At 45.7% G+C, this 143,026-nt stretch overlaps 5 protein-coding genes across 5 annotated transcripts in view; all 5 read right to left on the reverse strand.

Moving 5' to 3' along the window:
* Window positions 1-482: 482 nt before the first annotated feature.
* On the reverse strand, window positions 483-19,274 carry LOC134513824 (protein ELYS-like; the record flags this gene model as incomplete). The annotated part of the gene is made up of 24 exons (XM_063330997.1): window positions 19,154-19,274; window positions 18,181-18,434; window positions 16,305-16,485; window positions 15,291-15,498; window positions 14,457-14,573; window positions 14,283-14,367; window positions 12,508-12,655; window positions 11,725-11,857; window positions 11,456-11,637; window positions 11,008-11,069; window positions 10,047-10,175; window positions 6,672-6,762; window positions 6,494-6,583; window positions 6,191-6,331; window positions 5,311-5,415; window positions 4,442-4,535; window positions 3,370-3,493; window positions 3,192-3,248; window positions 2,264-2,410; window positions 1,985-2,172; window positions 1,671-1,815; window positions 1,444-1,575; window positions 707-854; window positions 483-619 (listed from the first exon to the last, which is right to left on the reverse strand). Coding segments are annotated over exons 1-24 (3,219 nt in total), but the record flags the coding sequence as incomplete, so codon positions are not given.
* Window positions 19,275-30,643: 11,369 nt separating this feature from the next.
* LOC134513825 (protein ELYS-like) lies at window positions 30,644-49,032 on the reverse strand (the record flags this gene model as incomplete). Its single annotated transcript, XM_063330998.1, has 24 exons — window positions 48,912-49,032; window positions 47,939-48,192; window positions 46,061-46,241; window positions 45,066-45,273; window positions 44,233-44,349; window positions 43,182-43,266; window positions 41,242-41,389; window positions 40,459-40,591; window positions 40,190-40,371; window positions 39,747-39,808; window positions 38,786-38,914; window positions 36,951-37,041; window positions 36,773-36,862; window positions 36,470-36,610; window positions 35,584-35,688; window positions 34,719-34,812; window positions 33,706-33,829; window positions 33,528-33,584; window positions 32,413-32,559; window positions 32,134-32,321; window positions 31,820-31,964; window positions 31,593-31,724; window positions 30,856-31,003; window positions 30,644-30,768 (listed from the first exon to the last, which is right to left on the reverse strand). Coding segments are annotated over exons 1-24 (3,207 nt in total), but the record flags the coding sequence as incomplete, so codon positions are not given.
* An 11,827-nt stretch (window positions 49,033-60,859) lies between these two features.
* Window positions 60,860-82,098, reverse strand: LOC134513844 (protein ELYS-like; the record flags this gene model as incomplete). Its single annotated transcript, XM_063331029.1, has 23 exons — window positions 81,978-82,098; window positions 81,005-81,258; window positions 79,195-79,375; window positions 78,179-78,386; window positions 77,346-77,462; window positions 76,296-76,380; window positions 73,143-73,290; window positions 72,360-72,492; window positions 72,091-72,272; window positions 71,648-71,709; window positions 68,628-68,756; window positions 66,793-66,883; window positions 66,615-66,704; window positions 66,312-66,452; window positions 65,435-65,539; window positions 64,566-64,659; window positions 63,494-63,617; window positions 63,317-63,373; window positions 62,389-62,535; window positions 62,110-62,297; window positions 61,796-61,940; window positions 61,569-61,700; window positions 60,860-60,979 (listed from the first exon to the last, which is right to left on the reverse strand). Coding segments are annotated over exons 1-23 (3,054 nt in total), but the record flags the coding sequence as incomplete, so codon positions are not given.
* Window positions 82,099-93,736: 11,638 nt separating this feature from the next.
* Window positions 93,737-112,526, reverse strand: LOC134513826 (protein ELYS-like; the record flags this gene model as incomplete). Its single annotated transcript, XM_063330999.1, has 24 exons — window positions 112,406-112,526; window positions 111,433-111,686; window positions 109,556-109,736; window positions 108,542-108,749; window positions 107,710-107,826; window positions 107,536-107,620; window positions 105,761-105,908; window positions 104,978-105,110; window positions 104,709-104,890; window positions 104,261-104,322; window positions 103,301-103,429; window positions 99,923-100,013; window positions 99,745-99,834; window positions 99,442-99,582; window positions 98,565-98,669; window positions 97,696-97,789; window positions 96,624-96,747; window positions 96,446-96,502; window positions 95,518-95,664; window positions 95,239-95,426; window positions 94,925-95,069; window positions 94,698-94,829; window positions 93,961-94,108; window positions 93,737-93,873 (listed from the first exon to the last, which is right to left on the reverse strand). Coding segments are annotated over exons 1-24 (3,219 nt in total), but the record flags the coding sequence as incomplete, so codon positions are not given.
* A 10,905-nt stretch (window positions 112,527-123,431) lies between these two features.
* Window positions 123,432-143,026, reverse strand: part of LOC134513827 (protein ELYS-like) — a gene marked incomplete at its 3' end in the record, with an annotated part of 21,430 nt that continues 1,835 nt past the window's right edge. Inside the window, exons 3-24 of the mRNA XM_063331000.1 lie at window positions 141,890-142,070; window positions 140,874-141,081; window positions 140,041-140,157; window positions 139,305-139,389; window positions 136,152-136,299; window positions 135,369-135,501; window positions 135,100-135,281; window positions 134,657-134,718; window positions 131,637-131,765; window positions 129,802-129,892; window positions 129,624-129,713; window positions 129,321-129,461; window positions 128,443-128,547; window positions 127,574-127,667; window positions 126,502-126,625; window positions 126,324-126,380; window positions 125,183-125,329; window positions 124,904-125,091; window positions 124,590-124,734; window positions 124,363-124,494; window positions 123,626-123,773; window positions 123,432-123,538 (exon numbers count right to left, since the gene is read on the reverse strand). Coding sequence (XP_063187070.1) covers window positions 123,432-123,538; window positions 123,626-123,773; window positions 124,363-124,494; window positions 124,590-124,734; window positions 124,904-125,091; window positions 125,183-125,329; window positions 126,324-126,380; window positions 126,502-126,625; window positions 127,574-127,667; window positions 128,443-128,547; window positions 129,321-129,461; window positions 129,624-129,713; window positions 129,802-129,892; window positions 131,637-131,765; window positions 134,657-134,718; window positions 135,100-135,281; window positions 135,369-135,501; window positions 136,152-136,299; window positions 139,305-139,389; window positions 140,041-140,157; window positions 140,874-141,081; window positions 141,890-142,070 — 2,814 coding nt within the window. The remainder of the gene's footprint in view (window positions 123,539-123,625; window positions 123,774-124,362; window positions 124,495-124,589; window positions 124,735-124,903; window positions 125,092-125,182; window positions 125,330-126,323; window positions 126,381-126,501; window positions 126,626-127,573; window positions 127,668-128,442; window positions 128,548-129,320; window positions 129,462-129,623; window positions 129,714-129,801; window positions 129,893-131,636; window positions 131,766-134,656; window positions 134,719-135,099; window positions 135,282-135,368; window positions 135,502-136,151; window positions 136,300-139,304; window positions 139,390-140,040; window positions 140,158-140,873; window positions 141,082-141,889; window positions 142,071-143,026) is intronic.

The raw sequence follows: 143,026 nt of genomic DNA on the forward strand, positions 1-143,026 counted from the left end.
ACGAACAAGAAAGCAGTAAGCAGTTTGTCCTAAATTCAGTGAGGGCCCACAAGCCAAAACCAGGCGCTTACATCTACATCAGTACCCACCAGTTATAACGAAAGCAGAAACACCTTCACTGCACTGCTACGGGAATGACTGCGGAAGCTTTGTGACCTGCTGCCTTCTTCCCAACCCAAATTTTCCATTGACTCCCAGGAGGGATTTGCGTATTCCCAAGTCCAGCCCCGTCTTCTCTACAGTGTTGTCCTAAATCCCAAAGCCGAGACGAGCTGAATAAGTGAATGCATCTAAGGTCTCTTCTTGTTCCTGTCTCTAGTGAGGGACTGGCGGGTGCTGTTGAAACCCAACTGCTTGCTCTCCTGTTTGGATCTCAACAGGTCCCATTTTAGAAACATCCTCAATTTTAGAAACATCCTGCTGAAGAAACAGCACGTTTAGCAGCTATAAAAACGACAGCATCTTTAAAATCCACCTTGTGAGAAACCGGTTTTCTCCTTCATTCCTGCCCAGGATTCTTTAATTCTGGACAATATTTTCGCCAGAAAATTTGGTCTTCGACGCACATTTCCTGCTTTAGCTTGTTTTCTTACTGGAGTTAATGGCTTTGGTCTTGAGACTGGAAAGCAAGAGGGGGAAAATTTCAGCCTGGTGTCATCCAAGTGACAGGGAATTCTCCCCTCTATTTCCCCCCGCTACAAGTTACCTTCTCTTGAGGCCAGTGCAGGCAAATGGTAAAGCTTGGCTCTCTCTACGGCCAGCTGCGTTTCAATTCGTGGAAGGATCTTGCCATATTGGGCTAATAGAGAATTTCTGGCAACTGCTCTGTCGGTCAAGCGATGATCGCCGTCGTTCTGATGAAGGAAAAGCGGAAAGCAAAAGCTTAACTCATTACAAGAAGTTCATTGCACAGACCTCTCCGTGCTATTTCGCATTAGTGAGCAGATTTCCTCTACGGGTGTGGGAAAACACCTCCACTGCACAGAACAGCGGCAAGTTCTACCCATCCGCACACACCGATTTCACCTGGTACTTTTAGCAAAGTGGAAGGAAGACTGGAATAGCAACAGAGCCTACAACTTGAAGTTAAAACAATGCTGGCACTCTGCAGAACCTTCTTCTGATACGCATGTTATCACCTGCAATTTTCTGATATCACCTGCAATTTGCTAACGACTTACTACATAGCAGGCTTTCCCTTGTTCTTCCTGAAACGCCAGTGCCCTGAATATACGGGACAACTGGAAATTACCCTGGACAACATGATGTGAAGATTAAAACAAGCAAGAAAAAGCGACCTACGCACACCACCTGGCCGCATGACAGTTTTCAAATGCAGGACCTACGACTTCCAAACCACCTTAGAAGTTTGAGTCACTGGAAAACTATGATTCCAGAAAACAGCAAACGCGTCACAAATCCAGAACACAAGTTCACGCTTACCATAAGATTGACATTCATGGATTGATTCAGCTCTAGTGCTGCAATGTAGTTGGCACGCTGCAGATGGTAGACTAAAAGGAATTCTTGATTCTGAACACCAGCACTGGTCCTTAAAAACTTCTCCAAACACTCCTATGAGAAAAAAAAAATCATTCCAAAAATCTGTTATGGCTCTGCCTTTTCTCTTTTCAAAGAGACGATGAACATTTTTCCTTGCTCCCACTTACTTGTTCGGTGTCTGTGAAAGGCAGCTTCAGCAAGTCTTCCATCAGGCCCATCTCCCGGCACATTTCGTACATGTGTTTTAAGAGGTCTTCTAAGTTTGCCTGAGCGGCATGTTGGTGCAACAGACCCCAAGCCTCCACCATGCACCTGTAATTAATGTTTCAGACGTAAAGGCATGTTAATAGCATAACCAAAGAGATGCCCCAAGAGTCTTGTACTCAAAGTTTAAAGGAAACTTAGGGGATGATGATTTCTATTCTTTGTTCTCCATTTTCACAAGATTTGCGTGACAAAATGGTGGGGTGTATTTCTTTACCTATTGGAGAGCAACACAGTGAGGAGAAGCTGCACTTCCCCGCTGCTTGCCGTGGGTGGCCTCATCAGCTGGATGTATCTGAGGGCTTGCCCATGCTCCCCTTGGCACAGGAGGGACTGAATAATTCTCTTGTGCTGCCATGACGCCGTTTTGATTGTAGCGGGATGAAAGAGCAGGGCCAGTGAATTCTGTACAAGTTAGAGATCGGGTTTTAAAATCATTTTCTAGATTATAGCTTTGTACTGCCATGTATCTCTAACTCAACTCTACCAGACTTACTTCGTAATCATTGTGATCTAGAAGCCAAAAACCTTCAACAAGCTTAACAAGTCCCCAAGGCATGCCAAAGGCAGTTGCAAAGGAGTCGACTGAAGTTTCTGTCTCACTCGGAAAGGAACGCTTGATATCCAGCAGCAAGTAAATTGTCTGACATCAGGTATCTCATTAAGGCTAATCAGTTTGTAAGACCAAAACTTTATCACATTACCTTTAGAAAAACATAATGAAGTAAGAATATAAAAGTGGTAGGAAGCAGAAAATACATTCAAAACATTGGAGCATCCAACGCTCAATTATTACAGCAAATAAATTCCACAGTTGGGTTTTTCCCTCATGTCCAGCGTCTATAAAACAGTGTAAATTGTGGCATCCTTACAGTACAGCTCAGCTCCGAATGATTAAAACTGGATTTAAACCAGTATGCGGGTCACTCATTGGTAGCGTCATTTTCTCTTTCTGACGTCCGTTTTTAGGGACATCATCTAACGAGACAGCTCTGGGCTATAAGCGTTTCTAAGCCCCTTGCTCTCTAGGCTCCCCTCGCGGGTTAGGCAACAAACAGCAAAAGCAAGGCTGTGTATTTCAGCAGCTTAAAAATTAAGTTTCTGCCCCATGACTTTTCTCTTCTCCCTGTTGCTTATTCCGTGTGCCTGCACTTTCAACGGAACCAAAGCAAGCACCGTGAGCTGCGCTGCAAAACCCGTGATTTCAGCAAAAATCCGGTACTGGTAAACCACTCTTAGAAATCCTTTTGCTCTGAAACAGAAATTGTTTTATAACCCATCATGGGTGTTTTAGAAAATTTTAAACGGTGTTTAAATTTGGAGAAAAACTAAGGACAAATGTTACGAAACAGGTCGGCGACCAACACTGAAGAACATTTATGTGCATCCCCTGGAGGTGTAATAAAAATAACTAGAAAGGATACAATTGCGTGTTTGCAGTTTTCTTCAATGTTTTCTAGCAAATAGAGATCCAGCAGTGCCTGAAATGAAAAATTAAAAGTTCTGAAAAAACGCCTGTCTTCCCTAAATCATTGGCTTTTGGGTGGGGTTTGGCGGGGAGGGCGGCCGTTTGTTGTTGTTCTCAGTGAACAGGACACTCACATGCAAACTGGCAGGCGGGTATTTCCCAGTTCCTCCTGCATCTCTCCGCCACAGCTTCTCCACTTGGTCTCCTAACTGGGAAACCATTCCATCAACCATCAAGCAGTCCGAGTCCCATTTTCCTCTGGAACAAAAGGTAGCAAGGATTTGGACAGAGTTAAACACTAATTCCAGCCTCCCGGTGTAACAGCTTTCCTCCAGTCTTCTGCTGACTGCAGCCCTGCCCTTTCATCTCCCGATGGCACAAAGCAGAAAAAGGACACTAGAGGCTCTGTGCTTCGAAGGAACACACGAGCCTGTATGTAAGTTACTTGAGAAGTAAGCCAAGGAAGATGAACTTTGAAGTCAATACCTCCTACCCTGCAGCTTCCACCTTAACTCACCTTGCAGCCTCTTGGTCACAGTGCCATCGCCGAAGCTTGGTCAGCTCTTTATTCAGTTTTCAGTACAATTTCCAAAGAAAAACCTATTATCGGCTAATCCAAGGCATGCCGCCTATGTGCTAGGCAGCTAGTCCAGGAAAGAGAGCTGACGTTAGCAAGTGACTTCTATCCGACAGCCAGCAGAGTGCGAGGCGTGCCAACTCCATGTAACTCCAACCATCTTACGAAATCACACCACGTACTTGGGAGAAGGGGACTTAGGCCAATACAGTTATGACCCTCTATTACCAGTCAAGGACGGAGATGATTGTTTGTTAAAAAACACGCTTTCTTCTGCTTCCAAAACAATTGTTCTGTGAACACCCTGCTTTGCTGAACTGGAGGTGACTGATCCTGTCCTAATCACATGGCCTTTTTCAGTAGTCAGAAATTATACACATTAGCCAATGAATAAAGTAGACTCCCGAAAAATGATGATACCAACCAGTGGTACTAAGCAGAGGTAGATAGCAACGTTTTAACACAGGAAAGTAACCTCTCTGTTCAACAGAACACACGTGTCACTGAAGTCAAGAGTATTGCTGGCAGCGGCATTACGCATAGCCCATGCAACTGTTGAGATAAAAGCCATTCCCTTCCACTTCTGAATTTGCCGTGGAAGTGTTCTAGAGTCTTCCTCTAGCTCTTACCTTGATAAACGCTCAAGTTTCTGTCGCTGACCAGTATAGTAGCTCTCAATCAGAGGATAATTGTAGAAAGGTCTTGACAAACGCGTATCGTCATCTACAGGCAACAAAGTAGAAGCAAGTTAAAGCAGTCATATCACACTTGTAAACGAAATTTTTTGCCTAAAGAGACAGAAGATCGTACAAGCTAAGCATCAAGAAGCCTCCAACTCTGAAAGAAGCCAATCCTCTTTCTGCCTTTGCTAAAAGAACTCTAAGAGACAAGACTCAATTCCTTCTTGCCCCAAGTGCCGTTTCAAGGTTACAGTTCACGCAGCATTCACAACATGTAGGGTAAGCTGAAGTTCACTATAAAAAAAACCACCCAGTTCTCAAAGGGAATGGTTTTAAAACCATTGTTTAAAACAATTGTTTGTGAGACAATTAAGGCTGGCAATGGAATTTCTAATCCATCCAACTAAAGAAGGATTTCCAAGGTGTACTTTCTCCTCAAGCAACTGATAGAAAGTTCAAAACATGCAGGTAATGCTCTCACTGTAAAAACAAGCATTCCGGTACTTGTTGTTTAATAGTACTTTGTTTAAAATCTCAAGTAGTTCAAGCTGTGGACACAAGCAGCGCCGTGACGTCAGGGGTCCATTGCTATTCCTAAAATCCACCCAGGAAAGAAACTGCCTGCCTCATTCTACGCCGTGTACTTGACAACCAGGCAAAATCTCAACTTCACCCACAGAACTTCAGCACACCCTGCCACTGAACCAGCACGACTTCTTCCTGACGAAACCGTTACAAAAACATGGCTAAGCATGCGTTCGTGGGAGTCACTCACTGGATGGTCGCCTTCCTACAAACGTATGACAGGTCACGCTTACCTAAACCCTCTGGAAGGAGACCGGATCGACAGAACCAGATGACCACTTGTGCATACAAAGAAATGAGGCCGGTTACCGCTTGCTTATTTGTCACGTCTGCAAAACCTGAAAAAAGGCAGGAGATGATTAGCGTTATGCAATTCTGTTCATTTTCACAAAACTCCCTTCATCCTACTAAACCAAAAGTATAAAAATAGCACATTAGAAATCTTTCTCTTTGCGTTTTTCATGCTGTATCGCTTTCTTATTTGAAGAAAAAAACCACTATCACCACCAAGACAAAAAGCAACCCCTATAAAGAACTAAACTCACTAAAGGCTAAAATAAAAAAAAAAAAACAAAACCCCAAAGCCTGAACTACTAAATGCACGCAGGAATAAGACATCTGTTTCTCACGTAGCAGAGATTCTTCTGATAGCAAAGGGATAGTCTTTTCTTTTCTCAATAGGCCAAGAACCATTTCTAAGAGAAAAAGCTGTAGAAACTCAAGTAACTTACTTTGCATGTTACTCGTTTACGCTTCCTTCGTATTGTTTAGCAATTTGCAACACGGTGTCTGCATGCAACTAGAACTTGCTAGCTAAGAACTCAAAGGAATAATTTTCAGCAATACCACATTCGGTTGCTGTAATTTCAGCCCAGTTGCCTACAAAGCTTCTCTCTGAATGTAGCCTCCCCCACCCCCTTGCATGAGCTCCACCATAAACTGTTGCCCTGAACTCCATGCGTGTTTTGTGGTGGTCCCAAGCGCTCAGCTTTAAGCCCCTTCTCCCAGCTAAATGTGACTGTCTTCCAATCCTCAGAAACAACAAAAGCCCATGTTGCCACAATTCCAAATCTTAATAAAACATACCAAAGATTTTGTAGCACTACTACAAACCTTTTTCAGTAAGCTCTTGTGCTTCTGTGAGAAAACAGTTTAAGACCGTGCTAAGGTTGCTCAAAAGCAACTGGCAGCGCTGGAGAGACCGTAATGTCTGGGGGTCAATGAAGTTGCAAGAGCCATCAAACAGCGGAACACCTTTTCAAGAATAAATATTAAATCGTTAGCCGACAGAGCAATTCCAGAGTTTCAAGGCGCACTTCAAGGACCGCGTGCAATATCCTATAGCGGCGTATTACTGAGGAAGCTCAATCAGAAAGAACGACTTTAGGTTTGCGGAATGACTACACTAGTACTCACAGATTTGGTCAAATTCTTCCTTTGTAGAGATCACTTGGTTCCATGTCCACTCAAGAACAAACCGTAAATTACCAGCAGACCTTGGCTGCTCTTTAAACAAAGAGAACAAAAAAGAAATGAATCAACAGGCTCCAACTCAAAGAGGTACCACGTAAAAAACCAACGTTCCAAGTATTACCTTCAGATATCCAATGTTTAATGCATCCAGTCAGAAGTCCCACAGAACCTGTCTGGACAGCAGCTGACAATACTGCTTCCAGCTGCTCCTCCTAAACGTAACAGACAAACTCAAATGAGAATCTTACCTACTTGCACCATGTGAACCATCAACAGTAAATGTTTCTTTCTAACTGTATACTCATTCAGACATCACAAAGTCAATCAGGACACAGGCCAGGAATGCCACGTCCTTTCTCTTAATTCCAGCCACAGGCTGGACTGCTCACTGCTCTGAGGAACACATTAACACACTTCTCTGACATTTCAACTTACTGCAGCCTAATTCTAATCTTTCTTCGCATGCCTCTGCATTACAGTCTTCACGTACTGAGTTCCAACTATTTTCAGAAACATCCTCTGCTATCACCTGTTACGCATTCTGTGCATGTAGGTTTGCCATTGGAGTGCACGAAGGGGGCAGAACAAATACACTGTTTGCTTGGAAACTCTTGCAACTACAGCCAAGCAGTTTTCTAGACTGTGAAGACATGAAGCAGGTCTCATACCCAAAAACACTGTTAGAATTTTCAGTCAGCCAGAAAATTAAGTTATAAGTCAGCCAGAAAAGGAAGGTCAAAAAAAGCGTACCCCCTCCACGAGCAGCGCTGGCAAATTGGTAACAATGCCCAGTGACTGGAAAAAGGGAAACACTGCACCCGTTTTTAAAAATGGTAGAAAGGAGGACCCTGGGAACTACCGACCTGTCAGCCTCACTTCTGTGCCTTGGAAGATCGTGGAACAGATCTTCCTAGAAGCTATGCCAAGGCACACGGAGGACAGGGATGTGATTTGAGGCAGCCAGCACGGCTTCACCAGGGGCAAGTCCTGCCTGACCACCCTACTGGCCTTCTATGATGGAGTGACTACACCAGTGGACAAGGGAAGAGCTACGGGTTCGTTTACCTGGACTTCTGTAAGGCCTTTGACATGGTCCCCCACAACATCCTTCCCTCTAAATTGGAGAGACAGGGATCTAATGGGTGGACTGTTTGGTGGCTGAGGAATTGGTTGGATGGTGGCATCCAGAGGGTAGTGGTCAATGGCTGCATGTCCAGATGGAGATCAGTAACAAGTGGTGTCCCTCAAGGATCCAGATTGGAACCAGTACTGTTTAGGATCTCCATCGGTGACATGGACAGTGGGATCAAGTGCACCCTCAACAAGTTTGCAGATGACAGCAAGCTCAGTGGTGCGGCTGATATGCCTGGAGGATGGGATGCCATCCAGAGGGACCTGGACAAGCTCGAGAAGTAGGCCTGTGTGAAGCTCATGAGGTTCAACAATGCCAAGTGCACCTTGGGCAACCCCCAGTATCAATACAGGCTGGGGGATGAAGGGATTGAGAGCAGCCTCGAGGAGAAGGACTTGGGGGTACCAGTGGATGAAAAGCTGGACGTGTCTCAACTGTGCACGTGCAGCACAGAAGGCCCACCATATCCTGGGCTGCATCCAAAGAAGTGCAGCCAGCAGGTCGAGGCAGGTGACTGTGCCCCTCGGAGGGCTGGAGCACCTCTCCTAGGAGGACAGGCTGAGAGAATTGGGGTTGTTCAACCTGGAGAAGAAAAAGCTCCGAGAAGACTTTATTAGGGGTTTCAGTAGTTAGAAGGCGGTTATGAGAAAGATGGGGACAAACTTTTTTGCAGGGCCTGTTGCGATAGGACACAGGGGTAACGGCTTTAAACTAAAAGAGGATAGATTCAGTCTAGATATACAGAAGACATTTTTTACAATGAGGGTGGTGAAACACTGGAAGAGGTTGCCAGGAGAGGTGGTAGATGTGCCATCCCTGGAAACATTCAAGGTCAGGCTGGATGGGGCACTGAGCAACCTGATCTAGGTGAAGACGTCCCTGCTCACCGCAGGAGAGGTTGACTACATGATCTTTTAAGGTCCCTTCCAACCCAAACGATTCTATGAATTTTCTGAAATAACAGAAAAGAAGTGAAACATTTCCATTCTAATAGGTTTAAATTTTAGGCTCTTCAAATACTGGATTATAATGTGGTGCTAATCCTTTAGAAGAATAATCCACAGGTATGCACAGACGCGCGATATTAAGTAGTAGCTTGTCTCAGCTGGAGTTCTCATACTTCTTTCAGATGAAAGGATCCCTCAGAAAACTTTATTTTGTTGTGGGGGGTGATGAGGGGAGGGGAGATTTGTTTGGTTTTTTAAACACACTGAAAAGTATCTTTCCCTTCCAGGCAAAATCATGACATTCAAAGCGATTTCTACACATTAGAAGACACATGAGATGTTTCCACCTTTTCTGAATACTGGTTTCAGGCAAGGAAACACACCAAATACTGCTCACAGTGGCAAACAAAACTGCAAAGCAAGCTTCTTGACCCTACTTCTGAAATTTGTCTTCCTAACACTCACAGGAAATCCCTGCTCAAACGCATAACAAGCCTGATGTAGAATCCAGGAGGCAGGAAGATGAGGGCAGCGGGAAGGCTGCTCTCCCCTTCCTGCTGATGGCTCCACTGCATGATGACCAGCTGGCTGATCCTTTCGCTTAGACCCTGCCGGGGGGAAGAAGATGGGCTGCTCATCACAAAGGCTCCATCTCTCACGGAACTCTTCAAATGACAGAGAAAGGTTGATGCAAATGGAAAACCTATGGCAGGGGGAGTGAAGTCACTGTGGTGGCATAAAGCACAGAGAAGGTAGCGAGTGTCATGAGATAAAGGTGATTAAGGTGTTGCAGCTGCAAGAGGGCAGTCTCAGAGCAGCAAATTGGGCTACTGCAGCACAAGGCAGAGGCTACAGAGGTGGAGATCCGCCCGGAGAGGATGCAGAAAAGCCTACCGATGAAGGGAAAACGAGGGCAAGCCGTGAAGAAATTGCCAGGGAGAGCTGACAGCAGTAATCCTTTACCACAGCCCACTTCCTTGGAAGCAAATGATCACGTACAGTGACAGTGCAGCAAGCCGACGTCTGCAAGAGCTCGCATCCCAGTGAGACGCCCCCATCGTCGGCTACTGCACTGAACCACTGCTTTGAGAAACTGACAGGGATGGGGGTTACTCTGGGGGACACATGCATTATGTTGGGCATGACCAGCACTGACTGCACGCTTCCTTGTGTGCATCTGTGTGTGGCACCGAATTAAGAGAGGGGTCTCTAAAGACAGATCTCTTAGGGCTGTTCCCAGTCAAAGTCACTACTTTGGATCTAAGGATACGGTTACTTCTGCTAGCTCAGGTCATGCCTGTATTTCAATGCAACTTTGCAAAGAATCCAAAAATTGGATTATCGTGTCTTGTAGCCCCTCCAGCCCTGTCAGACCAGATGGATGTATTTCCCCCTTGATTCCCTCATAGGCACTCACCTGACTCAAACTGGATGGCTGGACATCAACTGGTCTTGGAGACAGCAAGCCAGCTACAAGACACCTATTGTAGCTATCCTGAATGGCTTCCCATATTGAAGGACCAGATTTCTTCAAAAAATTCAAGGTCTGAAACATCGATCGAAAACCACAGATTAAGACAGCATTGTTATTCCGTCACTACGCTTCTGGATAACCTCTAAAAGGAAGAATCTAAATGTTCACTGACACCGTCAGACAGCCTGAACCACTAAGATGCTTTAGGTTAGCAATCTGCGTAATTAAGTCTTTTCTACCTTCTCTGTCTATACACAGGCCTTGCTCTTTCCCTCAACACTGACACAAAATACATTCTGTATAAGCTAAGCTAACATGCAACTTCACGCTTTGGAAGATCCTTTCTATGCCTGTTCGTATGGAAGCCGATTCATGTTGGAAACATTTAGTGAGCTGAAACTTCACTCAAAATTATCTGTCACAATCTGTGCCGTGGCTCAGAAGTTATAATTTGGCCGAGTTTGGGAGAAAACAAAATTTTCACTCCTCAAACAGTTATGTGATTTTTCATTTTCTCCATTCCCTCCTTTTTCAAGAGAATTGGGGATCAAAACTCTAACTCAAGACTATGCAGGCAGTTCGACTGAGGGGCAATAAAGAAGTAACACCTTTCCCCGCCTTCTACAGTGGTTTTGTTCTTGCTCCTGGAGCAACGTCGCATTCCTTTCTAGACGTTCAATCCCCGATCGTGCTTCAAGAGGAGACAACGGCAGTTGTACAGTCCCAAGAGGGGACCTAAAACATTACCATTTGCATACAACTGGCGACAGGATACAATTGCAACTATGCGTGTGGACGGGCAGGATGAGCATGAAACGGTCCCTAACACGGAAAGCAGTGCAAGAGAAAACTTAGAAAAGCTACATCTCCTGCCACTCGCAATAAAGATACAGTAAAAGATCACCTCCTTCTGGAAGCCGGTGCAAGTCATGTGAACGACTCCGGAGGTCAGCAAGCACGTACCATCTGCAGAAACAGGGAACGTTTGACAACCTTCCGTACTCTCACAGTTATGGCATGACCACTTTACATTTTTTACACACCGGTATCTAGAAACATATAACTGAGTGCTTTGAGCTTCAGTTCACAGTCATTTCAGGCTATAACCAGCACCACTTCACCGGCTACATTACAAAAGCACCAAAACTCAGCCGGCTGTCAGATATGTTCCACAATAGTAAATACCTTGTCAGTACAACGTGATCAGAGTTGGGTTTGGGGGGGACTGGGTGGTTTTTTGGTTTGGTTTGGTTTGGGTTTTGAATGACAAACAATGACTGAACAAGAGAACCAATGAATGGCATTTGACCTCATTTTAAGCTTATCACTCTCAAAAGCAGTGAAATACCTACCAAAGTTATAGGTGCTTGGATTAAAAAACTGCTCAGGTGGTGGATAAGAAGGAGGAACTCCCCGACTTAGACTCCGCTCATGGACCAGAATATCCAAAAGGAGCTTCGGAGAAGTCACGCTCACTACGGTATCCAGCGACCACAGTGCAAAATAGGGGCACTCATGAGGGAATTCTTCCGGCCTTAAAGAAAACAAGCGCGTAAGCTAAATGCCGACATTCAAATGAATTATTGGCAGGCATATGGAAAACTACTGAAGAAAAATCTACCTTAGCGAATCTGGCATTTGAGCAGAATACCAGCGATTAATGTCAAATACACCCAGGTAAGTAGATGGTTTTCCCTGACCGTACGTATTCACTTGCCAACTGAAGACTGAGACACTGGTGTCAGGAGACGTGACTGTAAAAGACAAGACGTTGTTTCTGACTTGTAGAAAATACGATAGATCCGATAGTTTTAAAACACCACTTTCTATTTTGGCTTCATTCTCTTCTGTCACTCGTGAAACACAACACTTACTAAGAGTGATTACAGTACTTACGGAATAGCAAACATCTCTGTAACAGGTTTCAGTCACACTGCCCCTTTTTCTTGTCCCCTCGTCCAGATCACTGGTCAAGATACTAAAGAGAAGTGGCCCCAGTGCAGTGCCCTGGGGAACAGCACTTGTGACGGGCTACCATCTGGATGCAGATGCGGACATCGGTTTGAAGAAGGGAAAAAATTCTGGTAACATTCCTAAGCAATGGAGAGTTTGAACTTCTTGTTCAAAGATGGCAGCTGGAGGAGTAAAACGACTGACCATCATCATACAAACGGCCCCACCATACATCGCGATAGCATGTCAGCAAGCATAAAATAAAACCCACTTTTTCCCTTAAAGAAGTCCCACATAACTTAAGCATCCATTTTTTCTTCGTAAATAATCCCAACAATCTAGTCTATGCAGATAGGCAAGACTTTCAGACTGTGGGGACAGAACAGCATTCGTTGCTTAGGTTCCAAAAGCACTTCTTTTAAAATCACCAAACACGGACATCAGAACAAACCTTCATTTACGCTATCCTCTCCGTCAACGTCGCTGCGGAATTTTTCGACAGTCTGGCAGCTGATTAATTTAGTACTCATCTGGCCTCTCAAGGGAAAGACTCCACCCGTGAGATCTAAACTGAACTTTTCGCCACGGTATTGCAAACCCTGGGGGAAAAATCAGAGAAGAGAGCAAAGGTCATTCTAAGATAAAAACATACATTATGGCTAAATATGAAAGACAGTCTAACAGAATAGGCTTATTATACTGTGTATTTCACATGAGCCTATTTCTGATGGTAAATAGAAACTACGCCTGACATGCAAGAGAATGCAGTGTCAAATCGTAATGGGTAAGTTTGGCTGTAAAGGCTTTGCAGATCTAAACATGCTTTGCAGAATTCCTTGCAACATCAAGGTTTCTTTATAAAACCTAAATATATCTCTACAAAGGGATATCTGAAATAGTGCAACACACACGCATGCAAAGCTCTTGGCTCTGCATCTTGACTACAGAACTCATGATGTTAGAGAAGTCCCAGCAAAAGAGCAGTAAGCCTTAACTGAAATACCGGCAAGGTAATACTGAACAGCAAGCAAAGCCCTTCTAAAACTAAAACACCCAATCCGGGTGCGCTGCTCCTCTAGAGCAACGTATGTTTCTGTCATAAAACCCCTGCACATCAACAAAGATAAGGAGATGGCATCCAGCACGCCATGAATCCCTGGAAGATCCTTCTACTTGGTCACCGTGATAGATAATGCATTTTAAAGAAATTTTTTCCAAACACCTAACCTCTATCTATGCAAAAGCAACAGTGGCAAATGAGGAAGCACCTTTCCTACACATAAGCAAAACACTCAAAATCTAAATTAATCCAAAAAAATCAAAAGGCACAGTCCCTACAAAAACCAGAGTACCACGATACAAGAGTCACCCCTGTTTCGTTCCATAGCTATTGAGAATATGCAAGAGAAAGTACCAAATCAGGAGGAAAGACTTGCTCTGAACTAAGATTACTGTCCCCTCAAAAAGATTTTGGAAGACTTCCAGGCGTACAACTGAATGGAATTACACATCTAACAGATGCGCCTTGTCTCTGTTAGCTATCTGAGATGCAATGATACCTCACATCTGTATTTTAAACGCATCCTCCTTGGAGCCAGATCTAACATTTAGGTACACTCTTCTGACCAAATTACATATTTTCCTGGCTTTAAGAGTAGATTGAATAGGTCACCCAGCCAAAAAGAAGAACGAGTTATCTTTACAGCTACTAAGTGTCAGGATCAACACTGAAGAGACACTGTAGGTGCATTTCATGTGAAAAGTCCGGCTGACAAAGCTCTAAGGGAAACCAAGAATATAAAACTGAAGATCAGCAAAGACTAGAGTATGACTGTATTTTAAGAAAGGGAGAGAGACAGAAGCTTCTTCAAGTCCGAAGCTTGGTTAAACCAAGCGATTCAAGGCCCAATCTTCTCTTCCTACATGCCATTCGTTTGGTATTTCAGAATAATTTTATTTGCAAAAGCCGCGTCCTCTTCAGGAATTTCATTTATACGGGCTCTTTGCAGATGAATCTAGCTGGGACACACGACACTGCAGTATAAAATGCTACGCCTTCTTTCCAAAAGGTATGGACAAAGGCCGTGCCCAAGAAGACTCAGCAAAACATGATTATTTTTTCAGCCAGCTCTGAAGTTTGATGGTAAATCTCACCCCTGTAACTCAACTGATACTCCCTTAGAGAAAATTACTATTGTCTGCTTTTCCCACGCATGCACCTCTTACCTCATACATGACTTGTCCTGAGGCCACGCGTTTTCTGTCACCAAACGCTAACTGCAGCAGGTGTAAACTCAACACATCACCTTCACTGAAAAAGGGATAAATTATGAAATTTGGTTACAAAGCTGCTTTATAGTCCTCATCGTCGTGTTAGTAGACCTAGACGTTTCTATTCACCTTTCCTGCGTAGACTGAACAGCCCACAAGTAGCAACAATTGCGAGGATCATTCTCAGGCTCTTGAAAAGTGACAGCATAGACAGGAATCCTCCCTCCTTCAAGCTGAGAGTGGTGCCTACAGGTTTAGGGGGAAAAAAAAGCAAAACGAAAAAGAAAAAAAAAAGGTGAGCCTAGTGGCCCAAACACAGGTAGTTTCTCGTTTCGTGGACTACGTCAAGCATTGTTCTTCCTGACTTCTGAACCTTATTTGTACCTCCACACTCTACTCTTGCCACCTAATTATTCCTCCACTGTCTATTTATGCATCCAACAGCTTCTGGGGAGTCAGTGCAGATCTGCTGAAGGGAATCCCGACCAGAAGTTAGCCAAATATCTCAGGTGAGATTGCTCTTTCGGCCAAAGCTGACGTGCAGGAAAGAATACATTTTTCAGGCACAGGTCAGCAATTGAGTTTTCATGTCTCACTAGTTTCACCCTGGACACTTTAGAGAATATCGGCACCAAAATCACATCACTGACATACTTCAGCCTTTCAATGGATGCCCCAGTTGCAGTAACCGGTTCTGAAAACCCCAGGAAGCATGCTTCCCACAATTCCTCAATCCACAGGCACAATAAGGAAAACAATCCTAGTCCACTGGGGAGAAGGCGGACCACTTGATCCAGGTATGACTGAAAAGTTACGTCAGAAGAGGATTTCTGAACGTGCCAAGATTATACTCATACTCATGTCAGTCCCTGAAAAAGTTCTCTTTACATCCACATACTTCCTTAAGCAACAAATCGAGAGCCCCACACCTCCAGGCATGGCCAAGTGTAAAGGCCTACTTACTCTCTCTTCAAAGTTTTCATATTCCAGAGCGACAGGTAGCCATCCGAGAAACCCACAACGAGCTGGTTGCTTCTGCTTACGTAGCACAGGGCTGATACTGCTGTTCCGGAAGCATTTTGTAGTTGAAAACAGAGATGTCTCCCTTCGCTGGTCACAGTTTCTCTTCTTTGTGCAACTTCAGCAGGATTTTTAGTGACAACTTCTAGATCTACACACACAAAACCAAGCAATAAATGAATACGTTATGCCATTTAGGCTGCATTTTAGGCACTGACGTGACAACCCCTATCATCTAATGCTACCGTGCCAGGCAAAATAGCCATTTATGCAACACTTTTTTTTGCCATTTCCATTACTTATGTCTTCAAAGAACATAAGAACTCTCGGATCAGACAAGTATTCTCACTCACGTTTGAAAGCTAGGTAAAAGCGTAACTTTCATAGACAAATTCTTCCTGGACTCTGAAAAGCAGGAGTTTGGGCCTCGTGATGAAACTGTTTGAAGTGGCACCTCGTGTTTGAAGTGGCACCAATTTCTGAAGCTGCTGTTGTAATAGCCAAAACGGTGTATGCAATCTGAGTACACCTATTCGAGATTTCATTCATCCAAATGCATGGGTGTTGGTAAGTGGGGTTTATTTTAAAAAACAAGCCCAAAATTTGCCCCAAGTCAATTAACACAAGCAGAAGAGCATTCCCGGGAAACAGGGCTCCTCCAACACAACTTCCTACCAGGCGGCCGCACCGGCTCACGTGGCAAAATTCCTACACCTCTCTGGCAAGAATCATAGTGGCACAGGGATCTTGGCGGGAGGGGGCATTTACAACACTGCGAGGAGCAGTCAGACGCTCCCAGGTTTAATCAGGTCGGGACTATACGATGTCAAACTGCCACCTGTAACCAGTCGTCAGAAATGTCTGACACAAGGGTCTTCAAAGTGGGATGCATACTGTTTCGTTAGAAGACAGAAGTTTTCTTGCGTTTAAATTCATGTGGAAAAACTGCAGGCTTACCCAATGCTTCGATATCATTCTGAGTGCAGGAGCAATCATCCAAACTAAGGTCAACCAGAAGTAGATGGCCAGCATCTGTAGCCACTGCTGCCACCCCAAAGAGCCATCGCAGACTCTGATGGAGGTGCTGAGTGCTCACGCTGGGTCCTCCGTGATTCGCTATGGGTTCTATAGCGGTTACCTACAGGAAAACTACAAGTTACTATTTGAGCTCTTTGACAAGCTCAATAGAGAAAGTAAATACAGGAGCATCAAAGCATTGTTTGCCATTAGATCAAGAAAAGAGACAGACAAAAAAGCCCCGTACAAAAACCTGTTACTGCCTTCCATTTACTAGATTTCCTGCGGGTAAGTGACTTAACTTCAACTTACATGGGGCATTCTATTAGTACAGCTTAGCAATTTCCATTTCCTACTTCGCAGTAATTAACTGGAGGAAAACACAGAAAATCAGTTATACGCAAGAAACTTTATCGTATTCAAGGGGCTTAAGACAGACAAACACAACTACATCGAGGTCTCCCACTGCTCACAGCCCACCAGCACCGCGATACAGTCTATGCCTTCTTTGACAAACGGGCGTTAGGATAAATCAGGGCTCGAGAGTCAGACGAGGCAGCGGCCAAGTTGCATGGGAGACACACCATTTCCATGGGAGCGAAACGTATTTAGAAAGCGTTGAAGGGAGAGACCAGCTTAGTAAAATTCACACTAGTCCGCATTTAGAAGAAAAGTAACAACCACATAAAGGAAAAGAAGCTTTAAATGCACACCAGCGCTTTCACGAATGTTGAGAAAAATGTTAAAAGCCAGCCTAAAGCAGCAGCTTCTCAGATAAAAAGGTGACTCCATCTGAAGGAGGAAGCGCACACTGCTCTTTCACGTGCCCAGCAGTCTGCACGCAACTGTCTCACAAGGCGAAGACAGACCTTTCAGCACACGTTGCAGCACATCCCAGGACAACACTGACTGCTAGAGCAGAGACACGAGCACACAAAGACTCCTGCGCTAAAGCTGCACGTATTTCTCTCTCTCAGTCACCCCAATACGAATGCTTACTACTAGTCATCACACTGTAGCATTACAAACAAACAAAACTCCACCTGTATTCTAGCAAGTCAAACCAAAGCAGCTGATGGAAAGCTGGCTAAGAAGTTAGTTAGTTAGTTGTTGCAGATTCTAAGATGATAAAAATGAATCTTGATGTTCTATTGACTGCCACCGATTCTTGTTTACATTAAGATAATGAGGCTAGGGGACACACATCATTTGAGTTTCTGGGTTACAGAAGACAGAAAACATCAGCAACATTACACCAGTGTGTCCCATCTACACAAACACACTAGTCAGAGAGCAGAGATTCAAGGACTGCAGGCTGAAAGGTGACCTCCCAACAATCTGTCAGATAACTCACTAGAGGCTCTTTTTTCCTCTCCTAAGTCAACAGAAAAATGTGTTCTCCTCAGCCTGCTTGCTAGGCTGAGATTCAAGGCAATGTGTCGAAGTCATTTACAGCACAACTATGGAATTCTGAGCCATTTTAAAGACGGTATTTCTGATGGAAATCAAGCAATTAGGGCCAAACAAAGGTGCTTTTCAATGCCTTTTTGCGGAAGGAGAGAATCAGGTAACTCTGTGCTCTACAATAAAACCAGAAAACTTGTTTTACTCTCAGTAAACTCCAACAATAATGGCACATTAAGCCCAAGATTTTACAGCAACACCGTCTTGACTGGATACTCTCAAGTGACAGGATGTTAACGCACGATAGAAAAAATACCTCCTACAAAGAGACGCTCCAAAGCTTGTCCTAAAACAGGCCTACGCAGCACCTAACAACATCAAAGCTTCGTTTCTCCAATTAAAAAGTACCTACCCTCCCGGGAAGAACAACTGCTTTAACCACTCTTGAGAGTCCAAGGTCGTACAGACAGAGAACGCTTCCCTCTGCGTCTTCCAACCCAACCAGCAGTCCAGTTCTCTTCTCCCAGGAAAACTCCTTCACCACACGAACAGTGGGAGGCTGTTCATTGACTCCACTGAAACGGTACGCAGAGAGCCGCTCTCCTGTCACACAGTTCACCACCTCAAGGTGAGGACCACGTGCCAACCACGCCAGGCCGTTTCTCCCTGTGAGAGAAAAGAAAGAGGACTGAAGCAAATGTCCAACGGAAGACTGAAAACAGCTGAAAAAAAATCACAGTGCCTGCCCCTTTCCTTCAATAAACGTACCTAGCAGAGGAAGACCGACCTACCTCATTCTAGTCAATGATTCAAAATCACCCGTTGAAATCCCCAAGCAATCCCTCCTAAAATTAACCACCTTGTTATTTTGCATTTGTACTTGTCATTCCCGCACCGAAGAATCTGGGTTGTTTGCGATAAAGATGACAAGGTCCTGATCGACAGCCTTTATACCATATTCGCCTTGGTTTTGCTAGAAATGATCTAAACGCATATGGGAATACAAGTCTTAGAGCGTAGAGGAAGAATCGAAGGCATTTTGTTTCACTGAACTACTGCCAGCCCAAAGGAAGTATGAGCTCAATTCCTGCATTTACACTCAGGTAGATAGATTCCACCTGGTCTTAACAGAAGCCTAGACCTCCAGATAGGCACCCAGCTCTACTGTCACATCACCTGGAAAGTCCACTTCAAAGTTTAACTATACTCACGTTTTAATATTAGCATTTGTCATCGCTGAAGCACCCTTTTTGTTCTCTCTCTCTAAACAGGATGCCTCTTAACAGCACCAACCTGACACAGCTGATACGATGACCTGAGGCTTCAGGTAGCCTCCAGGCAAGAACAGCTTTGTACCGAGACCAAATTTAAAGGAAAATGCTCACCTCCAGAAAACCTCCCGCACAGCACAGAGCCGAGGGTTCCCTCATCTTCCCCAAGTGCCTGAAGAGTCACCTCTGGAAACTGCAGCAGACTGCTCGTTACCTCAGCTGTTAGGTCTCGCATTCTTCGCTGTAAATACAGGAAAAAATTGCACAACTAGACTCACGTCAGCCAGAACTATTCTTGAGAGTGACAGAAGTTTCATCAGTATGCAGTGAAAAATCCCCTAGACATCACTTCTAGCTCTTTTCCTTGCAAATAATGGCACTCGGGAGACTTTTTGCTCTCCCGGCAGAGCAGAAGGAGAATCCTTTGCTTTTCTGATGCCTGTGAGATCACCAACAAAAAGTGACCCAGACGTATCCACAGAGAAATAACAGGAAAAAGCCCAATACACTGAGTTCAAGTCTACTCACACAGGTTAGGAAGATGGGAGCTGAGAAAAATCAGATTTTAAAAAGCTTCTCAGTAACAGGTACAACTTTCCATTTGTCCTTTCCCTTGATTTCTTACTTTACCCTTTGTTACTTATTGTCAGTTGTCTTCTAGCAGCCAAAATTACCATTGGTCTTCACCTTAGGTACTTACGACTTCCAAACTATTTCCAAAGAAAGGAGCGTACCACGAGTCACAGGCTGAGGATAGATTTTTGCATTAAAAAGCTCCAAGAAGAATAAACATGGAGAAATTACATGTTCAAGCAGAATCACATTCAGCCAAGTCAGGGTTCAGGGACGTCAGTTTTGACTGACGGTAGTACCTGAAAATCCGTTTCAAGGGCCAACAATGCAATGGGCTTACTGACGAAAAAGCTAAAAATATGGCCAGCCGCAGCTGAAGAGATGGTTTCACAAAACATGCTGACTTCCCTGCCACCAAAAGAGAGGACTTGCCGCCGCCTCCCATCTCTCCATCTGCTCCTTTGTTCTACTACCGTACTCCTGTGGCTCACCTCGCACTGCCTTAACAGTGCCTTAGAGCACTTTAGGAGCCAAGTTCACTCCCTGAGCAGGCAGGAAACTCACCCAGAAAAGCAGGTGGTGTTCCACCAGCTTCGAGAGCTCAACTGCCTTGCAGAGACAACCAGCAAGCATAAGAGGTGGCACAAGGAAGGAGGCAGGACCACGCATCGGGAAGAAGGAGAGGGAATTTGTCCATCTCCTTTTTGTGGCAGTCAGCCCGGGCTGCTAGCTCATACCCGGGTGAAACGGCACACTCAGTTTGCAGGGAGGGCTAAAAACCCCTTCACTTTTAGAAAGGACACCACCCAGGACACAGTCAGGCATCTTTTAAGGCAACTTTTAACTCCCTCTTGCACGGAGAGACTCCCTAGCTCTCTGGGAAAGGCTGCAGCTGACAGGCGTCGTTCTTTCATTCCGCCAGAGGTGGAAGCTAAAGTGATTTCAGGGAAGGGTTATAAAAGGGTTTATAAAAGTTATACCAATTTTTGAATTGTTGTTCATGACTGGTTCCATGACATTTTCCCCAGAGAAACAGGAAGCAACTCACAAGCACTGGAGGAGCAGCAGATGGAAAAGTCACTTTCTGCACTCTCGTAGTCGTCAGGTTCAGTGAATTTGCACTTTGCCGGATTTTACTCCTGCAGAAAGAGGATTTAGCGAGTGAGTGAGCAGGTGATTTAGGGAGTACCACCGGGTCAGGTCTTTCCCGCTTAGGCAGAAAGCCTCCCCGCTCCCGGCGGTTTAGGCAAAAACCCTACATTTCATCCAAGCCCTAAGCTGTAGTCTAAAAAGCCACCAGCGTGACAGAGACGGTCTGTACCAGAATCCTACAATCGGCCTTTTTTCACTCAAGTGCAGCCTACAGATTGTCTTGCCGAGTTTGTGCAGATGCTCCACAAGCACAAAGCTACAGCAGAAGGTGAGACGAGGAAAGCATTTCAGCTCTCTACCCCAACAGCCCCCAACAGCGAAGACCCTGTGTCTGATGCAGACCATAGATTTGACATCCCTCTCCATGAAAAAACAAACAAAACCAACACAGATCAGAACTTGACGCTGGAGCCACTTTACCCAGCTACCTCCTGCGGTTATTCCCCAACACGACTACACTTCCCTTCAAGAGTTGCAGTCCCCGTCTACCGTGGCGAAGCTCGCAGCAGTTCCCAAAGGCACTTCTGACCTTACGCTCTTTTTTACCTTGCTCGGTGCACCTGGACAGACAGACGTAGGCGCTGAGTGTCTCAGGACAGAACATACACGCAGCCTTCCCAGCACAGGGAGACAGTGGTGAGCAAGGCACTCCCAGCACACCACACCGCTCGCCTCTCCCAGCACGAATTCCAGAATCCCAGCACGAATTCCACACAATGAAGAGAAAGGCCTTCCAGAATCACTGGAGGTCCTCTGGTCCAGCCCCCCTGCTCAGGCAGGGTCACCTACAGCAGGCTGCCCACGACCGTGTCCAGGCGGCTTTTGCGTATCTCATTCTGAAACATACTTTGACAAAGAGCAACCTGACAAGCCCAACTGCAAATGCATTTGCAACACGTGCAACAGGCCCGGCTTGTTGGTGACTCTCTCCTGCCAATTTAAGGCTTCTCTCCACCACACAAGTCAAGCAATACCACACCAGCAAAGCCTTGTCACCATTAGTTCTCTAAAACTGTATCCGACAGCTTCCTAGGTAGAAGGCACAAAATTAACAGAAGCCTGATTATGTTCGTTTCACTGTCTTAACAAAGCAAACCCCAGGCAGATCAATGCAGGAAAACCAGTTGATGCAGCAGGTGAACAAGAAGCTGTCCTCAGCAGAACAGGGTACGGTACTGTGTGCCCAAACGCCTGTGCCAGCTGCCAGCCAAGACCGATACAACCATCCAGAGGGAGCACCTGAACGACCCCGGTTAGCCATACACCCCACACAGGGCTCAGCATTCCCGACAGAATTAAGTCCCTAATTTTTATCAAACCCCCATCATTTTATCAAACATGATCAGGAAGCAATTATTAGATCTGAAAGACTGACGCCACGCTTCCTTTCTATTGGCAGAAGTTCCAGACCTGGAGTCACGGTTTATTAAGGAAGGGCAGAGAGGGGCGTGAGTAACAAATCTTAAAGATGACAAAAAGGGGAAAACATCAGACTCAGAAGACCAGAGGTTCATGGATCTGGCCGCAATGCCCGTTACTGGGAAACTCGCCTGGGCCACAGCAATGTGCTGGTGCTCCCACTCCTTCCAGGCTTCCTCCGGACGGGACTCCCACGTGGCCTGTGTGCTCCGGATCCGCCACTCATTCCCAGCCAGCAGAAACTCTTCTCCCTCCTGCCTGCAATAGCCTTACTTACACTGGGTTTGGGCTTTTGTCTTGATCAGCACTTGATAAGGGAACTGACTCTGAGCAACTGGATGTGCCCACGCCAGTGCTGCACATGAGGACAGGGACCATTTCTCAAAGGCAGAGCTGTCTTCTTTTCTTCTCAAGTTTTTAAAAGCAATGTGTCTGTGGAGAAAAAAACCAAACAGAACACCTTTGAAAAAAAATCCCAAGTCACAGATATTAAGTACTACTCCTGTATCGCCAGGCAGAAATGCAGCGGTGCTGCTAAGATGCCTTAATAGAGCAGAGCACCAGCTGGCCAGCAGGCAGTAAGGGGAGAGCAGCCGCTGTCAGGGAGCGCCCACCCCAGACAAGGCTTCTGGGGGTCTTGGTTCACATGGGCCTCATCTCCGGGTCAGATGGAGTCCTAATTCAGACACAACAAGGGGGCTGCGTTCATCGGCACGTGAAAGCAATTCAGCTCTTTGCAGGACTGAACTGGTGCGGGAAACGTTCAATCTTCTGCTCCTGGTATCTCCTCGTAGCCAGGCAGCTGCAGCCACGCGGTCACTGAGCCATGAACCGCGTTGGGACAGCAGACATCTAAGTGCCTGAGCTCTTTTCAGGGGAGCTGGAATAAGAAGGAATAATTAGTGCTGGAGTCCCAGCGAAAGCCTGTCTGGAAGGACTGCAAAGAGGGCCGTTTTCAGTTCTGAGCCCCAGAAAGGCCAGGAGGAGAGAGGGAACCTCCTCTTGCAGAAGGAGACGAGGGACTGGGGAAGTGGCCGGGAAGCAAACTGCTCCTGGGCAGGAAGGAATAGCTCTGTGTGGCACTGTCGCTGGGATCCGGCATCGGGAAGCAGAGACAACCAACGCCTGGCAGCAGGGGTCATCTGTACGCTCTACGTTTCAACTCTGTGCTGCATTGCCGGGAGAGAAAGGGAAGGAAAGAAGCTGAATTAAGTCACGCACACGAGAGAGACCCAGAATTCTCAGGAAAAAGAGCTACCTCCGTCACATAACTTAGCTGTCAAAATATACGCCGTGCGTTAATAAGAATACAGAATAAGCTCTTAATATGCTGCCCTCCCTTATTGGCACATTCACCCTTTCCTTCCTCCTCAGCTGTCAGTCACTTTGAGCTGGTATCTCTTCTCATTTAACTCATTGAACTTCTTCATAAACTAACTCTTTTTAGCAGGTTAGCAATTTAGGAGAAAGAGAGACAGACAGATGAGAAGACAGAGGTGGGTTTTGTCAAAGTGAATACCGAAGGTGCTCAAATCCTGGTAACTCTGCCTTACGCTAGCACCAACGTAAAAAAAACCCTCAAAACCATGTCGATGGTATTGGTACAAGTAACAGTTGAAGAATCTGTCCTTAAATTTGTTCAAAACAGTAAGAAAGTTAGCATTTGAAGAAACTCAGGTAAGCTGTTTGAAGACTGTCAGCATTTACAGTCAACATTTTCACACGTGCACGTTTTCTATTTGTATTCTTCCATCTTTCATTTGATAGTACTTGCTTTAAGAAAAAATACCTCTTCAAAGGTGCTGGAGTATACAGTTAATTCACCCGAGACAAAGAGGACCCTGTGGGGGTTTCATCTTATTTAGGAATGCAACATCTGGTGCACAGGACCAACAGTAATCGCGGATTACAGGAAACAAAACTACTTGTTTTATAATACTGCCTCGCTTTATGTAAACAACACGGCGTTTATATAAAACAGGTGCTTATAGTTTTATAGCTGCATTTATCTCTATTTAGTTAAATTTTTCCAAATATGCAGAGAACTCTTGCAAAAGAAGTGGGGTTTCAATCTCTAACGTAGAAAGCGAGAGATCGATTTTGTGTCAGCCACGTTTCTGTTCTGAAAACAGAAATGGTCTCCATTTGAGTGATGCATTAATAGTGCTACGAATCTTTTAGAATCATAGAATGGTTTGGGTTGGAAGGGACCTTAAAGATCATGTAGTTCCAACCCCCCTGCCCTGGGCAGGGACACCTCCCACTAGGCCAGGCCGCTCAAAGCCCCATCCAGCCTGGCCTTGAACACTTCCAGGGAAGGGGCATCCACAGCTTCCCTGGGCAACCTGTTCCAGTGCCTCACCACCCTGACAGTAAAGAATTTCTGCCTGATATCTCATCTAAATCTACCCTCCTTCAGCTGTAAACCGTTACCCCTCATCCTATCGCTACACTCCCTGATAAAGAGTCCCTCCCCATCCTTCCTGTAGGCCCCCTTTAGGTACTGGAAGGCTGCTATAAGATCTCCCCAGAGCCTTCTCTTCTGCAGGCTGAAGAACCCCAACTCTCTCAGCCTGTCTTCATAGGAGAGGTGCTCCAGCCCTCGGATCTTCCTTCTTAACCCCCTTTTTTCTTCAAAAAAAGGAGGACAACCCAGAAAAGAGAAAGAAGGAATGTACTACAAGAGATGAAACAGCTTGGCCAGTGTTACGGCAGAGCAGCCGGGTGGCTCAAGCAGCAACACGATGCTCTTAGGTCCAGGCAGCACCCACACACTTCAGCCAACATGCCCAGAAGGGTCACGTTAAGAGAGCATAAAGGATGATTTTCAAATTACAATGAGCAAAAAAGAAATCAGTGTACACAGAAAACTAAGATTTGTTAATACGGAAGCAAAGCGACCTCATTACCTGGTCATTATAGATTTCCAGCACGTTGAAAGTGTTCTGTAAAGACAAGAAGTAATTAGAAGGTAAAACAGACAGGCAACAAACAGCAAAAGCTAGGCTCTGTATTTCAGCAGCTTAAACATTAAGTTTCTGCCCCATGACTTTTCTCTTCTCCCTGTTGCTTATTCCGTGTGCCTGCACTTTCAACAGAACCAAAGCAAGCACCATGAGCTGCGCTGGAAAACCCGTGATTTCAGCAAAAATCCGGTACTGGTAAACCACTCTTAGAAATCCTTTTGCTCTGAAACAGGATATTTCACCACATCATTCTAGTAAGAAGCCATTTGCTACAGATAGGAGGGTTTTAAAAAATTTAAAACGGTGTTTAAATTTTAAGAGAAACTAAGGGATTTTATATCTTCAACATTTCCTACTAAAACTGTTTTCTCTTATCAGAGAAGACTTTCTAAACTCCATCCTAACATACGTTTCAATACACCATTTTATTGTATTTTTGTTGTATTTTCCCCTAGCCAAATGTGCACGAGGAAACCGCTAGCAGACCTCAGGGTGGGCTAGCCAGTGAGCAGGAGGAAAAGCCATCTCTGGAAAGATGCGGTGTCTCAGCCAGAGGTCAGAGACGGAGCCCAGAATTGGGGCACAGACGACAGCTGGGCTCAAGGCTCTGCTGATCCTCTGGGGCTCTGCAAATGTGGCTGCGTGGGGGAACCTGCAGAGTGACAGCATGCCTCTGGTGTCACTCGTGAGCTTCAACTGCAACAAGCCAGAGAGGCGGCTTTCTGTGAGCTGCCCCAGTGCAAGATGGCAGGTGGTAAAGGCACGGCCCCGTCTCTGGCAGCCTGCGTAGCCAGCCGCGTTGCTGTCGTGCATGTGTGTGGTGCACCCTCAGCCTTGCTACTGGCCTGACCTGCAAACGGGAAAGCAGCAGCCGCATCCAAGGGTCTGGGACAGAGACACCCCCAGGTCTCGGGTGCACCAGGCCGGGCTCCTGCCGCCAGGAAGGACGAAGCCCTGGCTCAGCAGATTTGTAACAACCCTTCGCTACTTGGCAGACACCGGCATCAAGCTTTAAGCTTCGCAGTATTAAGTTCACCAATGCCAAAAAGAAACCTGTTCTGTACCAGGAAGACTACGGAGAAGAAGTAAACGACTCGTGAGACCCTATGGATTGGTTTCTGCCCGTAGCTTGTTTTCCCCACCAGAAATCAACAACAAAGCTATTTACGAGTGGTTACATGGGAACTGATGAAATTGCAGCAAACAATTTTATTGAAATAACAAGCCTGAGAGTAGTGTTCCACGAGGGGAAGTTCTGATGGGGGATTAAACTGCTCGGTTATCCTCAGACATATTTGCACACTGGGCATAGTCTTGCAATACGATGCATGGCTTTATCCAGTGCACTTCCAAAAGGAGAGACGAATTTTATTTCCACCGGTGGAGGTGACCAAGAGCCTCCTTTTCTTGTGGTCCTGAAAAGAAAGAGAAGTATCAAATTGATTTTTTGATTACCAACAGTATTCAGTAGAGGAAAACGTTTTGCAATGTTGGAATTACAAAATCGATGCCAAAGAATTATTTATGGGCTTCTTTGAAGATAGGGTCAAGGCAGAAAACATAGAGAAACAAGCTTCCTTTTGCTTTCGTTCCTTACCAGACTGTCCCAAGCATTCTCACTCAGTATTCGCGTGAGCTTTTTGAGCGCCCCCACGCCCTGATTTTAAGAGGCAACTCTCCCCAGACGGTTTTCCAGAAGGAACCGGAAAACACGGCCAGAAACAAGACGTTCTCTTTACTCGTCGTCTGACCCACTCCTGCCTTCTATGGGGAACTAAAGACCGTAAGAGCGTGGTTTCGTAAGGTGGAATGACAGGAGAGCACGCCATCATTGCAAAGAGTAGCACCCACTTGGCCTTTCCTAGCCCCTCCCTCTTCTGGTTCCAATAGAAAACTGAACCGTGAAGTGGGGAAAACGGTGCCCAGGAGACCAGCAAGCTGGACAGGCTCGCAAAGTCAGAGCAGAACTGTACCGCCAAGGGAGGAAGAGCAAGTGAGGTGGCCAAAAGCTGAATCGCTACCGTTGTTTCTTAATGACTGCAAGCTGGCTCTGTTCAGGGGAAGAGTGGGATTCTTTCCCCTTCTCAGACACTTTTTCAAGCATTTCATGAAGAAGTTTCGCACTTTTCTCATTTTGCTCAGCTATTGTCTTAGTCATTTTCTCCACCGCCTCCGGGCCGGAGCCGTGGCGTTTGCCGGGGCCCGTGTGGGGGCAGCCCATGCCGCTGGCGGCGGTGTCCCTACGGCCGGGCCGTGGCTTTGGCCTGTATGGGCGGAGGCGTGGCTTTCGCCGGGGCCTCTGGGCGGCGCAGCCGCCGTGGGCCTGGCCGATGCCGGGGCCGGTGGGGGGCAGCCGATGCCGCTCGGGCTGGTGTCGGGGCCGGTGGCGTTGTTTGTGCCTGTGTTGCGGCTTGGGCAGTCACCTGAGTTGTTTGAGTTTCTGCTGTAGCTTTCCGTGGGGGGGTTGTCTGAATTCCTACTGCAGCTTTCGGTGGCAGGGCTGCCCGAGTTTCTGCTGTCTTCGGCTTTGGCCCCGGGGTCTGAGTAGCAACATCACATGTCACATCATACTCACTCCTGCACCGATATTTAACAATAAACCAGCCCTGCAACACACTCGGGAAAACCGACAACAGGATCACGTACGAATGAAAGTAACCTTCACTCTCGAAACGGCCCGAAGGTTTCTCATCCCGATTCTGTTACTGTCGCTTTGGCATCATCACCGAAGGGCAAAGTCAACTTTCCCCAGGTACGACCAAGAGCGTAATGAGGAAAAGAATCCATCCCGAAAGTGTAATTAGGAAAAGCCTCCATCACGACATGCCCAAGATAGGCAGGCAGAACCGTTATCCAAGCAATTATTTTATACCTCTGAAGGCAAACCCACGCCAACGTGGCACGCTTAGACCACCGCGTCCAAACACAAACGAGAAACAGGCCATGCAATATATTTGACCGCTTAAACCCCACTGCATCCATTAACTTCATACAAAGCTCTCTAAAGGCACGATACCAGATTTCACGTAAGACCGACATGCTGTGAACTCTCTGTTCTCCCTGAACAAGCTGGAATTCAAACTATTCAGGCAATCTATCAGAGCTGCGTTCGTGCCCCACGTCGGGCGCCAATAAATCTGTCGTGGTTTTGGCCAAATTGGCCAATGGCCGGCGACAGATGCTCCCCCCCAACCTCTCGTACACGGAGAGGAGGAGGAGAGGTAGAGAGAGATTTACGAGCTTAGGAGAAACTAAACTGCTTTCATGAAATCCTAATAATAAAATAAAAAGGGAAAGAATGAAATAGATACAGTCCCTACAAAACTGGACGAAGCTCCCAGGATGACGTCACCGCACAAACCTCAAATCTCAAATTCTCCTAATTCCGAGTGTTCCTGCAGGCAGGCAGGTGACGTTACAGAAGGCCTAACATAGCTGTTTAAGACCAAATGCAAGTCTGCCATTCTGATTTGCAGTTCCAGTTCTCAACGTAAGCAGTTTGAGCAAACTCTATAAAACTGCAAGTGTAATCACGGTCTGTAAAGCCTTTAACTGGAAAAATCACTAACTACAGCCCACCTTACTCCATCAGTCCATGTGGGGTTCGAGTTCTCCTTCCTGGAAGATATTCTGGGTTCCTTTGCTCGTAGAGGAGGGCGAACTGATCATCCCGGAGATGCAGAGGCGAGCTGCTAGGGGTGCGGTGCGAAGGCTGGGTCTGAGAAAGGACTCAGGAGGAAAAAAGACAAGATCCTGGGAGGGCACGTAGCCAGGACAGCTGACCCAAACTGACCAAAGGGATGTTCCATACCCTCTGCCGTCTGCTCAGCTACAAAAGCTAAGCGAGAGGAGGAGGGCTGGGGAGCATTCCTTATTACAACGCTTGTCTCTGAAAATTACTCTGAGGTGTAAAAAGCTCTCCGTCTCCTTCAGCTGCATCACATTCAACAATGTTTATTGACAGTCAAACAACATGCTGACTATGACTCTGGAGAATCCTAGCTGTATGGACGATCGCCCGACGGATGTCCTTCACTTTATCCTGGCGTTGCCGGTGCTGCTTCTGAGGTTGGTGACTTAAGCGCACTATCTTCCACCACCTACAGTTAAAAAAAAGCCTGTTAATGCAATAGTCATTACCAAACAGACTGACTTCACACTCACACAGATGAAACTGAGGACAGTGAAATGCCGCTTTTCCTTTCAGATCACTGCTGGGTGTAAAGTCAGAAACATACAGTGTACTCTCTGCTACCGATGACAGCCTCTGTGTTTAAGGGACGGAGAAGAGAGTGTTCAGTGTACGCCATCGCGTGCCCCGTTTCTGGTATTTCTGTTCCTGACTACGATTTGCCACCACTCCTGGACAAAGTGAGCAGTTTTACAATGCGAGCTGTAGCCACAACTGGCAGAAATCATCCCATTGCAGTACTTCCTGCACTGACGACAAATGCCCACACGGCGACCCACTCTGCATCTAACAGGGTAAAAGGCAGCGATGAGAGAAAAGCTGAAAGTTCCAGTCGGCAACACTTTGTCAAACTGGCCAGCCCTCACATCCGACAGCTCAACCCTGCACTTCAAGGAACCGCTTGGACTGCCTGAGACAACACAGTATATTCTAAATAGCTCCACCTCGTCTTTTCCCGTTCCCTGTGCTGAGCAAGTATTCGTTCCTTCTAGATCCACGTGAAGATACTCGGGGTTTTACGGTGAGAACAAAAGCAGTAACCGTTACTTATTTCCAGGGACTCGGATGGTCGGGATAATTGAATCCACGTGTAAAGACCTTTGCCCAGCCCTCTAAGTTGCAGTGCTAGCCAACAACGGCAGAAGGAAGCAGCCCCTCAACAGCAGTCTCCATAGAATCAGCTTATTTTCTTGCCTCCCACCTCGTCAAAACTTGCTAAAGCGATGTATTATTAGCAACACGCCATGCTTCAAAACTAAAGTCAAGAAATACTAGTCTGCGTAAACTTTCCTTTTATGCTTACAAATCTACGAACAAGAAAGCAGTAAGCAGTTTGTCCTAAATTCAGTGAGGGCCCACAAGCCAAAACCAGGCGCTTACATCTACATCAGTACCCACCAGTTATAACGAAAGCAGAAACACCTTCACTGCACTGCTACGGGAATGACTGCGGAAGCTTTGTGACCTGCTGCCTTCTTCCCAACCCAAATTTTCCATTGACTCCCAGGAGGGATTTGCGTATTCCCAAGTCCAGCCCCGTCTTCTCTACAGTGTTGTCCTAAATCCCAAAGCCGAGACGAGCTGAATAAGTGAATGCATCTAAGGTCTCTTCTTGTTCCTGTCTCTAGTGAGGGACTGGCGGGTGCTGTTGAAACCCAACTGCTTGCTCTCCTGTTTGGATCTCAACAGGTCCCATTTTAGAAACATCCTCAATTTTAGAAACATCCTGCTGAAGAAACAGCACGTTTAGCAGCTATAAAAACGACAGCATCTTTAAAATCCACCTTGTGAGAAACCGGTTTTCTCCTTCATTCCTGCCCAGGATTCTTTAATTCTGGACAATATTTTCGCCAGAAAATTTGGTCTTCGACGCACATTTCCTGCTTTAGCTTGTTTTCTTACTGGAGTTAATGGCTTTGGTCTTGAGACTGGAAAGCAAGAGGGGGAAAATTTCAGCCTGGTGTCATCCAAGTGACAGGGAATTCTCCCCTCTATTTCCCCCCGCTACAAGTTACCTTCTCTTGAGGCCAGTGCAGGCAAATGGTAAAGCTTGGCTCTCTCTACGGCCAGCTGCCTTTCAATTCGTGGAAGGATCTTGCCATATTGGGCTAATAGAGAATTTCTGGCAACTGCTCTGTCGGTCAAGCGATGATCGCCGTCGTTCTGATGAAGGAAAAGCGGAAAGCAAAAGCTTAACTAATTACAAGAAGTTCCTTGCACAGACCTCTCCGTGCTATTTCGCATTAGTGAGCAGATTTCCTCTACGGGTGTGGGAAAACACCTCCACTGCACAGAACAGCGGCAAGTTCTACCCATCCGCACACACCGATTTCACCTGGTACTTTTAGCAAAGTGGAAGGAAGACTGGAATAGCAACAGAGCCTACAACTTGAAGTTAAAACAATGCTGGCACTCTGCAGAACCTTCTTCTGATACGCCTGTTATCACCTGCAATTTTCTGATATCACCTGCAATTTGCAAACGACTTACTACATAGCAGGCTTTCCCTTGTTCTTCCTGAAACGCCAGTGCCCTGAATATACGGGACAACTGGAAATTACCCTGGACAACATGATGTGAAGATTAAAACAAGCAAGAAAAAGCGACCTACGCACACCACCTGGCCGCATGACAGTTTTCAAATGCAGGACCTACGACTTCCAAACCACCTTAGAAGTTTGAGTCACTGGAAAACTATGATTCCAGAAAACAGCAAACGCGTCACAAATCCAGAACACAAGTTCACGCTTACCATAAGATTGACATTCATGGATTGATTCAGCTCCAGTGCTGCAATGTAGTTGGCACGCTGCAGATGGTAGACTAAAAGGAATTCTTGATTCTGAACACCAGCACTGGTCCTTAAAAACTTCTCCAAACACTCCTATGAGAAAAAAAAAATCATTCCAAAAATCTGTTATGGCTCTGCCTTTTCTCTTTTCAAAGAGACGATGAACATTTTTCCTTGCTCCCACTTACTTGTTCGGTGTCTGTGAAAGGCAGCTTCAGCAAGTCTTCCATCAGGCCCATCTCCCGGCACATTTCGTACATGTGTTTTAAGAGGTCTTCTAAGTTTGCCTGAGCGGCATGTTGGTGCAACAGACCCCAAGCCTCCACCATGCACCTGTAATTAATGTTTCAGACGTAAAGGCATGTTAATAGCATAACCAAAGAGATGCCCCAAGAGTCTTGTACTCAAAGTTTAAAGGAAACTTAGGGGATGATGATTTCTATTCTTTGTTCTCCATTTTCACAAGATTTGCGTGACAAAATGGTGGGGTGTATTTCTTTACCTATTGGAGAGCAACACAGTGAGGAGAAGCTGCACTTCCCCGCTGCTTGCCGTGGGTGGCCTCATCAGCTGGATGTATCTGAGGGCTTGCCCATGCTCCCCTTGGCACAGGAGGGACTGAATAATTCTCTTGTGCTGCCATGACGCGGTTTTGATTGTAGCGGGATGAAAGAGCAGGGCCAGTGAATTCTGTACAAGTTAGAGATCGGGTTTTAAAATCATTTTCTAGATTATAGCTTTGTACTGCCATGTATGTCTAACTCAACTCTACCATACTTACTTCGTAATCATTGTGATCTAGAAGCCAAAAACCTTCAACAAGCTTAACAAGTCCCCAAGGCATGCCAAAGGCAGTTGCAAAGGAGTCGACTGAAGTCTCTGTCTCACTCGGAAAGGAACGCTTGATATCCAGCAGCAAGTAAATTGTCTGACATCAGGTATCTCATTAAGGCTAATCAGTTTGTAAGACCAAAACTTTATCACATTACCTTTAGAAAAACATAATGAAGTAAGAATATAAAAGTGGTAGGAAGCAGAAAATACATTCAAAACATTGGAGCATCCAACGCTCAATTATTACAGCAAATAAATTCCACAGTTGGGTTTTTCCCTCATGTCCAGCGTCTATAAAACAGTGTAAATTGTGGCATCCTTACAGTACAGCTCAGCTCCGAATGATTAAAACTGGATTTAAACCAGTATGCGGGTCACTCATTGGTAGCGTCATTTTCTCTTTCTGACGTCCGTTTTTAGGGACATCATCTAACGAGACAGCTCTGGGCTATAAGCGTTTCTAAGCCCCTTGCTCTCTAGGCTCCCCTCGCGGGTTAGGCAACAAACAGCAAAAGCAAGGCTGTGTATTTCAGCAGCTTAAAAATTAAGTTTCTGCCCCATGACTTTTCTCTTCTCCCTGTTGCTTATTCCGTGTGCCTGCACTTTCAACGGAACCAAAGCAAGCACCGTGAGCTGCGCTGGAAAACCCGTGATTTCAGCAAAAATCCGGTACTGGGAAACCACTCTTAGAAATCCTTTGGCTCTGAAACAGAAATTGTTTTATAACCCATCATGGGTGTTTTAGAAAATTTTAAAAGGTGTTTAAATTTGGAGAAAAACTAAGGACATTTTATATCTTCAACCCTTATTACTAAAACTGTTTTCTCCCTATCGGAGAAGTCTTTTGCAACAAAACGTTTAAGAAAAAAGTCATCAAAAATCCACAGTACAAAGAAATACAACAGCGCTTCTGTCTACAACTTAACGCTAAACTAAATGTTTTCACTTGCATCGTCTTTGAAGCATAAATGAAAAAATGTCATGAAACAGGTCGGCGACCAACACTGAAGAACATTTATGTGCATCCCCTGGAGGTGTAATAAAAATAACTAGAAAGGATACAATTGCGTGTTTGCAGTTTTCTTCAATGTTTTCTAGCAAATAGAGATCCAGCAGTGCCTGAAATGAAAAATTAAAAGTTCTGAAAAAACGCCTGTCTTCCCTAAATCATTGGCTTTTGGGTGGGGTTTGGCGGGGAGGGCGGCCGTTTGTTGTTGTTCTCAGTGAACAGGACACTCACATGCAAACTGGCAGGCGGGTATTTCCCAGTTCCTCCTGCATCTCTCCGCCACAGCTTCTCCACTTGGTCTCCTAACTGGGAAACCATTCCATCAACCATCAAGCAGTCCGAGTCCCATTTTCCTCTGGAACAAAAGGTAGCAAGGATTTGGACAGAGTTAAACACTAATTCCAGCCTCCCGGTGTAACGGCTTTCCTCCAGTCTTCTGCTGACTGCAGCCCTGCCCTTTCATCTCCCGATGGCACAAAGCAGAAAAAGGACACTAGAGGCTCTGCGCTTCGAAGGAACACACGAGCCTGTATGTAAGTTACTTGAGAAGTAAGCCAAGGAAGATGAACTTTGAAGTCAATACCTCCTACCCTGCAGCTTCCACCTTAACTCACCTTGCAGCCTCTTGGTCACAGTGCCATCGCCGAAGCTTGGTCAGCTCTTTATTCAGTTTTCAGTACAATTTCCAAAGAAAAACCTATTATCGGCTAATCCAAGGCATGCCGCCTATGTGCTAGGCAGCTAGTCCAGGAAAGAGAGCTGACGTTAGCAAGTGACTTCTATCCGACAGCCAGCAGAGTGCGAGGCGTGCCAACTCCATGTAACTCCAACCATCTTACGAAATCACACCACGTACTTGTGAGAAGGGGACTTAGGCCAACAAAGTTATGACCCTCTATTGGTCATGTGGTCATAATCGGTCATATGGTCATATGGAGGTGACTGATCCTGCCCTAATCACATGGCCTTTTTCAGTAGTCAGAAATTATACACATTAGCCAATTAATAAAATAGACTCCCGGAAAATGATGATACCAACCAGTGGTACTAAGCAGAGGTAGATAGCAACGTTTTAACACAGGAAAGTAACCTCTCTGTTCAACAGAACACACGTGTCACTGAAGTCAAGAGTATTGCTGGCAGCGGCATTACGCATAGCCCATGCAACTGTTGAGATAAAAGCCATTCCCTTCCACTTCTGAATTTGCCGTGGAAGTGTTCCAGAGTCTTCCTCTAGCTCTTACCTTGATAAACGCTCAAGTTTCTGTCGCTGACCAGTATAGCAGCTCTCAATCAGAGGATAATTGTAGAAAGGTCTCGACAAACGCGTATCGTCATCTACAGGCAACAAAGTAGAAGCAAGTTAAAGCAGTCATATCACACTTGTAAACGAAAATTTTTGCCTAAAGAGACAGAAGATCGTACAAGCTAAGCATCAAGAAGCCTCCAACTCTGAAAGAAGCCAATCCTCTTTCTGCCTTTGCTAAAAGAACTCTAAGAGACAAGACTCAATTCCTTCTTGCCCCAAGTGCCGTTTCAAGGTTACAGTTCACGCAGCATTCACAACATGTAGGGTAAGCTGAAGTTCACTATAAAAAAACCCACCCAGTTCTCAAAGGGAATGGTTTCTAAACGTGCCGCGTGAGCATCTGTGAGACAATTAATGCTGACAATGGAATTTCTAATCCATCCAACTAAAGAAGGATTTCCAAGGTGTACTTTCTCCTCAAGCAACTGATAGAAAGTTCAAAACATGCAGGTAATGCTCTCACTGTAAAAACAAGCATTCCGGTACTTGTTGTTTAATAGTACTTTGTTTAAAATCTCAAGTAGTTCAAGCTGTGGACACAAGCAGCGCCTTGACGTCAGGGGTCCATTGCTATTCTTAAAATCCACCCAGGAAAGAAACTGCCTGCCTCATTCTACGCCGTGTACTTGACAACCCAGCAAAATCTCAACTTCACCCACAGAACTTCAGCACACCCTGCCACTGAACCAGCACGACTTCTTCCTGACGAAACCGTTACAAAAACACGGCTAAGCATGCGTTCGTGGGAGTCACTCACTGGATGGTCGCCTTGCTACAAACGTATGACAGGTCACGCTTACCTAAACCCTCTGGAAGGAGACCGGATCGACAGAACCAGATGACCACTCGTGCATACAAAGAAATGAGGCCGGTTACCGCTTGCTTATTTGTCACGTCTGCAAAACCTGAACAAAGGCAGGAGATGATTAGCGTTATGCAATTCTGTTCATTTTCACAAAACTCCCTTCATCCTACTAAACCAAAAGTATAAAAATAGCACATTAGAAATCTTTCTCTTTGCGTTTTTCATGCTGTATCGCTTTCTTATTTGAAGAAAAAAACCACTATCACCACCAAGACAAAAAGCAACCCCTATAAAGAACTAAACTCACTAAAGGCTAAAATAAAAAAAAAAAAAAAAAACAAAAACCCCAAAGCCTGAACTACTAAATGCACGCAGGAATAAGACATCTGTTTCTCACGTAGCAGAGATTCTTCTGATAGCAAAGGGATATTCTTTTCTTTTCTCAATAGGCCAAGAACCATTTCTAAGAGAAAAAGCTGTAGAAACTCAAGTAACTTACTTTGCATGTTACTCGTTTACGCTTCCTTCGTATTGTTTAGCAATTTGCAACACGGTGTCTGCATGCAACTAGAACTTGCTAGCTAAGAACTCAAAGGAATAATTTTCAGCAATACCACATTCGGTTGCTGTAATTTCAGCCCAGTTGCCTACTAAGCTTCTCTCTGGATGTAGCCTCCCCCACCCCCTTGCATGAGCTCCACCATAAACTGTTGCCCTGAACTCCATGCGTGTTTTGTGGTGGTCCCAAGCGCTCAGCTTTAAGCCCCTTCTCCCAGCTAAATGTGACTGTCTTCCAATCCTCAAAAACAACAAAAGCCCATGTTGCCACAATTCCAAATCTTAATAAAACATACCAAAGATTTTGTAGCACTACTACAAACCTTTTTCAGTAAGCTCTTGTGCTTCTGTGAGAAAACAGTTTAAGACCGTGCTAAGGTTGCTCAAAAGCAACTGGCAGCGCTGGAGAGACCGTAATGTCTGGGGGTCAATGAAGTTGCAAGAGCCATCAAACAGCGGAACACCTTTTCAAGAATAAATATTAAATCGTTAGCCGACAGAGCAATTCCAGAGTTTCAAGGCGCACTTCAAGGACCGCGTGCAATATCCTATAGCGGCGTATTACTGAGGAAGCTCAATCAGAAAGAACGACTTTAGGTTTGCGGAATGACTACACTAGTACTCACAGATTTGGTCAAATTCTTCCTTTGTAGAGATCACTTGGTTCCATGTCCACTCAAGAACAAACCGTAAATTACCAGCAGACCTTGGCTGCTCTTTAAACAAAGAGAACAAAAAAGAAATGAATCAACAGGCTCCAACTCAAAGAGGTACCACGTAAAAAAACAACGTTCCAAGTATTACCTTCAGATATCCAATGTTTAATGCATCCAGTCAGAAGTCCCACAGAACCTGTCTGGACAGCAGCTGACAATACTGCTTCCAGCTGCTCCTCCTAAACGTAACAGACAAACTCAAATGAGAATCTTACCTACTTGCACCATGTGAACCATCAACAGTAAATGTTTCTTTCTAACTGTATACTCATTCAGACATCACAAAGTCAATCAGGACACAGGCCAGGAATGCCACGTCCTTTCTCTTAATTCCAGCCACAGGCTGGACTGCTCACTGCTCTGAGGAACACATTAACACACTTCTCCTCTGACATTTCAACTTACTGCAGCCTAATTCTAATCTTTCTTCGCGTGCCTCTGCATTACAGTCTTCACGTACTGAGTTCCAGCTTACTACGTCCAGAAACATCCTCTGCTAATACGCGTTACACATCTGTGCAGATAAGTTTGCCATCAGGAACGCAGGAAGGGGACAGGACAAACACAACTGTGCAACGTTTGCATGGAAACAGTGAAGCTACGGCCAAGCAGCTTTCTAGACCATGAAGACATGAAGCAGTTCTGACACCCAAAACAGTACGTTGGAATTTTGTAACGTGACAGAAAAGAAGCAAAACATTTACATCCTAATGGTTTAAATGTTAGGCTCTTCAAATACTGTATTATAGTGTAGTGGTAATCCTTACAAGGATAAATCACAGGTATGCACAGACGCGCGATATTAAGTAGTAGCTTATCTCAGCTGGTGTTCTCGTACTTCTCTCAGGTGAGAGGACCCTTCATAAGTTTTTACTTTGGTTTTTGGGATGGGATTTGGTTGGTTGGGTGGGTTTTTTTAAACACATTCAAAAGTATCTTTCCCCTCTAGGCAAAATCATGACATTCAAAGCGACTTCTACACATGTAGAACACACATGTGATATTGCCATCTTTTTCTGAAAACTGGTTTCAGACAAGGAAACACACCATTGGCCAGCTTGCCAAGAAATGTCTTTGAGCTACCACACTGTGCAGAAGCATTCATGTCCTAACACACGTCCACAAATGTGGTGACGAATGCAGGAGACAGGAAGAGGAGGGCAGCGGGAAGGCTGCTCTCCCCTTCCTGCTGATCGCTCCAGGGAAAGGTTGGTGCATTGCAAATGGAAAACCTATGGCAGGGGGAGTGAAGTCACTGTGGTGGCATAAAGCACATAGAAGGTAGCGAGTGTCATGAGATAAAGGTGATTAAGGTGTTGCAGCTGCAAGAGGGCAGTCTCAGAGCAGCAAATTGGGCTACTGCAGCACAAGGCAGAGGCTACAGAGGTGAAGATCCGCCCGGAGAGGATGCAGAAAAGCCTACCGATGAAGGGAAAACGAGGGCAAGCCGTGAAGAAATTGCCAGGGAGAGCTGACAGCAGTAATCCTTTACCACAGCCCACTTCCTTGGAAGCAAATGATCACGTACAGTGACAGTGCAGCAAGCCGACGTCTGCAAGAGCTCGCATCCCAGGGAGACGCCCCCATCGTCGGCTACTGCACTGAACCACTGCTTTGAGAAACTGACAGGGATGGGGGTTACTCTGGGGGACACATGCGTTATGTTGGGCATGACCAGCACTGACTGCACGCTTCCTTGTGCGCATCTGTGTGTGGCACCGAATTAAGAGAGGGGTCTCTAAAGACAGATCTCTTAGGGCTGTTCCCAGTCAAAGTCACTACTTTGGATCTAAGGATACGGTTACTTCTGCTAGCTCAGGTCAACACCTGTATTTCAAATTGGAGTATCGTGTCTTGTAGCCCCTCCAGCCCTGTCAGACCAGATGGATGTATTTCCCCCTTGATTCCCTCATAGGCACTCACCTGACTCAAACTGGATGGCTGGACGTCAACTGGTCTTGGAGACAGCAAGCCAGCTACAAGACACCTATTGTAGCTCTCCTGAATGGCTTCCCATATTGAAGGGCCAGATTTCTTCAAAAAATTCAAGGTCTGAAACATCGATCGAAAACGACAGATTAAGACAGCATTGTTATTCCGTCACTACGCTTCTGGATAACCTCTAAAAGGAAGAATCTAAATGTTCACTGACACCGTCAGACAGCCTGAACCACTAAGATGCTTTAGGTTAGCAATCTGCGTAATTAAGTCTTTTCTACCTTCTCTGTCTATACACAGGCCTTGCTCTTTCCCTCAACACTGACACAAAATACATTCTATATAAGCTCAGCTAACATGCAACTTCACGCTTTGGAAGATCCTTTCTATGCCTATTCGTATGGAAGCCGATTCATGTTGGAAACATTTAGTGAGCTGAAACTTCACTCAAAATTATCTGTCACAATCTGTGCCGTGGCTCAGAAGTTATAATTTGGCCGAGTTTGGGAGAAAACAAAATTTTCACTCCTCAAACAGTTATGTCATTTTTCATTTTCTCCATTCCCTCCTTTTTCAAGAGAATTGGGGATCAAAACTCTAACTCAAGACTATGCAGGCAGTTCGACTGAGGGGCAATAAAGAAGTAACACCTTTCCCCGCCTTCTACAGTGGTTTTGTTCTTGCTCCTGGAGCAACGTTGCATTCCTTTCTAGACATTCAATCCCCGATCGTGCCTCAAGAGGAGACAACGGCAGTTGTACAGTCCCAAGAGGGGACCTAAAACATTACCATTTGCATACAACTGGCGACAGGATACAATTGCAACTATGCGTGTGGACGGGCAGGATGAGCATGAAACGGTCCCTAACACGGAAAGCAGTGCAACAGAAAACTTAGAAAAGCTACATCTCCTGCCACTCGCAATAAAGATACAGTAAAAGATCACCTCCTTCTGGAAGCCGGTGCAAGTCATGTGAACGACTCCGGAGGTCAGCAAGCACGTACCATCTGCAGAAACAGGCAACGTTTGACAACCTTCCGTACTCTCACAGTTATGGCATGACCAGTTTACATTTTTTACACACCGGTATCTAGAAACATATAACTGAGTGCTTTGAGCTTCAGTTCACAGTCATTTCAGGCTATAACCAGCACCACTTCACCAGCTACATTACAAAAGCACCAAAACTCAGCCGGCTGTCAGATATGTTCCACAATAGTAAATACCTTGTCAGTACAACGTGATCAGAGTTGGGTTTGGGGGGGACTGGGTGTTTTTTTGGTTTGGGTTGGGTTTTGAATGACAAACAATGACTGAACAAGAGAACCAATGAATGGCATTTGACCTCATTTTAAGCTTATCACTCTCAAAAGCAGTGAAATACCTACCAAAGTTATAGTTGCCTGGATGAAAAAACCGCTCAGGTGGTGGATAAGAAGGAGGAACTCCCCGACTTAGACTCCGCTCATGGACCAGAATATCCAAAAGGAGCTTCGGAGAAGTCACGCTCACTACAGTATCCAGCGACCACAGTGCAAAATAGGGGCACTCATGAGGGAATTCTTCCGGCCTTAAAGAAAACAAGCGCGTAAGCTAAATGCCGACATTCAAATGAATTATTGGCAGGCATATGGAAAACTACTGAAGAAAAATCTACCTTAGCGAATCTGGCATTTGAGCAGAATACCAGCGATTAATGTCAAATACACCCAGGTAAGTAGATGGTTTTCCCTGACCGTACGTATTCACTTGCCAACTGAAGACTGAGACACTGGTGTCAGGAGACGTGACTGTAAAAGACAAGACGTTGTTTCTGACTTGTAGAAAATACGATAGATCCGATAGTTTTAAAACACCACTTTCTATTTTGGCTTCATTCTCTTCTGTCACTCGTGAAACACAACCCTTCCTAAGAGTGATTACAGTAATTACGGAATAGCAAACATCTCTGTGATAGGTTTCAGTCACACTGCCCCTTTTTCTTGTCCCCTCGTCCAGATCACTGGTCAAGATACTAAAGAGAAGTGGCCCCAGTGCAGTGCCCTGGGGAACAGCACTTGTGACGGGCTACCATCTGGATGCAGAGGCGGACATCGGTTTGAAGAAGGGAAAAAATTCTGGTAACATTCCTAAGCAATGGAGAGTTTGAACTTCTTGTTCAAAGATGGCAGCTGGAGGAGTAAAACGACTGACCATCATCATACAAACGGCCCCACCATACATCGCGATAGCATGTCAGCAAGCATAAAATAAAACCCACTTTTTCCCTTAAAGAAGTCCCACATAACTTAAGCATCCATTTTTTCTTCGTAAATAATCCCAACAATCTAGTCTATGCAGCTAGGCAAGACTTTCAGACTGTGGGGACAGAACAGCATTCATTGCTTAGGTTCCAAAAGCACTTCTTTTAAAATCACCAAACACGGACATCAGAACAAACCTTCATTTACGCTATCCTTTCCGTCAACGTCGCTGCGGAATTTTTCGACAGTCTGGCAGCTGATTAATTTAGTACTCAACTGGCCTCTCAAGGGAAAGACTCCACCCGTGAGATCTAAACTGAACTTTTCGCCACGGTATTCCAAACCCTGGGGAAAAAATCAGAGAAGAGAGCAAAGGTCATTCTAAGATAAAAACATACATTACATACATACACTGGTCAAACTCTGATATCAAAGTAGAGAGTGTATACTCTGCCCATCCGCAAGCATTGTGCAGAACGAGGGTAAAGATGCGCTCTACGATCGTGATTTGATGCACCAGATTTAGCAACTGCTGCGACAGTACAAAAAAGGTCTTTGGAAGCATTACTTAAACATACCTTTCTGTTTAATTACTTAAGCAGACTTAAACCAGCCTTGAAGGCAATGGAGACGAGAGTTTGACACGCATATAGAAAAACACAGTACCACATGTTCCATAAGTCCTATTTGTGACTCTTACCATGACACACAGTCAAAGAGGCACTGCTTCATAGCCTCAAACCTAATTCCTGGAACAAAAAGCACTGCTGTATTGAAAAAGTCTTTTGAGCTCCTATGAACTCTATCCAGTGAACAAGGATCAACAGTAGATTCCTCCTTCTTTACTCAAACTTGGCCTAGCAAAGGGGAGACACTTAAATTTTCTACCCCTGAAGATGGACAAGAAACTTGACTCAGACAGCCATGCAGGCAGACAGTCATGTAGTACTAACCAATCTGTGACTACAAGGAAGTGTTCTGAGACTAAAAGTATCCGCTGTGGAGCACAGGTCCCGCACATCAACAAAGATAAAGAGATAGCATCCAGCACGCGATGAATCCCTGGAAGATCCTTCTACTTGGTCACCGTGACAGATAATGCATTTTAAAGAAACACCACCTTTTCCAAACACCTAACCTCTATCTATGCAAAAGCAACAGTGGCAAATGAGGAAGAACCTTTCCTACACATAAGCAAAACACTCAAAATCTAAATTAATCCAAAAAAATCAAAAGGCACAGTCCCTACAAAAACCAGAGTACCACGATACAAGAGTCACCCCTGTTTCGTTCCATAGCTATTGAGAATATGCAAGAGAAAGTACCAAATCAGGAGGAAAGACTTGCTCTGAACTAAGATTACTGTCCCCTCAAAAAGATTTTGGAAGACTTCCAGGCGTACAACTGAATGGAATTACACATCTAACAGATGCGCCTTGTCTCTGTTAGCTATCTGAGATACAAGGATACCTCACATCTGTATTTTAAACGCATCCTCCTTGGAGCCAGATCTAACATTTAGGTACACTCTTCTGACCAAATTACATATTTTCCTGGCTTTAAGAGTAGATTGAATAGGTCACCCAGCCAAAAAGAAGAACGAGTTATCTTTACAGCTACTAAGTGTCAGGATCAACACTGAAGAGACACTGTAGGTGCATTTCATGTGAGAAGTCCGGCTGACAAAGCTCTAAGGGAAACCAAGAATATAAAACTGAAGATCAGCAAAGACTAGAGTATGACTGTATTTTAAGAAAGGGAGAGAGACAGAAGCTTATTCAAGTCCGAAGCTTGGTTAAACCAAGCGATTCAAGGCCCAATCTTCTCTTCCTACATGCCATTCGTTTGGTATTTCAGAATAATTTTATTTGCAAAAGCCGCGTCCTCTTCAGGAATTTCATTTATACGGGCTCTTTGCAGATGGATCTAGCTGGAACACACGACACTGCAGTATAAAATGGTACGCCTTCTTTCCAAAAGGTATGGACAAAGGCCGTGCCCAAGAAGACTCAGCAAAACATGATTATTTTTTCAGCCAGCTCTGAAGTTTGATGGTAAATCTCACCCCTGTAACTCAACTGATACTCCCTTAGAGAAAATTACTATTGTCTGCTTTTCCCACGCATGCACCTCTTACCTCATACATGACTTGTCCTGAGGCCACGCGTTTTCTGTCACCAAACGCTAACTGCTGCAGGTGTAAACTCACCACATCACCTTCACTGAAAAAGGGATAAATTATGAGATTTGGTTACAAAGCTGCTTTATAGTCCTCACTGTCGTGTTAGTAGACCTAAATGTTTTCTTAATAGCATGCTCCTGCTGAAAAGAACACCACCTCTTCCCAAAACATGATCATCGGCCACATTTAGGCACTGAAACATGAAGGAGGGCGTTTTGACACTAACAGCTTCAGGGGCAAAAGCCAACCGTACAATTGGAAAGCTGTAATATGTTGTATGGACTAAGAATTGTTGGAAATAGTTCTTCACAATGAAGAGTTCTCCATCAAAACTGCTTTGAAGTCAAATTTTAAAAGACTGCCACTCTACCAACAGCTGAGCTGATGGAATCGCTTGCTGATGCAGAGAGAGAGATCTCTCTGCCCTTCCCTTACCACCAAAGTTCCCCTCCCCCTCTTGCACACTCTGCACCCTTCCAAGTCCGATTTGATTCAGCAGAACAGCAGGAAGCCATTGGCTTTTCTGCTGAATCGTTTTCTGCCCGGGGAGCTGCACTGCCTCACCAAGGCTCCACAGACTGCTGACGCTGGCACAAGGCCATCGGCAATACTGTCACCGCCGCCTTTAGGGGCGGCAGGCTGTTGTGTGGGCACGTCTGGTGTTCTAGATCTGCAGCCTCAACTGCTCCTAGTGGTATTTTAATACCACGGTGTGACTATCAAACAAATGATGAAGCGGTCATCGAGGAACAAAAGCAAACCATTTGAGAATGCGAGCAGAAGAATATGGCCACTGTTGCTGTGCCTTCTGACAGAAGGCAGGAACTAGTAGGTCCCTCTTCACGTCTGGTAAATCCTGTAAAAATTGCATTCTAAGTTTAACACCTTCCGTACCGGAAAGAATCGCAGACACACAACAAATACACATGTTCAACTGTATGGGAACAAATATCCTTAAAAAAAAAAAGAATTAATTCAGTGGCTGATAGTCAAAGTTTTTATTCACCTTTCCTGCGTAGACTGAACAGCCCACAAGTAGCAACAATTGCGAGGATCATTCTCAGGCTCTTGAAAAGTGACAGCATAGACAGGAATCCTCCCTCCTTCAAGCTGAGAGTGGTGCCTACAGGTTTAGGGGAAAAAAAAAGCAAAACGAAAAAGAAAAAAAAAGGTGAGCCTAGTGGCCCAAACACAGGTAGTTTCTCGTTTCTTGGACTACGTCAAGCATTGTTCTTCCTGACTTCTGAACCTTACTTGTACCTCCACACTCTACTCTTGCCACCTAATTATTCCTCCACTGTCTATTTATGCATCCAACAGCTTCTGGGGAGTCAGTGCAGATCTGCTGAAGGGAATCCCAACCAGAAGTTAGCCAAATATTTCAGGTGAGATTGCTCTTTCGGCCAAAGCTGACATGCAGGAAAGAATACATTTTTCAGGCACAGGTCAGCTATTGAGTTTTCATGTCTCACTAGTTTCACCCTGGACACTTTAGAGAATATCGGCACCAAAATCACATCACTGACATACTTCAGCCTTTCAATGGATGCCCCAGTTGCAGTAACCGGTTCTGAAAACCCCAGGAAGCATGCTTCCCACAATTCCTCAATCCACAGGCACAATAAGGAAAACAATCCTAGTCCACTGGGGAGAAGGCGGACCACTTCATCCAGGTATGACTGAAAAGTTATGTCAGAAGAGGATTTCTGAACGTGCCAAGATTATACTCATACTCATGTCAGTCCCTGAAAAAGTTCTCTTTACATCCACATACTTCCTTAAGCAACAAATCGAGAGCCCCGCACCTCCAGGCATGGCCAAGTGTAAAGGCCTACTTACTCTCTCTTCAAAGTTTTCATATTCCAGAGCGACAGGTAGCCATCCGAGAAACCCACAACGAGCTGGTTGCTTCTGCTTATGTAGCACAGGGCTGATACTGCTGTTCCGGAAGCATTTTGTAGTTGAAAACAGAGATGTCTCCCTTCGCTGGTCACAGTTTCTCTTCTTTGTGCAACTTCAGCAGGATTTTTAGTGACAACTTCTAGATCTACACACACAAAACCAAGCAATAAATGAATACGTTATGCCATTTAGGCTGCATTTTAGGCACTGACGTGACAACCCCTATCATCTAATGCTACCGTGCCAGGCAAAATAGCCATTTACGCAACACTTTTTTTTGCCATTTCCATTATGTATGTCTTCAAAGAACATAAGAACTCTCGGATCAGACAAGTATTCTCACTCACGTTTGAAAGCTAGGTAAAAGCGTAACCTTCATAGACAAATTCTTCCTGGACTCTGAAAATCAGGAGTTTGTGCCTCGTGATGAAACTGTTTGAAGTGGCACCAATTGCTGAAGCTGCTGTTGTAATAGCCAAAACGGTGTATGCAATCTGAGTACACCTATTCGAGATTTCATTCATCCAAATGCATGGGTGTTGGTAAGTGGGGTTTATTTTAAAAAACAAGCCCAAAATTTGCCCCAAGTCAATTAACACAAGCAGAAGAGCATTCCCGGGAAACAGGGCTCCTCCAACACAACTTCCTACCAGGCGGCCGCACCGGCTCACGTGGCAAAATTCCTACACCTCTCTGGCAAGAATCATAGTGGCACAGGGATCTTGGTGGGAGGGGGCATTTACAACACTGCGAGGAGCAGTCAGACGCTCCCAGGTTTAATCAGGTCAGGACTATACGATGTCAAACTGCCACCTGTAACCAGTCGTCAGAAATGTCTGACACAAGGGTCTTCAAAGTGGGATGCATACTGTTTCGTTAGAAGACAGAAGTTTTCTTGCGTTTAAATTCATGTGGAAAAACTGCAGGCTTACCCAATGCTTCGATATCGTTCTGAGTGCAGGAGCAATCATCCAAACTAAGGTCAACCAGAAGCAGATGGCCAGCATCTGTAGCCACTGCTGCCACCCCAAAGAGCCATCGCAGACTCTGATGGAGGTGCTGAGTGCTCACGCTGGGTCCTCCGTGATTCGCTATGGGTTCTATAGCGGTTACCTACAGGAAAACTACAAGTTACTATTTGAGCTCTTTGACAAGCTCAATAGAAAAAGTAAATACAGGAGCATCAAAGCATTGTTTGCAATTAGATCAAGAAAAGAGACAAAGACAAAAAAGCCCCGTACAAAAACCTGTTACTGCCTTCCATTTACTAGATTTCCTGCGGGTAAGTGACTTAACTTCAACTTACATGGAGCATTCTATTAGTACAGCTTAGCAATTTCCATTTCCTACTTCGCAGTAATTAACTGGAGGAAAACACAGAAAATCAGTTATACGCAAGAAACTTTATCGTATTCAAGGGGCTTAAGACAGACAAACACAACTACATCGAGGTCTCCCACCGCTCACAGCCCACCAGCACCGCGGTACAGTCTATGCCTTCTTTGACAAACGGGCGTTAGGATAAATCAGGGCTCGAGAGTCAGACGAGGCAGCGGCCAAGTTGCATGGGAGACACACCATTTCCATGGGAGCGAAACGTATTTAGAAAGCGTTGAAGGGAGAGACCAGCTTAGTAAAATTCACACTAGTCCGCATTTAGAAGAAAAGTAACAACCACATAAAGGAAAAGAAGCTTTAAATGCACACCAGCGCTTTCACGAATGTTGAGAAAAATGTTAAAAGCCAGCCTAAAGCAGCAGCTTCTCAGATAAAAAGGTGACTCCACCTAAAGGAGGAAGCGCACACTGCTCTCTCACGTGCCCAGCAGTCTGCACGCAACTGTCTCACAAGGCGAAGACAGACCTTTCAGCACACGTTGCAGCACATCCCAGGACAACACTGACTGCTAGAGCAGAGACACGAGCACACAAAGACTCCTGCGCTAAAGCTGCACGTATTTCTCTCTCTCAGTCACCCCAATACGAATGCTTACTACTAGTCATCACACTGTAGCATTACAAACAAACAAAACTCCACCTGTATTCTAGCAAGTCAAACCAAAGCAGCTGATGGAAAGCTGGCTAAGAAGTTAGTTAGTTAGTTGTTGCAGATTCTAAGATGATAAAAATGAATCTTGATCTTCTATTGACTGCCACCGATTCTTGTTTACATTAAGATAATGAGGCTAGGGGACACACATCATTTGAGTTTCTGGGTTACAGAAGACAGAAAACATCAGCAACATTACACCAGTGTGTCCCATCTACACAAACACACTAGTCAGAGAGCAGAGATTCAAGGACTGCAGGCTGAAAGGTGACCTCCCAACAATCTGTCAGATAACTCACTAGAGGCTCTTTTTTCCTCTCCTAAGTCAACAGAAAAATGTGTTCTCCTCAGCCTGCTTGCTAGGCTGAGATTCAAGGCAATGTGTCGAAGCCACTTACAGCACAACTATGGAATTCTGAGCCATTTTAAAGACGGTATTTCTGATGGAAATCAAGCAATTAGGGCCAAAAAAAGGTGCTTTTCAAGGCCTTTTTGTGGAAGGAGAGAATCGGGTAACTCTGTGCTCTACAATAAAACCAGAAAACTTGTTTTACTCTCAGTAAACTCCAACAATAATGGCACATTAAGCCCAAGATTTTACAGCAACACCGTCTTGACTGGATACTCTCAAGTGACAGGATGTTAACGCACGATAGAAAAAATACCTCCTACAAAGAGACGCTCCAAAGCTTGTCCTAAAACAGGCCTACGCAGCACCTAACAACATCAAAGCTTCGTTTCTCCAATTAAAAGGTACCTACCCTCCCGGGAAGAACAACTGCTTTAACCACTCTTGAGAGTCCAAGGTCGTACAGACAGAGAACACTTCCCTCTGCGTCTTCCAACCCAACCAGCAGTCCAGTTCTCTTCTCCCAGGAAAACTCCTTCACCACACGAACAGTGGGAGGCTGTTCATTGACTCCACTGAAACGGTACGCAGAGAGCCGCTCTCCTGTCACACAGTTCACCACCTCAAGGTGAGGACCACGTGCCAACCACGCCAGGCCGTTTCTCCCTGTGAGAGAAAAGAAAGAGGACTGAAGCAAATGTCCAACGGAAGACTGAAAACAGCTGAAAAAAAATCACAGTGCCTGCCCCTTTCCTTCAATAAACGTACCTAGCAGAGGAAGACCGACCTACCTCATTCTAGTCAATGATTCAAAATCACCCGTTGAAATCCCCAAGCAATCCCTCCTAAAATTAACCACCTTGTTATTTTGCATTTGTACTTGTCATTCCCGCACCGAAGAATCTGGGTTGTTTGCGATAAAGATGACAAGGTCCTGATCGACAGCCTTTATACCATATTCGCCTTGGTTTTGCTAGAAATGATCTAAACGCATATGGGAATACAAGTCTTGGAGCGTAGAGGAAGAATCGAAGGCATTTTGTTTCACTGAACTACTGCCAGCCCAAAGGAAGTATGAGCTCAATTCCTGCATTTACACTCAGGTAGATAGATTCCACCTGGTCTTAACAGAAGCCTAGACCTCCAGATAGGCACCCAGCTCTACTGTCACATCACCTGGAAAGTCCACTTCAAAGTTTAACTATACTCACGTTTTAATATTAGCATTTGTCATCGCTGAAGCACCCTTTTTGTTCTCTCTCTCTAAACAGGATGCCTCTTAACAGCACCAACCTGACACAGCTGATACGATGACCTGAGGCTTCAGGTAGCCTCCAGGCAAGAACAGCTTTGTACCGAGACCAAATTTAAAGGAAAATGCTCACCTCCAGAAAACCTCCCGCACAGCACAGAGCCGAGGGTTCCCTCATCTTCCCCAAGTGCCTGAAGAGTCACCTCTGGAAACTGCAGCAGACTGCTCGTTACCTCAGCTGTTAGGTCTCGCATTCTTCGCTGTAAATACAGGAAAAAATTGCACAACTAGACTCACGTCAGCCAGAACTATTCTTGAGAGTGACAGAAGTTTCATCAGTATGCAGTGAAAAATCCCCTAGACATCACCTCTAGCTCTTTTCCTTGCAAATAATGGCACTCGGGAGACTTTTTGCTCTCCCGGCAGAGCAAAAGGAGAATCCTTTGCTTTTCTGATGCCTGTGAGATCACCAACAAAAAGTGACCCAGACGTATCCACAGAGAAATAACAGGAAAAAGCCCAATACACTGAGTTCAAGTCTACTCACACAGGTTAGGAAGATGGGAGCTGTGAAAAATCAGATTTTAAAAAGCTTCTCAGTAACAGGTACAACTTTCCATTTGTCCTTTCCCTTGATTTCGTACTTTACCCTTTGTTACTTATTGTCAGTTGTCTTCTAGCAGCCAAAATTACCATTGGCCTTCACCTTAGGTACTTATGACTTCCAAACTATTTCCAAAGAAAGGAGCGTACCACGAGTCACAGGCTGAGGATAGATTTTTGCATTAAAAAGCTCCAAGAAGAATAAACATGGAGAAATTACATGTTCAAGCAGAATCACATTCAGCCAAGTCAGGGTTCAGGGACGTCAGTTTTGACTGACGGTAGTACCTGAAAATCCGTTTCAAGGGCCAACAATGCAATGGGCTTACTGACGAAAAAGCTAAAAATATGGCCAGCCGCAGCTGAAGAGATGGTTTCACAAAACATGCTGACTTCCCTGCCACCAAAAGAGAGGACTTGCCGCCGCCTCCCATCTCTCCATCTGCTCCTTTGTTCTACTACCGTACTCCTGTGGCTCACCTCGCACTGCCTTAACAGTGCCTTAGAGCACTTTAGGAGCCAAGTTCACTCCCTGAGCAGGCAGGAAACTCACCCAGAAAAGCAGGTGGTGTTCCACCAGCTTCGAGAGCTCAACTGCCTTGCAGAGACAACCAGCAAGCATAAGAGGTGGCACAAGGAAGGAGGCAGGACCACGCATCGGGAAGAAGGAGAGGGAATTTGTCCATCTCCTTTTTGTGGCAGTCAGCCCGGGCTGCTAGCTCATACCCGGGTGAAACGGCACACTCAGTTTGCAGGGAGGGCTAAAAACCCCTTCACTTTTAGAAAGGACACCACCCAGGACACAGTCAGGCATCTTTTAAGGCAACTTTTAACTCCCTCTTGCACGGAGAGACTCCCTAGCTCTCTGGGAAAGGCTGCAGCTGACAGGCGTCGTTCTTTCATTCCGCCAGAGGTGGAAGCTAAAGTGATTTCAGGGAAGGGTTATAAAAGGGTTTATAAAAGTTATACCAATTTTTGAATTGTTGTTCATGACTGGTTCCATGACATTTTCCCCAGAGAAACAGGAAGCAACTCACAAGCACTGGAGGAGCAGCAGATGGAAAAGTCACTTTCTGCACTCTCGTAGTCGTCAGGTTCAGTGAATTTGCACTTTGCCGGATTTTACTCCTGCAGAAAGAGGATTTAGCGAGTGAGTGAGCAGGTGATTTAGGGAGTACCACCGGGTCAGGTCTTTCCCGCTTAGGCAGAAAGCCTCCCCGCTCCCGGCGGTTTAGGCAAAAACCCTACATTTCATCCAAGCCCTAAGCTGTAGTCTAAAAAGCCACCAGCGTGACAGAGACGGTCTGTACCAGAATCCTACAATCGGCCTTTTTTCACTCAAGTGCAGCCTACAGATTGTCTTGCCGAGTTTGTGCAGATGCTCCACAAGCACAAAGCTACAGCAGAAGGTGAGACGAGGAAAGCATTTCAGCTCTCTACCCCAACAGCCCCCAACAGCGAAGACCCTGTGTCTGATGCAGACCACAGATGTGACATCCCTCTCCATGAAAAAACAAACAAAACCAACACAGATCAGAACTTGACGCTGGAGCCACTTTACCCAGCTACCTCCTGCGGTTATTCCCCAACACGACTATACTTCCCTTCAAGAGTTGCAGTCCCCGTCTACCGTGGCGAAGCTCGCAGCAGTTCCCAAAGGCACTTCTGACCTTACGCTCTTTTTTACCTTGCTCGGTGCACCTGGACAGACAGACGTAGGCGCTGAGTGTCTCAGGACAGAACATACACGCAGCCTTCCCAGCACAGGGAGACAGTGGTGAGCAAGGCACTCCCAGCACACCACACCGCTCGCCTCTCCCAGCACGAATTCCAGAATCCCAGCACGAATTCCAGAATCCCAGCATCACAATGAAGAGAAAGGCCTTCCAGAATCACTGGAGGTCCTCTGGTCCAGCCCCCCTGCTCAGGCAGGGTCACCTACAGCAGGCTGCCCACGACCGTGTCCAGGCGGCTTTTGCGTATCTCATTCTGAAACATACTTTGACAAAGAGCAACCTGACAAGCCCAACTGCAAATGCATTTGCAACACGTGCAACAGGCCCGGCTTGTTGGTGACTCTCTCCTGCCAATTTAAGGCTTCTCTCCACCACACAAGTCAAGCAATACCACACCAGCAAAGCCTTGTCACCATTAGTTCTCTAAAACTGTATCCGACAGCTTCCTAGGTAGAAGGCACAAAATTAACAGAAGCCTGATTATGTTCGTTTCACTGTCTTAACAAAGCAAACCCCAGGCAGATCAATGCAGGAAAACCAGTTGATGCAGCAGGTGAACAAGAAGCTGTCCTCAGCAGAACAGGGTACGGTACTGTGTGCCCAAACGCCTGTGCCAGCTGCCAGCCAAGACCGATACAACCATCCAGAGGGAGCACCTGAACGACCCCGGTTAGCCATACACCCCACACAGGGCTCAGCATTCCCGACAGAATTAAGTCCCTAATTTTTATCAAACCCCCATCATTTTATCAAACATGATCAGGAAGCAATTATTAGATCTGAAAGACTGACGCCACGCTTCCTTTCTATTGGCAGAAGTTCCAGACCTGGAGTCACGGTTTATTAAGGAAGGGCAGAGAGGGGCGTGAGTAACAAATCTTAAAGATGACAAAAAGGGGAAAACATCAGACTCAGAAGACCAGAGGTTCATGGATCTGGCCGCAATGCCCGTTACTGGGAAACTCGCCTGAGCCACAGCAATGTGCTGGTGCTCCCACTCCTTCCAGGCTTCCTCCGGACGGGACTCCCACGTGGCCTGTGTGCTCCGGATCCGCCACTCATTCCCAGCCAGCAGAAACTCTTCTCCCTCCTGCCTGCAATAGCCTTACTTACACTGGGTTTGGGCTTTTGTCTTGATCAGCACTTGATAAGGGAACTGACTCTGAGCAACTGGATGTGCCCACGCCAGTGCTGCAGATGAGGACAGGGACCATTTCTCAAAGGCAGAGCTGTCTTCTTTTCTTCTCAAGTTTTTAAAAGCAATGTGTCTGTGGAGAAAAAAAACAAACAGAACACCTTTGAAAAAAAATCCCAAGTCACAGATATTAAGTACTACTCCTGTATCGCCAGGCAGAAATGCAGCGGTGCTGCTAAGATGCCTTAATAGAGCAGAGCACCAGCTGGCCAGCAGGCAGTAAGGGGAGAGCAGCCGCTGTCAGGGAGCGCCCACCCCAGACAAGGCTTCTGGGGGTCTTGGTTCACATGGGCCTCATCTCCGGGTCAGATGGAGTCCTAATTCAGACACAACAAGGGGGCTGCGTTCATCGGCACGTGAAAGCAATTCAGCTCTTTGCAGGACTGAACTGGTGCGGGAAACGTTCAATCTTCTGCTCCTGATATCTCCTCGTAGCCAGGCAGCTGCAGCCACGCGGTCACGGAGCCATGAACCGCGTTGGGACAGCAGACATCTAAGTGCCTGAGCTCTTTTCAGGGGAGCTGGAATAAGAAGGAATAATTAGTGCTGGAGTCCCAGCGAAAGCCTGTCTGGAAGGACTGCAAAGAGGGCCGTTTTCAGTTCTGAGCCCCAGAAAGGCCAGGAGGAGAGAGGGAACCTCCTCTTGCAGAAGGAGACGAGGGACTGGGGAAGTGGCCGGGAAGCAAACTGCTCCTGGGCAGGAAGGAATAGCTCTGTGTGGCACTGTCGCTGGGATCCGGCATCGGGAAGCAGAGACAACCAACGCCTGGCAGCAGGGGTCATCTGTACGCTCTACGTTTCAACTCTGTGCTGCATTGCCGGGAGAGAAAGGGAAGGAAAGAAGCTGAATTAAGTCACGCACACGAGAGAGACCCAGAATTCTCAGGAAAAAGAGCTACCTCCGTCACATAACTTAGCTGTCAAAATATACGCCGTGCGTTAATAAGAATACAGAATAAGCTCTTAATATGCTGCCCTCCCTTATTGGCACATTCACCCTTTCCTTCCTCCTCAGCTGTCAGTCACTTTGAGCTGGTATCTCTTCTCATTTTGCCCAGCACCTGACCGCAATTGGCACCGAGACCAGAGCGGGAAAAACTATGAAAGTGTGCCTTTCAGCGTATCGTCAGGTTGACAGAGTTCCTTCGTAACAGAGGTCTGCTGGAGTCTCGGCTGCAGTCTGTGAGCGTATCAAACGTATTACCTGCCATTGGATTTTGAAGGAGGTTTTTAAAATTAGTTTTAAACCCTACCAAAAATGAGATAGGGATTAACATGGAAAAGATGACCATAAAGTCCTTAAACGTAAAAGAAGAATCCTAGTGTCTTAGCAATCTGGCTATAAACTAACTCTTTTTAGCAGGTTAGCAATTTAGGAGAAAGAGAGACAGACAGATGAGAAGACAGAGGTGGGTTTTGTCAAAGTGAATACTGAAGGTGCTCAAATCCTGGTAACTCTGCCTTACGCTAGCACCAATGTAAAAAAAACCCTCAAAACCACGTCGATGGTATTGGTACAAGTAACAGTTGAAGAATCTGTCCTTAAATTTGTTCAAAACAGTAAGAAAGTTAGCATTTGAAGAAACTCAGGTAAGCTGTTTGAAGACTGTCAGCATTTACAGTCAACATTTTCACACGTGCACGTTTTCTATTTGTATTCTTCCATCTTTCATTTGATAGTACTTGCTTTAAGAAAAAATACCTCTTCAAAGGTGCTGGAGTATACAGTTAATTCACCCGAGACAAAGAGGACCCTGTGGGGGTTTCATCTTATTTAGGAATGCAACATCTGGTGCACAGGACCAACAGTAATCGCGGATTACAGGAAACAAAACTACTTGTTTTATAATACTGCCTCGCTTTATGTAAACAACACGGCGTTTATATAAAACAGGTGCTTATAGTTTTATAGCTGCATTTATCTCTATTTAGTTAAATTTTTCCAAATATGCAGAGAACTCTTGCAAAAGAAGTGGGGTTTCAATCTCTAACGTAGAAAGCGAGAGATCGATTTTGTGTCAGCCACGTTTCTGTTCTGAAAACAGAAATGGTCTCCATTTGAGTGATGCATTAATAGTGCTACGAATCTTTTAGAATCATAGAATGGTTTGGGTTGGAAGGGACCTTAAAGATCATGTAGTTCCAACCCCCTGCCCTGGGCAGGGACACCTCCCACTAGGCCAGGCTGCTCAAAGCCCCATCCAGCCTGGCCTTGAACACTTCCAGGGAAGGGGCATCCACAGCTTCCCTGGGCAACCTGTTCCAGTGCCTCACCACCCTGACAGTAAAGAATTTCTGCCTGATATCTCATCTAAATCTACCCTCCTTCAGCTGTAAACCGTTACCCCTCATCCTATCGCTACACTCCCTGATAAAGAGTCCCTCCCCATCCTTCCTGTAGGCCCCCTTTAGGTACTGGAAGGCTGCTATAAGATCTCCCCAGAGCCTTCTCTTCTGCAGGCTGAAGAACCCCAACTCTCTCAGCCTGTCTTCATAGGAGAGGTGCTCCAGCCCTCGGATCTTCCTTCTTAACCCCCTTTTTTCTTCAAAAAAGGAGGACAACCCAGAAAAGAGAAAGAAGGAATGTACTACAAGAGATGAAACAGCTTGGCCAGTGTTACGGCAGAGCAGCCGGGTGGCTCAAGCAGCAAAACGATGCTCTTAGGTCCAGGCAGCACCCACACACTTCAGCCAACATGCCCAGAAGGGTCACGTTAAGAGAGCATAAAGGATGATTTTCAAATTACAATGAGCAAAAAAGAAATCAATGTACACAGAAAACTAAGATTTGTTAATACGGAAGCAAAGCGACCTCATTACCTGGTCATTATAGATTTCCAGCACGTTGAAAGTGTTCTGTAAAGACAAGAAGTAATTAGAAGGTAAAACAGACAGGCAACAAACAGCAAAAGCTAGGCTCTGTATTTCAGCAGCTTAAACATTAAGTTTCTGCCCCATGACTTTTCTCTTCTCCCTGTTGCTTATTCCGTGTGCCTGCACTTTCAACAGAACCAAAGCAAGCACCGTGAGCTGCGCTGGAAAACCCGTGATTTCAGCAAAAATCCGGTACTGGGAAACCACTCTTAGAAATCCTTTTGCTCTGAAACAGGATATTTCACCACATCATTCTAGTAAGAAGCCATTTGCTACAGATAGGAGGGTTTTAAAAAATTTAAAACGGTGTTTAAATTTTAAGAGAAACTAAGGGATTTTATATCTTCAACATTTCCTACTAAAACTGTTTTCTCTTACCAGAGAAGACTTTCTAAACTCCATCGTAACATACGTTTCAATACACCATTTTATTGTATTTTTGTTGTATTTTCCCCTAGCCAAATGTGCACGAGGAAACCGCTAGCAGACCTCAGGGTGGGCTAGCCAGTGAGCAGGAGGAAAAGCCATCTCTGGAAAGATGCGGTGTCTCAGCCAGAGGTCAGAGACGGAGCCCAGAGTTGGGGCACAGACGACAGCTGGGCTCAAGGCTCTGCTGATCCTCTGGGGCTCTGCAAATGTGGCTGCGTGGGGGAACCTGCAGAGTGACAGCATGCCTCTGGTGTCACTCGTGAGCTTCAACTGCAACAAGCCAGAGAGGCGGCTTTCTGGGAGCTGCCCCAGTGCAAGATGGCAGGTGGTAAAGGCACGGCCCCGTCTCTGGCAGCCTGCGTAGCCAGCCGCGTTGCTGTCGTGCATGTGTGTGGTGCACCCTCAGCCTTGCTACTGGCCTGACCTGCAAACGGGAAAGCAGCAGCCGCATCCAAGGGTCTGGGACAGAGACACCCCCAGGTCTGGGGTGCACCAGGCCGGGCTCCTGCCGCCAGGAAGGACGAAGCCCCGGCTCAGCAGATTTGTAACAACCCTTCGCTACTTGGCAGACACCGGCATCAAGCTTTAAGCTTCGCAGTATTAAGTTCACCAATGCCAAAAAGAAACCTGTTCTGTACCAGGAAGACTACGGAGAAGAAGTAAACGACTCGTGAGACCCTATGGATTGGTTTCTGCCCGTAGCTTGTTTTCCCCACCAGAAATCAACAACAAAGCTATTTACGAGTGGTTACACGGGAACTGATGAAATTGCAGCAAACAATTTTATTGAAATAACAAGCCTGAGAGTAGTGTTCCACGAGGGGAAGTTCTGATGGGGGATTAAACTGCTCGGTTATCCTCAGACATATTTGCACACCGGGCATATTCTTGCAATACGATCCATGGCTTTATCCAGTGCACTTCCAAAAGGAGAGACGAATTTTATTTCCACCGGTGGAGGTGACCAAGAGCCTCCTTTTCTTGTGGTCCTGAAAAGAAAGAGAAGTATCAAATTGATTTTTTGATTACCAACAGTATTCAGTAGAGGAAAACGTTTTGCAATGTTGGAATTACAAAATCGATGCCAAAGAATTATTTATGGGCTTCTTTGAAGATAGGGTCAAGGCAGAAAACATAGAGAAACAAGCTTCCTTTTGCTTTCGTTCCTTACCAGACTGTCCCAAGCATTCTCACTCAGTATTCGCGTGAGCTTTTTGAGCGCCCCCACGCCCTGATTTTAAGAGGCAACTCTCCCCAGACGGTTTTCCAGAAGGAACCGGAAAACACGGCCAGAAACAAGACGTTCTCTTTACTCGTCGTCTGACCCACTCCTGCCTTCTATGGGGAACTAAAGACCGTAAGAGCGTGGTTTCGTAAGGTGGAATGACAGGAGAGCACGCCATCATTGCAAAGAGTAGCACCCACTTGGCCTTTCCTAGCCCCTCCCTCTTCTGGTTCCAATAGAAAACTGAACCGTGAAGTGGGGAAAACGGTGCCCAGGAGACCAGCAAGCTGGACAGGCTCGCAAAGTCAGAGCAGAACTGTACCGCCAAGGGAGGAAGAGCAAGTGAGGTGGCCAAAAGCTGAATCGCTACCGTTGTTTCTTAATGACTGCAAGCTGGCTCTGTTCAGGGGAAGAGTGGGATTCTTTCCCCTTCTCAGACACATTTTCTCCACCGCCTCCGGGCCGGAGCCGTGGCGTTTGCCGGGGCCCGTGTGGGGGCAGCCCATGCCGCTGGCGGCGGTGTCCCTACGGCCGGGCCGTGGCTTTGGCCTGTATGGGCGGAGGCGTGGCTTTCGCCGGGGCCTCTGGGCGGCGCAGCCGCCGTGGGCCTGGCCGATGCCGGGGCCGGTGGGGGGCAGCCGATGCCGCTCGGGCTGGTGTCGGGGCTGGTGGCGTTGTTTGTGCCTGTGTTGCGGCTTGGGCAGTCACCTGAGTTGTTTGAGTTTCTGCTGTAGCTTTCCGTGGGGGGGTTGTCTGAATTCCTACTGCAGCTTTCGGTGGCAGGGCTGCCCGAGTTTCTGCTGTCTTCGGCTTTGGCCCCGGGGTCTGAGTAGCAACATCACATGTCACATCATACTCACTCCTGCACCGATATTTAACAATAAACCAGCCCTGCAACACACTCGGGAAAACCGACAACAGGATCACGTACGAATGAAAGTAACCTTCACTCTCGAAACGGCCCGAAGGTTTCTCATCCCGATTCTGTTACTGTCGCTTTGGCATCATCACCGAAGGGCAAAGTCAACTTTCCCCAGGTACGACCAAGAGCGTAATGAGGAAAAGAATCCATCCCGAAAGTGTAATTAGGAAAAGCCTCCATCACGACATGCCCAAGATAGGCAGGCAGAACCGTTATCCAAGCAATTATTTTATACCTCTGAAGGCAAACCCACGCCAACGTGGCACGCTTAGACCACCGCGTCCAAACACAAACGAGAAACAGGCCATGCAATATATTTGACCGCTTAAACCCCACTGCATCCATTAACTTCATACAAAGCTCTCTAAAGGCACGATACCAGATTTCACGTAAGACCGACATGCTGTGAACTCTCTGTTCTCCCTGAACAAGCTGGAATTCAAACTATTCAGGCAATCTATCAGAGCTGCGTTCGTGCCCCACGTCGGGCGCCAATAAATCTGTCGTGGTTTTGGCCGAATTGGCCAATGGCCGGCGACAGATGCTCCCCCCCAACCTCTCGTACACGGAGACGAGGAGGAGAGGTAGAGAGAGATTTACGAGCTTAGGAGAAACTAAACTGCTTTCATGAAATCCTAATAATAAAATAAAAAGGGAAAGAATGAAATAGATACAGTCCATACAAAACTGGACGAAGCTCCCAGGATGACGTCACCGCACAAACCTCAAATCTCAAATTCTCCTAATTCCGAGTGTTCCTGCAGGCAGGCAGGTGACGTTACAGAAGGCCTAACATAGCCGTTTAAGACCAAATGCAAGTCTGCCATTCTGATTTGCAGTTCCAGTTCTCAACGTAAGCAGTTTGAGCAAACTCTATAAAACTGCAAGTGTAATCACGGTCTGTAAAGCCTTTAACTGGAAAAATCACTAACTACAGCCCACCTTACTCCATCAGTCCACGTGGGGTTCGAGTTCTCCTTCCTGGAAGATATTCTGGGTTCCTTTGCTCGTAGAGGAGGGCGAACTGATCATCCCGGAGATGCAGAGGCGAGCTGCTAGGGGTGCGGTGCGAAGGCTGGGTCTGAGAAAGGACTCAGGAGGAAAAAAGACAAGATCCTGGGAGGGCACGTAGCCAGGACAGCTGACCCAAACTGACCAAAGGGATGTTCCATACCCTCTGCCGTCTGCTCAGCTACAAAAGCTAAGCGAGAGGAGGAGGGCTGGGGAGCATTCCTTATTACAACGCTTGTCTCTGAAAATTACTCTGAGGTGTAAAAAGCTCTCCGTCTCCTTCAGCTGCATCACATTCAACAATGTTTATTGACAGTCAAACAACATGCTGACTATGACTCTGGAGAATCCTAGCTGTATGGACGATCGCCCGACGGATGTCCTTCACTTTATCCTGGCGTTGCCGGTGCTGCTTCTGAGGTTGGTGACTTAAGCGCACTATCTTCCACCACCTACAGTTAAAAAAAAGCCTGTTAATGCAATAGTCATTACCAAACAGACTGACTTCACACTCACACAGATGAAACTGAGGACAGTGAAATGCCGCTTTTCCTTTCAGATCACTGCTGGGTGTAAAGTCAGAAACATACAGTGTACTCTCTGCTACCGATGACAGCCTCTGTGTTTAAGGGACGGAGAAGAGAGTGTTCAGTGTACGCCATCGCGTGCCCCGTTTCTGGTATTTCTGTTCCTGACTACGATTTGCCACCACTCCTGGACAAAGTGAGCAGTTTTACAATGCGAGCTGTAGCCACAACTGGCAGAAATCATCCCATTGCAGTACTTCCTGCACTGACGACAAATGCCCACACGGCGACCCACTCTGCATCTAACAGGGTAAAAGGCAGCGATGAGAGAAAAGCTGAAAGTTCCAGTCGGCAACACTTTGTCAAACTGGCCAGCCCTCACATCCGACAGCTCAACCCTGCACTTCAAGGAACCGCTTGGACTGCCTGAGACAACACAGTATATTCTAAATAGCTCCACCTCGTCTTTTCCCGTTCCCTGTGCTGAGCAAGTATTCGTTCCTTCTAGATCCACGTGAAGATACTCGGGGTTTTACGGTGAGAACAAAAGCAGTAACCGTTACTTATTTCCAGGGACTCGGATGGTCGGGATAATTGAATCCACGTGTAAAGACCTTTGCCCAGCCCTCTAAGTTGCAGTGCTAGCCAACAACGGCAGAAGGAAGCAGCCCCTCAACAGCAGTCTCCATAGAATCAGCTTATTTTCTTGCCTCCCACCTCGTCAAAACTTGCTAAAGCGATGTATTATTAGCAACACGCCATGCTTCAAAACTAAAGTCAAGAAATACTAGTCTGCGTAAACTTTCCTTTTATGCTTACAAATCTACGAACAAGAAAGCAGTAAGCAGTTTGTCCTAAATTCAGTGAGGGCCCACAAGCCAAAACCAGGCGCTTACATCTACATCAGTACCCACCAGTTATAACGAAAGCAGAAACACCTTCACTGCACTGCTACGGGAATGACTGCGGAAGCTTTGTGACCTGCTGCCTTCTTCCCAACCCAAATTTTCCATTGACTCCCAGGAGGGATTTGCGTATTCCCAAGTCCAGCCCCGTCTTCTCTACAGTGTTGTCCTAAATCCCAAAGCCGAGACGAGCTGAATAAGTGAATGCATCTAAGGTCTCTTCTTGTTCCTGTCTCTAGTGAGGGACTGGCGGGTGCTGTTGAAACCCAACTGCTTGCTCTCCTGTTTGGATCTCAACAGGTCCCATTTTAGAAACATCCTCAATTTTAGAAACATCCTGCTGAAGAAACAGCACGTTTAGCAGCTATAAAAACGACAGCATCTTTAAAATCCACCTTGTGAGAAACCGGTTTTCTCCTTCATTCCTGCCCAGGATTCTTTAATTCTGGACAATATTTTCGCCAGAAAATTTGGTCTTCGACGCACATTTCCTGCTTTAGCTTGTTTTCTTACTGGAGTTAATGGCTTTGGTCTTGAGACTGGAAAGCAAGAGGGGGAAAATTTCAGCCTGGTGTCATCCAAGTGACAGGGAATTCTCCCCTCTATTTCCCCCCGCTACAAGTTACCTTCTCTTGAGGCCAGTGCAGGCAAATGGTAAAGCTTGGCTCTCTCTACGGCCAGCTGCCTTTCAATTCGTGGAAGGATCTTGCCATATTGGGCTAATAGAGAATTTCTGGCAACTGCTCTGTCGGTCAAGCGATGATCGCCGTCGTTCTGATGAAGGAAAAGCGGAAAGCAAAAGCTTAACTCATTACAAGAAGTTCATTGCACAGACCACTCCGTGCTATTTCGCATTAGTGAGCAGATTTCCTCTACGGGTGTGGGAAAACACCTCCACTGCACAGAACAGCGGCAAGTTCTACCCATCCGCACACACCGATTTCACCTGGTACTTTTAGCAAAGTGGAAGGAAGACTGGAATAGCAACAGAGCCTACAACTTGAAGTTAAAACAATGCTGGCACTCTGCAGAACCTTCTTCTGATACGCCTGTTATCACCTGCAATTTTCTGATATCACCTGCAATTTGCTAACGACTTACTACATAGCAGGCTTTCCCTTGTTCTTCCTGAAACGCCAGTGCCCTGAATATACGGGACAACTGGAAATTACCCTGGACAACATGATGTGAAGATTAAAACAAGCAAGAAAAAGCGACCTACGCACACCACCTGGCCGCATGACAGTTTTCAAATGCAGGACCTACGACTTCCAAACCACCTTAGAAGTTTGAGTCACTGGAAAACTATGATTCCAGAAAACAGCAAACGCGTCACAAATCCAGAACACAAGTTCACGCTTACCATAAGATTGACATTCATGGATTGATTCAGCTCCAGTGCTGCAATGTAGTTGGCACGCTGCAGATGGTAGACTAAAAGGAATTCTTGATTCTGAACACCAGCACTGGTCCTTAAAAACTTCTCCAAACACTCCTATGAGAAAAAAAAAATCATTCCAAAAATCTGTTATGGCTCTGCCTTTTCTCTTTTCAAAGAGACAATGAACATTTTTCCTTGCTCCCACTTACTTGTTCGGTGTCTGTGAAGGGCAGCTTCAGCAAGTCTTCCATCAGGCCCATCTCCCGGCACATTTCGTACATGTGTTTTAAGAGGTCTTCTAAGTTTGCCTGAGCGGCATGTTGGTGCAACAGACCCCAAGCCTCCACCATGCACCTGTAATTAATGTTTCACACGTAAAGGCATGTTAACAGCATAACCAAAGAGATGCCCCAAGAGTCTTGTACTCAAAGTTTAAAGGAAACTTAGGGGATGATGATTTCTATTCTTTGTTCTCCATTTTCACAAGATTTGCGTGACAAAATGGTGGGGTGTATTTCTTTACCTATTGGAGAGCAACACAGTGAGGAGAAGCTGCACTTCCCCGCTGCTTGCCGTGGGTGGCCTCATCAGCTGGATGTATCTGAGGGCTTGCCCATGCTCCCCTTGGCACAGGAGGGACTGAATAATTCTCTTGTGCTGCCATGACGCGGTTTTGATTGTAGCGGGATGAAAGAGCAGGGCCAGTGAATTCTGTACAAGTTAGAGATCGGGTTTTAAAATCATTTTCTAGATTATAGCTTTGTACTGCCATGTATCTCTAACTCAACTCTACCATACTTACTTCGTAATCATTGTGATCTAGAAGCCAAAAACCTTCAACAAGCTTAACAAGTCCCCAAGGCATGCCAAAGGCAGTTGCAAAGGAGTCGACTGAAGTCTCTGTCTCACTCGGAAAGGAACGCTTGATATCCAGCAGCAAGTAAATTGTCTGACATCAGGTATCTCATTAAGGCTAATCAGTTTGTAAGACCAAAAGTTTATCACATTACCTTTAGAAAAACATAATGAAGTAAGAATATAAAAGTGGTAGGAAGCAGAAAATACATTCAAAACATTGGAGCATCCAACGCTCAATTATTACAGCAAATAAATTCCACAGCTGGGTTTTTCCCTCATGTCCAGCGTCTATAAAACAGTGTAAATTGTGGCATCCTTACAGTACAGCTCAGCTCCGAATGATTAAAACTGGATTTAAACCAGTATGCGGGTCACTCATTGGTAGCGTCATTTTCTCTTTCTGACGTCCGTTTTTAGGGACATCATCTAACAAGACAGCTCTGGGCTATAAGCGTTTCTAAGCCCCTTGCTCTCTAGGCTCCCCTCGCGGGTTAGGCAACAAACAGCAAAAGCAAGGCTGTGTATTTCAGCAGCTTAAAAATTAAGTTTCTGCCCCATGACTTTTCTCTTCTCCCTGTTGCTTATTCCGTGTGCCTGCACTTTCAACGGAACCAAAGCAAGCACCGTGAGCTGCGCTGCAAAACCCGTGATTTCAGCAAAAATCCGGTACTGGTAAACCACTCTTAGAAATCCTTTTGCTCTGAAACAGAAATTGTTTTATAACCCATCATGGGTGTTTTAGAAAATTTTAAACGGTGTTTAAATTTGGAGAAAAACTAAGGACAAATGTTACGAAACAGGTCGGCGACCAACACTGAAGAACATTTATGTGCATCCCCTGGAGGTGTAATAAAAATAACTAGAAAGGATACAATTGCGTGTTTGCAGTTTTCTTCAATGCTTTCTAGCAAATAGAGATCCAGCAGTGCCTGAAATGAAAAATTAAAAGTTCTGAAAAACGCCTGTCTTCCCTAAATCATTGGCTTTTGGGTGGGGTTTGGCGGGGAGGGCGGCCGTTTGTTGTTGTTCTCAGTGAACAGGACACTCACATGCAAACTGGCAGGCGGGTATTTCCCAGTTCCTCCTGCATCTCTCCGCCACAGCTTCTCCACTTGGTCTCCTAACTGGGAAACCATTCCATCAACCATCAAGCAGTCCGAGTCCCATTTTCCTCTGGAACAAAAGGTAGCAAGGATTTGGACAGAGTTAAACACTAATTCCAGCCTCCCGGTGTAACGGCTTTCCTCCAGTCTTCTGCTGACTGCAGCCCTGCCCTTTCATCTCCCGATGGCACAAAGCAGAAAAAGGACACTAGAGGCTCTGTGCTTCGAAGGAACACACGAGCCTGTATGTAAGTTACTTGAGAAGTAAGCCAAGGAAGATGAACTTTGAAGTCAATACCTCCTACCCTGCAGCTTCCACCTTAACTCACCTTGCAGCCTCTTGGTCACAGTGCCATCGCCAAAGCTTGGTCAGCTCTTTATTCAGTTTTCAGTACAATTTCCAAAGAAAAACCTATTATCGGCTAATCCAAGGCATGCCGCCTATGTGCTAGGCAGCTAGTCCAGGAAAGAGAGCTGATGTTAGCAAGTGACTTCTATCCGACAGCCAGGAGAGTGCGAGGCGTGCCAACTCCATGTAACTCCAACCATCTTACGAAATCACACCACGTACTTGGGAGAAGGGGACTTAGGCCAATACAGTTATGACCCTCTATTACCAGTCAAGGACGGAGATGATTGTTTGTTAAAAAACACGCTTTCTTCTGCTTCCAAAACAATTGTTCTGTGAACACCCTGCTTTGCTGAACTGGAGGTGACTGATCCTGTCCTAATCACATGGCCTTTTTCAGTAGTCAGAAATTATACACATTAGCCAATGAATAAAGTAGACTCCCGAAAAATGATGATACCAACCAGTGGTACTAAGCAGAGGTAGATAGCACCGTTTTAACACAGGAAAGTAACCTCTCTGTTCAACAGAACACACGTGTCACTGAAGTCAAGAGTATTGCTGGCAGCGGCATTACGCATAGCCCATGCAACTGTTGAGATAAAAGCCATTCCCTTCCACTTCTGAATTTGCCATGGAAGTGTTCTAGAGTCTTCCTCTAGCTCTTACCTTGATAAACGCTCAAGTTTCTGTTGCTGACCAGTATAGTAGCTCTCAATCAGAGGATAATTGTAGAAAGGTCTTGACAAACGCGTATCGTCATCTACAGGCAACAAAGTAGAAGCAAGTTAAAGCAGTCATATCACACTTGTAAACGAAATTTTTTGCCTAAAGAGACAGAAGATCGTACAAGCTAAGCATCAAGAAGCCTCCAACTCTGAAAGAAGCCAATCCTCTTTCTGCCTTTGCTAAAAGAACTCTAAGAGACAAGACTCAATTCCTTCTTGCCCCAAGTGCCGTTTCAAGGTTACAGTTCACGCAGCATTCACAACATGTAGGGTAAGCTGAAGTTCACTATAAAAAAAACCACCCAGTTCTCAAAGGGAATGGTTTTAAAACCATTGTTTAAAACAATTGTTTGTGAGACAATTAAGGCTGGCAATGGAATTTCTAATCCATCCAACTAAAGAAGGATTTCCAAGGTGTACTTTCTCCTCAAGCAACTGATAGAAAGTTCAAAACATGCAGGTAATGCTCTCACTGTAAAAACAAGCATTCCGGTACTTGTTGTTTAATAGTACTTTGTTTAAAATCTCAAGTAGTTCAAGCTGTGGACACAAGCAGCGCCGTGACGTCAGGGGTCCATTGCTATTCCTAAAATCCACCCAGGAAAGAAACTGCCTGCCTCATTCTACGCCGTGTACTTGACAACCAGGCAAAATCTCAACTTCACCCACAGAACTTCAGCACACCCTGCCACTGAACCAGCACGACTTCTTCCTGACGAAACCGTTACAAAAACATGGCTAAGCATGCGTTCGTGGGAGTCACTCACTGGATGGTCGCCTTGCTACAAACGTATGACAGGTCACGCTTACCTAAACCCTCTGGAAGGAGACCGGATCGACAGAACCAGATGACCACTCGTGCATACAAAGAAATGAGGCCGGTTACCGCTTGCTTATTTGTCACGTCTGCAAAACCTGAAAAAAGGCAGGAGATGATTAGCGTTATGCAATTCTGTTCATTTTCACAAAACTCCCTTCATCCTACTAAACCAAAAGTATAAAAATAGCACATTACAAATCTTTGTCTTTGCGTTTTTCATGCTGTATCGCTTTCTTATTTGAAGAAAAAACCCACTATCACCACCAAAACAAAAAGCAACCCCTATAAAGAACTAAACTCACTAAAGGCTAAAATAAAAAAAAAACAAAACCCCAAAGCCTGAACTACTAAATGCACGCAGGAATAAGACATCTGTTTCTCACGTAGCAGAGATTCTTCTGATAGCAAAGGGATATTCTTTTCTTTTCTCAATAGGCCAAGAACCATTTCTAAGAGAAAAAGCTGTAGAAACTCAAGTAACTTACTTTGCATGTTACTCGTTTACGCTTCCTTCGTATTGTTTAGCAATTTGCAACACGGTGTCTGCATGCAACTAGAACTTGCTAGCGAAGAACTCAAAGGAATAATTTTCAGCAATACCACATTCGGTTGCTGTAATTTCAGCCCAGTTGCCTACAAAGCTTCTCTCTGGATGTAGCCTCCCCCACCCCCTTGCATGAGCTCCACCATAAACTGTTGCCCTGAACTCCATGCGTGTTTTGTGGTGGTCCCAAGCGCTCAGCTTTAAGCCCCTTCTCCCAGCTAAATGTGACTGTCTTCCAATCCTCAAAAACAACAAAAGCCCATGTTGCCACAATTCCAAATCTTAATAAAACATACCAAAGATTTTGTAGCACTACTACAAACCTTTTCCAGTAAGCTCTTGTGCTTCTGTGAGAAAACAGTTTAAGACCGTGCTAAGGTTGCTCAAAAGCAACTGGCAGCGCTGGAGAGACCGTAATGTCTGGGGGTCAATGAAGTTGCAAGAGCCATCAAACAGTGGAACACCTTTTCAAGAATAAATATTAAATCGTTAGCCGACAGAGCAATTCCAGAGTTTCAAGGCGCACTTCAAGGACCGCGTGCAATATCCTATAGCGGCGTATTACTGAGGAAGCTCAATCAGAAAGAACGACTTTAGGTTTGCAGAATGACTACACTAGTACTCACAGATTTGGTCAAATTCTTCCTTTGTAGAGATCACTTGGTTCCATGTCCACTCAAGAACAAACCGTAAATTACCAGCAGACCTTGGCTGCTCTGTAAACAAAGAGAACAAAAAAGAAATGAATCAACAGGCTCCAACTCAAAGAGGTACCACGTAAAAAAACAACGTTCCAAGTATTACCTTCAGATATCCAATGTTTAATGCATCCAGTCAGAAGTCCCACAGAACCTGTCTGGACAGCAGCTGACAATACTGCTTCCAGCTGCTCCTCCTAAACGTAACAGACAAACTCAAATGAGAATCTTACCTACTTGCACCATGTGAACCATCAACAGTAAATGTTTCTTTCTAACTGTATACTCATTCAGACATCACAAAGTCAATCAGGACACAGGCCAGGAATGCCACGTCCTTTCTCTTAATTCCAGCCACAGGCTGGACTGCCCACTGCTCTGAGGAACACATTAACACACTTCTCCTCTGACATTTCAACTTACTGCAGCCTAATTCTAATCTTTCTTCGCATGCCTCTGCATTACAGTCTTCACGTACTGAGTTCCAGCTTACTATGTCCAGAAACATCCTCTGCTAATACGCGTTACACATCTGTGCAGATAAGTTTGCCATCAGGAACGCAGGAAGGGGACAGGACAAACACAACTGTGCAACGTTTGCATGGAAACAGTGAAGCTACGGCCAAGCAGCTTTCTAGACCATGAAGACATGAAGCAGTTCTGACACCCAAAACAGTACGTTGGAATTTTGTAACGTGACAGAAAAGAAGCGAAACATTTACATCCTAATGGCTTAAATGTTAGGCTCTTCAAATACTGTATTATAGTGTAGTGGTAATCCTTACAAGGATAAATCACAGGTATGCACAGACGCGCGATACTAAGTAGTAGCTTATCTCAGCTGGTGTTCTCGTACTTCTCTCAGGTGAGAGGACCCTTCATAAGTTTTTACTTTGGTTTTTGGGATGGGATTTGGTTGGTTGGGTGGGTTTTTTTAAACACATTCAAAAGTATCTTTCCCCTCTAGGCAAAATCATGACATTCAAAGCGACTTCTACACATGTAGAACACACATGTGATATTGCCATCTTTTTCTGAAAACTGGTTTCAGACAAGGAAACACACCATTGGCCAGCTTGCCAAGAAATGTCTTTGAGCTACCACACTGTGCAGAAGCGTTCATGTCCTAACACACGTCCACAAATGTGGTGACGAATGCAGGAGACAGGAAGAGGAGGGCAGCGGGAAGGCTGCTCTCCCCTTCCTGCTGATTGCTCCAGGGAAAGGTTGGTGCATTGCAAACGGAAAACCTATGGCAGGGGGAGTGAAGTCACTGTGGTGGCATAAAGCACATAGAAGGTAGCGAGTGTCATGAGATAAAGGTGATTAAGGTGTTGCAGCTGCAAGAGGGCAGTCTCAGAGCAGCAAATTGGGCTACTGCAGCACAAGGCAGAGGCTACAGAGGTGAAGATCCGCCCGGAGAGGATGCAGAAAAGCCTACCGATGAAGGGAAAACGAGGGCAAGCTGTGAAGAAATTGCCAGGGAGAGCTGACAGCAGTAATCCTTTACCACAGCCCACTTCCTTGGAAGCAAATGATCACGTACAGTGACAGTGCAGCAAGCCGACGTCTGCAAGAGCTCGCATCCCAGTGAGACGCCCCCATTGTCGGCTACTGCACTGAACCACTGCTTTGAGAAACTGACAGGGATGGGGGTTACTCTGGGGGACACATGCGTTATGTTGGGCATGACCAGCACTGACTGCACGCTTCCTTGTGCGCATCTGTGTGTGGCACCGAATTAAGAGAGGGGTCTCTAAAGACAGATCTCTTAGGGCTGTTCCCAGTCAAAGTCACTACTTTGGATCTAAGGATACGGTTACTTCTGCTAGCTCAGGTCAACACCTGTATTTCAAATTGGAGTATCGTGTCTTGTAGCCCCTCCAGCCCTGTCAGACCAGATGGATGTATTTCCCCCTTGATTCCCTCATAGGCACTCACCTGACTCAAACTGGATGGCTGGACATCAACTGGTCTTGGAGACAGCAAGCCAGCTACAAGACACCTATTGTAGCTCTCCTGAATGGCTTCCCATATTGAAGGACCAGATTTCTTCAAAAAATTCAAGGTCTGAAACATCGATCGAAAACCACAGATTAAGACAGCATTGTTATTCCGTCACTACGCTTCTGGATAACCTCTAAAAGGAAGAATCTAAATGTTCACTGACACCGTCAGACAGCCTGAACCACTAAGATGCTTTAGGTTAGCAATCTGCGTAATTAAGTCTTTTCTACCTTCTCTGTCTATACACAGGCCTTGCTCTTTCCCTCAACACTGACACAAAATACATTCTATATAAGCTAAGCTAACATGCAACTTCACGCTTTGGAAGATCCTTTCTATGCCTATTCGTATGGAAGCCGATTCATGTTGGAAACATTTAGTGAGCTGAAACTTCACTCAAAATTATCTGTCACAATCTGTGCTGCGGCTCGGAAGTTATAATTTGGCCGAGTTTTGGGAGAAAACAAAATTTTCATTCCTCAAACAGTTATGTGATTTTTCATTTTCTCCATTCCCTCCTTTTTCAAGAGAATTGGGGATCAAAACTCTAACTCAAGACTATGCAGGCAGTTCGACTGAGGGGCAATAAAGAAGTAACACCTTTCCCCGCCTTCTGCAGTGGTTTTGTTCTTGCTCCTGGAGCAACGTTGCATTCCTTTCTAGACATTCAATCCCCGATCGTGCTTCAAGAGGAGACAATGCGCAGGAGCAGGCTGTCCCCATGTGCCAGAAGACAAGCCGTCGGGGAAAAAGGCCGGCCTGGCTAAACAGGGAGCTAGTGTTGCAACTTCGGGAAAAAAAGAGGACCTATGGCCTCTGGAAGGAAGGGCAGGCCACTCAAGACGACTACAAAGAGGTAGTTAAGCTATGTAGGGAAAAAATCAGGAGGGCCAAAGCCCAGCTGGAGCTAAACCTGGCTTCTGTTGTCAAGGACAACAAAAAAAGCTTCTATAAATATATTAGCAGTAGGAAGAGGACTAAGGATTATCTCTGTCCTCTAGTAGATGGGGCCGGCAACATAGTGACCAAGCATGAGGAAAAGGCTGAGGTACTTATTGAAGTCTTTGCCTCAGTCTTCAGCAGTAGGACCAGTTGTTCCCTGAGCACCCAGACCCCTGAACTAGAAGACAGGGATTGGGAGCAGAATGAAGCCCCTCTAATCCAAAGGGAAATGGTGAGGGACCTGCTTCAGCACCCGGAGGTGCACAAATCTATGGGGCCGGATGGGATCCACCCAAGGGTATTGAAAGAGCTGGCGGAGGTGCTCGCCAGGCCACTTGGTATCATTTATGAGCAGTCCTGTACAACCGGGGAGGTCCCAGCTGACTGGAGGTTAGCAAATGTGACACCCATCCACAAGAAGGGCCGGAAGGAGGATCCGGGGAACTACAGGCCAGTCAGTCTGACCTCGGTGCCTGGGAAGGTCATGGAACAGATCCTCCTCAGTGCCATTACACGGCACATGCAGGAGAACAGGGTGATCAGGCCCAGTCAGCATGGGTTTGTGAAGGGCAGGTCATGCCTATCAAACCTAATATCCTTCTATGATAAGGTGACCCACTTAGTGGATGAGGGAAAAGCTGTGGATGTTATCTACTTGGATTTTTGCAAAGCTTTTGATACTGTTTCCCACAGCATTCTCCTGGAGAAACTGGCTGCTCATGGCCTGGACAGGTGTACTCTTCGCTGGGTAAAAAACTGGCTGGATGGCCGTGCCCAGAGAGTGGTGGTAAATGGAGTTAAATCCAGTTGGTGTCCAGTCACAAGTGGTGTCCCCCAGGGTTCGGTGCTGGGGCCGTTTCTCTTTAATATCTTTATCAATGATCTGGATGAAGGGATTGAATGCACCCTCAGTAAGTTCGCAGATGACACTAAACTGGGCGGGCGTGTTGATCTGCTTGAGGGTAGGTTGGCTCTGCAGAGGGATCTGGACAGGCTGGACCGATGGGCTGAGACCAATGGTATGAGGTTCAACAAGGCCAAGTGCCGGGTCCTGCACTTGGGTCACAACAACCCCATGCAGCGCTACAGGATTGGGGCAGAATGGCTTGAACGCAGCTCGACAGAAAAGGACTTGGGAGTGTTGGTTGACAGCCGGCTGAATATGAGCCAGCACTGTGCCCAGGTGGCCAAGAAGGACAACAGCATCCTAGCCTGTATCAGGAATAGTGTGGTGAGCCGGACTAGGGAAGTGATCATCCCCCTGTACTCGGCACTGGTGAGGCCCCACCTCGAGTACTGCGTTCAGTTTTGGGCCCCTCGCTACAAGAGGGCCATTGAGGTGTTGGAGTGTGTCCAGAGAAGGGCTACAAAGCTGGTGAGGGCCCTGGAGGACAAACCTTATGAAGAACGACTGAGGGAGCTGGGGTTGTTTAGCCTGGAAAAGAGGAGGCTGAGGGGAGACCTTATCACCCTCTACAACTACCTGAAAGGAGGTTGTAGAGAGATGGGGGCTGACCTCTTCTCCCTGGTGACAAGTGATAGGACGAGGGGAAACGGGTTCAAGTTACGTCAGGGGAGGTTTAGATTAGATATTAGGAGACATTTTTTCACTGAAAGGGTTATTAAACATTGGAATAGGCTGCCCAGGGAGGTGGTGGATTCACCATCTCTGGAGGTGTTTAAAAAAAGGGTAGATGGGGCACTGAGGGACATGGTTTAGAAGTGGCTCTTGTCAGGGTAGGCTAAAGGTTGGACTCGATGATCTTAAAGGTCCCTTCCAACCTCAACAATTCTATGATTCTATGATTCTATGAACGGCAGTTGTACAGTCCCAAGAGGGGACCTAAAACATTACCATTTGCATACAGCTGGCGACAGGATACAATTGCAACTATGCGTGTGGACGGGCAGGATGAGCATGAAACGGTCCCTAACACGGAAAGCAGTGCAACAGAAAACTTAGAAAAGCTACATCTCCTGCCACTCGCAATAAAGATACAGTAAAAGATCACCTCCTTCTGGAAGCCGGTGCAAGTCATGTGAACGACTCCGGAGGTCAGCAAGCACGTACCATCTGCAGAAACAGGGAACGTTTGACAACCTTCCGTACTCTCACAGTTATGGCATGACCAGTTTACATTTTTTACACACCGGTATCTAGAAACATATAACTGAGTGCTTTGAGCTTCAGTTCACAGTCATTTCAGGCTATAACCAGCACCACTTCACCGGCTACATTACAAAAGCACCAAAACTCAGCCGGCTGTCAGATATGTTTCACAATACTAAATACCTTGTCAGTACAACGTGATCAGAGTTGGGTTTGGGGGGGACTGGGTGTTTTTTTGGTTTGGGTTGGGTTTTGAATGACAAACAATGACTGAACAAGAGAACCAATGAATGGCATTTGACCTCATTTTAAGCTTATCACTCTCAAAAGCAGTGAAATACCTACCAAAGTTATAGTTGCCCGGATGAAAAAACCGCTCAGGTGGTGGATAAGAAGGAGGAACTCCCCGACTTAGACTCCGCTCATGGACCAGAATATCCAAAAGGAGCTTCGGAGAAGTCACGCTCGCTACGGTATCCAGCGACCACAGTGCAAAATAGGGGCACTCATGAGGGAATTCTTCCGGCCTTAAAGAAAACAAGCGCGTAAGCTAAATGCCGACATTCAAATGAATTATTGGCAGGCATATGGAAAACTACTGAAGAAAAATCTACCTTAGCGAATCTGGCATTTGAGCAGAATACCAGCGATTAATGTCAAATACACCCAGGTAAGTAGATGGTTTTCCCTGACCGTACGTATTCACTTGCCAACTGAAGACTGAGACACTGGTGTCAGGAGACGTGACTGTAAAAGACAAGACGTTGTTTCTGACTTGTAGAAAATACGATAGATCCGATAGTTTTAAAACACCACTTTCTATTTTGGCTTCATTCTCTTCTGTCACTCGTGAAACACAACACTTCCTAAGAGTGATTACAGTAATTACGGAATAGCAAACATCTCTGTGATAGGTTTCAGTCACACTGCCCCTTTTTCTTGTCCCCTCGTCCAGATCACTGGTCAAGATACTAAAGAGAAGTGGCCCCAGTGCAGTGCCCTGGGGAACAGCACTTGTGACGGGCTACCATCTGGATGCAGATGCGGACATCGGTTTGAAGAAGGGAAAAAATTCTGGTAACATTCCTAAGCAATGGAGAGTTTGAACTTCTTGTTCAAAGATGGCAGCTGGAGGAGTAAAACGACTGACCGTCATCATACAAACGGCCCCACCATACATCGCGATAGCATGTCAGCAAGCATAAAATAAAACCCACTTTTTCCCTTAAAGAAGTCCCACATAACTTAAGCATCCATTTTTTCTTCGTAAATAATCCCAACAATCTAGTCTATGCAGATAGGCAAGACTTTCAGACTGTGGGGACAGAACAGCATTCGTTGCTTAGGTTCCAAAAGCACTTCTTTTAAAATCACCAAACACGGACATCAGAACAAACCTTCATTTACGCTATCCTCTCCGTCAACGTCGCTGCGGAATTTTTCGACAGTCTGGCAGCTGATTAATTTAGTACTCATCTGGCCTCTCAAGGGAAAGACTCCACCCGTGAGATCTAAACTGAACTTTTCGCCACAGTATTGCAAACCCTGGGGGAAAAAAATCAGAGAAGAGAGCAAAAGTCATTCTAAGATAAAAACATACATTATGGCTAAACATGAAAGACAGTCTAACAGAATAGGCTTATTATACTGTGTATTTCGCATGAGCCTATTTCTGATGGTAAATAGAAACTACGCCTGACATGCAAGAGAATGCAGTGTCAAATCGTAACGGGTAAGTTTGGCTGTAAAGGCTTTGCACTTTTTCAAAATTTAGAATTTCCCTAACATTCTTCAGATCTAAACATGTTTTGCAGAATTCCTTGCGACATCCAAGAATGTTCTTTATAAAAATAAATATATCGCTACAAAGAGATCTCTAAAATGATGCAACACACATGCATGCAAAGCTCTTTGCTCCATGTCTTGATTGCAGAACTGATGAAGTTAGAGAAGCCCCAGCAGCTAAAGCTGTCAAGAGGTATTTTCTATGGGCACACCACCAGAGTGACCGTGCACCCCTCTCTAGTTACTGTGAGAACTTCATACTGATTAGCAATCTTCTTTCAAGCCACGTAAGCTATGACAGCTCCTCCTCTCATCTTGTCAGAGACTAACGGGTGAAATATCCCTCAGCTCCTTCACCAAGCACAGCCAACAGCAAAAGGGAAAACCAGAAAGGACACGGGGTGCACGTGGCCAAGGCTTTTAGCATCACGAATTACTACACAGTAAACAAACTAATTTTGAGATACACAGAAACCCCGGCACGATTGTGTTGAACCTCTGATAGTGCCATTTTTTAAGTAAGCATGAAGTGAAATACCGTCTTTCCAAATACAGCATTCATTCAAACTGTCTACCATACAACACATGAATGGGTGTACTGGGGACAAATAGCAGCTCTATAATTAAAAAAAAAAGAGGGAAAAAGAAACCCAACCCACACAACCCATAAACTGATAACGCCACATTCTACCCAGGTTTCCTAAACTTGCAGAGCTCTGAAACGAACTGGCATGAGACCACACATTCCCGTATGATCTCATAGGATACATCTAATTCACCTAATCTGAGAAGAGGCGAGCTTTCTCTTAATGATTCCAGGAAGTGTTACAAATAAATATGAAGGTTGTCTAAAAAGAAAAATTAAATAATTAAAAAAAGTCTTTCATAACTAAAAAGAAAATGCTTCTGAAGCAAAGCAGTGCATTTTAAACTTTCCACGCCGGGCAAAGTCATTCTAAGGAACTCCATTGTATGGGAGATGTTAAGTAATGACTCCATTGACTAGCAAAACACAAAAACAAGTTTTCAAACGAGATGCACTGCTCAAACTCTGATATCAAAGTAGAGAGTGTATACTCTGCCCATCCGCAAGCATTGTGCAGAACGAGGGTAAAGATGCGCTCTACGATCGTGATTTGATGCACCAGATTTAGCAACTGCTGCGACAGTACAAAAAAGGTCTTTGGAAGCATTACTTAAACATACCTTTCTGTTTAATTACTTAAGCAGACTTAAACCAGCCTTGAAGGCAATGGAGACGAGAGTTTGACACGCATATAGAAAAACACAGTACCACATGTTCCATAAGTCCTATTTGTGACTCTTACCATGACACACAGTCAAAGAGGCACTGCTTCATAGCCTCAAACCTAATTCCTGGAACAAAAAGCACTGCTGTATTGAAAAAGTCTTTTGAGCTCCTGTGAACTCTATCCAATGAACAAGGATCAACAGTAGATTCCTCCTTCTTTACTCAAACTTGGCCTAGCAAAAGGGAGACACTTAAATTTTCTACCCCTGAAGATGGACAAGAAACTTGACTCAGACAGCCATGCAGGCAGACAGTCATGTAGTACTAACCAATCTGTGACTACAAGGAAGTGTTCTGAGACTAAAAGTATCCGCTGTGGAGCACAGGTCCCGCACATCAACAAAGATAAAGAGATAGCATCCAGCACGCGATGAATCCCTGGAAGATCCTTCTACTTGGTCACCGTGACAGATAATGCATTTTAAAGAAACACCACCTTTTCCAAACACCTAACCTCTATCTATGCAAAAGCAACAGTGCCAAATGAGGAAGCACCTTTCCTACACATAAGCAAAACACTCAAAATCTAAATTAATCCAAAAAAATCAAAAGGCACAGTCCCTACAAAAACCAGAGTACCACGATACAAGAGTCACCCCTGTTTCGTTCCATAGCTATTGAGAATATGCAAGAGAAAGTACCAAATCAGGAGGAAAGACTTGCTCTGAACTAAGATTACTGTCCCCTCAAAAAGATTTTGGAAGACTTCCAGGCGTACAACTGAATGGAATTACACATCTAACAGATGCGCCTTGTCTCTGTTAGCTATCTGAGATACAAGGATACCTCACATCTGTATTTTAAACGCATCCTCCTTGGAGCCAGATCTAACATTTAGGTACACTCTTCTGACCAAATTACATATTTTCCTGGCTTTAAGAGTAGATTGAATAGGTCACCCAGCCAAAAAGAAGAACGAGTTATCTTTACAGCTACTAAGTGTCAGGATCAACACTGAAGAGACACTGTAGGTGCATTTCATGTGAGAAGTCCGGCTGACAAAGCTCTAAGGGAAACCAAGAATATAAAACTGAAGATCAGCAAAGACTAGAGTATGACTGTATTTTAAGAAAGGGAGAGAGACAGAAGCTTATTCAAGTCCGAAGCTTGGTTAAACCAAGCGATTCAAGGCCCAGTCTTCTCTTCCTACATGCCATTCGTTTGGTATTTCAGAATAATTTTATTTGCAAAAGCCGCGTCCTCTTCAGGAATTTCATTTATACGGGCTCTTTGCAGATGGATCTAGCTGGAACACACGACACTGCAGTATAAAATGGTACGCCTTCTTTCCAAAAGGTATGGACAAAGGCCGTGCCCAAGAAGACTCAGCAAAACATGATTATTTTTTCAGCCAGCTCTGAAGTTTGATGGTAAATCTCACCCCTGTAACTCAACTGATACTCCCTTAGAGAAAATTACTATTGTCTGCTTTTCCCACGCATGCACCTCTTACCTCATACATGACTTGTCCTGAGGCCACGCGTTTTCTGTCACCAAACGCTAACTGCTGCAGGTGTAAACTCACCACATCACCTTCACTGAAAAAGGGATAAATTATGAGATTTGGTTACAAAGCTGCTTGATAGTCCTCATCGTCGTGTTAGTAGACCTAGACGTTTTCTTAATAGCATGCTCCTGCTGAAAAGAACACCACCTCTTCCCAAAACATGATCATCGGCCACATTTAGCCACTGAAACATGAAGGAGGGCGTTTTGACACTAACAGCTTCAGGGGCAAAAGCCAACCGTACAATTGGAAAGCTGTAATATGTTGTATGGACTAAGAATTGTTGGAAATAGTTCTTCACAATGAAGAGTTCTCCATCAAAACTGCTTTGAAGTCAAATTTTAAAAGACTGCCACTCTACCAACAGCTGAGCTGATGGAATCGCTTGCTGATGCAGAGAGAGAGATCTCTCTGCCCTTCCCTTACCACCAAAGTTCCCCTCCCCCTCTTGCACACTCTGCACCCTTCCAAGTCCGATTTGATTCAGCAGAACAGCAGGAACCCATTGGCTTTTCTGCTGAATCGTCTTCTGCCCGGGGAGCTGCACTGCCTCACCAAGGCTCCACAGACTGCTGACGCTGGCACAAGGCCATCGGCAATACTGTCACCGCCGCCTTTAGGGGCGGCAGGCTGTTGTGTGGGCACGTCTGGTGTTCTAGATCTGCAGCCTCAACTGCTCCTAGTGGTATTTTAATACCACGGTGTGACTATCAAACAAATGATGAAGCGGTCATCGAGGAACAAAAGCAAACCATTTGAGAATGCGAGCAGAAGAGTATGGCCACTGTTGCTTTGCCTTCTGACAGAAGGCAGGAACTAGTAGGTCCCTCTTCACGTCTGGTAAATCCTGTAAAAATTGCATTCTAAGTTTAACACCCTCCGTACCGGAAAGAATCGCAGACACACAACAAATACACATGTTCAACTGTATGGGAACAAATATCCTTAAAAAAAAAAGAATTAATTCAGTGGCTGATAGTCAAAGTTTTTATTCACCTTTCCTGCGTAGACTGAACAGCCCACAAGTAGCAACAATTGCGAGGATCATTCTCAGGCTCTTGAAAAGTGACAGCATAGACAGGAATCCTCCCTCCTTCAAGCTGAGAGTGGTGCCTACAGGTTTAGGGGAAAAAAAAAGCAAAACGAAAAAGAAAACAAAAGGTGAGCCTAGTGGCCCAAACACAGGTAGTTTCTCGTTTCTTGGACTACGTCAAGCATTGTTCTTCCTGACTTCTGAACCTTACTTGTACCTCCACACTCTACTCTTGCCACCTAATTATTCCTCCACTGTCTATTTATGCATCCAACAGCTTCTGGGGAGTCAGTGCAGATCTGCTGAAGGGAATCCCGACCAGAAGTTAGCCAAATATTTCAGGTGAGATTGCTCTTTCGGCCAAAGCTGACACGCAGGAAAGAATACATTTTTCAGGCACAGGTCAGCTATTGAGTTTTCATGTCTCACTAGTTTCACCCTGGACACTTTAGAGAATATCGGCACCAAAATCACATCACTGACATACTTCAGCCTTTCAATGGATGCCCCAGTTGCAGTAACCGGTTCTGAAAACCCCAGGAAGCATGCTTCCCACAATTCCTCAATCCACAGGCACAATAAGGAAAACAATCCTAGTCCACTGGGGAGAAGGCGGACCACTTCATCTAGGTATGACTGAAAAGTTATGTCAGAAGAGGATTTCTGAACGTGCCAAGATTATACTCATACTCATGTCAGTCCCTGAAAAAGTTCTCTTTACATCTACATACTTCCTTAAGCAACAAATCGAGAGCCCCACACCTCCAGGCATGGCCAAGTGTAAAGGCCTACTTACTCTCTCTTCAAAGTTTTCATATTCCAGAGCGACAGGTAGCCATCTGAGAAACCCACAACGAGCTGGTTGCTTCTGCTTATGTAGCACAGGGCTGATACTGCTGTTCCGGAAGCATTTTGTAGTTGAAAACAGAGATGTCTCCCTTCGCTGGTCACAGTTTCTCTTCTTTGTGCAACTTCAGCAGGATTTTTAGTGACAACTTCTAGATCTACACACACAAAACCAAGCAATAAATGAATACGTTATGCCATTTAGGCTGCATTTTAGGCACTGACGTGACAACCCCTATCATCTAATGCTACCGTGCCAGGCAAAATAGCCATTTACGCAACACTTTTTTTTGCCATTTCCATTATGTATGTCTTCAAAGAACATAAGAACTCTCGGATCAGACAAGTATTCTCACTCACGTTTGAAAGCTGCGTAAAAGCGTAACCTTAATAACTAAGCCAAATTCTTCCTGGACTCTGAAAAGCAGGAGTTTGGGCCTCGTGATGAAATTTGAAGTGGCACCTCGTGTTTGAAGTGGCACCAATTGCTGAAGCTGCTGTTGTAATAGCCAAAACGGTGTATGCAATCTGAGTACACCTATTCGAGATTTCATTCATCCAAATGCATGGGTGTTGGTAAGTGGGGTTTATTTTAAAAAACAAGCCCAAAATTTGCCCCAAGTCAATTAACACAAGCAGAAGAGCATTCCCGGGAAACAGGGCTCCTCCAACACAACTTCCTACCAGGCGGCCGCACCGGCTCACGTGGCAAAATTCCTACACCTCTCTGGCAAGAATCATAGTGGCACAGGGATCTTGGCGGGAGGGGGCATTTACAACACTGCGAGGAGCAGTCAGACGCTCCCAGGTTTAATCAGGTCGGGACTATACGATGTCAAACTGCCACCTGTAACCAGTCGTCAGAAATGTCTGACACAAGGGTCTTCAAAGTGGGATGCATACTGTTTCGTTAGAAGACAGAAGTTTTCTTGCGTTTAAATTCATGTGGAAAAACTGCAGGCTTACCCAATGCTTCGATATCATTCTGAGTGCAGGAGCAATCATCCAAACTAAGGTCAACCAGAAGCAGATGGCCAGCATCTGTAGCCACTGCTGCCACCCCAAAGAGCCATCGCAGACTCTGATGGAGGTGCTGAGTGCTCACGCTGGGTCCTCCGTGATTCGCTATGGGTTCTATAGCGGTTACCTACAGGAAAACTACAAGTTACTATTTGAGCTCTTTGACAAGCTCAATAGAAAAAGTAAATACAGGAGCATCAAAGCATTGTTTGCAATTAGATCAAGAAAAGAGACAAAGACAAAAAAGCCCCGTACAAAAACCTGTTACTGCCTTCCATTTACTAGATTTCCTGCGGGTAAGTGACTTAACTTCAACTTACATGGGGCATTCTATTAGTACAGCTTAGCAATTTCCATTTCCTACTTCGCAGTAATTAACTGGAGGAAAACACAGAAAATCAGTTATACGCAAGAAACTTTATCGTATTCAAGGGGCTTAAGACAGACAAACACAACTACATCGAGGTCTCCCACCGCTCACAGCCCACCAGCACCGCGATACAGTCTATGCCTTCTTTGACAAACGGGCGTTAGGATAAATCAGGGCTCCAGAGTCAGACGAGGCAGCGGCCAAGTTGCATGGGAGACACACCATTTCCATGGGAGCGAAACGTATTTAGAAAGCGTTGAAGGGAGAGACCAGCTTAGTAAAATTCACACTAGTCCGCATTTAGAAGAAAAGTAACAACCACATAAAGTAAAAGAAGCTTTAAATGCACACCAGCGCTTTCACGAATGTTGAGAAAAATGTTAAAAGCCAGCCTAAAGCAGCAGCTTCTCAGATAAAAAGGTGACTCCACCTAAAGGAGGAAGCGCACACTGCTCTCTCACGTGCCCAGCAGTCTGCACGCAACTGTCTCACAAGGCGAAGACAGACCTTTCAGCACACGTTGCAGCACATCCCAGGACAACACTGACTGCTAGAGCAGAGACACGAGCACACAAAGACTCCTGCGCTAAAGCTGCACGTATTTCTCTCTCTCAGTCACCCCAATACGAATGCTTACTACTAGTCATCACACTGTAGCATTACAAACAAACAAAACTCCACCTGTGTTCTAGCAAGTCAAACCAAAGCACCTGATGGAAAGCTGGCTAAGAAGTTAGTTAGTTAGTTGTTGCAGATTCTAAGATGATAAAAAAGAATCTTGATGTTCTATTGACTGCCACCGATTCTTGTTTACATTAAGATAATGAGGCTAGGGGACACACATCATTTGAGTTTCTGGGTTACAGAAGACAGAAAACATCAGCAACATTACACCAGTGTGTCCCATCTACACAAACACACTAGTCAGAGAGCAGAGATTCAAGGACTGCAGGCTGAAAGGTGACCTCCCAACAATCTGTCAGATAACTCACTAGAGGCTCTTTTTTCCTCTCCTAAGTCAACAGAAAAATGTGTTCTCCTCAGCCTGCTTGCTAGGCTGAGATTCAAGGCAATGTGTCCAAGTCATTTACAGCACAACTATGGAATTCTGAGCCATTTTAAAGACGGTATTTCTGATGGAAATCAAGCAATTAGGGCCAAACAAAGGTGCTTTTCAATGCCTTTTTGCGGAAGGAGAGAATCAGGTAACTCTGTGCTCTACAATAAAACCAGAAAACTTGACTGGATACTCTCAAGTGACAGGATGTTAACGCGCGATAGAAAAAATACCTCCTACAAAGAGACGCTCCAAAGCTTGTCCTAAAACAGGCCTACGCAGCACCTAACAACATCAAAGCTTCGTTTCTCCAATTAAAAAGTACCTACCCTCCCGGGAAGAACAACTGCTTTAACCACTCTTGAGAGTCCAAGGTCGTACAGACAGAGAACACTTCCCTCTGCGTCTTCCAACCCAACCAGCAGTCCAGTTCTCTTCTCCCAGGAAAACTCCTTCACCACACGAACAGTGGGAGGCTGTTCATTGACTCCACTGAAACGGTACGCAGAGAGCCGCTCTCCTGTCACACAGTTCACCACCTCAAGGTGAGGACCACGTGCCAACCACGCCAGGCCGTTTCTCCCTGTGAGAGAAAAGAAAGAGCACTGAAGCAAATGTCCAACGGAAGACTGAAAACAGCTGAAAAAAAATCACAGTGCCTGCCCCTTTCCTTCAATAAACGTACCTAGCAGAGGAAGACCGACCTACCTCATTCTAGTCAATGATTCAAAATCACCCGTTGAAATCCCCAAGCAATCCCTCCTAAAATTAACCAGCTTGTTATTTTGCATTTGTACTTGTCATTCCCGCACCGAAGAATCTGGGTTGTTTGCGATAAAGATGACAAGGTCCTGATCGACAGCCTTTATACCATATTCGCCTTGGTTTTGCTAGAAATGATCTAAACGCATATGGGAATACAAGTCTTAGAGCGTAGAGGAAGAATCGAAGGCATTTTGTTTCACTGAACTACTGCCAGCCCAAAGGAAGTATGAGCTCAATTCCTGCATTTACACTCAGGTAGATAGATTCCACCTGGTCTTAACAGAAGCCTAGACCTCCAGATAGGCACCCAGCTCTACTGTCACATCACCTGGAAAGTCCACTTCAAAGTTTAACTATACTCACGTTTTAATATTAGCATTTGTCATCGCTGAAGCACCCTTTTTGTTCTCTCTCTCTAAACAGGATGCCTCTTAACAGCACCAACCTGACACAGCTGATACGATGACCTGAGGCTTCAGGTAGCCTCCAGGCAAGAACAGCTTTGTACCGAGACCAAATTTAAAGGAAAATGCTCACCTCCAGAAAACCTCCCGCACAGCACAGAGCCGAGGGTTCCCTCATCTTCCCCAAGTGCCTGAAGAGTCACCTCTGGAAACTGCAGCAGACTGCTCGTTACCTCAGCTGTTAGGTCTCGCATTCTTCGCTGTAAATACAGGAAAAAATTGCACAACTAGACTCACGTCAGCCAGAACTATTCTTGAGAGTGACAGAAGTTTCATCAGTATGCAGTGAAAAATCCCCTAGACATCACCTCTAGCTCTTTTCCTTGCAAATAATGGCACTCGGGAGACTTTTTGCTCTCCCGGCAGAGCAGAAGGAGAATCCTTTGCTTTTCTGATGCCTGTGAGATCACCAACAAAAAGTGACCCAGACGTATCCACAGAGAAATAACAGGAAAAAGCCCAATACACTGAGTTCAAGTCTACTCACACAGGTTCGGAAGATGGGAGCTGAGAAAAATCAGATTTTAAAAAGCTTCTCAGTAACAGGTACAACTTTCCATTTGTCCTTTCCCTTGATTTCGTACTTTACCCTTTGTTACTTATTGTCAGTTGTCTTCTAGCAGCCAAAATTACCATTGGCCTTCACCTTAGGTACTTATGACTTCCAAACTATTTCCAAAGAAAGGAGCGTACCACGAGTCACAGGCTGAGGATAGATTTTTGCATTAAAAAGCTCCAAGAAGAATAAACATGGAGAAATTACATGTTCAAGCAGAATCACATTCAGCCAAGTCAGGGTTCAGGGACGTCAGTTTTGACTGACGGTAGTACCTGAAAATCCGTTTCAAGGGCCAACAATGCAATGGGCTTACTGACGAAAAAGCTAAAAATATGGCCAGCCGCAGCTGAAGAGATGGTTTCACAAAACATGCTGACTTCCCTGCCACCAAAAGAGAGGACTTGCCGCCGCCTCCCATCTCTCCATCTGCTCCTTTGTTCTACTACCGTACTCCTGTGGCTCACCTCGCACTGCCTTAACAGTGCCTTAGAGCACTTTAGGAGCCAAGTTCACTCCCTGAGCAGGCAGGAAACTCACCCAGAAAAGCAGGTGGTGTTCCACCAGCTTCGAGAGCTCAACTGCCTTGCAGAGACAACCAGCAAGCATAAGAGGTGGCACAAGGAAGGAGGCAGGACCACGCATCGGGAAGAAGGAGAGGGAATTTGTCCATCTCCTTTTTGTGGCAGTCAGCCCGGGCTGCTAGCTCATACCCGGGTGAAACGGCACACTCAGTTTGCAGGGAGGGCTAAAAACCCCTTCACTTTTAGAAAGGACACCACCCAGGACACAGTCAGGCATCTTTTAAGGCAACTTTTAACTCCCTCTTGCACGGAGAGACTCCCTAGCTCTCTGGGAAAGGCTGCAGCTGACAGGCGTCGTTCTTTCATTCCGCCAGAGGTGGAAGCTAAAGTGATTTCAGGGAAGGGTTATAAAAGGGTTTATAAAAGTTATACCAATTTTTGAATTGTTGTTCGTGACTGGTTCCATGACATTTTCCCCAGAGAAACAGGAAGCAACTCACAAGCACTGGAGGAGCAGCAGATGGAAAAGTCACTTTCTGCACTCTCGTAGTCGTCAGGTTCAGTGAATTTGCACTTTGCCGGATTTTACTCCTGCAGAAAGAGGATTTAGCGAGTGAGTGAGCAGGTGATTTAGGGAGTACCACCGGGTCAGGTCTTTCCCGCTTAGGCAGAAAGCCTCCCCGCTCCCGGCGGTTTAGGCAAAAACCCTACATTTCATCCAAGCCCTAAGCTGTAGTCTAAAAAGCCACCAGCGTGACAGAGACGGTCTGTACCAGAATCCTACAATCGGCCTTTTTTCACTCAAGTGCAGCCTACAGATTGTCTTGCCGAGTTTGTGCAGATGCTCCACAAGCACAAAGCTACAGCAGAAGGTGAGACGAGGAAAGAATTTCAGCTCTCTACCCCAACAGCCCCCAACAGCGAAGACCCTGTGTCTGATGCAGACCACAGATGTGACATCCCTCTCCATGAAAAAACAAACAAAACCAACACAGATCAGAACTTGACGCTGGAGCCACTTTACCCAGCTACCTCCTGCGGTTATTCCCCAACACGACTATACTTCCCTTCAAGAGTTGCAGTCCCCGTCTACCGTGGCGAAGCTCGCAGCAGTTCCCAAAGGCACTTCTGACCTTACGCTCTTTTTTACCTTGCTCGGTGCACCTGGACAGACAGACGTAGGCGCTGAGTGTCTCAGGACAGAACATACACGCAGCCTTCCCAGCACAGGGAGACAGTGGTGAGCAAGGCACTCCCAGCACACCACACCGCTCGCCTCTCCCAGCACGAATTCCAGAATCCCAGCACGAATTCCAGAATCCCAGCATCACAATGAAGAGAAAGGCCTTCCAGAATCACTGGAGGTCCTCTGGTCCAGCCCCCCTGCTCAGGCAGGGTCACCTACAGCAGGCTGCCCACGACCGTGTCCAGGCGGCTTTTGCGTATCTCATTCTGAAACATACTTTGACAAAGAGCAACCTGACAAGCCCAACTGCAAATGCATTTGCAACACGTGCAACAGGCCCGGCTTGTTGGTGACTCTCTCCTGCCAATTTAAGGCTTCTCTCCACCACACAAGTCAAGCAATACCACACCAGCAAAGCCTTGTCACCATTAGTTCTCTAAAACTGTATCCGACAGCTTCCTAGGTAGAAGGCACAAAATTAACAGAAGCCTGATTATGTTCGTTTCACTGTCTTAACAAAGCAAACCCCAGGCAGATCAATGCAGGAAAACCAGTTGATGCAGCAGGTGAACAAGAAGCTGTCCTCAGCAGAACAGGGTACGGTACTGTGTGCCCAAACGCCTGTGCCAGCTGCCAGCCAAGACCGATACAACCATCCAGAGGGAGCACCTGAACGACCCCGGTTAGCCATACACCCCACACAGGGCTCAGCATTCCCGACAGAATTAAGTCCCTAATTTTTATCAAACCCCCATCATTTTATCAAACATGATCAGGAAGCAATTATTAGATCTGAAAGACTGACGCCACGCTTCCTTTCTATTGGCAGAAGTTCCAGACCTGGAGTCACGGTTTATTAAGGAAGGGCAGAGAGGGGCGTGAGTAACAAATCTTAAAGATGACAAAAAGGGGAAAACATCAGACTCAGAAGACCAGAGGTTCATGGATCTGGCCGCAATGCCCGTTACTGGGAAACTCGCCTGAGCCACAGCAACGTACTGGTGCTCCCACTCCTTCCAGGCTTCCTCCGGACGGGACTCCCACGTGGCCTGTGTGCTCCGGATCCGCCACTCATTCCCAGCCAGCAGAAACTCTTCTCCCTCCTGCCTGCAATAGCCTTACTTACACTGGGTTTGGGCTTTTGTCTTGATCAGCACTTGATAAGGGAACTGACTCTGAGCAACTGGATGTGCCCACGCCAGTGCTGCAGATGAGGACAGGGACCATTTCTCAAAGGCAGAGCTGTCTTCTTTTCTTCTCAAGTTTTTAAAAGCAATGTGTCTGTGGAGAAAAAAAACAAACAGAACACCTTTGAAAAAAAATCCCAAGTCACAGATATTAAGTACTACTCCTGTATCGCCAGGCAGAAATGCAGCGGTGCTGCTAAGATGCCTTAATAGAGCAGAGCACCAGCTGGCCAGCAGGCAGTAAGGGGAGAGCAGCCGCTGTCAGGGAGCGCCCACCCCAGACAGGGCTTCTGGGGGTCTTGGTTCACATGGGCCTCATCTCCGGGTCAGATGGAGTCCTAATTCAGACACAACAAGGGGGCTGCGTTCATCGGCACGTGAAAGCAATTCAGCTCTTTGCAGGACTGAACTGGTGCGGGAAACGTTCAGTCTTCTGCTCCTGGTATCTCCTCGTAGCCAGGCAGCTGCAGCCACGCGGTCACTGAGCCATGAACCGCGTTGGGACAGCAGACATCTAAGTGCCTGAGCTCTTTTCAGGGGAGCTGGAATAAGAAGGAATAATTAGTGCTGGAGTCCCAGCGAAAGCCTGTCTGGAAGGACTGCAAAGAGGGCCGTTTTCAGTTCTGAGCCCCAGAAAGGCCAGGAGGAGAGAGGGAACCTCCTCTTGCAGAAGGAGACGAGGGACTGGGGAAGTGGCCGGGAAGCAAACTGCTCCTGGGCAGGAAGGAATAGCTCTGTGTGGCACTGTCTCTGGGATCCGGCATCGGGAAGCAGAGACAACCAACGCCTGGCAGCAGGGGTCATCTGTACGCTCTACGTTTCAACTCTGTGCTGCATTGCCGGGAGAGAAAGGGAAGGAAAGAAGCTGAATTAAGTCACGCACACGAGAGAGACCCAGAATTCTCAGGAAAAAGAGCTACCTCCGTCACATAACTTAGCTGTCAAAATATACGCCGTGCGTTAATAAGAATACAGAATAAGCTCTTAATATGCTGCCCTCCCTTATTGGCACATTCACCCTTTCCTTCCTCCTCAGCTGTCAGTCACTTTGAGCTGGTATCTCTTCTCATTTTGCCCAGCACCTGACCGCAATTGGCACCGAGACCAGAGCGGGAAAAACTATGAAAGTGTGCCTTTCAGCGTATCGTCAGGTTGACAGAGTTCCTTCGTAACAGAGGTCTGCTGGAGTCTCGGCTGCAGTCTGTGAGCGTATCAAACGTATTACCTGCCATTGGGTTTTGAAGGAGGTTTTTAAAATTAGTTTTAAACCCTACCAAAAATGAGATAGGGATTAACATGGAAAAGATGACCATAAAGTCCTTAAACGTAAAAGAAGAATCCTAGTGTCTTAGCAATCTGGCTATAAACTAACTCTTTTTAGCAGGTTAGCAATTTAGGAGAAAGAGAGACAGACAGATGAGAAGACAGAGGTGGGTTTTGTCAAAGTGAATACTGAAGGTGCTCAAATCCTGGTAACTCTGCCTTACGCTAGCACCAACGTAAAAAAACCCCTCAAAACCACGTCGATGGTATTGGTACAAGTAACAGTTGAAGAATCTGTCCTTAAATTTGTTCAAAACAGTAAGAAAGTTAGCATTTGAAGAAACTCAGGTAAGCTGTTTGAAGACTGTCAGCATTTACAGTCAACATTTTCACATGTGCACGTTTTCTATTTGTATTCTTCCATCTTTCATTTGATAGTACTTGCTTTAAGAAAAAATACCTCTTCAAAGGTGCTGGAGTATACAGTTAATTCACCCGAGACAAAGAGGACCCTGTGGGGGTTTCATCTTATTTAGGAATGCAACATCTGGTGCACAGGACCAACAGTAATCGCGGATTACAGGAAACAAAACTACTTGTTTTATAATACTGCCTCGCTTTATGTAAAGAACACGGCGTTTACATAAAACAGGTGCTTATAGTTTTATAGCTGCATTTATCTCTATTTAGTTAAATTTTTCCAAATATGCAGAGAACTCTTGCAAAAGAAGCGGGGTTTCAATCTCTAACGTAGAAAGCGAGAGATCGATTTTGTGTCAGCCACGTTTCTGTTCTGAAAACAGAAATGGTCTCCATTTGAGTGATGCATTAATAGTGCTACGAATCTTTTAGAATCATAGAATGGTTTGGGTTGGAAGGGACCTTAAAGATCATGTAGTTCCAACCCCCTGCCCTGGGCAGGGACACCTCCCACTAGGCCAGGCTGCTCAAAGCCCCATCCAACCTGGCCTTGAACGCTTCCAGGGAAGGGGCATCCACAGCTTCCCTGGGCAACCTGTTCCAGTGCCTCACCACCCTGACAGTAAAGAATTTCTGCCTGATATCTAATCTAAATCTACCCTCCTTCAGCTGTAAACCGTTACCCCTCATCCTATCGCTACACTCCCTGATAAAGAGTCCCTCCCCATCCTTCCTGTAGGCCCCCTTTAGGTACTGGAAGGCTGCTATAAGATCTCCCCAGAGCCTTCTCTTCTGCAGGCTGAAGAACCCCAACTCTCTCAGCCTGTCTTCATAGGAGAGGTGCTCCAGCCCTCGGATCTTCCTTCTTAACCCCCTTTTTTCTTCAAAAAAGGAGGACAACCCAGAAAAGAGAAAGAAGGAATGTACTACAAGAGATGAAACAGCTTGGCCAGTGTTACGGCAGAGCAGCCGGGTGGCTCAAGCAGCAAAACGATGCTCTTAGGTCCAGGCAGCACCCACACACTTCAGCCAACATGCCCAGAAGGGTCACGTTAAGAGAGCATAAAGGATGATTTTCAAATTACAATGAGCAAAAAAGAAATCAATGTACACAGAAAACTAAGATTTGTTAATACGGAAGCAAAGCGACCTCATTACCTGGTCATTATAGATTTCCAGCACGTTGAAAGTGTTCTGTAAAGACAAGAAGTAATTAGAAGGTAAAACAGACAGGCAACAAACAGCAAAAGCTAGGCTCTGTATTTCAGCAGCTTAAACATTAAGTTTCTGCCCCATGACTTTTCTCTTCTCCCTGTTGCTTATTCCGTGTGCCTGCACTTTCCACAGAACCAAAGCAAGCACCGTGAGCTGCGCTGGAAAACCCCTGATTTCAGCAAAAATCCGGTACTGGGAAACCACTCTTAGAAATCCTTTTGCTCTGAAACAGGATATTTCACCACATCATTCTAGTAAGAAGCCATTTGCTACAGATAGGAGGGTTTTAAAAAATTTAAAACGGTGTTTAAATTTTAAGAGAAACTAAGGGATTTTATATCTTCAACATTTCCTACTAAAACTGTTTTCTCTTATCAGAGAAGACTTTCTAAACTCCATCCTAACATACGTTTCAATACACCATTTTATTGTATTTTTGTTGTATTTTCCCCTAGCCAAATGTGCACGAGGAAACCGCTAGCAGACCTCAGGGTGGGCTAGCCAGTGAGCAGGAGGAAAAGCCATCTCTGGAAAGATGCGGTGTCTCAGCCAGAGGTGAGAGACGGAGCCCAGAGTTGGGGCACAGACGACAGCTGGGCTCAAGGCTCTGCTGATCCTCTGGGGCTCTGCAAATGTGGCTGCGTGGGGGAACCTGCAGAGTGACAGCATGCCTCTGGTGTCACTCGTGAGCTTCAACTGCAACAAGCCAGAGAGGCGGCTTTCTGTGAGCTGCCCCAGTGCAAGATGGCAGGTGGTAAAGGCACGGCCCCGTCTCTGGCAGCCTGCGTAGCCAGCCGCGTTGCTGTCGTGCATGTGTGTGGTGCACCCTCAGCCTTGCTACTGGCCTGACCTGCAAACGGGAAAGCAGCAGCCGCATCCAAGGGTCTGGGACAGAGACACCCCCAGGTCTGGGGTGCACCAGGCCGGGCTCCTGCCGCCAGGAAGGACGAAGCCCCGGCTCAGCAGATTTGTAACAACCCTTCGCTACTTGGCAGACACCGGCATCAAGCTTTAAGCTTCGCAGTATTAAGTTCACCAATGCCAAAAAGAAACCTGTTCTGTACCAGGAAGACTACGGATAAGAAGTAAATGACTCGTGAGACCCTATGGATTGGTTTCTGCCCGTAGCTTGTTTTCCCCACCAGAAATCAACAACAAAGCTATTTACGAGTGGTTACATGGGAACTGATGAAATTGCAGCAAACAATTTTATTGAAATAACAAGCCTGAGAGTAGCGTTCCACGAGGGGAAGTTCTGATGGGGGATTAAACTGCTCGGTTATCCTCAGACATATTTGCACACCGGGCATATTCTTGCAATACGATGCATGGCTTTATCCAGTGCACTTCCAAAAGGAGAGACGAATTTTATTTCCACCGGTGGAGGTGACCAAGAGCCTCCTTTTCTTGTGGTCCTGAAAAGAAAGAGAAGTATCAAATTGATTTTTTGATTACCAACAGTATTCAGTAGAGGAAAACGTTTTGCAATGTTGGAATTACAAAATCGATGCCAAAGAATTATTTATGGGCTTCTTTGAAGATAGGGTCAAGGCAGAAAACATACAGAAACAAGCTTCCTTTTGCTTTCGTTCCTTAACAGACTGTCCCAAGCATTCTCACTCAGTATTCGCGTGAGCTTTTTGAGCGCCCCCACGCCCTGATTTTAAGAGGCAACTCTCCTCAGACGGTTTTCCAGAAGGAACCGGAAAACACGGCCAGAAACAAGACGTTCTCTTTACTCGTCGTCTGACCCACTCCTGCCTTCTATGGGGAACTAAAGACCGTAAGAGCGTGGTTTCGTAAGGTGGAATGACAGGAGAGCACGCCATCATTGCAAAGAGTAGCACCCACTTGGCCTTTCCTAGCCCCTCCCTCTTCTGGTTCCAATAGAAAACTGAACCGTGAAGTGGGGAAAACGGTGCCCAGGAGACCAGCAAGCTGGACAGGCTCGCAAAGTCAGAGCAGAACTGTACCGCCAAGGGAGGAAGAGCAAGTGAGGTGGCCAAAAGCTGAATCGCTACCGCTGTTTCTTAATGACTGCAAGCTGGCTCTGTTCAGGGGAAGAGTGGGATTCTTTCCCCTTCTCAGACACTTTTTCAAGCATTTCATGAAGAAGTTTCGCACTTTTCTCATTTTGCTCAGCTATTGTCTTAGTCATTTTCTCCACCGCCTCCGGGCCGGAGCCGTGGCGTTTGCCGGGGCCCGTGTGGGGGCAGCCCATGCCGCTGGCGGCGGTGTCCCTACGGCCGGGCCGTGGCTTTGGCCTGTATGGGCGGAGGCGTGGCTTTCGCCGGGGCCTCTGGGCGGCGCAGCCGCCGTGGGCCTGGCCGATGCCGGGGCCGGTGGGGGGCAGCCGATGCCGCTCGGGCTGGTGTCGGGGCCGGTGGCGTTGTTTGTGCCTGTGTTGCGGCTTGGGCAGTCACCTGAGTTGTTTGAGTTTCTGCTGTAGCTTTCCGTGGGGGGGTTGTCTGAATTCCTACTGCAGCTTTCGGTGGCAGGGCTGCCCGAGTTTCTGCTGTCTTCGGCTTTGGCCCCGGGGTCTGAGTAGCAACATCACATGTCACATCATACTCACTCCTGCACCGATATTTAACAATAAACCAGCCCTGCAACACACTCGGGAAAACCGACAACAGGATCACGTACGAATGAAAGTAACCTTCACTCTCGAAACGGCCCGAAGGTTTCTCATCCCGATTCTGTTACTGTCGCTTTGGCATCATCACCGAAGGGCAAAGTCAACTTTCCCCAGGTACGACCAAGAGCGTAATGAGGAAAAGAATCCATCCCGAAAGTGTAATTAGGAAAAGCCTCCATCACGACATGCCCAAGATAGGCAGGCAGAACCGTTATCCAAGCAATTATTTTATACCTCTGAAGGCAAACCCACGCCAACGTGGCACGCTTAGACCACCGCGTCCAAACACAAACGAGAAACAGGCCATGCAATATATTTGACCGCTTAAACCCCACTGCATCCATTAACTTCATACAAAGCTCTCTAAAGGCACGATACCAGATTTCACGTAAGACCGACATGCTGTGAACTCTCTGTTCTCCCTGAACAAGCTGGAATTCAAACTATTCAGGCAATCTATCAGAGCTGCGTTCGTGCCCCACGTCGGGCGCCAATAAATCTGTCGTGGTTTTGGCCGAATTGGCCAATGGCCGGCGACAGATGCTCCCCCCCAACCTCTCGTACACGGAGACGAGGAGGAGAGGTAGAGAGAGATTTACGAGCTTAGGAGAAACTAAACTGCTTTCATGAAATCCTAATAATAAAATAAAAAGGGAAAGAATGAAATAGATACAGTCCATACAAAACTGGACGAAGCTCCCAGGATGACGTCACCGCACAAACCTCAAATCTCAAATTCTCCTAATTCCGAGTGTTCCTGCAGGCAGGCAGGTGACGTTACAGAAGGCCTAACATAGCCGTTTAAGACCAAATGCAAGTCTGCCATTCTGATTTGCAGTTCCAGTTCTCAACGTAAGCAGTTTGAGCAAACTCTATAAAACTGCAAGTGTAATCACGGTCTGTAAAGCCTTTAACTGGAAAAATCACTAACTACAGCCCACCTTACTCCATCAGTCCACGTGGGGTTCGAGTTCTCCTTCCTGGAAGATATTCTGGGTTCCTTTGCTCGTAGAGGAGGGCGAACTGATCATCCCGGAGATGCAGAGGGAGCTGCTAGGGGTGCGGTGCGAAGGCTGGGTCTGAGAAAGGACTCAGGAGGAAAAAAGACAAGATCCTGGGAGGGCACGTAGCCAGGACAGCTGACCCAAACTGACCAAAGGGATGTTCCATACCCTCTGCCGTCTGCTCAGCTACAAAAGCTAAGCGAGAGGAGGAGGGCTGGGGGGCATTCCTTATTACAACGCTTGTCTCTGAAAATTACTCTGAGGTGTAAAAAGCTCTCCGTCTCCTTCAGCTGCATCACATTCAACAATGTTTATTGACAGTCAAACAACATGCTGACTATGACTCTGGAGAATCCTAGCTGTATGGACGATCGCCCGATGGATGTCCTTCACTTTATCCTGGCGTTGCCGGTGCTGCTTCTGAGGTTGGTGACTTAAGCGCACTATCTTCCACCACCTACAGTTAAAAAAAAGCCTGTTAATGCAATAGTCATTACCAAACAGACTGACTTCACACTCACACAGATGAAACTGAGGACAGTGAAATGCCGCTTTTCCTTTCAGATCACTGCTGGGTGTAAAGTCAGAAACATACAGTGTACTCTCTGCTACCGATGACAGCCTCTGTGTTTAAGGGACGGAGAAGAGAGTGTTCAGTGTACGCCATCGCGTGCCCCGTTTCTGGTATTTCTGTTCCTGACTACGATTTGCCACCACTCCTGGACAAAGTGAGCAGTTTTACAATGCGAGCTGTAGCCACAACTGGCAGAAATCATCCCATTGCAGTACTTCCTGCACTGACGACAAATGCCCACACGGCGACCCACTCTGCATCTAACAGGGTAAAAGGCAGCGATGAGAGAAAAGCTGAAAGTTCCAGTCGGCAACACTTTGTCAAACTGGCCAGCCCTCACATCCGACAGCTCAACCCTGCACTTCAAGGAACCGCTTGGACTGCCTGAGACAACACAGTATATTCTAAATAGCTCCACCTCGTCTTTTCCCGTTCCCTGTGCTGAGCAAGTATTCGTTCCTTCTAGATCCACGTGAAGATACTCGGGGTTTTACGGTGAGAACAAAAGCAGTAACCGTTACTTATTTCCAGGGACTCGGATGGTCGGGATAATTGAATCCACGTGTAAAGACCTTTGCCCAGCCCTCTAAGTTGCAGTGCTAGCCAACAACGGCAGAAGGAAGCAGCCCCTCAACAGCAGTCTCCATAGAATCAGCTTATTTTCTTGCCTCCCGCCTCGTCAAAACTTGCTAAAGCGATGTATTATTAGCAACACGCCATGCTTCAAAACTAAAGTCAAGAAATACTAGTCTGCGTAAACTTTCCTTTTATGCTTACAAATCTACGAACAAGAAAGCAGTAAGCAGTTTGTCCTAAATTCAGTGAGGGCCCACAAGCCAAAACCAGGCGCTTACATCTACATCAGTACCCACCAGTTATAACGAAAGCAGAAACACCTTCACTGCACTGCTACGGGAATGACTGCGGAAGCTTTGTGACCTGCTGCCTTCTTCCCAACCCAAATTTTCCATTGACTCCCATGAGGGATTTGCGTATTCCCAAGTCCAGCCCCGTCTTCTCTACAGTGTTGTCCTAAATCCCAAAGCCGAGACGAGCTGAATAAGTGAATGCATCTAAGGTCTCTTCTTGTTCCTGTCTCTAGTGAGGGACTGGCGGGTGCTGTTGAAACCCAACTGCTTGCTCTCCTGTTTGGATCTCAACAGGTCCCATTTTAGAAACATCCTCAATTTTAGAAACATCCTGCTGAAGAAACAGCACGTTTAGCAGCTATAAAAACGACAGCATCTTTAAAATCCACCTTGTGAGAAACCGGTTTTCTCCTTCATTCCTGCCCAGGATTCTTTAATTCTGGACAATATTTTCGCCAGAAAATTTGGTCTTCGACGCACATTTCCTGCTTTAGCTTGTTTTCTTACTGGAGTTAATGGCTTTGGTCTTGAGACTGGAAAGCAAGAGGGGGAAAATTTCAGCCTGGTGTCATCCAAGTGACAGGGAATTCTCCCCTCTATTTCCCCCCGCTACAAGTTACCTTCTCTTGAGGCCAGTGCAGGCAAATGGTAAAGCTTGGCTCTCTCTACGGCCAGCTGCCTTTCAATTCGTGGAAGGATCTTGCCATATTGGGCTAATAGAGAATTTCTGGCAACTGCTCTGTCGGTCAAGCGATGATCGCCGTCGTTCTGATGAAGGAAAAGCGGAAAGCAAAAGCTTAACTCATTACAAGAAGTTCCTTGCACAGACCTCTCCGTGCTATTTCGCATTAGTGAGCAGATTTCCTCTACGGGTGTGGGAAAACACCTCCACTGCACAGAACAGCGGCAAGTTCTACCCATCCGCACACACCGATTTCACCTGGTACTTTTAGCAAAGTGGAAGGAAGACTGGAATAGCAACAGAGCCTACAACTTGAAGTTAAAACAATGCTGGCACTCTGCAGAACCTTCTTCTGATACGCCTGTTATCACCTGCAATTTTCTGATATCACCTGCAATTTGCAAACGACTTACTACATAGCAGGCTTTCCCTTGTTCTTCCTGAAACGCCAGTGCCCTGAATATACGGGACAACTGGAAATTACCCTGGACAACATGATGTGAAGATTAAAACAAGCAAGAAAAAGCGACCTACGCACACCACCTGGCCGCATGACAGTTTTCAAATGCAGGACCTACGACTTCCAAACCACCTTAGAAGTTTGAGTCACTGGAAAACTATGATTCCAGAAAACAGCAAACGCGTCACAAATCCAGAACACAAGTTCACGCTTACCATAAGATTGACATTCATGGATTGATTCAGCTCTAGTGCTGCAATGTAGTTGGCACGCTGCAGATGGTAGACTAAAAGGAATTCTTGATTCTGAACACCAGCACTGGTCCTTAAAAACTTCTCCAAACACTCCTATGAGAAAAAAAAAATCATTCCAAAAATCTGTTATGGCTCTGCCTTTTCTCTTTTCAAAGAGACGATGAACATTTTTCCTTGCTCCCACTTACTTGTTCGGTGTCTGTGAAAGGCAGCTTCAGCAAGTCTTCCATCAGGCCCATCTCCCGGCACATTTCGTACATGTGTTTTAAGAGGTCTTCTAAGTTTGCCTGAGCGGCATGTTGGTGCAACAGACCCCAAGCCTCCACCATGCACCTGTAATTAATGTTTCACACGTAAAGGCATGTTAACAGCATAACCAAAGAGATGCCCCAAGAGTCTTGTACTCAAAGTTTAAAGGAAACTTAGGGGATGATGATTTCTATTCTTTGTTCTCCATTTTCACAAGATTTGCGTGACAAAATGGTGGGGTGTATTTCTTTACCTATTGGAGAGCAACACAGTGAGGAGAAGCTGCACTTCCCCGCTGCTTGCCGTGGGTGGCCTCATCAGCTGGATGTATCTGAGGGCTTGCCCATGCTCCCCTTGGCACAGGAGGGACTGAATAATTCTCTTGTGCTGCCATGACGCCGTTTTGATTGTAGCGGGATGAAAGAGCAGGGCCAGTGAATTCTGTACAAGTTAGAGATCGGGTTTTAAAATCATTTTCTAGATTATAGCTTTGTACTGCCATGTATCTCTAACTCAACTCTACCATACTTACTTCGTAATCATTGTGATCTAGAAGCCAAAAACCTTCAACAAGCTTAACAAGTCCCCAAGGCATGCCAAAGGCAGTTGCAAAGGAGTCGACTGAAGTCTCTGTCTCACTCGGAAAGGAACGCTTGATATCCAGCAGCAAGTAAATTGTCTGACATCAGGTATCTCATTAAGGCTAATCAGTTTGTAAGACCAAAACTTTATCACATTACCTTTAGAAAAACATAATGAAGTAAGAATATAAAAGTGGTAGGAAGCAGAAAATACATTCAAAACATTGGAGCATCCAACGCTCAATTATTACAGCAAATAAATTCCACAGTTGGGTTTTTCCCTCATGTCCAGCGTCTATAAAACAGTGTAAATTGTGGCATCCTTACAGTACAGCTCAGCTCCGAATGCTTAAAACTGGATTTAAACCAGTATGCGGGTCACTCATTGGTAGCGTCATTTTCTCTTTCTGACGTCCGTTTTTAGGGACATCATCTAACGAGACAGCTCTGGGCTATAAGCGTTTCTAAGCCCCTTGCTCTCTAGGCTCCCCTCGCGGGTTAGGCAACAAACAGCAAAAGCAAGGCTGTGTATTTCAGCAGCTTAAAAATTAAGTTTCTGCCCCATGACTTTTCTCTTCTCCCTGTTGCTTATTCCGTGTGCCTGCACTTTCAACGGAACCAAAGCAAGCACCGTGAGCTGCGCTGCAAAACCCGTGATTTCAGCAAAAATCCGGTACTGGTAAACCACTCTTAGAAATCCTTTTGCTCTGAAACAGAAATTGTTTTATAACCCATCATGGGTGTTTTAGAAAATTTTAAACGGTGTTTAAATTTGGAGAAAAACTAAGGACAAATGTTACGAAACAGGTCGGCGACCAACACTGAAGAACATTTATGTGCATCCCCTGGAGGTGTAATAAAAATAACTAGAAAGGATACAATTGCGTGTTTGCAGTTTTCTTCAATGTTTTCTAGCAAATAGAGATCCAGCAGTGCCTGAAATGAAAAATTAAAAGTTCTGAAAAAACGCCTGTCTTCCCTAAATCATTGGCTTTTGGGTGGGGTTTGGCGGGGAGGGCGGCCGTTTGTTGTTGTTCTCAGTGAACAGGACACTCACATGCAAACTGGCAGGCGGGTATTTCCCAGTTCCTCCTGCATCTCTCCGCCACAGCTTCTCCACTTGGTCTCCTAACTGGGAAACCATTCCATCAACCATCAAGCAGTCCGAGTCCCATTTTCCTCTGGAACAAAAGGTAGCAAGGATTTGGACAGAGTTAAACACTAATTCCAGCCTCCCGGTGTAACGGCTTTCCTCCAGTCTTCTGCTGACTGCAGCCCTGCCCTTTCATCTCCCGATGGCACAAAGCAGAAAAAGGACACTAGAGGCTCTGTGCTTCGAAGGAACACACGAGCCTGTATGTAAGTTACTTGAGAAGTAAGCCAAGGAAGATGAACTTTGAAGTCAATACCTCCTACCCTGCAGCTTCCACCTTAACTCACCTTGCAGCCTCTTGGTCACAGTGCCATCGCCAAAGCTTGGTCAGCTCTTTATTCAGTTTTCAGTACAATTTCCAAAGAAAAACCTATTATCGGCTAATCCAAGGCATGCCGCCTATGTGCTAGGCAGCTAGTCCAGGAAAGAGAGCTGACGTTAGCAAGTGACTTCTATCCGACAGCCAGCAGAGTGCGAGGCGTGCCAACTCCATGTAACTCCAACCATCTTACGAAATCACACCACGTACTTGGGAGAAGGGGACTTAGGCCAACACAGTTATGACCCTCTATTACCAGTCAAGGACGGAGATGATTGTTTGTTAAAAAACACGCTTTCTTCTGCTTCCAAAACAATTGTTCTGTGAACACCCTGCTTTGCTGAACTGGAGGTGACTGATCCTGTCCTAATCACATGGCCTTTTTCAGTAGTCAGAAATTATACACATTAGCCAATGAATAAAGTAGACTCCCGAAAAATGATGATACCAACCAGTGGTACTAAGCAGAGGTAGATAGCAACGTTTTAACACAGGAAAGTAACCTCTCTGTTCAACAGAACACACGTGTCACTGAAGTCAAGAGTATTGCTGGCAGCGGCATTACGCATAGCCCATGCAACTGTTGAAATAAAAGCCATTCCCTTCCACTTCTGAATTTGACGTGGAAGTGTTCTAGAGTCTTCCTCTAGCTCTTACCTTGATAAACGCTCAAGTTTCTGTTGCTGACCAGTATAGTAGCTCTCAATCAGAGGATAATTGTAGAAAGGTCTTGACAAACGCGTATCGTCATCTACAGGCAACAAAGTAGAAGCAAGTTAAAGCAGTCATATCACACTTGTAAACGAAATTTTTTGCCTAAAGAGACAGAAGATCGTACAAGCTAAGCATCAAGAAGCCTCCAACTCTGAAAGAAGCCAATCCTCTTTCTGCCTTTGCTAAAAGAACTCTAAGAGACAAGACTCAATTCCTTCTTGCCCCAAGTGCCGTTTCAAGGTTACAGTTCACGCAGCATTCACAACATGTAGGGTAAGCTGAAGTTCACTATAAAAAAAACCACCCAGTTCTCAAAGGGAATGGTTTTAAAACCATTGTTTAAAACAATTGTTTGTGAGACAATTAAGGCTGGCAATGGAATTTCTAATCCATCCAACTAAAGAAGGATTTCCAAGGTGTACTTTCTCCTCAAGCAACTGATAGAAAGTTCAAAACATGCAGGTAATGCTCTCACTGTAAAAACAAGCATTCCGGTACTTGTTGTTTAATAGTACTTTGTTTAAAATCTCAAGTAGTTCAAGCTGTGGACACAAGCAGCGCCGTGACGTCAGGGGTCCATTGCTATTCCTAAAATCCACCCAGGAAAGAAACTGCCTGCCTCATTCTACGCCGTGTACTTGACAACCAGGCAAAATCTCAACTTCACCCACAGAACTTCAGCACACCCTGCCACTGAACCAGCACGACTTCTTCCTGACGAAACCGTTACAAAAACATGGCTAAGCATGCGTTCGTGGGAGTCACTCACTGGATGGTCGCCTTGCTACAAACGTATGACAGGTCACGCTTACCTAAACCCTCTGGAAGGAGACCGGATCGACAGAACCAGATGACCACTCGTGCATACAAAGAAATGAGGCCGGTTACCGCTTGCTTATTTGTCACGTCTGCAAAACCTGAAAAAAGGCAGGAGATGATTAGCGTTATGCAATTCTGTTCATTTTCACAAAACTCCCTTCATCCTACTAAACCAAAAGTATAAAAATAGCACATTAGAAATCTTTCTCTTTGCGTTTTTCATGCTGTATCGCTTTCTTATTTGAAGAAAAAACCCACTATCACCACCAAAACAAAAAGCAACCCCTATAAAGAACTAAACTCACTAAAGGCTAAAATAAAAAAAAAACAAAACCCCAAAGCCTGAACTACTAAATGCACGCAGGAATAAGACATCTGTTTCTCACGTAGCAGAGATTCTTCTGATAGCAAAGGGATATTCTTTTCTTTTCTCAATAGGCCAAGAACCATTTCTAAGAGAAAAAGCTGTAGAAACTCAAGTAACTTACTTTGCATGTTACTCGTTTACGCTTCCTTCGTATTGTTTAGCAATTTGCAACACGGTGTCTGCATGCAACTAGAACTTGCTAGCTAAGAACTCAAAGGAATAATTTTCAGCAATACCACATTCAGTTGCTGTAATTTCAGCCCAGTTGCCTACAAAGCTTCTCTCTGGATGTAGCCTCCCCCACCCCCTTGCATGAGCTCCACCATAAACTGTTGCCCTGAACTCCATGCGTGTTTTGTGGTGGTCCCAAGCGCTCAGCTTTAAGCCCCTTCTCCCAGCTAAATGTGACTGTCTTCCAATCCTCAAAAACAACAAAAGCCCATGTTGCCACAATTCCAAATCTCAATAAAACATACCAAAGATTTTGTAGCACTACTACAAACCTTTTTCAGTAAGCTCTTGTGCTTCTGTGAGAAAACAGTTTAAGACCGTGCTAAGGTTGCTCAAAAGCAACTGGCAGCGCTGGAGAGACCGTAATGTCTGGGCGTCAATGAAGTTGCAAGAGCCATCAAACAGCGGAACACCTTTTCAAGAATAAATATTAAATCGTTAGCCGACAGAGCAATTCCAGAGTTTCAAGGCGCACTTCAAGGACCGCGTGCAATATCCTATAGCGGCGTATTACGGAGGAAGCTCAATCAGAAAGAACGACTTTAGGTTTGCGGAATGACTACACTAGTACTCACAGATTTGGTCAAATTCTTCCTTTGTAGAGATCACTTGGTTCCATGTCCACTCAAGAACAAACCGTAAATTACCAGCAGAACTCGGCTGCTCTTTAAACAAAGAGAACAAAAAAGAAATGAATCAACAGGCTCCAACTCAAAGAGGTACCACGTAAAAAAACAACGTTCCAAGTATTACCTTCAGATATCCAATGTTTAATGCATCCAGTCAGAAGTCCCACAGAACCTGTCTGGACAGCAGCTGACAATACTGCTTCCAGCTGCTCCTCCTAAACGTAACAGACAAACTCAAATGAGAATCTTACCTACTTGCACCATGTGAACCATCAACAGTAAATGTTTCTTTCTAACTGTATACTCATTCAGACATCACAAAGTCAATCAGGACACAGGCCAGGAATGCCACGTCCTTTCTCTTAATTCCAGCCACAGGCTGGACTGCTCACTGCTCTGAGGAACACATTAACACACTTCTCCTCTGACATTTCAACTTACTGCAGCCTAATTCTAATCTTTCTTCGCATGCCTCTGCATTACAGTCTTCACGTACTGAGTTCCAACTATTTTCAGAAACATCCTCTGCTATCACCTGTTACGCATTCTGTGCATGTAGGTTTGCCATTGGAGTGCACGAAGGGGGCAGAACAAATACACTGTTTGCTTGGAAACTCTTGCAACTACAGCCAAGCAGTTTTCTAGACTGTGAAGACATGAAGCAGGTCTCATACCCAAAAACACTGTTAGAATTTTCAGTCAGCCAGAAAATTAAGTTATAAGTCAGCCAGAAAAGGAAGGTCAAAAAAAGCGTACCCCCTCCACGAGCAGCGCTGGCAAATTGGTAACAATGCCCAGTGACTGGAAAAAGGGAAACACTGCACCCGTTTTTAAAAATGGTAGAAAGGAGGACCCTGGGAACTACCGACCTGTCAGCCTCACTTCTGTGCCTTGGAAGATCGTGGAACAGATCTTCCTAGAAGCTATGCCAAGGCACACGGAGGACAGGGATGTGATTTGAGGCAGCCAGCACGGCTTCACCAGGGGCAAGTCCTGCCTGACCACCCTACTGGCCTTCTATGATGGAGTGACTACACCAGTGGACAAGGGAAGAGCTACGGGTTCGTTTACCTGGACTTCTGTAAGGCCTTTGACATGGTCCCCCACAACATCCTTCCCTCTAAATTGGAGAGACAGGGATCTAATGGGTGGACTGTTTGGTGGCTGAGGAATTGGTTGGATGGTGGCATCCAGAGGGTAGTGGTCAATGGCTGCATGTCCAGATGGAGATCAGTAACAAGTGGTGTCCCTCAAGGATCCAGATTGGAACCAGTACTGTTTAGGATCTCCATCGGTGACATGGACAGTGGGATCAAGTGCACCCTCAACAAGTTTGCAGATGACAGCAAGCTCAGTGGTGCGGCTGATATGCCTGGAGGATGGGATGCCATCCAGAGGGACCTGGACAAGCTCGAGAAGTAGGCCTGTGTGAAGCTCATGAGGTTCAACAATGCCAAGTGCACCTTGGGCAACCCCCAGTATCAATACAGGCTGGGGGATGAAGGGATTGAGAGCAGCCTCGAGGAGAAGGACTTGGGGGTACCGGTGGATGAAAAGCTGGACGTGTCTCAACTGTGCACGTGCAGCACAGAAGGCCCACCATATCCTGGGCTGCATCCAAAGAAGTGCAGCCAGCAGGTCGAGGCAGGTGACTGTGCCCCTCGGAGGGCTGGAGCACCTCTCCTAGGAGGACAGGCTGAGAGAATTGGGGTTGTTCAACCTGGAGAAGAAAAAGCTCCGAGAAGACTTTATTAGGGGTTTCAGTAGTTAGAAGGCGGTTATGAGAAAGATGGGGACAAACTTTTTTGCAGGGCCTGTTGCGATAGGACACAGGGGTAACGGCTTTAAACTAAAAGAGGATAGATTCAGTCTAGATATACAGAAGACATTTTTTACAATGAGGGTGGTGAAACACTGGAAGAGGTTGCCAGGAGAGGTGGTAGATGTGCCATCCCTGGAAACATTCAAGGTCAGGCTGGATGGGGCACTGAGCAACCTGATCTAGGTGAAGACGTCCCTGCTCACCGCAGGAGAGGTTGACTACATGATCTTTTAAGGTCCCTTCCAACCCAAACGATTCTATGAATTTTCTGAAATAACAGAAAAGAAGTGAAACATTTCCATTCTAATAGGTTTAAATTTTAGGCTCTTCAAATACTGGATTATAATGTGGTGCTAATCCTTTAGAAGAATAATCCACAGGTATGCACAGAGGCGCGATATTAAGTAGTAGCTTGTCTCAGCTGGAGTTCTCATACTTCTTTCAGATGAAAGGATCCCTCAGAAAACTTTATTTTGTTGTGGGGGGTGATGAGGGGAGGGGAGATTTGTTTGGTTTTTTAAACACACTGAAAAGTATCTTTCCCTTCCAGGCAAAATCATGACATTCAAAGCGATTTCTACACATTAGAAGACACATGAGATGTTTCCACCTTTTCTGAATACTGGTTTCAGGCAAGGAAACACACCAAATACTGCTCACAGTGGCAAACAAAACTGCAAAGCAAGCTTCTTGACCCTACTTCTGAAATTTGTCTTCCTAACACTCACAGGAAATCCCTGCTCAAACGCATAACAAGCCTGATGTAGAATCCAGGAGGCAGGAAGATGAGGGCAGCGGGAAGGCTGCTCTCCCCTTCCTGCTGATGGCTCCACTGCATGATGACCAGCTGGCTGATCCTTTCGCTTAGACCCTGCCGGGGGGAAGAAGATGGGCTGCTCATCACAAAGGCTCCATCTCTCACGGAACTCTTCAAATGACAGAGAAAGGTTGATGCAAATGGAAAACCTATGGCAGGGGGAGTGAAGTCACTGTGGTGGCATAAAGCACAGAGAAGGTAGCGAGTGTCATGAGATAAAGGTGATTAAGGTGTTGCAGCTGCAAGAGGGCAGTCTCAGAGCAGCAAATTGGGCTACTGCAGCACAAGGCAGAGGCTACAGAGGTGGAGATCCGCCCGGAGAGGATGCAGAAAAGCCTACCGATGAAGGGAAAACGAGGGCAAGCCGTGAAGAAATTGCCAGGGAGAGCTGACAGCAGTAATCCTTTACCACAGCCCACTTCCTTGGAAGCAAATGATCACGTACAGTGACAGTGCAGCAAGCCGACGTCTGCAAGAGCTCGCATCCCAGTGAGACGCCCCCATTGTCGGCTACTGCACTGAACCACTGCTTTGAGAATCTGACAGGGATGGGGGTTGCTCTGGGGGACACATGCGTTATGTTGGGCATGACCAGCACTGACTGCACGCTTCCTTGTGCGCATCTGTGTGTGGCACCGAATTAAGAGAGGGGTCTCTAAAGACAGATCTCTTAGGGCTGTTCCCAGTCAAAGTCACTACTTTGGATCTAAGGATACGGTTACTTCTGCTAGCTCAGGTCATGCCTGTATTTCAATGCAACTTTGCAAAGAATCCAAAAATTGGATTATCGTGTCTTGTAGCCCCTCCAGCCCTGTCAGACCAGATGGATGTATTTCCCCCTTGATTCCCTCATAGGCACTCACCTGACTCAAACTGGATGGCTGGACATCAACTGGTCTTGGAGACAGCAAGCCAGCTACAAGACACCTATTGTAGCTATCCTGAATGGCTTCCCATATTGAAGGACCAGATTTCTTCAAAAAATTCAAGGTCTGAAACATCAATCGAAAACCACAGATTAAGACAGCATTGTTATTCCGTCACTACGCTTCTGGATAACCTCTAAAAGGAAGAATCTAAATGTTCACTGACACCGTCAGACAGCCTGAACCACTAAGATGCTTTAGGTTAGCAATCTGCGTAATTAAGTCTTTTCTACCTTCTCTGTCTATACACAGGCCTTGCTCTTTCCCTCAACACTGACACAAAATACATTCTATATAAGCTAAGCTAACATGCAACTTCACGCTTTGGAAGATCCTTTCTATGCCTATTCGTATGGAAGCCGATTCATGTTGGAAACATTTAGTGAGCTGAAACTTCACTCAAAATTATCTGTCACAATCTGTGCCGTGGCTCAGAAGTTATAATTGGCCGAGTTTGGGAGAAAACAAAATTTTCACTCCTCAAACAGTTATGTGATTTTTCATTTTCTCCATTCCCTCCTTTTTCAAGAGAATTGGGGATCAAAATTCTAACTCAAGACTATGCAGGCAGTTCGACTGAGGGGCAATAAAGAAGTAACACCTTTCCCCGCCTTCTACAGTGGTTTTGTTCTTGCTCCTGGAGCAACGTCGCATTCCTTTCTAGACGTTCAATCCCCGATCGTGCTTCAAGAGGAGACAACGGCAGTTGTACAGTCCCAAGAGGGGACCTAAAACATTACCATTTGCATACAACTGGCGACAGGATACAATTGCAACTATGCGTGTGGACGGGCAGGATGAGCATGAAACGGTCCCTAACACGGAAAGCAGTGCAAGAGAAAACTTAGAAAAGCTACATCTCCTGCCACTCGCAATAAAGATACAGTAAAAGATCACCTCCTTCTGGAAGCCGGTGCAAGTCATGTGAACGACTCCGGAGGTCAGCAAGCACGTACCATCTGCAGAAACAGGGAACGTTTGACAACCTTCCGTACTCTCACAGTTATGGCATGACCAGTTTACATTTTTTACACACCGGTATCTAGAAACATATAACTGAGTGCTTTGAGCTTCAGTTCACAGTCATTTCAGGCTATAACCAGCACCACTTCACCGGCTACATTACAAAAGCACCAAAACTCAGCCGGCTGTCAGATATGTTCCACAATAGTAAATACCTTGTCAGTACAACGTGATCAGAGTTGGGTTTGGGGGGGACTGGGTGGTTTTTTGGTTTGGTTTGGTTTGGGTTTTGAATGACAAACAATGACTGAACAAGAGAACCAATGAATAGCATTTGACCTCATTTTAAGCTTATCACTCTCAAAAGCAGTGAAATACCTACCAAAGTTATAGGTGCTTGGATTAAAAAACTGCTCAGGTGGTGGATAAGAAGGAGGAACTCCCCGACTTAGACTCCGCTCATGGACCAGAATATCCAAAAGGAGCTTCGGAGAAGTCACGCTCGCTACGGTATCCAGCGACCACAGTGCAAAATAGGGGCACTCATGAGGGAATTCTTCCGGCCTTAAAGAAAACAAGCGCGTAAGCTAAATGCTGACATTCAAATGAATTATTGGCAGGCATATGGAAAACTACTGAAGAAAAATCTACCTTAGCGAATCTGGCATTTGAGCAGAATACCAGCGATTAATGTCAAATACACCCAGGTAAGTAGATGGTTTTCCCTGACCGTACGTATTCACTTGCCAACTGAAGACTGAGACACTGGTGTCAGGAGACGTGACTGTAAAAGACAAGACGTTGTTTCTGACTTGTAGAAAATACGATAGATCCGATAGTTTTAAAACACCACTTTCTATTTTGGCTTCATTCTCTTCTGTCACTCGTGAAACACAACCCTTCCTAAGAGTGATTACAGTAATTACGGAATAGCAAACATCTCTGTGATAGGTTTCAGTCACACTGCCCCTTTTTCTTGTCCCCTCGTCCAGATCACTGGTCAAGATACTAAAGAGAAGTGGCCCCAGTGCAGTGCCCTGGGGAACAGCACTTGTGACGGGCTACCATCTGGATGCAGATGCGGACATCGGTTTGAAGAAGGGAAAAAATTCTGGTAACATTCCTAAGCAATGGAGAGTTTGAACTTCTTGTTCAAAGATGGCAGCTGGAGGAGTAAAACGACTGACCATCATCATACAAACGGCCCCACCATACATCGCGATAGCATGTCAGCAAGCATAAAATAAAACCCACTTTTTCCCTTAAAGAAGTCCCACATAACTTAAGCATCCATTTTTTCTTCGTAAATAATCCCAACAATCTAGTCTATGCAGATAGGCAAGACTTTCAGACTGTGGGGACAGAACAGCATTCGTTGCTTAGGTTCCAAAAGCACTTCTTTTAAAATCACCAAACACGGACATCAGAACAAACCTTCATTTACGCTATCCTCTCCGTCAACGTCGCTGCGGAATTTTTCGACAGTCTGGCAGCTGATTAATTTAGTACTCATCTGGCCTCTCAAGGGAAAGACTCCACCCGTGAGATCTAAACTGAACTTTTCGCCACAGTATTGCAAACCCTGGGGGAAAAATCAGAGAAGAGAGCAAAGGTCATTCTAAGATAAAAACATACATTATGGCTAAATATGAAAGACAGTCTAACAGAATAGGCTTATTATACTGTGTATTTCACATGAGCCTATTTCTGATGGTAAATAGAAACTACGCCTGACATGCAAGAGAATGCAGTGTCAAATCGTAACGGGTAAGTTTGGCTGTAAAGGCTTTGCAGATCTAAACATGCTTTGCAGAATTCCTTGCAACATCAAGGTTTCTTTATAAAACCTAAATATATCTCTACAAAGGGATATCTGAAATAGTGCAACACACACGCATGCAAAGCTCTTGGCTCTGCATCTTGACTACAGAACTCATGATGTTAGAGAAGTCCCAGCAAAAGAGCAGTAAGCCTTAACTGAAATACCGGCAAGGTAATACTGAACAGCAAGCAAAGCCCTTCTAAAACTAAAACACCCAATCCGGGTGCGCTGCTCCTCTAGAGCAACGTATGTTTCTGTCATAAAACCCCTGCACATCAACAAAGATAAGGAGATGGCATCCAGCACGCCATGAATCCCTGGAAGATCCTTCTACTTGGTCACCGTGATAGATAATGCATTTTAAAGAAATTTTTTCCAAACACCTAACCTCTATCTATGCAAAAGCAACAGTGGCAAATGAGGAAGCACCTTTCCTACACATAAGCAAAACACTCAAAATCTAAATTAATCCAAAAAAATCAAAAGGCACAGTCCCTACAAAAACCAGAGTACCACGATACAAGAGTCACCCCTGTTTCGTTCCATAGCTATTGAGAATATGCAAGAGAAAGTACCAAATCAGGAGGAAAGACTTGCTCTGAACTAAGATTACTGTCCCCTCAAAAAGATTTTGGAAGACTTCCAGGCGTACAACTGAATGGAATTACACATCTAACAGATGCGCCTTGTCTCTGTTAGCTATCTGAGATACAATGATACCTCACATCTGTATTTTGAACGCATCCTCCTTGGAGCCAGATCTAACATTTAGGTACACTCTTCTGACCAAATTACATATTTTCCTGGCTTTAAGAGTAGATTGAATAGGTCACCCAGCCAAAAAGAAGAACGAGTTATCTTTACAGCTACTAAGTGTCAGGATCAACACTGAAGAGACACTGTAGGTGCATTTCATGTGAAAAGTCCGGCTGACAAAGCTCTAAGGGAAACCAAGAATATAAAACTGAAGATCAGCAAAGACTAGAGTATGACTGTATTTTAAGAAAGGGAGAGAGACAGAAGCTTCTTCAAGTCCGAAGCTTGGTTAAACCAAGCGATTCAAGGCCCAATCTTCTCTTCCTACATGCCATTCATTTGGTATTTCAGAATAATTTTATTTGCAAAAGCCGCGTCCTCTTCAGGAATTTCATTTATACGGGCTCTTTGCAGATGAATCTAGCTGGGACACACGACACTGCAGTATAAAATGCTACGCCTTCTTTCCAAAAGGTATGGACAAAGGCCGTGCCCAAGAAGACTCAGCAAAACATGATTATTTTTTCAGCCAGCTCTGAAGTTTGATGGTAAATCTCACCCCTGTAACTCAACTGATACTCCCTTAGAGAAAATTACTATTGTCTGCTTTTCCCACGCATGCACCTCTTACCTCATACATGACTTGTCCTGAGGCCACGCGTTTTCTGTCACCAAACGCTAACTGCAGCAGGTGTAAACTCAACACATCACCTTCACTGAAAAAGGGATAAATTATGAAATTTGGTTACAAAGCTGCTTTATAGTCCTCATCGTCGTGTTAGTAGACCTAGACGTTTCTATTCACCTTTCCTGCGTAGACTGAACAGCCCACAAGTAGCAACAATTGCGAGGATCATTCTCAGGCTCTTGAAAAGTGACAGCATAGACAGGAATCCTCCCTCCTTCAAGCTGAGAGTGGTGCCTACAGGTTTAGGGGGAAAAAAAAGCAAAACGAAAAAGAAAAAAAAGGTGAGCCTAGTGGCCCAAACACAGGTAGTTTCTCGTTTCGTGGACTACGTCAAGCATTGTTCTTCCTGACTTCTGAACCTTATTTGTACCTCCACACTCTACTCTTGCCACCTAATTATTCCTCCACTGTCTATTTATGCATCCAACAGCTTCTGGGGAGTCAGTGCTGATCTGCTGAAGGGAATCCCAACCAGAAGTTAGCCAAATATCTCAGGTGAGATTGCTCTTTCGGCCAAAGCTGACGTGCAGGAAAGAATACATTTTTCAGGCACAGGTCAGCAATTGAGTTTTCATGTCTCACTAGTTTCACCCTGGACACTTTAGAGAATATCGGCACCAAAATCACATCACTGACATACTTCAGCCTTTCAATGGATGCCCCAGTTGCAGTAACCGGTTCTGAAAACCCCAGGAAGCATGCTTCCCACAATTCCTCAATCCACAGGCACAATAAGGAAAACAATCCTAGTCCACTGGGGAGAAGGCGGACCACTTGATCCAGGTATGACTGAAAAGTTACGTCAGAAGAGGATTTCTGAACGTGCCAAGATTATACTCATACTCATGTCAGTCCCTGAAAAAGTTCTCTTTACATCCACATACTTCCTTAAGCAACAAATCGAGAGCCCCACACCTCCAGGCATGGCCAAGTGTAAAGGCCTACTTACTCTCTCTTCAAAGTTTTCATATTCCAGAGCGACAGGTAGCCATCCGAGAAACCCACAACGAGCTGGTTGCTTCTGCTTACGTAGCACAGGGCTGATACTGCTGTTCCGGAAGCATTTTGTAGTTGAAAACAGAGATGTCTCCCTTCGCTGGTCACAGTTTCTCTTCTTTGTGCAACTTCAGCAGGATTTTTAGTGACAACTTCTAGATCTACACACACAAAACCAAGCAATAAATGAATACGTTATGCCATTTAGGCTGCATTTTAGGCACTGACGTGACAACCCCTATCATCTAATGCTACCGTGCCAGGCAAAATAGCCATTTATGCAACACTTTTTTTTGCCATTTCCATTACTTATGTCTTCAAAGAACATAAGAACTCTCGGATCAGACAAGTATTCTCACTCACGTTTGAAAGCTAGGTAAAAGCGTAACTTTCATAGACAAATTCTTCCTGGACTCTGAAAAGCAGGAGTTTGGGCCTCGTGATGAAACTGTTTGAAGTGGCACCTCGTGTTTGAAGTGGCACCAATTTCTGAAGCTGCTGTTGTAATAGCCAAAACGGTGTATGCAATCTGAGTACACCTATTTGAGATTTCATTCATCCAAATGCATGGGTGTTGGTAAGTGGGGTTTATTTTAAAAAACAAGCCCAAAATTTGCCCCAAGTCAATTAACACAAGCAGAAGAGCATTCCCGGGAAACAGGGCTCCTCCAACACAACTTCCTACCAGGCGGCCGCACCGGCTCACGTGGCAAAATTCCTACACCTCTCTGGCAAGAATCATAGTGGCACAGGGATCTTGGTGGGAGGGGGCATTTACAACACTGCGAGGAGCAGTCAGACACTCCCAGGTTTAATCAGGTCAGGACTATACGATGTCAAACTGCCACCTGTAACCAGTCGTCAGAAATGTCTGACACAAGGGTCTTCAAAGTGGGATGCATACTGTTTCGTTAGAAGACAGAAGTTTTCTTGCGTTTAAATTCATGTGGAAAAACTGCAGGCTTACCCAATGCTTCGATATCATTCTGAGTGCAGGAGCAATCATCCAAACTAAGGTCAACCAGAAGCAGATGGCCAGCATCTGTAGCCACTGCTGCCACCCCAAAGAGCCATCGCAGACTCTGATGGAGGTGCTGAGTGCTCACGCTGGGTCCTCCGTGATTCGCTATGGGTTCTATAGCGGTTACCTACAGGAAAACTACAAGTTACTATTTGAGCTCTTTGACAAGCTCAATAGAGAAAGTAAATACAGGAGCATCAAAGCATTGTTTGCCATTAGATCAAGAAAAGAGACAAAGACAAAAAAGCCCCGTACAAAAACCTGTTACTGCCTTCCATTTACTAGATTTCCTGCGGGTAAGTGACTTAACTTCAACTTACATGGGGCATTCTATTAGTACAGCTTAGCAATTTCCATTTCCTACTTCGCAGTAATTAACTGGAGGAAAACACAGAAAATCAGTTATACGCAAGAAACTTTATCGTATTCAAGGGGCTTAAGACAGACAAACACAACTACATCGAGGTCTCCCACCGCTCACAGCCCACCAGCACCGCGGTACAGTCTATGCCTTCTTTGACAAACGGGCGTTAGGATAAATCAGGGCTCGAGAGTCAGACGAGGCAGCGGCCAAGTTGCATGGGAGACACACCATTTCCATGGGAGCGAAACGTATTTAGAAAGCGTTGAAGGGAGAGACCAGCTTAGTAAAATTCACACTAGTCCGCATTTAGAAGAAAAGTAACAACCACATAAAGGAAAAGAAGCTTTAAATGCACACCAGCACTTTCACGAATGTTGAGAAAAATGTTAAAAGCCAGCCTAAAGCAGCAGCTTCTCAGATAAAAAGGTGACTCCACCTGAAGGAGGAAGCGCACACTGCTCTTTCACGTGCCCAGCAGTCTGCACGCAACTGTCTCACAAGGCGAAGACAGACCTTTCAGCACACGTTGCAGCACATCCCAGGACAACACTGACTGCTAGAGCAGAGACACGAGCACACAAAGACTCCTGCGCTAAAGCTGCACGTATTTCTCTCTCTCAGTCACCCCAATACGAATGCTTACTACTAGTCATCACACTGTAGCATTACAAACAAACAAAACTCCACCTGTATTCTAGCAAGTCAAACCAAAGCACCTGATGGAAAGCTGGCTAAGAAGTTAGTTAGTTAGTTGTTGCAGATTCTAAGATGATAAAAATGAATCTTGATGTTCTATTGACTGCCACCGATTCTTGTTTACATTAAGATAAGAGGCTAGGGGACACACATCATTTGAGTTTCTGGGTTACAGAAGACAGAAAACATCAGCAACATTACACCAGTGTGTCCCATCTACACAAACACACTAGTCAGAGAGCAGAGATTCAAGGACTGCAGGCTGAAAGGTGACCTCCCAACAATCTGTCAGATAACTCACTAGAGGCTCTTTTTTCCTCTCCTAAGTCAACAGAAAAATGTGTTCTCCTCAGCCTGCTTGCTAGGCTGAGATTCAAGGCAATGTGTCCAAGTCATTTACAGCACAACTATGGAATTCTGAGCCATTTTAAAGACGGTATTTCTGATGGAAATCAAGCAATTAGGGCCAAACAAAGGTGCTTTTCAATGCCTTTTTGCGGAAGGAGAGAATCAGGTAACTCTGTGCTCTACAATAAAACCAGAAAACTTGTTTTACTCTCAGTAAACTCCAACAATAATGGCACATTAAGCCCAAGATTTTACAGCAACACCATCTTGACTGGATACTCTCAAGTGACAGGATGTTAACGCGCGATAGAAAAAATACCTCCTACAAAGAGACGCTCCAAAGCTTGTCCTAAAACAGGCCTACGCAGCACCTAACAACATCAAAGCTTCGTTTCTCCAATTAAAAAGTACCTACCCTCCCGGGAAGAACAACTGCTTTAACCACTCTTGAGAGTCCAAGGTCGTACAGACAGAGAACACTTCCCTCTGCGTCTTCCAACCCAACCAGCAGTCCAGTTCTCTTCTCCCAGGAAAACTCCTTCACCACACGAACAGTGGGAGGCTGTTCATTGACTCCACTGAAACGGTACGCAGAGAGCCGCTCTCCTGTCACACAGTTCACCACCTCAAGGTGAGGACCACGTGCCAACCACGCCAGGCCGTTTCTCCCTGTGAGAGAAAAGAAAGAGGACTGAAGCAAATGTCCAACGGAAGACTGAAAACAGCTGAAAAAAAATCACAGTGCCTGCCCCTTTCCTTCAATAAACGTACCTAGCAGAGGAAGACCGACCTACCTCATTCTAGTCAATGATTCAAAATCACCCGTTGAAATCCCCAAGCAATCCCTCCTAAAATTAACCACCTTGTTATTTTGCATTTCTACTTGTCATTCCCGCACCGAAGAATCTGGGTTGTTTGCGATAAAGATGACAAGGTCCTGATCGACAGCCTTTATACCATATTCGCCTTGGTTTTGCTAGAAATGATCTAAACGCATATGGGAATACAAGTCTTAGAGCGTAGAGGAAGAATCGGAGGCATTTTGTTTCACTGAACTACTGCCAGCCCAAAGGAAGTATGAGCTCAATTCCTGCATTTACACTCAGGTAGATAGATTCCACCTGGTCTTAACAGAAGCCTAGACCTCCAGATAGGCACCCAGCTCTACTGTCACATCACCTGGAAAGTCCACTTCAAAGTTTAACTATACTCACGTTTTAATATTAGCATTTGTCATCGCTGAAGCACCCTTTTTGTTCTCTCTCTCTAAACAGGATGCCTCTTAACAGCACCAACCTGACACAGCTGATACGATGACCTGAGGCTTCAGGTAGCCTCCAGGCAAGAACAGCTTTATACCGAGACCAAATTTAAAGGAAAATGCTCACCTCCAGAAAACCTCCCGCACAGCACAGAGCCGAGGGTTCCCTCATCTTCCCCAAGTGCCTGAAGAGTCACCTCTGGAAACTGCAGCAGACTGCTCGTTACCTCAGCTGTTAGGTCTTGCATTCTTCGCTGTAAATACAGGAAAAAATTGCACAACTAGACTCACGTCAGCCAGAACTATTCTTGAGAGTGACAGAAGTTTCATCAGTATGCAGTGAAAAATCCCCTAGACATCACCTCTAGCTCTTTTCCTTGCAAATAATGGCACTCGGGAGACTTTTTGCTCTCCCGGCAGAGCAGAAGGAGAATCCTTTGCTTTTCTGATGCCTGTGAGATCACCAACAAAAAGTGACCCAGACATATCCACAGAGAAATAACAGGAAAAAGCCCAATACACTGAGTTCAAGTCTACTCACACAGGTTCGGAAGATGGGAGCTGAGAAAAATCAGATTTTAAAAAGCTTCTCAGTAACAGGTACAACTTTCCATTTGTCCTTTCCCTTGATTTCGTACTTTACCCTTTGTTACTTATTGTCAGTTGTCTTCTAGCAGCCAAAATTACCATTGGTCTTCACCTTAGGTACTTACGACTTCCAAACTATTTCCAAAGAAAGGAGCGTACCACGAGTCACAGGCTGAGGATAGATTTTTGCATTAAAAAGCTCCAAGAAGAATAAACATGGAGAAATTACATGTTCAAGCAGAATCACATTCAGCCAAGTCAGGGTTCAGGGACGTCAGTTTTGACTGACGGTAGTACCTGAAAATCCGTTTCAAGGGCCAACAATGCAATGGGCTTACTGACGAAAAAGCTAAAAATATGGCCAGCCGCAGCTGAAGAGATGGTTTCACAAAACATGCTGACTTCCCTGCCACCAAAAGAGAGGACTTGCCGCCGCCTCCCATCTCTCCATCTGCTCCTTTGTTCTACTACCGTACTCCTGTGGCTCACCTCGCACTGCCTTAACAGTGCCTTAGAGCACTTTAGGAGCCAAGTTCACTCCCTGAGCAGGCAGGAAACTCACCCAGAAAAGCAGGTGGTGTTCCACCAGCTTCGAGAGCTCAACTGCCTTGCAGAGACAACCAGCAAGCATAAGAGGTGGCACAAGGAAGGAGGCAGGACCACGCATCGGGAAGAAGGAGAGGGAATTTGTCCATCTCCTTTTTGTGGCAGTCAGCCCGGGCTGCTAGCTCATACCCGGGTGAAACGGCACACTCAGTTTGCAGGGAGGGCTAAAAACCCCTTCACTTTTAGAAAGGACACCACCCAGGACACAGTCAGGCATCTTTTAAGGCAACTTTTAACTCCCTCTTGCACGGAGAGACTCCCTAGCTCTCTGGGAAAGGCTGCAGCTGACAGGCGTCGTTCTTTCATTCCGCCAGAGGTGGAAGCTAAAGTGATTTCAGGGAAGGGTTATAAAAGGGTTTATAAAAGTTATACCAATTTTTGAATTGTTGTTCATGACTGGTTCCATGACATTTTCCCCAGAGAAACAGGAAGCAACTCACAAGCACTGGAGGAGCAGCAGATGGAAAAGTCACTTTCTGCACTCTCGTAGTCGTCAGGTTCAGTGAATTTGCACTTTGCCGGATTTTACTCCTGCAGAAAGAGGATTTAGCGAGTGAGTGAGCAGGTGATTTAGGGAGTACCACCGGGTCAGGTCTTTCCCGCTTAGGCAGAAAGCCTCCCCGCTCCCGGCGGTTTAGGCAAAAACCCTACATTTCATCCAAGCCCTAAGCTGTAGTCTAAAAAGCCACCAGCGTGACAGAGACGGTCTGTACCAGAATCCTACAATCGGCCTTATTTCACTCAAGTGCAGCCTACAGATTGTCTTGCCGAGTTTGTGCAGATGCTCCACAAGCACAAAGCTACAGCAGAAGGTGAGACGAGGAAAGCATTTCAGCTCTCTACCCCAACAGCCCCCAACAGCGAAGACCCTGTGTCTGATGCAGACCACAGATGTGACATCCCTCTCCATGAAAAAACAAACAAAACCAACACAGATCAGAACTTGACGCTGGAGCCACTTTACCCAGCTACCTCCTGCGGTTATTCCCCAACACGACTATACTTCCCTTCAAGAGTTGCAGTCCCCGTCTACCGTGGCGAAGCTCGCAGCAGTTCCCAAAGGCACTTCTGACCTTACGCTCTTTTTTACCTTGCTCGGTGCACCTGGACAGACAGACGTAGGCGCTGAGTGTCTCAGGACAGAACATACACGCAGCCTTCCCAGCACAGGGAGACAGTGGTGAGCAAGGCACTCCCAGCACACCACACCGCTCGCCTCTCCCAGCACGAATTCCAGAATCCCAGCACCAATTCCAGAATCCCAGCATCACAATGAAGAGAAAGGCCTTCCAGAATCACTGGAGGTCCTCTGGTCCAGCCCCCCTGCTCAGGCAGGGTCACCTACAGCAGGCTGCCCACGACCGTGTCCAGGCGGCTTTTGCGTATCTCATTCTGAAACATACTTTGACAAAGAGCAACCTGACAAGCCCAACTGCAAATGCATTTGCAACACGTGCAACAGGCCCGGCTTGTTGGTGACTCTCTCCTGCCAATTTAAGGCTTCTCTCCACCACACAAGTCAAGCAATACCACACCAGCAAAGCCTTGTCACCATTAGTTCTCTAAAACTGTATCCGACAGCTTCCTAGGTAGAAGGCACAAAATTAACAGAAGCCTGATTATGTTCGTTTCACTGTCTTAACAAAGCAAACCCCAGGCAGATCAATGCAGGAAAACCAGTTGATGCAGCAGGTGAACAAGAAGCTGTCCTCAGCAGAACAGGGTACGGTACTGTGTGCCCAAACGCCTGTGCCAGCTGCCAGCCAAGACCGATACAACCATCCAGAGGGAGCACCTCAACGACCCCGGTTAGCCATACACCCCACACAGGGCTCAGCATTCCCGACAGAATTAAGTCCCTAATTTTTATCAAACCCCCATCATTTTATCAAACATGATCAGGAAGCAATTATTAGATCTGAAAGACTGACGCCACGCTTCCTTTCTGTTGGCAGAAGTTCCAGACCTGGAGTCACGGTTTATTAAGGAAGGGCAGAGAGGGGCGTGAGTAACAAATCTTAAAGATGACAAAAAGGGGAAAACATCAGACTCAGAAGACCAGAGGTTCATGGATCTGGCCGCAATGCCCGTTACTGGGAAACTCGCCTGAGCCACAGCAACGTACTGGTGCTCCCACTCCTTCCAGGCTTCCTCCGGACGGGACTCCCACGTGGCCTGTGTGCTCCGGATCCGCCACTCATTCACAGCCAGCAGAAACTCTTCTCCCTCCTGCCTGCAATAGCCTTACTTACACTGGGTTTGGGCTTTTGTCTTGATCAGCACTTGATAAGGGAACTGACTCTGAGCAACTGGATGTGCCCACGCCAGTGCTGCACATGAGGACAGGGACCATTTCTCAAAGGCAGAGCTGTCTTCTTTTCTTCTCAAGTTTCTAAAAGCAATGTGTCTGTGGAGAAAAAAACCAAACAGAACACCTTTGAAAAAAAATCCCAAGTCACAGATATTAAGTACTACTCCTGTATCGCCAGGCAGAAATGCAGCGGTGCTGCTAAGATGCCTTAATAGAGCAGAGCACCAGCTGGCCAGCAGGCAGTAAGGGGAGAGCAGCCGCTGTCAGGGAGCGCCCACCCCAGACAGGGCTTCTGGGGGTCTTGGTTCACATGGGCCTCATCTCCGGGTCAGATGGAGTCCTAATTCAGACACAACAAGGGGGCTGCGTTCATCGGCACGTGAAAGCAATTCAGCTCTTTGCAGGACTGAACTGGTGCGGGAAACGTTCAGTCTTCTGCTCCTGGTATCTCCTCGTAGCCAGGCAGCTGCAGCCACGCGGTCACTGAGCCATGAACCGCGTTGGGACAGCAGACATCTAAGTGCCTGAGCTCTTTTCAGGGGAGCTGGAATAAGAAGGAATAATTAGTGCTGGAGTCCCAGCGAAAGCCTGTCTGGAAGGACTGCAAAGAGGGCCGTTTTCAGTTCTGAGCCCCAGAAAGGCCAGGAGGAGAGAGGGAACCTCCTCTTGCAGAAGGAGACGAGGGACTGGGGAAGTGGCCGGGAAGCAAACTGCTCCTGGGCAGGAAGGAATAGCTCTGTGTGGCACTGTCGCTGGGATCCGGCATCGGGAAGCAGAGACAACCAACGCCTGGCAGCAGGGGTCATCTGTACGCTCTACGTTTCAACTCTGTGCTGCATTGCCGGGAGAGAAAGGGAAGGAAAGAAGCTGAATTAAGTCACGCACACGAGAGAGACCCAGAATTCTCAGGAAAAAGAGCTACCTCCGTCACATAACTTAGCTGTCAAAATATACGCCGTGCGTTAATAAGAATACAGAATAAGCTCTTAATATGCTGCCCTCCCTTATTGGCACATTCACCCTTTCCTTCCTCCTCAGCTGTCAGTCACTTTGAGCTGGTATCTCTTCTCATTTTGCCCAGCACCTGACCGCAATTGGCACCGAGACCAGAGCGGGAAAAACTATGAAAGTGTGCCTTTCAGCGTATCGTCAGGTTGACAGAGTTCCTTCGTAACAGAGGTCTGCTGGAGTCTCGGCTGCAGTCTGTGAGCGTATCAAACGTATTACCTGCCATTGGGTTTTGAAGGAGGTTTTTAAAATTAGTTTTAAACCCTACCAAAAATGAGATAGGGATTAACATGGAAAAGATGACCATAAAGTCCTTAAACATAAAAGAAGAATCCTAGTGTCTTAGCAATCTGGCTATAAACTAACTCTTTTTAGCAGGTTAGCAATTTAGGAGAAAGAGAGACAGACAGATGAGAAGACAGAGGTGGGTTTTGTCAAAGTGAATACTGAAGGTGCTCAAATCCTGGTAACTCTGCCTTACGCTAGCACCAACGTAAAAAAAACCCTCAAAACCACGTCGATGGTATTGGTACAAGTAACAGTTGAAGAATCTGTCCTTAAATTTGTTCAAAACAGTAAGAAAGTTAGCATTTGAAGAAACTCAGATAAGCTGTTTGAAGACTGTCAGCATTTACAGTCAACATTTTCACACGTGCACGTTTTCTATTTGTATTCTTCCATCTTTCATTTGATAGTACTTGCTTTAAGAAAAAATACCTCTTCAAAGGTGCTGGAGTATACAGTTAATTCACCCGAGACAAAGAGGACCCTGTGGGGGTTTCATCTTATTTAGGAATGCAACATCTGGTGCACAGGACCAACAGTAATCTCAGATTACAGGAAACAAAACTACTTGTTTTATAATACTGCCTCGCTTTATGTAAAGAACACGGCGTTTACATAAAACGATGCTCTTAGGTCCAGGCAGCACCCACACACTTCAGCCAACATGCCCAGAAGGGTCACGTTAAGAGAGCATAAAGGATGATTTTCAAATTACAATGAGCAAAAAAGAAATCAGTGTACACAGAAAACTAAGATTTGTTAATACGGAAGCAAAGCGACCTCATTACCTGGTCATTATAGATTTCCAGCACGTTGAAAGTGTTCTGTAAAGACAAGAAGTAATTAGAAGGTAAAACAGACAGGCAACAAACAGCAAAAGCTAGGCTCTGTATTTCAGCAGCTTAAACATTAAGTTTCTGCCCCATGACTTTTCTCTTCTCCCTGTTGCTTATTCCGTGTGCCTGCACTTTCCACAGAACCAAAGCAAGCACCGTGAGCTGCGCTGGAAAACCCGTGATTTCAGCAAAAATCCGGTACTGGGAAACCACTCTTAGAAATCCTTTTGCTCTGAAACAGGATATTTCACCACATCATTCTAGTAAGAAGCCATTTGCTACAGATAGGAGGGTTTTAAAAAATTTAAAACGGTGTTTAAACTTTGAGAGAAACTAAGGGATTTTATATCTTCAACATTTCCTACTAAAACTGTTTTCTCTTATCAGAGAAGACTTTCTAAACTCCATCGTAACATACGTTTCAATACACCATTTTATTGTATTTTTGTTGTATTTTCCCCTAGCCAAATGTGCACGAGGAAACCGCTAGCAGACCTCAGGGTGGGCTAGCCAGTGAGCAGGAGGAAAAGCCACCTCTGGAAAGATGCGGTGTCTCAGCCAGAGGTGAGAGACGGAGCCCAGAATTGGGGCACAGACGACAGCTGGGCTCAAGGCTCTGCTGATCCTCTGGGGCTCTGCAAATGTGGCTGCGTGGGGGAACCTGCAGAGTGACAGCATGCCTCTGGTGTCACTCGTGAGCTTCAACTGCAACAAGCCAGAGAGGCGGCTTTCTGTGAGCTGCCCCAGTGCAAGATGGCAGGTGGTAAAGGCACGGCCCCGTCTCTGGCAGCCTGCGTAGCCAGCCGCGTTGCTGTCGTGCATGTGTGTGGTGCACCCTCAGCCTTGCTACTGGCCTGACCTGCAAACGGGAAAGCAGCAGCCGCATCCAAGGGTCTGGGACAGAGACACCCCCAGGTCTGGGGTGCACCAGGCCGGGCTCCTGCCGCCAGGAAGGACGAAGCCCCGGCTCAGCAGATTTGTAACAACCCTTCGCTACTTGGCAGACACCGGCATCAAGCTTTAAGCTTCGCAGTATTAAGTTCACCAACGCCAAAAAGAAACCTGTTCTGTACCAGGAAGACTACGGAGAAGAAGTAAACGACTCGTGAGACCCTATGGATTGGTTTCTGCCCGTAGCTTGTTTTCCCCACCAGAAATCAACAACAAAGCTATTTACGAGTGGTTACATGGGAACTGATGAAATTGCAGCAAACAATTTTATTGAAATAACAAGCCCGAGAGTAGTGTTCCACGAGGGGAAGTTCTGATGGGGGATTAAACTGCTCGGTTATCCTCAGACATATTTGCACACCGGGCATATTCTTGCAATACGATCCAGGCTTTATCCAGTGCACTTCCAAAAGGAGAGACGAATTTTATTTCCACCGGTGGAGGTGACCAAGAGCCTCCTTTTCTTGTGGTCCTGAAAAGAAAGAGAAGTATCAAATTGATTTTTTGATTACCAACAGTATTCAGTAGAGGAAAACGTTTTGCAATGTTGGAATTACAAAATCGATGCCAAAGAATTATTTATGGGCTTCTTTGAAGATAGGGTCAAGGCAGAAAACATAGAGAAACAAGCTTCCTTTTGCTTTCGTTCCTTACCAGACTGTCCCAAGCATTCTCACTCAGTATTCGCGTGAGCTTTTTGAGCGCCCCCACGCCCTGATTTTAAGAGGCAACTCTCCCCAGACGGTTTTCCAGAAGGAACCGGAAAACACGGCCAGAAACAAGACGTTCTCTTTACTCGTCGTCTGACCCACTCCTGCCTTCTATGGGGAACTAAAGACCGTAAGAGCGTGGTTTCGTAAGGTGGAATGACAGGAGAGCACGCCATCATTGCAAAGAGTAGCACCCACTTGGCCTTTCCTAGCCCCTCCCTCTTCTGGTTCCAATAGAAAACTGAACCGTGAAGTGGGGAAAACGGTGCCCAGGAGACCAGCAAGCTGGACAGGCTCGCAAAGTCAGAGCAGAACTGTACCGCCAAGGGAGGAAGAGCAAGTGAGGTGGCCAAAAGCTGAATCGCTACCGCTGTTTCTTAATGACTGCAAGCTGGCTCTGTTCAGGGGAAGAGTGGGATTCTTTCCCCTTCTCAGACACTTTTTCAAGCATTTCATGAAGAAGTTTCGCACTTTTCTCATTTTGCTCAGCTATTGTCTTAGTCATTTTCTCCACCGCCTCCGGGCCGGAGCCGTGGCGTTTGCCGGGGCCCGTGTGGGGGCAGCCCATGCCGCTGGCGGCGGTGTCCCTACGGCCGGGCCGTGGCTTTGGCCTGTATGGGCAGAGGCGTGGCTTTCGCCGGGGCCTCTGGGCGGCGCAGCCGCCGTGGGCCTGGCCGATGCCGGGGCCGGTGGGGGGCAGCCGATGCCGCTCGGGCTGGTGTCGGGGCCGGTGGCGTTGTTTGTGCCTGTGTTGCGGCTTGGGCAGTCACCTGAGTTGTTTGAGTTTCTGCTGTAGCTTTCCGTGGGGGGGTTGTCTGAATTCCTACTGCAGCTTTCGGTGGCAGGGCTGCCCGAGTTTCTGCTGTCTTCGGCTTTGGCCCCGGGGTCTGAGTAGCAACATCACATGTCACATCATACTCACTCCTGCACCGATATTTAACAATAAACCAGCCCTGCAACACACTCGGGAAAACCGACAACAGGATCACGTACGAATGAAAGTAACCTTCACTCTCGAAACGGCCCGAAGGTTTCTCATCCCGATTCTGTTACTGTCGCTTTGGCATCATCACCGAAGGGCAAAGTCAACTTTCCCCAGGTACGACCAAGAGCGTAATGAGGAAAAGAATCCATCCCGAAAGTGTAATTAGGAAAAGCCTCCATCACGACATGCCCAAGATAGGCAGGCAGAACCGTTATCCAAGCAATTATTTTATACCTCTGAAGGCAAACCCACGCCAACGTGGCACGCTTAGACCACCGCGTCCAAACACAAACGAGAAACAGGCCATGCAATATATTTGACCGCTTAAACCCCACTGCATCCATTAACTTCATACAAAGCTCTCTAAAGGCACGATACCAGATTTCACGTAAGACCGACATGCTGTGAACTCTCTGTTCTCCCTGAACAAGCTGGAATTCAAACTATTCAGGCAATCTATCAGAGCTGCGTTCGTGCCCCACGTCGGGCGCCAATAAATCTGTCGTGGTTTTGGCCGAATTGGCCAATGGCCGGCGACAGATGCTCCCCCCCAACCTCTCGTACACGGAGAGGAGGAGGAGAGGTAGAGAGAGATTTACGAGCTTAGGAGAAACTAAACTGCTTTCATGAAATCCTAATAATAAAATAAAAAGGGAAAGAATGAAATAGATACAGTCCCTACAAAACTGGACGAAGCTCCCAGGATGACGTCACCGCACAAACCTCAAATCTCAAATTCTCCTAATTCCGAGTGTTCCTGCAGGCAGGCAGGTGACGTTACAGAAGGCCTAACATAGCCGTTTAAGACCAAATGCAAGTCTGCCATTCTGATTTGCAGTTCCAGTTCTCAACGTAAGCAGTTTGAGCAAACTCTATAAAACTGCAAGTGTAATCACGGTCTGTAAAGCCTTTAACTGGAAAAATCACTAACTACAGCCCACCTTACTCCATCAGTCCACGTGGGGTTCCAGTTCTCCTTCCTGGAAGATATTCTGGGTTCCTTTGCTCGTAGAGGAGGGCGAACTGATCATCCCGGAGATGCAGAGGGAGCTGCTAGGGGTGCGGTGCGAAGGCTGGGTCTGAGAAAGGACTCAGGAGGAAAAAAGACAAGATCCTGGGAGGGCACGTAGCCAGGACAGCTGACCCAAACTGACCAAAGGGATGTTCCATACCCTCTGCCGTCTGCTCAGCTACAAAAGCTAAGCGAGAGGAGGAGGGCTGGGGGGCATTCCTTATTACAACGCTTGTCTCTGAAAATTACTCTGAGGTGTAAAAAGCTCTCCGTCTCCTTCAGCTGCATCACATTCAACAATGTTTATTGACAGTCAAACAACATGCTGACTATGACTCTGGAGAATCCTAGCTGTATGGACGATCGCCCGATGGATGTCCTTCACTTTATCCTGGCGTTGCCGGTGCTGCTTCTGAGGTTGGTGACTTAAGCGCACTATCTTCCACCACCTACAGTTAAAAAAAAGCCTGTTAATGCAATAGTCATTACCAAACAGACTGACTTCACACTCACACAGATGAAACTGAGGACAGTGAAATGCCGCTTTTCCTTTCAGATCACTGCTGGGTGTAAAGTCAGAAACATACAGTGTACTCTCTGCTACCGATGACAGCCTCTGTGTCTAAGGGACGGAGAAGAGAGTGTTCAGTGTACGCCATCGCGTGCCCCGTTTCTGGTATTTCTGTTCCTGACTACGATTTGCCACCACTCCTGGACAAAGTGAGCAGTTTTACAATGCGAGCTGTAGCCACAACTGGCAGAAATCATCCCATTGCAGTACTTCCTGCACTGACGACAAATGCCCACACGGCGACCCACTCTGCATCTAACAGGGTAAAAGGCAACGATGAGAGAAAAGCTGAAAGTTCCAGTCGGCAACACTTTGTCCAACTGGCCAGCCCTCACATCCGACAGCTCAACCCTGCACTTCAAGGAACCGCTTGGACTGCCTGAGACAACACAGTATATTCTAAATAGCTCCACCTCGTCTTTTCCCGTTCCCTGTGCTGAGCAAGTATTCGTTCCTTCTAGATCCACGTGAAGATACTCGGGGTTTTACGGTGAGAACAAAAGCAGTAACCGTTACTTATTTCCAGGGACTCGGATGGTCGGGATAATTGAATCCACGTGTAAAGACCTTTGCCCAGCCCTCTAAGTTGCAGTGCTAGCCAACAACGGCAGAAGGAAGCAGCCCCTCAACAGCAGTCTCCATAGAATCAGCTTATTTTCTTGCCTCCCGCCTCGTCAAAACTTGCTAAAGCGATATATTATTAGCAACACGCCATGCTTCAAAACTAAAGTCAAGAAATACTAGTCTGCGTAAACTTTCCTTTTATGCTTACAAATCTACGAACAAGAAAGCAGTAAGCAGTTTGTCCTAAATTCAGTGAGGGCCCACAAGCCAAAACCAGGCGCTTACATCTACATCAGTACCCACCAGTTATAACGAAAGCAGAAACACCTTCACTGCACTGCTACGGGAATGACTGCGGAAGCTTTGTGACCTGCTGCCTTCTTCCCAACCCAAATTTTCCATTGACTCCCATGAGGGATTTGCGTATTCCCAAGTCCAGCCCCGTCTTCTCCACAGTGTTGTCCTAAATCCCAAAGCCGAGACGAGCTGAATAAGTGAATGCATCTAAGGTCTCTTCTTGTTCCTGTCTCTAGTGAGGGACTGGCGGGTGCTGTTGAAACCCAACTGCTTGCTCTCCTGTTTGGATCTCAACAGGTCCCATTTTAGAAACATCCTCAATTTTAGAAACATCCTGCTGAAGAAACAGCACGTTTAGCAGCTATAAAAACGACAGCATCTTTAAAATCCACCTTGTGAGAAACCGGTTTTCTCCTTCATTCCTGCCCAGGATTCTTTAATTCTGGACAATATTTTCGCCAGAAAATTTGGTCTTCGACGCACATTTCCTGCTTTAGCTTGTTTTCTTACTGGAGTTAATGGCTTTGGTCTTGAGACTGGAAAGCAAGAGGGGGAAAATTTCAGCCTGGTGTCATCCAAGTGACAGGGAATTCTCCCCTCTATTTCCCCCCGCTACAAGTTACCTTCTCTTGAGGCCAGTGCAGGCAAATGGTAAAGCTTGGCTCTCTCTACGGCCAGCTGCCTTTCAATTCGTGGAAGGATCTTGCCATATTGGGCTAATAGAGAATTTCTGGCAACTGCTCTGTCGGTCAAGCGATGATCGCCGTCGTTCTGATGAAGGAAAAGCGGAAAGCAAAAGCTTAACTAATTACAAGAAGTTCCTTGCACAGACCTCTCCGTGCTGTTTCGCATTAGTGAGCAGATTTCCTCTACGGGTGTGGGAAAACACCTCCACTGCACAGAACAGCGGCAAGTTCTACCCATCCGCACACACCGATTTCACCTGGTACTTTTAGCAAAGTGGAAGGAAGACTGGAATAGCAACAGAGCCTACAACTTGAAGTTAAAACAATGCTGGCACTCTGCAGAACCTTCTTCTGATACGCCTGTTATCACCTGCAATTTTCTGATATCACCTGCAATTTGCAAACGACTTACTACATAGCAGGCTTTCCCTTGTTCTTCCTGAAACGCCAGTGCCCTGAATATACGGGACAACTGGAAATTACCCTGGACAACATGATGTGAAGATTAAAACAAGCAAGAAAAAGCGACCTACGCACACCACCTGGCCGCATGACAGTTTTCAAATGCAGGACCTACGACTTCCAAACCACCTTAGAAGTTTGAGTCACTGGAAAACTATGATTCCAGAAAACAGCAAACGCGTCACAAATCCAGAACACAAGTTCACGCTTACCATAAGATTGACATTCATGGATTGATTCAGCTCTAGTGCTGCAATGTAGCTGGCACGCTGCAGATGGTAGACTAAAAGGAATTCTTGATTCTGAACACCAGCACTGGTCCTTAAAAACTTCTCCAAACACTCCTATGAGAAAAAAAAAATCATTCCAAAAATCTGTTATGGCTCTGCCTTTTCTCTTTTCAAAGAGACGATGAACATTTTTCCTTGCTCCCACTTACTTGTTCGGTGTCTGTGAAAGGCAGCTTCAGCAAGTCTTCCATCAGGCCCATCTCCCGGCACATTTCGTACATGTGTTTTAAGAGGTCTTCTAAGTTTGCCTGAGCGGCATGTTGGTGCAACAGACCCCAAGCCTCCACCATGCACCTGTAATTAATGTTTCACACGTAAAGGGATGTTAATAGCATAACCAAAGAGATGCCCCAAGAGTCTTGTACTCAAAGTTTAAAGGAAACTTAGGGGATGATGATTTCTATTCTTTGTTCTCCATTTTCACAAGATTTGCGTGACAAAATGGTGGGGTGTATTTCTTTACCTATTGGAGAGCAACACAGTGAGGAGAAGCTGCACTTCCCCGCTGCTTGCCGTGGGTGGCCTCATCAGCTGGATGTATCTGAGGGCTTGCCCATGCTCCCCTTGGCACAGGAGGGACTGAATAATTCTCTTGTGCTGCCATGACGCGGTTTTGATTGTAGCGGGATGAAAGAGCAGGGCCAGTGAATTCTGTACAAGTTAGAGATCGGGTTTTAAAATCATTTTCTAGATTATAGCTTTGTACTGCCATGTATCTCTAACTCAACTCTACCATACTTACTTCGTAATCATTGTGATCTAGAAGCCAAAAACCTTCAACAAGCTTAACAAGTCCCCAAGGCATGCCAAAGGCAGTTGCAAAGGAGTCGACTGAAGTCTCTGTCTCACTCGGAAAGGAACGCTTGATATCCAGCAGCAAGTAAATTGTCTGACATCAGGTATCTCATTAAGGCTAATCAGTTTGTAAGACCAAAACTTTATCACATTACCTTTAGAAAAACATAATGAAGTAAGAATATAAAAGTGGTAGGAAGCAGAAAATACATTCAAAACATTGGAGCATCCAACGCTCAATTATTACAGCAAATAAATTCCACAGCTGGGTTTTTCCCTCATGTCCAGCGTCTATAAAACAGTGTAAATTGTGGCATCCTTACAGTACAGCTCAGCTCCGAATGATTAAAACTGGATTTAAACCAGTATGCGGGTCACTCATTGGTAGCGTCATTTTCTCTTTCTGACGTCCGTTTTTAGGGACATCATCTAACGAGACAGCTCTGGGCTATAAGCGTTTCTAAGCCCCTTGCTCTCTAGGCTCCCCTCGCGGGTTAGGCAACAAACAGCAAAAGCAAGGCTGTGTATTTCAGCAGCTTAAAAATTAAGTTTCTGCCCCATGACTTTTCTCTTCTCCCTGTTGCTTATTCCGTGTGCCTGCACTTTCAACGGAACCAAAGCAAGCACCGTGAGCTGCGCTGCAAAACCCGTGATTTCAGCAAAAATCCGGTACTGGTAAACCACTCTTAGAAATCCTTTTGCTCTGAAACAGGATATTTTACCACATCATTCTAGTAAGAAGCAATTTGCTACAGATAGGAGGGTTTTAAAAAATTTAGAACGGTGTTTAAATTTGGAGAAAAACTAAGGGCTTTTGTTTTTATCTCCAGCATTTCTTACTAAACCTGTTTTCTCCTACCAGAGAAGTCTTTTGCAACAAAACATTTAAGAAAAAATCATCAAAAATCCACAGTACAAAGAAATAAAACAGCGCTTCTGTCTACAACTTAACGCTAAACTAAATGTTTTCACTTGCATCGTCTTTGAAGCATAAATGAAAAAATGTTACGAAACAGGTCGGCGACCAACACTGAAGAACATTTATGTGCATCCCCTGAAGGTGTAATAAAAATAACTAGAAAGGATACAATTGCGTGTTTGCAGTTTTCTTCAATGCTTTCTAGCAAATAGAGATCCAGCAGTGCCTGAAATGAAAAATTAACAGTTCTGAAAAAACGCCTGTCTTCCCTAAATCATTGGCTTTTGGGTGGGGTTTGGCGGGGAGGGCGGCCGTTTGTTGTTGTTCTCAGTGAACAGGACACTCACATGCAAACTGGCAGGCGGGTATTTCCCAGTTCCTCCTGCATCTCTCCACCACAGCTTCTCCACTTGGTCTCCTAACTGGGAAACCATTCCATCAACCATCAAGCAGTCCAAGTCCCATTTTCCTCTGGAACAAAAGGTAGCAAGGATTTGGACAGAGTTAAACACTAATTCCAGCCTCCCGGTGTAACGGCTTTCCTCCAGTCTTCTGCTGACTGCAGCCCTGCCCTTTCATCTCCCGATGGCACAAAGCAGAAAAAGGACACTAGAGGCTCTGCGCTTCGAAGGAACACACGAGCCTGTATGTAAGTTACTTGAGAAGTAAGCCAAGGAAGATGAACTTTGAAGTCAATACCTCCTACCCTGCAGCTTCCACCTTAACTCACCTTGCAGCCTCTTGGTCACAGTGCCATCGCCGAAGCTTGGTCAGCTCTTTATTCAGTTTTCAGTACAATTTCCAAAGAAAAACCTATTATCGGCTAATCCAAGGCATGCCGCCTATGTGCTAGGCAGCTAGTCCAGGAAAGAGAGCTGACGTTAGCAAGTGACTTCTATCCGACAGCCAGCAGAGTGCGAGGCGTGCCAACTCCATGTAACTCCAACCATCTTACGAAATCACACCACGTACTTGGGAGAAGGGGACTTAGGCCAATACAGTTATGACCCTCTATTACCAGTCAAGGACGGAGATGATTGTTTGTTAAAAAACACGCTTTCTTCTGCTTCCAAAACAATTGTTCTGTCAACACCCTGCTTTGCTGAACTGGAGGTGACTGATCCTGTCCTAATCACATGGCCTTTTTCAGTAGTCAGAAATTATACACATTAGCCAATGAATAAAGTAGACTCCCGAAAAATGATGATACCAACCAGTGGTACTAAGCAGAGGTAGATAGCACCGTTTTAACACAGGAAAGTAACCTCTCTGTTCAACAGAACACACGTGTCACTGAAGTCAAGAGTATTGCTGGCAGCGGCATTACGCATAGCCCATGCAACTGTTGAAATAAAAGCCATTCCCTTCCACTTCTGAATTTGCCGTGGAAGTGTTCTAGAGTCTTCCTCTAGCTCTTACCTTGATAAACGCTCAAGTTTCTGTCGCTGACCAGTATAGTAGCTCTCAATCAGAGGATAATTGTAGAAAGGTCTTGACAAACGCGTATCGTCATCTACAGGCAACAAAGTAGAAGCAAGTTAAAGCAGTCATATCACACTTGTAAACGAAAATTTTTGCCTAAAGAGACAGAAGATCGTACAAGCTAAGCATCAAGAAGCCTCCAACTCTGAAAGAAGCCAATCCTCTTTCTGCCTTTGCTAAAAGAACTCTGAGAGACAAGACTCAATTCCTTCTTGCCCCAAGTGCCGTTTCAAGGTTACAGTTCACGCAGCATTCACAACATGTAGGGTAAGCTGAAGTCCACTATAAAAAAAACCACCCAGTTCTCAAAGGGAATGGTTTTAAAACCATTGTTTAAAACAATTGTTTGTGAGACAATTAAGGCTGACAATGGAATTTCTAATCCATCCAACTAAAGAAGGATTTCCAAGGTGTACTTTCTCCTCAAGCAACTGATAGAAAGTTCAAAACATGCAGGTAATGCTCTCACTGTAAAAACAAGCATTCCGGTACTTGTTGTTTAATAGTACTTTGTTTAAAATCTCAAGTAGTTCAAGCTGTGGACACAAGCAGCGCCGTGACGTCAGGGGTCCATTGCTATTCCTAAAATCCACCCAGGAAAGAAACTGCCTGCCTCATTCTACGCCGTGTACTTGACAACCAGGCAAAATCTCAACTTCACCCACAGAACTTCAGCACACCCTGCCACTGAACCAGCACGACTTCTTCCTGACGAAACCGTTACAAAAACATGGCTAAGCATGCGTTCGTGGGAGTCACTCACTGGATGGTCGCCTTGCTACAAACGTATGACAGGTCACGCTTACCTAAACCCTCTGGAAGGAGACCGGATCGACAGAACCAGATGACCACTCGTGCATACAAAGAAATGAGGCCGGTTACCGCTTGCTTATTTGTCACGTCTGCAAAACCTGAAAAAAGGCAGGAGATGATTAGCGTTATGCAATTCTGTTCATTTTCACAAAACTCCCTTCATCCTACTAAACCAAAAGTATAAAAATAGCACATTACAAATCTTTGTCTTTGCGTTTTTCATGCTGTATCGCTTTCTTATTTGAAGAAAAAACCCACTATCACCACCAAAACAAAAAGCAACCCCTATAAAGAACTAAACTCACTAAAGGCTAAAATAAAAAAAAAAACAAAACCCCAAAGCCTGAACTACTAAATGCACGCAGGAATAAGACATCTGTTTCTCACGTAGCAGAGATTCTTCTGATAGCAAAGGGATATTCTTTTCTTTTCTCAATAGGCCAAGAACCATTTCTAAGAGAAAAAGCTGTAGAAACTCAAGTAACTTACTTTGCATGTTACTCGTTTACGCTTCCTTCGTATTGTTTAGCAATTTGCAACACGGTGTCTGCATGCAACTAGAACTTGCTAGCTAAGAACTCAAAGGAATAATTTTCAGCAATACCACATTCGGTTGCTGTAATTTCAGCCCAGTTGCCTACAAAGCTTCTCTCTGGATGTAGCCTCCCCCACCCCCTTGCATGAGCTCCACCATAAACTGTTGCCCTGAACTCCATGCGTGTTTTGTGGTGGTCCCAAGCGCTCAGCTTTAAGCCCCTTCTCCCAGCTAAATGTGACTGTCTTCCAATCCTCAAAAACAACAAAAGCCCATGTTGCCACAATTCCAAATCTTAATAAAACATACCAAAGATTTTGTAGCACTACTACAAACCTTTTCCAGTAAGCTCTTGTGCTTCTGTGAGAAAACAGTTTAAGACCGTGCTAAGGTTGCTCAAAAGCAACTGGCAGCGCTGGAGAGACCGTAATGTCTGGGGGTCAATGAAGTTGCAAGAGCCATCAAACAGCGGAACACCTTTTCAAGAATAAATATTAAATCGTTAGCCGACAGAGCAATTCCAGAGTTTCAAGGCGCACTTCAAGGACCGCGTGCAATATCCTATAGCGGCGTATTACTGAGGAAGCTCAATCAGAAAGAACGACTTTAGGTTTGCAGAATGACTACACTAGTACTCACAGATTTGGTCAAATTCTTCCTTTGTAGAGATCACTTGGTTCCATGTCCACTCAAGAACAAACCGTAAATTACCAGCAGACCTTGGCTGCTCTTTAAACAAAGAGAACAAAAAAGAAATGAATCAACAGGCTCCAACTCAAAGAGGTACCACGTAAAAAAACAACGTTCCAAGTATTACCTTCAGATATCCAATGTTTAATGCATCCAGTCAGAAGTCCCACAGAACCTGTCTGGACAGCAGCTGACAATACTGCTTCCAGCTGCTCCTCCTAAACGTAACAGACAAACTCAAATGAGAATCTTACCTACTTGCACCATGTGAACCATCAACAGTAAATGTTTCTTTCTAACTGTATACTCATTCAGACATCACAAAGTCAATCAGGACACAGGCCAGGAATGCCACGTCCTTTCTCTTAATTCCAGCCACAGGCTGGACTGCTCACTGCTCTGAGGAACACATTAACACACTTCTCCTCTGACATTTCAACTTACTGCAGCCTAATTCTAATCTTTCTTCGCGTGCCTCTGCATTACAGTCTTCACGTACTGAGTTCCGACTTACTACGTCCAGAAACATCCTCTGCTAATACGCGTTACACATCTGTGCAGATAAGTTTGCCATCAGGAACTCAGGAAGGGGACAGGACAAACACAACTGTGCAACGTTTGCATGGAAACAGTGAAGCTACGGCCAAGCAGCTTTCTAGACCATGAAGACATGAAGCAGTTCTGACACCCAAAACAGTACGTTGGAATTTTGTAACGTGACAGAAAAGAAGCGAAACATTTACATCCTAATGGTTTAAATGTTAGGCTCTTCAAATACTGTATTATAGTGTAGTGGTAATCCTTACAAGGATAAATCACGGGTATGCACAGACGCGCGATATTAAGTAGTAGCTTATCTCAGCTGGTGTTCTCGTACTTCTCTCAGGTGAGAGGACCCTTCGTAAGTTTTTACTTTGGTTTTTGGGATGGGATTTGGTTGGTTGGTTGGGTTTTTTTAAACACATTCAAAAGTATCTTTCCCCTCTAGGCAAAATCATGACATTCAAAGCGACTTCTACACATGTAGAACACACATGTGATATTGCCATCTTTTTCTGAAAACTGGTTTCAGACAAGGAAACACACCATTGGCCAGCTTGCCAAGAAATGTCTTTGAGCTACCACACTGTGCAGAAGCGTTCATGTCCTAACACACGTCCACAAATGTGGTGACGAATGCAGGAGACAGGAAGAGGAGGGCAGCGGGAAGGCTGCTCTCCCCTTCCTGCTGATCGCTCCAGGGAAAGGTTGGTGCATTGCAAATGGAAAACCTATGGCAGGGGGAGTGAAGTCACTGTGGTGGCATAAAGCACATAGAAGGTAGCGAGTGTCATGAGATAAAGGTGATTAAGGTGTTGCAGCTGCAAGAGGGCAGTCTCAGAGCAGCAAATTGGGCTACTGCAGCACAAGGCAGAGGCTACAGAGGTGAAGATCCGCCCGGAGAGGATGCAGAAAAGCCTACCGATGAAGGGAAAACGAGGGCAAGCCGTGAAGAAATTGCCAGGGAGAGCTGACAGCAGTAATCCTTTACCACAGCCCACTTCCTTGGAAGCAAATGATCACGTACAGTGACAGTGCAGCAAGCCGACGTCTGCAAGAGCTCGCATCCCAGTGAGACGCCCCCATCGTCGGCTACTGCACTGAACCACTGCTTTGAGAAACTGACAGGGATGGGGGTTACTCTGGGGGACACATGCGTTATGTTGGGCATGACCAGCACTGACTGCACGCTTCCTTGTGCGCATCTGTGTGTGGCACCGAATTAAGAGAGGGGTCTCTAAAGCCAGATCTCTTAGGGCTGTTCCCAGTCAAAGTCACTACTTTGGATCTAAGGATACGGTTACTTCTGCTAGCTCAGGTCAACACCTGTATTTCAAATTGGAGTATCGTGTCTTGTAGCCCCTCCAGCCCTGTCAGACCAGATGGATGTATTTCCCCCTTGATTCCCTCATAGGCACTCACCTGACTCAAACTGGATGGCTGGACATCAACTGGTCTTGGAGACAGCAAGCCAGCTACAAGACACCTATTGTAGCTCTCCTGAATGGCTTCCCATATTGAAGGACCAGATTTCTTCAAAAAATTCAAGGTCTGAAACATCAATCGAAAACCACAGATTAAGACAGCATTGTTATTCCGTCACTACGCTTCTGGATAACCTCTAAAAGGAAGAATCTAAATGTTCACTGACACCGTCAGACAGCCTGAACCACTAAGATGCTTTAGGTTAGCAATCTGCGTAATTAAGTCTTTTCTACCTTCTCTGTCTATACACAGGCCTTGCTCTTTCCCTCAACACTGACACAAAATACATTCTATATAAGCTAAGCTAACATGCAACTTCACGCTTTGGAAGATCCTTTCTATGCCTGTTCGTATGGAAGCCGATTCATGTTGGAAACATTTAGTGAGCTGAAACTTCACTCAAAATTATCTGTCACAATCTGTGCTGCGGCTCGGAAGTTATAATTTGGCCGAGTTTTGGGAGAAAACAAAATTTTCATTCCTCAAACAGTTATGTGATTTTTCATTTTCTCCATTCCCTCCTTTTTCAAGAGAATTGGGGATCAAAACTCTAACTCAAGACTATGCAGGCAGTTCGACTGAGGGGCAATAAAGAAGTAACACCTTTCCCCGCCTTCTGCAGTGGTTTTGTTCTTGCTCCTGGAGCAACGTTGCATTCCTTTCTAGACATTCAATCCCCGATCGTGCTTCAAGAGGAGACAATGCGCAGGAGCAGGCTGTCCCCATGTGCCAGAAGACAAGCCGTCGGGGAAAAAGGCCGGCCTGGCTAAACAGGGAGCTAGTGTTGCAACTTCGGGAAAAAAAGAGGACCTATGGCCTCTGGAAGGAAGGGCAGGCCACTCAAGACGACTACAAAGAGGTAGTTAAGCTATGTAGGGAAAAAATCAGGAGGGCCAAAGCCCAGCTGGAGCTAAACCTGGCTTCTGTTGTCAAGGACAACAAAAAAAGCTTCTATAAATATATTAGCAGTAGGAAGAGGACTAAGGATTATCTCTGTCCTCTAGTAGATGGGGCCGGCAACATAGTGACCAAGCATGAGGAAAAGGCTGAGGTACTTATTGAAGTCTTTGCCTCAGTCTTCAGCAGTAGGACCAGTTGTTCCCTGAGCACCCAGACCCCTGAACTAGAAGACAGGGATTGGGAGCAGAATGAAGCCCCTCTAATCCAAAGGGAAATGGTGAGGGACCTGCTTCAGCACCCGGAGGTGCACAAATCTATGGGGCCGGATGGGATCCACCCAAGGGTATTGAAAGAGCTGGCGGAGGTGCTCGCCAGGCCACTTGGTATCATTTATGAGCAGTCCTGTACAACCGGGGAGGTCCCAGCTGACTGGAGGTTAGCAAATGTGACACCCATCCACAAGAAGGGCCGGAAGGAGGATCCGGGGAACTACAGGCCAGTCAGTCTGACCTCGGTGCCTGGGAAGGTCATGGAACAGATCCTCCTCAGTGCCATTACACGGCACATGCAGGAGAACAGGGTGATCAGGCCCAGTCAGCATGGGTTTGTGAAGGGCAGGTCATGCCTATCAAACCTAATATCCTTCTATGATAAGGTGACCCACTTAGTGGATGAGGGAAAAGCTGTGGATGTTATCTACTTGGATTTTTGCAAAGCTTTTGATACTGTTTCCCACAGCATTCTCCTGGAGAAACTGGCTGCTCATGGCCTGGACAGGTGTACTCTTCGCTGGGTAAAAAACTGGCTGGATGGCCGTGCCCAGAGAGTGGTGGTAAATGGAGTTAAATCCAGTTGGTGTCCAGTCACAAGTGGTGTCCCCCAGGGTTCGGTGCTGGGGCCGTTTCTCTTTAATATCTTTATCAATGATCTGGATGAAGGGATTGAATGCACCCTCAGTAAGTTCGCAGATGACACTAAACTGGGCGGGCGTGTTGATCTGCTTGAGGGTAGGTTGGCTCTGCAGAGGGATCTGGACAGGCTGGACCGATGGGCTGAGACCAATGGTATGAGGTTCAACAAGGCCAAGTGCCGGGTCCTGCACTTGGGTCACAACAACCCCATGCAGCGCTACAGGATTGGGGCAGAATGGCTTGAACGCAGCTCGACAGAAAAGGACTTGGGAGTGTTGGTTGACAGCCGGCTGAATATGAGCCAGCACTGTGCCCAGGTGGCCAAGAAGGACAACAGCATCCTAGCCTGTATCAGGAATAGTGTGGTGAGCCGGACTAGGGAAGTGATCATCCCCCTGTACTCGGCACTGGTGAGGCCCCACCTCGAGTACTGCGTTCAGTTTTGGGCCCCTCGCTACAAGAGGGCCATTGAGGTGTTGGAGTGTGTCCAGAGAAGGGCTACAAAGCTGGTGAGGGCCCTGGAGGACAAACCTTATGAAGAACGACTGAGGGAGCTGGGGTTGTTTAGCCTGGAAAAGAGGAGGCTGAGGGGAGACCTTATCACCCTCTACAACTACCTGAAAGGAGGTTGTAGAGAGATGGGGGCTGACCTCTTCTCCCTGGTGACAAGTGATAGGACGAGGGGAAACGGGTTCAAGTTACGTCAGGGGAGGTTTAGATTAGATATTAGGAGACATTTTTTCACTGAAAGGGTTATTAAACATTGGAATAGGCTGCCCAGGGAGGTGGTGGATTCACCATCTCTGGAGGTGTTTAAAAAAAGGGTAGATGGGGCACTGAGGGACATGGTTTAGAAGTGGCTCTTGTCAGGGTAGGCTAAAGGTTGGACTCGATGATCTTAAAGGTCCCTTCCAACCTCAACAATTCTATGATTCTATGATTCTATGAACGGCAGTTGTACAGTCCCAAGAGGGGACCTAAAACATTACCATTTGCATACAGCTGGCGACAGGATACAATTGCAACTATGCGTGTGGACGGGCAGGATGAGCATGAAACGGTCCCTAACACGGAAAGCAGTGCAACAGAAAACTTAGAAAAGCTACATCTCCTGCCACTCGCAATAAAGATACAGTAAAAGATCACCTCCTTCTGGAAGCCGGTGCAAGTCATGTGAACGACTCCGGAGGTCAGCAAGCACGTACCATCTGCAGAAACAGGGAACGTTTGACAACCTTCCGTACTCTCACAGTTATGGCATGACCACTTTACATTTTTTACACACCGGTATCTAGAAACATATAACTGAGTGCTTTGAGCTTCAGTTCACAGTCATTTCAGGCTATAACCAGCACCACTTCACCGGCTACATTACAAAAGCACCAAAACTCAGCCGGCTGTCAGATATGTTTCACAATACTAAATACCTTGTCAGTACAACGTGATCAGAGTTGGGTTTGGGGGGGACTGGGTGTTTTTTTGGTTTGGGTTGGGTTTTGAATGACAAACAATGACTGAACAAGAGAACCAATGAATGGCATTTGACCTCATTTTAAGCTTATCACTCTCAAAAGCAGTGAAATACCTACCAAAGTTATAGTTGCCCGGATGAAAAAACCGCTCAGGTGGTGGATAAGAAGGAGGAACTCCCCGACTTAGACTCCGCTCATGGACCAGAATATCCAAAAGGAGCTTCGGAGAAGTCACGCTCACTACGGTATCCAGCGACCACAGTGCAAAATAGGGGCACTCATGAGGGAATTCTTCCGGCCTTAAAGAAAACAAGCGCGTAAGCTAAATGCCGACATTCAAATGAATTATTGGCAGGCATATGGAAAACTACTGAAGAAAAATCTACCTTAGCGAATCTGGCATTTGAGCAGAATACCAGCGATTAATGTCAAATACACCCAGGTAAGTAGATGGTTTTCCCTGACCGTACGTATTCACTTGCCAACTGAAGACTGAGACACTGGTGTCAGGAGACGTGACTGTAAAAGACAAGACGTTGTTTCTGACTTGTAGAAAATACGATAGATCCGATAGTTTTAAAACACCACTTTCTATTTTGGCTTCATTCTCTTCTGTCACTCGTGAAACACAACCCTTCCTAAGAGTGATTACAGTAATTACGGAATAGCAAACATCTCTGTGATAGGTTTCAGTCACACTGCCCCTTTTTCTTGTCCCCTCGTCCAGATCACTGGTCAAGATACTAAAGAGAAGTGGCCCCAGTGCAGTGCCCTGGGGAACAGCACTTGTGACGGGCTACCATCTGGATGCAGATGCGGACATCGGTTTGAAGAAGGGAAAAAATTCTGGTAACATTCCTAAGCAATGGAGAGTTTGAACTTCTTGTTCAAAGATGGCAGCTGGAGGAGTAAAACGACTGACCGTCATCATACAAACGGCCCCACCATACATCGCGATAGCATGTCAGCAAGCATAAAATAAAACCCACTTTTTCCCTTAAAGAAGTCCCACATAACTTAAGCATCCATTTTTTCTTCGTAAATAATCCCAACAATCTAGTCTATGCAGATAGGCAAGACTTTCAGACTGTGGGGACAGAACAGCATTCGTTGCTTAGGTTCCAAAAGCACTTCTTTTAAAATCACCAAACACGGACATCAGAACAAACCTTCATTTACGCTATCCTCTCCGTCAACGTCGCTGCGGAATTTTTCGACAGTCTGGCAGCTGATTAATTTAGTACTCATCTGGCCTCTCAAGGGAAAGACTCCACCCGTGAGATCTAAACTGAACTTTACGCCACGGTATTCCAAACCCTGGGGGAAAAAAATCAGAGAAGACAGCAAAGGTCATTCTAAGATAAAAACATACATTATGGCTAAATATGAAAGACAGTCTAACAGAATAGGCTTATTATACTGTGTATTTCGCATGAGCCTATTTCTGATGGTAAATAGAAACTACGCCTGACATGCAAGAGAATGCAGTGTCAAATCGTAACGGGTAAGTTTGGCTGTAAAGGCTTTGCACTTTTTCAAAATTTAGAATTTCCCTAACATTCTTCAGATCTAAACATGTTTTGCAGAATTCCTTGCGACATCCAAGAATGTTCTTTATAAAAATAAATATATCGCTACAAAGAGATCTCTAAAATGATGCAACACACATGCATGCAAAGCTCTTTGCTCCATGTCTTGATTGCAGAACTGATGAAGTTAGAGAAGCCCCAGCATTCGAGCAGCTAAAGCTGTCAAGAGGTATTTTCTATGGGCACACCACCAGAGTGACCGTGCACCCCTCTCTAGTTACTGTGAGAACTTCATACTGATTAGCAATCTTCTTTCAAGCCACGTAAGCTATGACAGCTCCTCCTCTCATCTTGTCAGAGACTAACGGGTGAAATACCCCTCAGCTCCTTCACCAAGCACAGCCAACAGCAAAAGGGAAAACCAGAAAGGACACGGGGTGCACGTGGCCAAGGCTTTTAGCATCACGAATTACTACACAGTAAACAAACTAATTTTGAGATACACAGAAACCCCGGCACGATTGTGTTGAACCTCTGATAGTGCCATTTTTTAAGTAAGCGTGAAGTGAAATACCGTCTTTCCAAATACAGCATTCATTCAAACTGTCTACCATACAACACATGAATGGGTGTACTGGGGACAAATAGCAGCTCTATAATTAAAAAAAAAAAAAAAAAGAGGGAAAAAGAAACCCAACCCACACAACCCATAAACTGATAACGCCACATTCTACCCAGGTTTCCTAAACTTGCAGAGCTCTGAAACGAACTGGCATGAGACCACACATTCCCGTATGATCTCATAGGATACATCTAATTCACCTAATCTGAGAAGAGGCGAGCTTTCTCTTAATGATTCCAGGAAGTGTTACAAATAAATATGAAGGTTGTCTAAAAAGAAAAATTAAATAATTAAAAAAAGTCTTTCATAACTAAAAAGAAAATGCTTCTGAAGCAAAGCAGTGCATTTTAAACTTTCCACGCCGGGCAAAGTCATTCTAAGGAACTCCATTGTATGGGAGATGTTAAGTAATGACTCCATTGACTAGCAAAACACAAAAACAAGTTTTCAAACGAGATGCACTGCTCAAACTCTGATATCAAAGTAGAGAGTGTATACTCTGCCCATCCGCAAGCATTGTGCAGAACGAGGGTAAAGATGCGCTCTACGATCGTGATTTGATGCACCAGATTTAGCAACTGCTGCGACAGTACAAAAAGGGTCTTTGGAAGCATTACTTAAACATACCTTTCTGTTTAATTACTTAAGCAGACTTAAACCAGCCTTGAAGGCAATGGAGACGAGAGTTTGACACGCATATAGAAAAACACAGTACCACATGTTCCATAAGTCCTATTTGTGACTCTTACCATGACACACAGTCAAAGAGGCACTGCTTCATAGCCTCAAACCTAATTCCTGGAACAAAAAGCACTGCTGTATTGAAAAAGTCTTTTGAGCTCCTATGAACTCTATCCAGTGAACAAGGATCAACAGTAGATTCCTCCTTCTTTACTCAAACTTGGCCTAGCAAACGGGAGACACTTAAATTTTCTACCCCTGAAGATGGACAAGAAACTTGACTCAGACAGCCATGCAGGCAGACAGTCATGTAGTACTAACCAATCTGTGACTACAAGGAAGTGTTCTGAGACTAAAAGTATCCGCTGTGGAGCACAGGTCCCGCACATCAACAAAGATAAGGAGATGGCATCCAGCACGCGATGAATCCCTGGAAGATCCTTCTACTTGGTCACCGTGATAGATAATGCATTTTAAAGAAACACCACCTTTTCCAAACACCTAACCTCTATCTATGCAAAAGCAACAGTGCCAAATGAGGAAGCACCTTTCCTACACATAAGCAAAACACTCAAAATCTAAATTAATCCAAAAAAATCAACAAAAACCAGAGTACCACGATACAAGAGTCACCCCTGTTTCGTTCCATAGCTATTGAGAATATGCAAGAGAAAGTACCAAATCAGGAGGAAAGACTTGCTCTGAACTAAGATTACTGTCCCATCAAAAAAGATTTTGGAAGACTTCCAGGCGTACAACTGAATGGAATTACACATCTAACAGATGCGCCTTGTCTCTGTTAGCTATCTGAGATGCAATGATACCTCACATCTGTATTTTAAACGCATCCTCTTGGAGCCAGATCTAACATTTAGGTACACTCTTCTGACCAAATTACATATTTTCCTGGCTTTAAGAGTAGATTGAATAGGTCACCCAGCCAAAAAGAAGAACGAGTTATCTTTACAGCTACTAAGTGTCAGGATCAACACTGAAGAGACACTGTAGGTGCATTTCATGTGAAAAGTCCGGCTGACAAAGCTCTAAGGGAAACCAAGAATATAAAACTGAAGATCAGCAAAGACTAGAGTATGACTGTATTTTAAGAAAGGGAGAGAGACAGAAGCTTATTCAAGTCCGAAGCTTGGTTAAACCAAGCGATTCAAGGCCCAATCTTCTCTTCCTACATGCCATTCATTTGGTATTTCAGAATAATTTTATTTGCAAAAGCCGCGTCCTCTTCAGGAATTTCATTTATACGGGCTCTTTGCAGATGAATCTAGCTGGAACACACGACACTGCAGTATAAAATGGTACGCCTTCTTTCCAAAAGGTATGGACAAAGGCCGTGCCCAAGAAGACTCAGCAAAACATGATTATTTTTTCAGCCAGCTCTGAAGGTTGATGGTAAATCTCACCCCTGTAACTCAACTGATACTCCCTTAGAGAAAATTACTATTGTCTGCTTTTCCCACGCATGCACCTCTTACCTCATACATGACTTGTCCTGAGGCCACGCGTTTTCTGTCACCAAACGCTAACTGCAGCAGGTGTAAACTCACCACATCGCCTTCGCTGAAAAAAGGATAAATTATGAAATTTGGTTACAAAGCTGCTTTATAGTCCTCACTGTCGTGTTAGTAGACCTAAATGTTTTCTTAATAGCATGCTCCTGCTGAAAAGAACACCACCTCTTCCCAAAACATGATCATCGGCCACATTTAGCCACTGAAACATGAAGGAGGGCGTTTTGACACTAACAGCTTCAGGCTGCACTGGCTCACCAAGGCTCCACAGACTGCTGACGCTGGCACAAGGCCATCGGCAATACTGTCACCGCCGCCTTTAGGGGCGGCAGGCTGTTGTGTGGGCACGTCTGGTGTTCTAGATCTGCAGCCTCAACTGCTCCTAGTGGTATTTTAATACCACGGTGTGACTATCAAACAAATGATGAAGCGGTCATCGAGGAACAAAAGCAAACCATTTGGGAATGCGAGCAGAAGAATATGGCCACTGTTGCTTTGCATTCCGACAGAAGGCAGGAACTAGTAGGTCCCTCTTCACGTCTGGTAAATCCTGTAAAAATTGCATTCTAAGTTTAACACCTTCCGTACCGGAAAGAATCGCAGACACACAACAAATACACATGTTCAACTGTATGGGAACAAATATCCTTAAAAAAAAAAAGAATTAATTCAGTGGCTGATAGTTAAAGTTTTTATTCACCTTTCCTGCGTAGACTGAACAGCCCACAAGTAGCAACAATTGCGAGGATCATTCTCCGGCTCTTGAAAAGTGACAGCATAGACAGGAATCCTCCCTCCTTCAAGCTGAGAGTGGTGCCTACAGGTTTAGGGGAAAAAAAAAGCAAAACGAAAAAGAAAAAAAAAGGTGAGCCTAGTGGCCCAAACACAGGTAGTTTCTCGTTTCTTGGACTACGTCAAGCATTGTTCTTCCTGACTTCTGAACCTTACTTGTACCTCCACACTCTACTCTTGCCACCTAATTATTCCTCCACTGTCTATTTATGCATCCAACAGCTTCTGGGGAGTCAGTGCAGATCTGCTGAAGGGAATCCCAACCAGAAGTTAGCCAAATATTTCAGGTGAGATTGCTCTTTCGGCCAAAGCTGACATGCAGGAAAGAATACATTTTTCAGGCACAGGTCAGCTATTGAGTTTTCATGTCTCACTAGTTTCACCCTGGACACTTTAGAGAATATCGGCACCAAAATCACATCACTGACATACTTCAGCCTTTCAATGGATGCCCCAGTTGCAGTAACCGGTTCTGAAAACCCCAGGAAGCATGCTTCCCACAATTCCTCAATCCACAGGCACAATAAGGAAAACAATCCTAGTCCACTGGGGAGAAGGCGGACCACTTGATCCAGGTATGACTGAAAAGTTATGTCAGAAGAGGATTTCTGAACGTGCCAAGATTATACTCATACTCATTTCACTCCCTGAAAAAGTTCTCTTTACATCCACATACTTCCTTAAGCAACAAATCGAGAGCCCCACACCTCCAGGCATGGCCAAGTGTAAAGGCCTACTTACTCTCTCTTCAAAGTTTTCATATTCCAGAGCGACAGGTAGCCGTCTGAGAAACCCACAACGAGCTGGTTGCTTCTGCTTATGTAGCACAGGGCTGATACTGCTGTTCCGGAAGCATTTTGTAGTTGAAAACAGAGACGTCTCCCTTCGCTGGTCACAGTTTCTCTTCTTTGTGCAACTTCAGCAGGATTTTTAGTGACAACTTCTAGATCTACACACACAAAACCAAGCAATAAATGAATACGTTATGCCATTTAGGCTGCATTTTAGGCACTGACGTGACAACCCCTATCATCTAATGCTACCGTGCCAGGCAAAATAGCCATTTACGCAACACTTTTTTTTGCCATTTCCATTACGTATGTCTTCAAAGAACATAAGAACTCTCGGATCAGACAAGTATTCTCACTCACGTTTGAAAGCTGCGTAAAAGCGTAACCTTAATAACTAAGCCAAATTCTTCCTGGACTCTGAAAAGCAGGAGTTTGGGCCTCGTGATGAAATTTGAAGTGGCACCTCGTGTTTGAAGTGGCACCAATTGCTGAAGCTGCTGTTGTAATAGCCAAAACGGTGTATGCAATCTGAGTACACCTATTCGAGATTTCATTCATCCAAATGCATGGGTGTTGGTAAGTGGGGTTTATTTTAAAAAACAAGCCCAAAATTTGCCCCAAGTCAATTAACACAAGCAGAAGAGCATTCCCGGGAAACAGGGCTCCTCCAACACAACTTCCTACCAGGCGGCCGCACCGGCTCACGTGGCAAAATTCCTACACCTCTCTGGCAAGAATCATAGTGGCACAGGGATCTTGGTGGGAGGGGGCATTTACAACACTGCGAGGAGCAGTCAGACGCTCCCAGGTTTAATCAGGTCGGGACTATACGATGTCAAACTGCCACCTGTAACCAGTCGTCAGAAATGTCTGACACAAGGGTCTTCAAAGTGGGATGCATACTGTTTCGTTAGAAGACAGAAGTTTTCTTGCGTTTAAATTCATGTGGAAAAACTGCAGGCTTACCCAATGCTTCGATATCATTCTGAGTGCAGGAGCAATCATCCAAACTAAGGTCAACCAGAAGCAGATGGCCAGCATCTGTAGCCACTGCTGCCACCCCAAAGAGCCATCGCAGACTCTGATGGAGGTGCTGAGTGCTCACGCTGGGTCCTCCGTGATTCGCTATGGGTTCTATAGCGGTTACCTACAGGAAAACTACAAGTTACTATTTGAGCTCTTTGACAAGCTCAATAGAGAAAGTAAATACAGGAGCATCAAAGCATTGTTTGCCATTAGATCAAGAAAAGAGACAAAGACAAAAAAGCCCCGTACAAAAACCTGTTACTGCCTTCCATTTACTAGATTTCCTGCGGGTAAGTGACTTAACTTCAACTTACATGGGGCATTCTATTAGTACAGCTTAGCAATTTCCATTTCCTACTTCGCAGTAATTAACTGGAGGAAAACACAGAAAATCAGTTATACGCAAGAAACTTTATCGTATTCAAGGGGCTTAAGACAGACAAACACAACTACATCGAGGTCTCCCACCGCTCACAGCCCACCAGCACCGCGATACAGTCTATGCCTTCTTTGACAAACAGGCGTTAGGATAAATCAGGGCTCGAGAGTCAGACGAGGCAGCGGCCAAGTTGCATGGGAGACACACCATTTCCATGGGAGCGAAACGTATTTAGAAAGCGTTGAAGGGAGAGACCAGCTTAGTAAAATTCACACTAGTCCGCATTTAGAAGAAAAGTAACAACCACATAAAGGAAAAGAAGCTTTAAATGCACACCAGCGCTTTCACGAATGTTGAGAAAAATGTTAAAAGCCAGCCTAAAGCAGCAGCTTCTCAGATAAAAAGGTGACTCCACCTAAAGGAGGAAGCGCACACTGCTCTCTCACGTGCCCAGCAGTCTGCACGCAACTGTCTCACAAGGCGAAGACAGACCTTTCAGCACACGTTGCAGCACATCCCAGGACAACACTGACTGCTAGAGCAGAGACACGAGCACACAAAGACTCCTGCGCTAAAGCTGCACGTATTTCTCTCTCTCAGTCACCCCAATACGAATGCTTACTACTAGTCATCACACTGTAGCATTACAAACAAACAAAACTCCACCTGTATTCTAGCAAGTCAAACCAAAGCAGCTG

The sequence above is a fragment of the Chroicocephalus ridibundus genome, chromosome 3 (assembly GCF_963924245.1).
Source record: "Chroicocephalus ridibundus chromosome 3, bChrRid1.1, whole genome shotgun sequence".
NCBI classification, from domain to species: Eukaryota; Metazoa; Chordata; class Aves; order Charadriiformes; family Laridae; genus Chroicocephalus; species Chroicocephalus ridibundus.